The sequence below is a fragment of the Coptis chinensis genome, chromosome 9, assembly GCF_015680905.1.
Source record: "Coptis chinensis isolate HL-2020 chromosome 9, ASM1568090v1, whole genome shotgun sequence".
In the NCBI taxonomy this organism is placed as follows: Eukaryota; Viridiplantae; Streptophyta; class Magnoliopsida; order Ranunculales; family Ranunculaceae; genus Coptis; species Coptis chinensis.
In genome coordinates this window covers 78,102,128-78,220,678 of record NC_141464.1, presented here as the reverse complement: position 1 = coordinate 78,220,678, position 118,551 = coordinate 78,102,128, and the positions used below count along the sequence as shown (strand labels likewise).

The 118,551-nt window shown below is 36.1% G+C and overlaps 8 protein-coding genes, 1 long non-coding RNA gene and 1 pseudogene across 18 annotated transcripts; 5 read left to right on the top strand and 5 right to left on the bottom strand.

The window, feature by feature from the left end:
* The first annotated feature begins 20,499 nt into the window (after nt 1–20,499).
* On the top strand, nt 20,500–22,955 carry LOC147478320 (uncharacterized). Its single transcript, XR_015209709.1, has 2 exons — nt 20,500–20,773; nt 22,755–22,955. It is a non-coding gene; the product is annotated as an uncharacterized LOC147478320 (long non-coding RNA).
* A 1,481-nt stretch (nt 22,956–24,436) lies between these two features.
* LOC147478319 (aquaporin NIP1-1-like) lies at nt 24,437–27,362 on the bottom strand. 2 transcript variants are annotated; one of them, XM_086584283.1, is made up of 6 exons: nt 27,291–27,362; nt 26,832–26,956; nt 26,476–26,700; nt 25,313–25,504; nt 24,915–24,976; nt 24,437–24,800 (listed from the first exon to the last, which is right to left on the bottom strand). In XM_086584283.1, the coding sequence occupies exons 2-6, from the start codon at nt 26,952–26,954 to the stop codon at nt 24,581–24,583; spliced, it is 822 nt and encodes a 273-aa protein (XP_086440409.1). In that variant the 5' UTR covers nt 26,955–26,956; nt 27,291–27,362; the 3' UTR covers nt 24,437–24,580. The 2 variants fall into 2 exon arrangements, with proteins under 2 accessions (XP_086440409.1, XP_086440410.1); XM_086584284.1 differs by lacking the exon at nt 27,291–27,362 and having other exon boundaries at nt 26,832–27,090.
* Nucleotides 27,363–29,984: 2,622 nt separating this feature from the next.
* On the top strand, nt 29,985–31,148 carry LOC147478318 (uncharacterized). Its single transcript, XM_086583200.1, has one exon. It carries the CDS (start codon nt 30,074–30,076, stop codon nt 30,938–30,940), a length of 867 nt encoding a protein of 288 aa, XP_086439326.1. The 5' UTR covers nt 29,985–30,073; the 3' UTR covers nt 30,941–31,148.
* A 163-nt stretch (nt 31,149–31,311) lies between these two features.
* On the bottom strand, nt 31,312–34,405 carry LOC147478317 (small heat shock protein, chloroplastic-like). 6 transcript variants are annotated; one of them, XR_015208101.1, is made up of 7 exons: nt 34,067–34,292; nt 33,708–33,821; nt 33,362–33,620; nt 33,001–33,115; nt 32,678–32,842; nt 31,872–32,055; nt 31,312–31,788 (listed from the first exon to the last, which is right to left on the bottom strand). XR_015208101.1 is itself a non-coding variant. In XM_086583204.1 (6 exons), exons 1-6 carry the CDS (start codon nt 34,157–34,159, stop codon nt 31,785–31,787), a joined length of 750 nt encoding a protein of 249 aa, XP_086439330.1. In that variant the 5' UTR covers nt 34,160–34,292; the 3' UTR covers nt 31,312–31,784. The 6 variants fall into 6 exon arrangements, 3 of the variants coding, with proteins under 3 accessions (XP_086439330.1, XP_086439328.1, XP_086439327.1); XR_015208103.1 differs by having other exon boundaries at nt 31,312–31,807; nt 31,872–32,042; XR_015208102.1 differs by having other exon boundaries at nt 31,872–32,042.
* A 4,859-nt stretch (nt 34,406–39,264) lies between these two features.
* LOC147478316 (serpin-ZX-like) lies at nt 39,265–67,911 on the top strand. The gene is made up of 7 exons (XM_086586215.1): nt 39,265–39,290; nt 39,463–39,674; nt 39,776–39,918; nt 40,279–40,417; nt 40,615–40,784; nt 63,695–63,748; nt 67,783–67,911. The coding sequence occupies exons 1-7, from the start codon at nt 39,265–39,267 to the stop codon at nt 67,909–67,911; spliced, it is 873 nt and encodes a 290-aa protein (XP_086442341.1).
* An 8,950-nt stretch (nt 67,912–76,861) lies between these two features.
* LOC147478315 (protein trichome birefringence-like 37) lies at nt 76,862–78,564 on the top strand. Its single transcript, XM_086586214.1, has 5 exons — nt 76,862–77,142; nt 77,482–77,659; nt 77,764–77,939; nt 78,024–78,182; nt 78,270–78,564. Exons 1-5 carry the CDS (start codon nt 76,862–76,864, stop codon nt 78,562–78,564), a joined length of 1,089 nt encoding a protein of 362 aa, XP_086442340.1.
* A 506-nt stretch (nt 78,565–79,070) lies between these two features.
* Nucleotides 79,071–85,492, top strand: LOC147478314 (actin-related protein 2/3 complex subunit 1A-like). 2 transcript variants are annotated; one of them, XM_086583610.1, is made up of 15 exons: nt 79,071–79,230; nt 79,314–79,402; nt 79,479–79,555; nt 79,643–79,737; nt 79,835–79,904; nt 81,287–81,356; nt 82,146–82,219; nt 82,302–82,344; nt 82,508–82,589; nt 82,859–82,947; nt 83,071–83,156; nt 83,502–83,565; nt 84,837–84,943; nt 85,032–85,087; nt 85,190–85,492. In XM_086583610.1, the coding sequence occupies exons 1-15, from the start codon at nt 79,161–79,163 to the stop codon at nt 85,246–85,248; spliced, it is 1,131 nt and encodes a 376-aa protein (XP_086439736.1). In that variant the 5' UTR covers nt 79,071–79,160; the 3' UTR covers nt 85,249–85,492. The 2 variants fall into 2 exon arrangements, with proteins under 2 accessions (XP_086439736.1, XP_086439735.1); XM_086583609.1 differs by having other exon boundaries at nt 82,302–82,410.
* Nucleotides 85,493–86,194: 702 nt separating this feature from the next.
* Nucleotides 86,195–87,694, bottom strand: LOC147478313 (uncharacterized). 2 transcript variants are annotated; one of them, XM_086583759.1, is made up of 4 exons: nt 87,234–87,694; nt 86,709–86,979; nt 86,500–86,541; nt 86,195–86,402 (listed from the first exon to the last, which is right to left on the bottom strand). In XM_086583759.1, the coding sequence occupies exons 1-3, from the start codon at nt 87,555–87,557 to the stop codon at nt 86,522–86,524; spliced, it is 615 nt and encodes a 204-aa protein (XP_086439885.1). In that variant the 5' UTR covers nt 87,558–87,694; the 3' UTR covers nt 86,195–86,402; nt 86,500–86,521. The 2 variants fall into 2 exon arrangements, with proteins under 2 accessions (XP_086439885.1, XP_086439884.1); XM_086583758.1 differs by having other exon boundaries at nt 86,195–86,541.
* A 9,773-nt stretch (nt 87,695–97,467) lies between these two features.
* On the bottom strand, nt 97,468–105,102 carry LOC147478312 (cysteine desulfurase 1, chloroplastic-like; annotated as a pseudogene). Its single transcript, XR_015209859.1, has 11 exons — nt 104,806–105,102; nt 102,421–102,537; nt 102,148–102,307; nt 101,855–102,043; nt 100,679–100,828; nt 100,487–100,559; nt 100,320–100,383; nt 99,079–99,179; nt 98,676–98,820; nt 98,008–98,129; nt 97,468–97,877 (listed from the first exon to the last, which is right to left on the bottom strand). The product of XR_015209859.1 is annotated as a cysteine desulfurase 1, chloroplastic-like (transcript).
* Nucleotides 105,103–106,752: 1,650 nt separating this feature from the next.
* On the bottom strand, nt 106,753–110,110 carry LOC147478311 (uncharacterized). Its single transcript, XM_086586212.1, has 8 exons — nt 109,850–110,110; nt 109,604–109,764; nt 109,312–109,461; nt 108,797–109,136; nt 108,618–108,691; nt 108,431–108,521; nt 108,226–108,335; nt 106,753–107,170 (listed from the first exon to the last, which is right to left on the bottom strand). Exons 1-8 carry the CDS (start codon nt 110,108–110,110, stop codon nt 106,753–106,755), a joined length of 1,605 nt encoding a protein of 534 aa, XP_086442338.1.
* Between the last annotated feature and the right edge of the window lie 8,441 nt (nt 110,111–118,551).

Below are 118,551 nucleotides of genomic sequence, written 5' to 3'. Positions count from 1 at the left end.
ATTGTGAAACATAGTGGAATCAATAAATTTCTGGTATGAAATTCACCAATAGGTTTTTTGATGCTGAACATCTTGGTCCAAGACTCCTTCACACTGTAATCCTTCATCAACCATAGAGTAACCGATCTTTTTAAAATCACAAAATAAACAAAGTTCCCCTCCTAACTCTGTGATGTCCATAGAGAATGTGCGCATATCCCCAAAGTAAGGCAATGGTACCTCTTGAAATTTTCTGCCCTTGATGACGAATGCAATAACTAAATCGTAATTGTACGATGGAGTACCAGTGCAAGAAGCCCCCAGTTAATGAAGAGCACCATTAACTGGTGCTCCTTGCTTTGGTGGAATTTTATAACAAATTTCTTGGACATGCCACCATGATCTATAGCCTAAGTAGAAAATATAAACGTGTGAACAAGGACCATCATATGTTAAACTGTGAGTCTCAATTCTTATAACAAAGTAACTGTTCACATTTGGATTGAAACCAACACCGAATCTTGATAAATTAGAGAGAGATTGATTTGAGAGAATATTTACTTGATTGATTTCTACTGTTTACACAATTGTTTATATAGAGATTATAAGTTCCTAATAGTACACATTGTTTCTATCTACGTTAATAGAAATCCTAAAACAAATAGAAAACAAACGGTACAGGCTACGATACTGGAATGGAAAGGTCGCTGCTCCGGTTTGTTCGATGTCGAGGCGGCGGCGCTTTTGTTTCTAATAATCCCCCTCAAGTTGGAGAGTGAATATCAAGAACTCCCAACTTGCGAATTAATTAATCTTAGAAAGGTGTCTTTGTCGAGAGGTTTAGTGAAGGTGTCAGCCACCTGATCTGAGGATGGAACGAACGTAGGAGATGATAACTTGGCATGTATCTTGTCGCGTAAGAAATGACAATCCAATTCGATATGCTTCGTTCGTTCATGGAAAATTGGATTATGAGAGATGTGGAGTGTGGCCTAATTGTCGCTGAATATGGTCATCGGAGAGGGGTGAGAGATGCCTATGTCATGCAGAAGATACTTCAACCATTGAAGTTCACATGCAAGGGTATCCATGGATCGATATTCGGCTTCAGCAGAAGAACGGGATACAGTTCTCTGTTTCTTTGTTCTCCAGGAGATAGGACTAGAACCAAGAAAAGTGCAATAGCCACTAGTAGAGCGACGAATGACAGGACAACCATCCCAATTAGAGTCACAGAAGTCGGAGATGTGTAAAGAACTAGTAGCGGATAAGAGAATCTTTTTGTTGATCGAACCTTTAAGATAGTGGAGTATACGATGAGCAGCATCGAGATGTGGAGTCCGTGGTGACTGTATGAAACGGCTGAGATAATTAACATAATAAGTGATATCTGGTCGTGTAACTGTGAGATATAGAAGATGCCCAATCAATTCAAGCGACGATAGACAGTAGGATCCTGAAGTAACGTGCCATCATTGGTATTGAGGTTGATGTTTTGTTCCATAGGAAACTTAGAAATACGACTACCAGTGGTACCACAATCAAACAAAATGTCCAAAAGACATTTGCGCCGTGTAAGAAATAATCCTTCTTTGGATCGAGCTACCTCAATACCCAAGAAATATTTAAGACGTCCCAAGTCTTTGATATAGAACTTTGTTTCTAAAAATTGCTTCAAGTTCTGAATGAGAGATGGATTGTTGCCTATGATTAGAATGTTGTCCACATAAACAAGAACAAATGTAGAATTAGAACCACGAATATGAGTGAACAGAGAATAATCAGACTTAGATTGAGTGAAGCCGGCATTGACAAGAGTGGTAGATAGTTTGGCAAATCATTGCCGAGAAGCATGCCTGAGTCCATATAAGAACTTAATGAGGCGACAGATCTTGTGCTCCCCCTGCTTGGTGAAGCCAGGTGGTAAGGTCATGTAGACAGTTTCATCCAAATCACCTTGGAGAAAGGCATTATGGACATCCAGCTGATGAAGGGACCAATGTCTAATAGTAGCAATGGAGAGAAGTAATCGAATAGTGACTAATTTAGCAACAGGTGCAAAAGTGTCATGATAGTCTTGTCCTTCAATCTGATTGTAACCTTTGGCAACAAGACAAGCTTTGTAACGCTCAATAGAGCCATCTGCATGATATTTAATATTGAAAACCCATTTACAACCAATAGGCTTAAGATGAGGGGATAACTGAACAAGAGTCCATGTGTGTATTATGTTCCAAAGTTGCAATTTCAGCAGCCATAACAGCTCTCCATTCTAGGATTTTTACAGCTTGAGAAAAAGATGTAGGAACAACTGAAGAAGACACTTTAGACAAAAAAATTTATGACAAGTAGAAAAATTAGTGTCAGAAATATAGAAAGCCATAGGATATGGAGTGGAAGACTGTGTTATCTTAGAGTCCGATTGGATAAGGTTGGCCGAACGAGGGACTGTAGGTGCCTTGGTGAGAGTAGGGCAGTGATAATCTTTGATGAGAAGTGGTGGGGGGTTTCGCACTCTAGTAGATCGAGGTGAGATAGGAGGGTTGGGTTGTGGTGGCTGAGGGAGTTCCAAAATTGCAGGTGACGGAGCTGACTAAGTTGGAAGATTGTCAGGAGGGAGGGCGCGTGCGTGCTCTGTTTGTACTAGATTAGAGGGCGCGCGCGCTCTGTCTACTAGAGTTACATGAAAGAGGGCGCGTGTGCGCTCGATTTGTGCTAGATCAAAGCGCGTGTGCACTCTGTATACTGGAGTGACAAGAGAGGATTGAATGTCAAAAGTTTCATTGTTTGGGATGGGTAAGGGATAAATTGGCAGATGTGATAGTGGGGAAGATAAATATTGATATGGGAATACATTATCATGGAAAATCACGTCACGGAAAGTATAAATTTTCTTGGAAGATAAATCATAAATGTGATAGCCTTTATGAGTATAAGGATAACCAATGAAGATGTCAGGTTTCCCGCGGTGATCAAACTTATTTTTAATGGAAGTGTTGTTAGCAAAACATAAACAACCAAAAACATGAAGATGGGCAAGAGTGGGAGGTGTTGTAAACAAAAGCTCATAAGGTGATTTGTCATTTAACAAGGGGATAGAAATTTTGTTAATGAGATAGCTTGCGGTGAGAATGCATTCACCCTAGAAGGATAACAGGAGATGAGCTTGAAAATGTAATGCTCGTGCAACGTTGAGTAAGTGACGATATTTTCTTTCGACAATAACGTTTGTTGGGGAGTAGCAACGCAACTATATTGGTGGATAGCCCCATGTTTGGAAAAAAATTGTTGCATATATGTTATGGGATACAAATTCGGATTCATTGTCGGATCAAAGGTGTCACACCCCGAATTTCGACAGAATTCGGAAAAACATTATTTGTCCCCGACTCTTCGATCTCCGAGGTGTAACGCACTCTCCACTTCCAAAAGCCCATAAACAGTTTAAAATATGCGGATAATTAAAACCAATAAAAATTTTAACTTAAACAAAGTCCTCTTCATTATAAAACAATTTACAAATGAAAATGCAAATAACCTTATCTCAACTGAAAATCTATATCACCTCAAGGGAAAACAAAACTTATCCTGAGATGCAACGCTAACGCAAACCACAAGCAGCAACCGATCTTCTTCAACACTAAACCTGTCAAGACTTATCAACTATGTTCATTTAATGAACACACCCGATAAGCAAACATGCAAATCGGGTCAGCATTATAAAAATGCTGGTGTGAGTAGCCCTAAACTACAACATATAATATATATATATATATATATACACAAACCACAAGGCAGTTAGTTCCTCCACCGAGGCGCCTTAACTTTCAACGACAAATACAACATCCTTAAGAATAATAATTAAGGCAGGTAGTTCCTCCAAAGGAGGCCTTAAGTTCCCACTCCACCACACACAAACTATACACATAATAAATAAGGCATGTAGTTCCTCCATCGAGGCCTTAGGTTAAACTAAACAAATAACCAAACAAACGTATTATATACGTGCCTCATTCCTGCTCAATCACAGAGTGGGTCGTCTGCCTTAAGTAATTAATTTGACCCACCCTTCGCAAAACTATATATAATCATCTATCTACGGATACATCATTAACAAATATATTACCATAATTATATTAATTAAGGTTTTCTTTCGCGTCCCTAAAATCACGTCGTATCTATGTCTTACCTAGTTTCCCTGGCTACCACAATCGCAACCCAACGCCCGAACATGTACATCCACATGCCTCCCTTACATAATGAGCCACTCCGTGCGTAACTACCACTGAAGCGGGATGCGCGCACCGAGTAAATCCTCACACGGAAGCCAAATCTATGTAAGCATTGCCACTATTCTAAGCATAAAATATTATGCATCATCGTTCTATTTTCGCGAACGGAATAATCAAGCCACTATTCGGCTTTCGCCGGGGAGGGGTCGCCGAAGGCCATTCAACTTAAGCGAAGCGCCCGGAAGGGGTCGCCCGAGGAAACCATTCAGATTAACTGAAATGCCAGAAGGGCCAATCACATGAGTTGTGGTAGTCAGGTTCTAGGATTTTCGTTATGTAATTTATTCAGGTGTCATACATTAATGACTCATAATCATTTCTACTATATCACGTGCAGGTCAATTACCTTATTGCACTAAGCCACAATCTCTAGAAATATCTCAATATATCTCATAACCATATTTCATACTTTCACGTGCCAATATCTTATTGCACTACACCACACTCCCGTGGGCAAATATTCACCAATGCTATATTAGCATCTCACATATAAAATAATGGAGTGTAAATATATTTCTCCAAGATATTGCCTTGATACAACTATCCTAGCATATTATATCATGTCACAATGCTTCAACGTATCACATACATTATAACGTATTAGGAATATAATATCTCCTAACATCTCAATATCGTCACGTGTCAAAAATACACAATATCAATGTCAAATCTTTATTAGATAATGACAACCAAATATATACAAGCTTCCACAAAGATTTTATTACTATATGTGTCCATATAATATACACATAAAAAGCGTAGCACAAATAAACAAATTCGGTCCACAATCAAATCAAAGCCCAATGTATATGCTTTTTACACACTACTCACGTCAAATCTAAATTAGATAATGACCAACCAAGTTATACAATATCCGACAATACATTATTACTATATTTGTCCATATAAACAAACATATGAAAAACTGGAAAAGTCAACATTCACAGTCAACGGTCAAAGTCAACGGTCAACAGTCAAAGTCAACGATCAACGGTCAAAGGTCAACACCTCATGGTCAAGGTCAAACTCAACATGTCATGGTCAAAGTCAAACTGTCATCGTCAAAGTCAAAGGTGAAAGTCAACCGTCCATGGTCAAAGGTCAAAGTCAACCATCGATGGTCAAAGTCAAACTGTCCTAGTCAAAGTCAAACTGTCGTTTTCGTGTTCGACAGGTTCATGGTCATAGCCATGGTTCATGGCTAAGGTCAAAGGTGTATGACTCATGGGCTCATGACCACGGTCATGGTTCGGACCCAACTGGCCAAGCCCAAACCTTAGAACCCGAAAGTTTAAACATTTAAAGACCCAATTAGATTTATTTTAAGTCCTATGGACTGGCCCCAAGCAATATTAGAAACGGGCCCAAAAACTGTTAAGTGGTTCGGTCCAAAAATTGAACTGATGCCGGTCCTAAAATTTTACTTTAAACTGGCCCAAACTAAACAACCAAAATCGGGCCCAAAACTAAAACAAAAGAAATACAAAATGGCCCACCCAAAGACTTAAACCAAATTGGTCCAACTTAGTTGAACTGGTCCGATGAAGCCCCAGGCCCAAACCCGAAATCATCGTTTCATCATCTCCTTCAACGTTTCTCACCACCACCAAAAACCGGCCACCGGCCCCACCACTAATCCCTCTCACACATCGGTTTTACACTAAATGAAAAACCAACAACATTTGTTAACACAAAACCCCAAATCATCAAATTCCCATACTCCACCAAAACTAGATCTAGGAATTTAGGCCTCCATTAAAGCTTGCTTTCAAGCTTCGGTCGGCATGTCCCAACAAATCCAACCTTCAATCCGACATCACTATCCAAACCTCAACCCTTACTACCCCAATCTTCAATCAACAACAAATAAAACAACAACCACCACCACCTAACCTTTCTTGGCGATTTTCCTTAATCGCCCATTACCGCCCTCACAAAGCTTCGACAGCACCCATGACAGTCCCAACCCCACTCCTCAATCAAACAACAATAATACAACCTCAAAATCCACAAAACAACCTAGCAGATCAAACACGAAAATAAAAACCAAAAATAAAATCCCTCAGTATCCCAGTAATAACGTTTTTACTGGAGAGGAGGTGTGAGGCTCGCGCCTCCCTCACCGACTTCTGCGAGGCTTCCCATAGTACCCAAATGGTTGGGTTCCGATCCCCCTCACCACCAAACTTTTGGAGTGTAATCAACCCCCACTCCAAACCTCCAGGCTCACCACTGTCGACGCCAGTAACGTCTGTCGAAGCTTCGACAGCACGACATCAATAACTCGATAAAAATCCAAAACAAAAAGGTTCAAACAATCCAAAAGACAGGACGATGCCATTACCGCTCTTTCGTGGCGCGCCATTGAGCTCTGTCGAGCTTCAACAGTCCAAACAGTTTCACTACTAACCCAAAAACAATATACCAATATTTAACATACCAATATTTAACTAGTTTAAATAAAATAACGAAACAGGACAAAAAGAATGAACAATAAAACAATTTTTGTATACCGGTGTAGTAGAAAGCTAACTACTCACCTGACGTAACAGCTCGACGAATCCTCCTAGCCCGATTAAATCAGGCTCCCAACAACTCCAACAAACCAGCTTCTCTCTGCCTCCATTTTTTTTAATTATTCTATTCTCCAGGAACCCTATTTTCTAGAAAAAGTGTTTATATACTTGGGTCCGAAACCCAAGCCCAACACCGACTCGGGCCCAAAACCAGGCCCACGTATCCCGAGTCCAATCCGACGAATTTTGAAAATAAATAATTTAATTAATTAATAAAATAGAAAAATACATATTTAAAAATACGGGCGTTACAAAAGGACTTGGATTTTATGAAAATGGTCATCAATGTTGTTATGGCCAGATATGAGCGAATGTATTATAGAATGAAATTGAGTATGAACCATGGCAAAAAAAGATTGTAAATGTATGGCAGTTTTAGATTTGACAGTCATAAGATAAATCCATGTAGCACAACTAAAATCATCGACAATAGTTAAGAAAAAACAAACATTGGAATAGGATGGTAAATGAAAAAGGACCCCAAATGTCACAATGAATCATTTGAAAAGGTCTAATAGTTTTTATTGAACTATGAGAAAAAGATAAACGTGTTTGTTTAGCTTGCGGACACACATTGCAAGTAGCATTATTGGAACTAAAAATAAAAGGAAACTGCATAACTAAAATCTGCAAAGGCGTGGAAGAGAGATGTCCTAAGCGATAATGTTATATATTATTGGTGGTGGAGTTGTGGGATGAGCAAACAGAAGCTAGTTGGAGATAGTAGAGTCCCCCATTAAGCCGTCCCAATCCAATCTTCTTCTTCGATAATTGGTCCTGAAAAAGACAAGAATCATTAGTGAACGTGACAGAGATAGGGTGAGACTTGACTAGTTCACTACTGGAAAGCAAGTTAAAATGAAAAGTGGGAACAAACTGGAACGTTGCCAAGACGCAATAGAGAAGAGAGAATAACAATACCAACATGAGTAATTAAATGGTTTGTTCCATCCGAAAGTTTAAGAGTAGAATGTGTTAAACAAATATGATAATGAGAAAACAGATCTAATGAGGAACAAACATGATTGGTAGCACCAAAGTCAATGATCCATATGGATTTAGAAAAACACGAGAGAGAAATACCTGCCAGGTTTGCTTGTGAAGTGGTGCTACTTGAATCAAGCAAACTGAGAAGTTAGTTGTATTGTTCTGTGGAAAAAACATGAGAATTGGAGTCCGTAACAATTGAATTGGCTTGAGCAGGCTTGGGGGGGATAACCGTGCAGTTTGTAACATGTATCAATATGATGTCCAACTTCGATTCACAAAGATGATTGCAAAAGGACGAAGCGCATATGTCGTGCTCGGTTGCCACAGACTCTCGGGCCGCGCTTTTCGGGGTTGTTAACAACCAGTGTTTTACTGCGGAGGTTTAGACGGGCCTGATTTCGTAGAAGAAGCCCAGTTGGTCTTTTGAAAGTGGGTACTCAGGGCAGTAGCGTCTGGAGCAGAAAGAAGAGAGAGTGTATGAATCTCTTGTTGCCTTTCTTCCTGTTGGATTAAAGAATAAATCTTGGACATACGAGGAAAAGAATCCATTAAGTGAATTTGACTGCAAATAGATTAAAAACGAGCATCTAAGCCTTACATGAATTTCATATAATGATTGTCTTCAATCTCTTTGGCAAAAATAGATGCATGACTACAAGTACAAGTAGGCATAGTAGACAAAAAACTTAATTCATCCCATAAAGATTTAAGCAAAATGAAGTAAACAGATACCGGACGATTGTCTTGTTTGAGAAGAGTGACGGAATCCTTCATTGAAAACCTTGGGTGCATTAGTTTGTGAAAAACGGTCACCTAGATCTTTCCAGATCTCGATGCAGAGTCGGCATAGAGGATGCTTCCACGGATATCCGAGTAACATAATTGAGAATCCATGAAGCAACTAGGGTCATCACATCATTCTGCGACCACTTGGATTTTTATTTGGGAGTAGTGGGAGGTGTGACAAAGCCATCGACAAAACCAAACTTATTTTTTGCTCAAAGGGCTCTAGAGATAGACCGTAACCAAGTCGAATAATTGTGACCGGATAACAGAGGAGAGACGAGAATAGCCGTGGGACTATCTGAGTGGTGTACAAAGAAAAGATTATCGGAACCTGGAGGAGAGTCATTATTGGTGTTTGAGGCGTCGGCCATTGAGAATTGAGAGGAGGCGGAAGCTTAGAGTGGTTAGGGTTAGGGTTTTGATCAAAATTAGGCTGATACCATGATAAATTAGAGAGAGAGAGAGAGAGAGAGATTGATTTGAGAGAATATTTACTTGATTGATTTCTACTGTTTACACAATTGTTTATATAGAGATTACAAGTTCCTAATACGTACATATTGTTTCTATCTACGTTAATAGAAATCCTAAAACAAATAGGAAACAAACGGTACAAGCTGTGATACTGGAATGGAAGGCGCGTGCACGCTCCAATTGTTCGATGTCAGAGCGCATGCGCGCTCTGTCTTCTAATAGTCTTATGACCAAAACACAAAGAACTAAATGGACAGTGATCTCTTGTGGGAAACTCCATGTAATCTCCAGTAGTAGGATTCCATAGGCAAAGAACCTTGCGTTGAAACTCTTTGCAATAAGTTAGACATAGTAGTCCATCACAAGAATTCCAAGCTTCGAAATCACTAGTATAACTATGTATATCAGGCATCGTAGAATTAATTTCCACGGCTTTGCGAGATTCACCATAGTCTACAGAGGAAACCATGAAGCCCTCTGTAATATGCTTTGATGATCTAGCCTGGTAACTAACATCTGGGGTGTATCTACTTAGAAGTTTAGGGCGCTTCTTTGTGCAATTCATAACAAAAGAATCTGTGAGTTTGTCTAGCCATGGTTTAGAAACGCACCTTAAAATCACAATAGACTTTATTTGAATTCTTGATAGGATATCAAAGAGGATATCGCTTGGAAAGTTGAGGAGATCATCCATTATTTGAAGAGTGCCGCTATCGCAGAGAAAAAAGGTCTCTAATAATAAAAAGCCTTGAGCACGTATGGAAGTTCACCGGTTTCAGAAGTGTATGGCTTTATTACTTGGGAGGGGTTCTAGGGACATATGTTAAAACTAGTTTTTGAACCCGTCCTACGAACGGGTGCCGATATATTAAATTATTCTCATAAATATTAACAACTATACTGAGCTATGAGATATGAATATTATATTGAACACCCATCCAAATTTCTTACAGCATGCAAATTCTACACTCTGTAAAAAGAACGAACCCACTTCGATTTTTTTTTGTCAATTAATGGAGAAGTTTGATAAAACTTTTGTGAGAATGCCCAATGAGGCGATGATTATATTGAAACTACTTGAATAACAAGGCATTCCAGATCATATGAAAAATGATATGATAAACATCATTTTAACTACAAAACAGTACCTGTCGAGACATTCTCACTCCTATAATATATAACTATGTTTTGAGGTTAGTTCAGTACATTTGCATCCACTTTCCAATTTTCCATTAAGTATTCTGAGGTTAATTCAATGCAGTTCCTGTAGGAACCGTTATTTCATAATGTAAATTTCTACAAACCGTGAAAACCATGCGCAGCGGAATTAATGGGGTTCACGATTTTGATTGGAAAACATACCTGTAGATCAGCTGTGATAACTCTGAGAATCCAGAATCAACAACCTCTTGATCTTCTGTTGTATTCCTATACATAGAGTGGACGATGTGTGGGCAACGATCTTCCAACATCTTCTTTCTCTCTTGGCCTCTCTCACTCACAAAATTTGGAACCAATTTTTAGATCTAATTTTCTTGAGCAAAACCTTGAGAAAAACGGCCAGAGAAAGAGGTTTCTATTTATAGGCTACAACAGGGACCATGAGGAGAAATTAGGGTTGCATTGGGCTTCCTGACGGGCTTGGGCTTCCCATGTTCGCCCAGAACACACGGCCCAAGTCTGTCAACAAATGACTTATTCCACTAAAGGTCATTGTTGCACTACCGCCCTAATCCCAAATTACGTGTTATGTTTATGGGCTCCATATTATATGCTCGTTGATCTCCCCGTGTTTAAGATATCGAATACCTATTGATTAAGTCAAGTTCGACAACTACATCAATCAACTTCTTATGTCCTCGAAAGTAGTACCACTCAACCTCATTGTCATGTCGAGAATAAATCCACTTGCGGGGTTTACATGACAATCCTTAGAGCTCCTCAAGGGGACATCATCAACCCGACTTCTGCTCAAGTCCACAGATTTCTTCTATAATCAACATCACACCTTACATACAATGTCATTACCCAATCCATCAAGTTTGTTGATTCACAAATGAATCTCACTCATTGATGATTTAAAGCAATGTACAATGCATGTAAGTGCCCGTTATTATATCCGGATTAAAAGGACAATCATCCATAATAACAGAGGTGTTTGTTCTCTTATATAATCGAGATAAAGAGAAATAACCTCACTTGGTCCCGCTCAATACACACAAAATGTACTAGTGTAATCCTATAGTCAAGATAGACTAATACCAGATTATACTATAACCTTACCAATAGTTTGTCCAAATCCATCTAGGTTGTGAACGTTTACTTATACTTTATAAGGTACTGATAATATGATCTTACTTATTGTCACCACACACCATATCATCTATAACATAAAGTATTAGACACATGCATATAACTAATAACATATATAATATGCATAACATTTGCCCATATGATTCTCATTCAAAATATAAAGAATTAGAGTTAATACAAAAGTAATGATTTTAGTATATAACCCTATCAGTTCCATCCAATTTTCGATTTCCCATTAAATATTCTTTGAGGTTATTTCGATGCATTCGCAACCACTTCCCTATTCTCGGTTAATTTTTCTTTGATGTTAGTTCAATGCAGTTGCACCCAGTTTCCGACTTCCCGTTAATTATTCTTTGAGGTTAGTTCTCAATGCACTTGCATATAGTTTTTGATTTCCCGTTATTATTTATTATTTAAGATCAGTTCAATGCATTTGCATTCAGTTTCCGATTTCCCGTTAATTATTCTTTGAGGTTAAATCTATGTAGTTGCATCCAATTTTTAATTTCACGTTAATTATTCTTTGAGGTTATTTCGATGCATTTGCATCCATTTCCAATTTTCCATTAATTATTCTTTGAGATTAGTTTTATGTACTTGCATCCAGTTTCCGATTTTATGTTAATTATTATTTAGGGTTAGTTCCTTGCAGTTGCATCCAATTTATGATTTCCTGTTAATAATTCTTTGAGGTTAGTTCAATGTTGTTATATTCAGTTTCCGATTTCTCGTTAATTATATTATGAGGTTAGTTTGATTTGATGTAGTTGCATACAATTATCAATTTCGCATTAATTATTCTTTGAGGCTAGTTCCATGCATTTGCATGTAGTTTCGGATTTCCCGTTATTTATTCTTTGAGGTACGATTAGTTAAATAGTTTTTGAGTTCTTGTTTATTCTATGAGGTTAGCTCAACACAGTTGCATCCAATTGTTTATTTCCCGTTAAATATTCTATGAGGATAGTTTCATGCATTTGCATTCTATTTTTTATTTTTCGTTAATTATTCTTTGAGGTTAGTTCGATCAATGCATTTGCGTCCAATTTATGATTTCACTTTAATTATTCTTTGAAGCTAGTTCTATGCATTTGCATCCTGTTTCCGATTTCCCGTTAATTATTCTATGAGGTTAGTTCAATGTATTTGTATCTAATTTATGATTTCCCGTTAATTATTCTTTGAGGTGCATTTGCATTATGTTTCTGATTTTCCGTTAATTATTCTTTGAGGTTAGTTCGATCAATGCATTTGCGTCAAGTTTATGATTTCACTTTAATTATTTTTTTAGGCTAGTTCTATGCATTTGCATCCTGTTTCCGATCTTCTGTTAATTATTCTTTGAGGTTAGTTACATGTAGGTTTTTTCCAGTTTTTTTTTTTTTTTTTTTTTTTTCCCAATGCATTTGCATCCAGTTCCTAATTTCTCGTTAATAGTTTTTTGAGGCTACTTTCATGTAATTGCATCCAGTTTTCGATTTTCGATTTATTATTCTTTGAGGTTAGTTCAATGTCGTTGCGTCCAGTTTCCGATATCTTGTTAATTATACTATGAGGTTAGTTCGATACAGTTGCATCCAGTTGTTGATTTCGGGTTAATTATTCTTTGAGGCTAATTCTATGCATTTGCATCCAGTTTTCGATTTTCCGTTAATTATTCTTTGAAGTTAGTTCAATGCAATTGTATCCATTTTTCGATTTTCCATTCTTATTCTTTGAGGTTGGTTCAATACATTTGCTTCTAGATTCAATTGTTTCGTTTTGTAATTTCCTGTTAATTATTTTTTGAGGTAAGTTTAATGCATTTGCATCTAATTTTTTTTATTTCCCGTTAATTTTTCTTTTAGGTTAATTAGTTTCACGGAGTTGCATCCGTTTTTTATTTCATGTAAATTATTCGATCTCTTATGTTAGTTTCATGTAGTTGCATCTAGATTCCGATTTCCAATTAATTATTCTTTGAGGTTAGCTCGATTTAGTTGCATTCAGTTTCCGATTTTCCGTTAATTATTCTTTAAGGTTAGTTCAATGTATTTGCTCTTAGTTTCCGATTTTCACTTAATTAATTTATGATGTTAGTTAAATGCAATTGCATCCAATTTTAAATTTTATGTTAATTATTCTAAGGTTAGTTGAATGCAGTTGCATCCAGTTTTCGATTTCCAGTTAACTCTTTTTTAGGTTAGTTAAATGTATTTGCATCGAGTTTCCGATTTCCAGTTAATTATTTTTTTAGGCCCGTTCAATGCATTTAAATCTTGTTGCCGATTTCCCGCAATTTATTATTTTATGAGGTTAGTTCAGTGCATTTGCATCATGTTTCCGATTTCCCATTAATTATTCTTTGAGGTTAGTTCAATGCATTTGTATCCAGTTGCTGATTTCGTATTAATTATTCTTTAAAGTTAATTTGTTTCGATGTATTTGCATTGAGTTTTTGATTTCTCGTTAATTATTCGTTGAGGTTAGTTCAATGCACTTGCATCCAGTTTCCGATTTCTCGTTAATTATTCTTTGTGGTTTGGTAAATGCATTTGCATCCAAGCTAGTTTCTGATTGAGCATTAATAATTATTTGAGGTTAATTCAACATTTGTATCAAGTTTTTGATTTTCCCTTAATTATCTATGGTTGTGTGTAATACCAACTTCTATTGATTCTTATGTAGTGTCATTGCAAACATGACATTAAAAAAAATAATAAAAAAATTAAATTAAATTAAACATGATTCATTTGTATGGTATATATCATCAAAAAAGACAAAATTATCTATGTTACGATAAAAACATAAATCCAAATTAAAAGGTTTTCCATTAGGCTTTTTATGGTTTACAATATTTAATCACATTGAAAATGGAAACACATTAGTCTTTAGGCTTTTAGACATATCTCAAATGCTATTTAGGCTTAGGCTTTTAGAGAGATGAGAGATCTAAACCGCTACACCGTGGGATTTAAAAAATATTGTGTTTCCATTAATGTGCTTTGGCCATATCTTGGTAGCAACATTGAACAGTTGGTAAGAATTACATCTCATGAACAGTTGGAGAATTAAGTTGTTGAGCAAATATATTTTATAGAATATGTAAGTATAATTTTATTTTCTTAATTACATTTGAGTGTTTAGAATGAAGGAAAAGAAAAAATGTGAGAAAAAGCATGTGATAGCTTTTTTCCAATATTTGTCTCATTTTTTTTATGGTAATAATGTTTGGTTTTTTTGGGAGCATATGTAAACTTCCAATTTTCTCACTTATTTTCCCGTAATTAGGCAACAAAAGTTGGAGTCTCTATGAAGGCTCCAAAAAATAGTGCCAATATATCTCCTTTTTTTTTTTTGGTAATAATGTTTGGTTTTTTTTAGAGTATACGTAAACTTATAATTTTCTCTCATATTTTTCCGTAATTAGGCAAAGTGTTTTACAAAAGTTCGAATCTGTATGAAAGCTCCAAAAAATAGTGCCAAGAGGGTATAGCTATAATATATATCTCATTTTTTTCAATAATAATGTTTGGTTTTTTTTGGAGTATACGTAAACTTTCAATTTTCTCTCCCATTTTCCCGTAATTAGGCAAAGTGTTTTACAAAAGTTGGAGTCTCTATGAAGGCTCCAAAAAATAGAGCCAATATATCTCCTTTTTTTTCGGTAATAATGTTTGGGTTTTTTTAGAGTATACGTAAACTTCTAATTTTCTCTCATATTTTCCCGTAATTAGGCAAAGTGTTTTACAAAAATTGGAGTTTTTATGAAGGCTCCAAAAAATAGAGCCAAGAGGGTATAGCTATAATATATATCTCATTTTTTTCCGATAATAATGTTTGGTTTTTTTTGGAATATACGTAAACTTCCAATTTTCTCTCCCATTTTCCCATAATTAGGCAAAGTGCTTTACAAAAGTTAGAGTCTCTATGAAGGCTCCAAAAAATAGTGCCAATATATATATATATATTTTTGGTAATAATGTTTGGTTTTTTTTTCGAGTATACGTAAATTTCTAATTTTCTCTCCTATTTTCCCGTAATTAGGCAAAGTGTTTTACAAAAGTTTGAGTCTTTATGAAGGCTCCAAAAAATAGAGTCAAGAGGGTATAGCTATAATATACATCTCATTTTTTTGGATGATAATGTTTGGTTTTTTTATAACACCCGTGTTTTTTTATTATCATGTATTTTTCTATTTAATTAATTAATTTAATTGTTTATTTTAAAAATTCGGATTGGACTCGGGATACGTGGGCTTGGTTTTGGGCCCGAGTCGGTGTTGGGCTTGGGTTTCGGACCCAAGTATATAAACACATTGTTATAGAGAATAGGGTTTTATAAGAGAATAAAATATAAAAATGGAGGCCTGAAAGAAACTGGTTTGCTTTGGAGAGGTGGAGCACGACGATTCGGGCTAGGAAAAGTTTTATTCTGAGATCTAGCTGGTTCGGAGCGCGCTAAAGGTGAGTAGATTTTTTTTATGTTTTGTTGATTTCTCGTTTACTGTAGATCGTACAGTACTGTTCACTTTCTCATATGCTCTTTTAGTGTATACTGCGATATTGTCACATGATAAATTTTATATGGTTTAACTACTGTTATCGTTGGTTCGAGATTGTCGACATTGTCGACAGAAAATCTGCTCCAATCCTTTGAAATAAAACGAATACATAATTTGTTTATGATTACTGTAAGTGGAACTAGATAAGTATCTATGCGTTTCTTTGATTGGTATTGACGGCAATTTGTTGGTGTCGTGCGATTGGACTGTCGAAGCTCTGTCACAGACGTTAATGGCAGCACACCCAGACGTCCTATTAATTGTTTTGTTTGATTGTTTTGCTAAAATTATGATTGTACTGTTAGTTAGTGTTGATGTCGGTTTGGTTGTTTGAGTGTGGTGGAAGCTTGCACCGGCGTTAATGGAGGCGACAGCCATAGAAATCGGTACTGTTAAAGATTTTGAATCTTTAAATGTTATGATGTGGTGGTTATGGGTTAGGTTATGTTTGTTGGCTAATGTAGTGTGTGTGAGGGCTGCGAATGGTGGTGGTGGGAGCTTGAAACAGGTTGTTAATGGCGGATTGAACCAGATCTAGTTTTGATGATGAGTTATCGATTTAGGGAATTGAGCTTTTGCTTTTATTAATGTTATATGGTTTTAACAAGGGTTCAAACCGCTGGGATGAGGGTGGAAGAAGATCGGAATTTGGTGGCGAGCTGGTGGTGGTGGTAACTGGTGAGAAGATGATGAACAGTAGATTTCGAGTTTGGGCTTGGGCCCGAAAATCGTGGGCTTATGGGCTTTAGTTAGATTTTCAAATTTGGATTTTTGTATTAGACTTTGGGCTTAGACTTTGGGCCTTTGGGTTAGAAGAGTTGTGGACTCGACTTTGATCGCTGACCGACCAGAGACTCGACTCGACTTTGACTTGACCCAGTGGACTTTGACTTTGACTTTGACCAGGGGTTGACTTTGACCAGTTGACCCGAAAATTTGACTTTTTCTAAAATTATGATTTGGTCTAATAGGATAAGTCTAGGACTATTAACGTGCTTGGTTTTAGGCTAAGACCTTTATATATATACGTGTGTACGTGTATTAACTAATATGTGATTGTGCAGTATTTTATGATATACAACGTTATGATACTTATACATTCATGAAATTAATAACGCGTAAACAAAAAAAAAATACGTGAATAAAGATATTTCTTCGTTCTCGAAATAATACATGAAATAAAGTTCAATAATCGTAAAACAAAATTACCCCTCTTTTAGAACTCTCAACGCCTAAAAATTTCATAATTGAGTTTTATGACTGTTGATGTCATATGTTAGGTGGGCATTTATTGAATGTGTCATAAATGGCCTGTTAGCGTTATATAGGGGTATTCATTGAATGTGCCATGAATGACCCGGGTATTCATTGAATGTGCCATGAATGACCGTGATTGTTTGGACCTTTTAGAGAGGAACTAAGGTATTCGCCTTTGAGGTTAGTTGTATTCTTTGATTATCGCGAGTGTTTGGGTTACTTTTGAATACATAGGATATCTACATATGTTATATGAAAGTTCTAACTTTCTTTTACGGGAGGGTAGGACTTAATAACATTTTGTCTTGGACGCCACGTCCTACCCTTTATACTGTGCGAAATATCGGTAAGTTTTAATTCCGGTATTTAGATATTAACACGAGATATTAGAATGAGTTAAGATAATAGAAGTTTTGCTTGGGAAGAACTATGCCGGTTGAGATGACGGAACTACCCGCTTCCAAGTGAGAATGATTAGGTTATGATAGAGTTAAAGTGTTAGTTGGATAAGAAAAGTTTTGAAATGGTTTTATGTGGTTAATCTACTCATACCAGCAAATTCCATTTTTGCTGACCCATGTTTGCTTTGTTTTGGCAACGTGGGTGTGTTCTTGGGAACATAGGTGGAAGAAGGCGCAAAGGAAACCGGCGCGTGTTGGGATTCTTGCACGAGAGCAACCGAGTTTATTCTATTAGGTCTGTTTTTTTGGAAGTATGTAATAACGTAGTTTCCTTTTCATATGGAATGAGAATACGATGTTGAGGACCTGTTATTCTTAGAATTTTATATTTATGATTTTTGAATGGAAGAGAGATTTTTGGAGATTATTTTTGTTGTTAAGATTCTTTATGATGTGAGTTTTAGGTTTTGACATGTGTTGTATCCACCCCGTCATAGCCTGGATTTTTAGACAATTGAACCAAGTGATGTTTGAGATATTTATATTTCAAATATTCATTTTTTTTAATTGTTTAGAAAATCGGGATGTGACATTTTGGTATCGGAGCCTAGGTTAGCCTAGATTTGGAAGGTCTAGGTGATCCTCGGAATGTGGTGATTGATTGGGTGTGTTTGAGTTTAAGATGTTTGGAGTACTAATAGAAGTCCGTTTTGTTTTAAGGTGATGGCTGGAGATGACAATGACGTTACTGGTACTGGAAGTAATACCATATCTGTTGATTTGGGATCAATATTAACTCAGTTGGTGCAAACTATTCAGAGGGGTCAACATGCTAATCTAGGAGATCATTTTGCTAAGAGAAACAAGGATTTTGTTACTTTAGGAGGCCAGAAGTTCAAGGGAGAGAAAGGGGCCATTGATGCTGAGAAATGGGTTACTATGTGTGAGTCTGTGTTTGCTAAGATGCAACTCACTGAGGTGCAGAAGCAGGAGTTGGCTTCTCACCAGTTGGAGGGGTCAGCTTTATTTTGGTGGAGGTCTATCAAGGATAATGTGGATGTTGGAAATATGACTTGGGAGGATTTCCAAGTAAGATTTGAGGGAAGATTTGTTCCTAATGCTGTTAAGGAGCAATTAACTGAGGAATTCTTTCATCTGACCCAAGGAGGGGGAAAACTGTTACGGAGTACGTGACTAAGTTCAATGAACTATCGAGGTATGCTCCCTATCTAGTGGATACCCAAGTAAAGAAGAACCAGAAGTTCATCCGTGGACTAGAGCCATGTCTATCGAGTTATTTGATACCCTTTGATTCAGAAACTTTTGATCGCGTGTTAGATTTGGCATTAAGATATGAACAATTGGATAATAAACCCGAGATGATGAAAGATTAAAGAGAATGCCCCAAAACAAGCCGACTTACACCTTATTTCTAGTCACCACGCCAAGGGCGAGAAAAAAGTCGACATCACCCATATAATAGGCAAACAAGTAAGCATGTGAATAAGGGGCCGAGTGCTTCACTAAAGAGATTTGATGGTAATTGTTTGAACTAGCGGGGAAGTTGGGCATACTATTCAAGATGTCCTAAACCAAATGAACTAGTAGGCAAGTGTTATAAAATGTGGGCAAACCGGGACACTATGCTAAGAACTGCACTGGTTAATGTTAGGTATGTTTGAATTTGTTGTTTACTAGTTTCCTTTATTGGTACTTAGCGTGTAAGGAATTATCGCATGATTATGAAAATAAAATGCTGGTTGCTTTAATGGTTAGTTTCTTATGAAATTTATAATTGAAATTGTTCAGTATGTTATAGTGTTGTTTTCCTAACGAGTTTTCTATTTTTTTTAGTAAGTATTGATTAAAGAAGAAAGTGTTATTTTTAAAATTTCATATTTGAGTAATTTGGAATTTACCCAATGAATAAGGAAAACCCTTTTGATAAAGGTTGGAGTTGAAAGTTTTATATTGTCCAAGTTATGTATATCGTTGGTGTGTGATCCAATATACATAACATCTCTCTGTATGCATCGTTGGAGTTTGATCCAGTGTATACTGGTACACCGTTAGATGATCCAGCATACCACACATTGTTGGTGTTTGATCCTATGTGATGGTAGAGAGTTAGTATGCATCGTTGGTGTGTGAACCAGTGTATACTTGCATATCGTTGGTGTGTGAGCCAGTATGCATGCATCGCATTGTAGGTGTTTGATCCTATGTGATGGTGGACATAGTGTAGGCCGTTGATAATATGAATCAGTCTATACGTTTTATTTTTATTTTGAACATGTGGTGTTTGTGAGACACTGAGAGAAATGTTGATATATGTATAAACACCAAGATGGTGGATGAAACCTATGAGTTTTTAAACGAATAGTTTTGACAGGGAATATCGTTAAAAAGGAAATTATTATATGTATTTTTTTTAAAATGCCTTGGATTAGTTGGGAAATACTAAGAGTGGAACTAACTGCCTCGGTGTGAGAGGAACTACATTGCCTTCTTAGTATGATTTAACTTGAAGAATATGGGTTTTGCTAAATTGTGAAATAATGAGTTTACTTAAGTGTTGGCAATTGAAGAAATTAATTACGTTTATTCTTTTGAGTTGTGAATGCTAGCATATATACGTATTTCTTGGGTTCAATACGTATATAGACACTTTCAAAGTATGTGATTTGAATATTAGTATGTCTATCTATATGATATTGTATATGTGTATTCCTTTTAAGGTGTGTATACTTGCGTATACACGTATGTCTTATTTTACTTGTTTGACGTACTGTTTGTTTGGTTAATCTACACTCTACCTTGAATCTCGGGACGAGATCCTTTTAAGGTGTGTATATTATAACACCCGTGTTTTATTATAATATTTTTCTATTTAATTAATTAATTTAATTGTTTATTTTAAAAATTCGTCGGATTGGACTCGGGATACGTGGGCTTGGTTTTGGGCCCGAGTCGGTGTTGGGCTTGGGTTTCGGACCCAAGTATATAAACACATTGTTATAGAGAATAGGGTTTTATAAGAGAATAAAATATAAAAATGGAGGCACAGAAAGAAACTGGTTTGCTGGAGAGGTGGAGCACGACGATTCGGGCTAGGAAAAGTTTTATTCTGAGATCTAGCTGGTTCGGAGCGCGCTAAAGGTGAGTAGATTTTTTTTATGTTTTGTTGATTTCTCGTTTACTGTAGATCGTACAGTACTGTTCACTTTCTCATATGCTCTTTTAGTGTATACTGCGATATTGTCACATGATAAATTTTATATGGTTTAACTACTGTTATCGTTGGTTCGAGATTGTCGACATTGTCGACAGAAAATCTGCTCCAATCCTTTGAAATAAAACGAATACATAATTTGTTTATGATTACTGTAAGTGGAACTAGATAAGTATCTATCGTTTCTTTGATTGGTATTGACGGCAATTTGTTGGTGTCGTCGCGATTGATTTCGAAGCTCATCCGCAGACGTTAATGGCAAAGACACCCGGGCGATCCTATTAATTGTTTTGTTTGATTGTTTTGCTAAAATTATGATTGTACTGTTAGTTAGTGTTGATGTCGGTTTGGTTGTTTGAGTGTGGTGGAAGCTTGCACCGGCGTTAATGGAGGCGACAGCCATAGAAATCGGTACTGTTAAAGATTTTGAATCTTTAAATGTTATGATGTGGTGGTTATGGGTTAGGTTATGTTTGTTGGCTAATGTAGTGTGTGTGAGGGCTGCGAATGGTGGTGGTGGGAGCTTGAAACAGGTTGTTAATGGCGGATTGAACCAGATCTAGTTTTGATGATGAGTTATCGATTTAGGGAATTGAGCTTTTGCTTTTATTAATGTTATATGGTTTTTAACAAGGGTTCAAACCGCTGGGATGAGGGTGGAAGAAGATCGGAATTTGGTGGCGAGCTGGTGGTGGTGGTAACTGGTGAGAAGATGATGAACAGTAGATTTCGAGTTTGGGCTTGGGCCCGAAAATCGTGGGCTTATGGGCTTTAGTTAGATTTTCAAATTTGGATTTTTGTATTAGACTTTGGGCTTAGACTTTGGGCCTTTGGGTTAGAAGAGTTGTGGACTCTGACTTTGACTGTTGACCAGAGTGGACTCTGACTTTGACTGTTGACCAGAGTGGACTTTGACTTTGACTTTGACCAGGGGTTGACTTTGACCAGTTGACCCGAAAATTTGACTTTTTTCTAAAATTATGATTTGGTCTAATAGGATAAGTCTAGGACTATTAACGTGCTTGGTTTTAGGCTAAGACCTTTATATATATACGTGTGTACGTGTATTAACTAATATGTGATTGTGCAGTATTTTATGATATACAACGTTATGATACTTATACATTCATGAAATTAATAACGCGTAAACAAAAAAAAAAATCGTGAATAAAGATATTTCTTCGTTCTCGGAAATAATACATGAAATAAAGTTCAATAATGCGTAAACAAAATTACCCCTCTTTTAGAACTCTCAACGCCTAAAATTTCATAATTGAGTTTTATGACTGTTGATGTCATATGTTAGGTGGGCATTTATTGAATGTGTCATAAATGGCCTGTTAGCGTTATATAGGGGTATTCATTGAATGTGCCATGAATGACCCGGGTATTCATTGAATGTGCCATGAATGACCCGGATTGTTTGGACTGCCCTAGAGAGGAACTAAGGTATTCGCCTTGCGGGTTAGTTGTATTCTTTGATTATCGAAAGTGTTTGGGTTACTTTTGAATACATAGGATATCTACATATGTTATATGAAAGTTCTAACTTTCTTTTGCAGGAGGGTAGGACTTAATAACATTTTGTGCAGGGACGCGGTCCTACCCTTATACAGCAGTGAATATCGGTAAGTTTTAATTCCGGTATTTAGATATTAACACGAGATATTAGAATGAGTTAAGATAATAGAAGTTTTGCTTGGGAAGAACTATGCCGGGTTGAGATGACGGAACTACCGCCTTCCAAGCCGAGAATGATTAGGTTATGATAGAGTTAAAGTGTTAGTTGGATAAGAAAAGTTTTGAAATGGTTTTATGTGGTTAATCTACTCATACCAAAGAAATTCCATTTTTGTCGATCTATGTTTGCTTTGTTTTGGCAACGTGGGTGTGTTCTTGGGAACATAGGTGGAAGGCAGTGGAACCGCGGCGTGTGATTGGGATTCTTGCCTGGAGCAGTCCGGGAGTTTATTCTATTAGGTCTGTTTTTTTGGAAGTATGTAATAACGTAGTTTCCTTTTCATATGGAATGAGAATACGATGTTGAGGACCAGTTATTCTTAGAATTTTATATTTATGATTTTTGAATGGAAGAGAGATTTTTGGAGATTATTTTTGTTGTTAAGATTCTTTATGATGTGAGTTTTAGGTTTTGACATGTGTTGTATCCACCCCGTCATAGCCTGGATTTTTAGACAATTGAACCAAGTGATGTTTGAGATATTTATATTTCAAATATTCATTTTTTTTAATTGTTTAGAAAATCGGGCTGTGACATTTTTTTTGGAGTATACGTAAACTTCTAATTTTCTCTCCCATTTTCCCATAATTAGGCAAAGTGCTTTACAAAAGTTAGAGTCTTTATGAAAGCTCCAAAAAATAGAGCCAATATATCTCCTTTTTTTTTTCCAGTAATAATGTTTGGTTTTTTATAGAGTATACGTAAACTTCTAATTTTCTCTCATATTTTCCCGTAATTAGGCAAAGTGTTTTACAAAAGTTGGAGTCTCTATGAAGGCTCTAAAAAATAGAGCCAAAGGGTATAGCTATAATATATATCTCATTTTTTTTTGGTAATAATGTTTGGTTTTTTTTAGAGTATGCGTAAACTTCCAATTTTCTCTCCCATTTTCCCAGACAAAGTATTTTACAAAAGTTGGAGTCTCTATAAAGGCTCCAAAAAATAAAGCGAAGAGGGTATATCTATAATATATATCTATTTTTTTTTCGGTAATAATGTTTGGTTTTTTTGGGAGTATATGTAAACTTCTAATTTTTTCTCCCATTTCTCCGTAATTAGACAAAGTATTTTATAAAAGTTGGAGTCTCTATGAAGGCTCCAAAAATAGAGAGCCAAGAGGGTATATATATATATATATATATATATATATATATATATATATATATATATATATATATATATATATATATATATTTTTTTTTTTTTTTTTTTTTTTCGAATAATATTTTTTTTTTTTTTTTTTTTTATCATCGTAAAACAAACTCAAATTCGTTAAAACATTTATAAGTTTTAGATGAGGCTAATTTTTTGTAGATATGATCTCATAACTATTCTAAACATTGTCACAAATAATAATAAAAAAAATTAAAATTTTCTAAACTTGCCAAATATGGTATAAAAAATGGTGAAAATGAACGGTCCACAATTAGCCAAATTTTGTAATTTGTTAATGGCATTTAACAAGTTTAGAAATTTTTGAATTTTTTGATTATCTGTGACAATGTTTAGAATAGTTATGAGAACATATATACATAAAATTAGCCTAATCTAAAACTTCTAAACACCCTAACAATTTTGAGTTTGTTTAGGTGTTTTTATAAGATATGTTCCTACCCATTGTTCTTATTTGTTTGGGTTTGGCATCTTGTTCAGTAGTTCAAAGTATGTAAACTTCTTTCTGTACTATGAGACTGGGCTTGGATCCCAGACACAAATCTCTAAAATTTCCAAATTCCCAACATAGTAAAAACCCGAAATTCTCACCTACATATTTTCGAGAAATCCTCTGTTTATTTCGTGCCGATATTCTCACCTAAATTGGGATATTTGCCTCCACTCCAACAAATAATTTCCAGAGAATAGTACCTTCTTCTATAAACAAATTCAAAAAACTAATACAGTTGCACCAAGAGACATTAAGGCATAACATATTGAGCGAACCAAAGTTTTCACGCGCAGAAGGTTTCAATTCTATTTAGGAACCCATTCTAAATCAAATGGACCCATTTGCAGCTGAACTTTTGAGGAAAGAGCCACTCTTGGTGATCTCTCGAACGGGCTTGTTTGTGGTCCGGATCGCACTATAAGCCCCAGCACCAGCTAGAGCCCCCAAAGTTGGACCAACCAAATACACCCATAACGAATCGTAACGACCATATATGAATGCTGGTCCCAAGCTCCTGGCTGGATTCATCGATGCCCCTGACGTTTGTCTGGGGAGGAACACAGATAAGTCATAGCTCTCGGTTAATCGAGTTAGTGAACAAGTATGATTAAATGATACATATTTGATAGTTGAATAACTTGAGTTACACCAAAAATTATACCCTGAAAAAATTATGTTAGCTACTATGACTGCTCCCACTGCAATCCCTGCAAGTTCTCCTACCTTTAACCACCAAACAAATGAATTATGAGTTTATGAGTAATTGGAAACTTTATTATTGAAAAACAAAAAAGTAACTGGGAACTTATGTCTGTGAAATGCGCTGTTTAGGAATCCCATGGCAGTTATTACTGGATCCCTAGGCCTCTGGCCCAGTCCATCATAGCTACGGCCTTTTAAGGCTTAAGTGGATATATTCGATATTGAGGGGCATTGTGTAAAGCATTTCCAATTAAATCGCCAACTTAAAGAACTTAGCCGCATTCAGTGGTATTGTTCAGTTGTTAATACACACTTTAGTGTTCTAATTGTGGCACAATTGGGTGTAGAAGATCATACCGCGCGATCATCGGTGGAAACACCAGAGATTACAAACATGAGGAAGAATGTAATGATGAATTCTAAAACAAGAGATTGCATGTCTGATCCTGCTGGTATTGTTCCTGGGAATTGCTTTGCACCAAATAACAGTCTTACTGTACCACTGGCAAGCGTCGATCCAATAACCTGAACGAAGATATAGGCTGGCACCTAGTATACATCAGAAAACATAATTTACAACTCTTGGGATGACTAGTAAAATTTAACAAAAAAGTTGCGAGCTAATATAAATTCACATTTGAAGGTCATCAATGTAGCTAATAGGTATATACCGTTTTAGAATTGTATTCAGAGTTTTGTTCAAAAACGTGTGTGTAAATCAAATGCAGGGCAGTCTAACGCCTTATTCCAACTACATTGATCCTAAATCAATTAATAGCCGTCAGCATTTGGTTTGAGACAATGTAAGGTCGAATTTGTAATATGACATTGCCATCCAAGGGACTCAAGTTGTATCTATGTGCATATCAAAATTTTGCCTGTTAAATGCATTCAGTATCCCATATCTAACAAGGAGGTGCATTGTATGCAACTATCATCACTGTATGATGATTTTTGTTTTTGAGATATTTATATTTGTCATGATTAGCTACGTTGTTCATTGTAAATGCTTCAATTAACATGATGTTCTAGACCACACAAAGGGATCAAATTTCTATTAATAAAATCTGTCTTTTATAACTTCAAGATACATTACAATTTGGATTTATGCTAATTTTGCGTTTTGGAGTGGAGGAATGGAAGTGTGTATTGTTTGTAATGCTATAGGCAGTACGAAATAGACAACGTAGTAACGTTTAGACCAAGAGAACGTTAATGACAAAAGAAATTAAAGATCAACTGAGCTCCAATAATTAATGTTGATTGTTGACGTCCACAATGAAATAATTTTCCATTCACAATTCAAAAGAATTCTACATGACCCACAAGGATATTTATTATATTAGAATCTAAATAAACTATGTTATGGAAGCTTGTGTGTGAATTTTTTTTTATCGAAAAAAAAAAAAAAAATATGTTATGGAAGATGTTGCCTTAGTAGTGTACCCAGTTTCATATATAGTGCTTACCTTTTTTCCACCGAACCAAAGTAAAATCATTATTCAAATTTTCTAACTTACTTGTTTCAATGGAAAACGCTTGCAGGCCGTATGGGCGATGGTTACGGCAGGATTGAAATGCGCGCCAGAGATATGCCCGAGCGAGTACACCATGACCATCACAACTAGACCCCATGTAATGGACACCCCAGGATGTGTTATAACACTGTCTTTCTTTATGTTGATCACAACTGCAGTACACCCGGCAAATATCATAAAGTACGTCCCCAGTAGCTCTGCAACCAACTACAAACATTTGCAAGATTTTCACTCGTACGTCTTGTACTCATCAATTATACTATATATATATATATTGCTTAGCTGATATTTTTTTTCTACAAAGAAAATGATGAAGAAAAAGAAAGTATAGTACTTACCTTTTGCAAGAAAAGAAGAGAAAGAAGATTTTCCGAGCTTTCATTTCTTGGAAGCTTCAATGCATTTCCTTCTTCTATTGAAATTGCATGATGGGAATTGTTTGTTCCAGATACCTCAGACATGGCTGTGACTTGGAGAGAAAACAAAATTAAAGAAAATGGAGTTATGGTTGTGTAGGACTCCAAGTCTATATTTATACCAAATGGATCAAATGGATAGTATGTTAATCCACACTGATGACTGAACTCACTTTAGAGGATCCCAATTCTCTTCCTTAAATTTTATATATGTTTATCCATCTGAACTTTTATTTCGAAAAATAATTATTAAAATGCATAAATACTGAGAATTCCTTGAATAGCCTGAATAAGATGGTTGGAAAGCGTGAACTGTGAAAGGATCAAAGGATTGAAATATGGAGAAGCATTGATTAAAATTTCAAGTTTTCAACAACTCACATGAAATGCTATGAGCAGTCACAAGTCTGATATGTCGATTTTGGACTTTTGAAATGGATATCCCGTTTAAATAAAGTGTACAAAGGGTGCCTTTGTGCCCCGATATATATGGTGGAATAGGAATCATATGCTGCTTTCACTTCACGAGAACGTGGATGAACAATACTTCCATTGACCATCTAACTACAACATCTAACTACAACAATTGGACAGTCTTATCCAACGAAAACTGCTAAATGTGACAAGTTTCTACGTTTAATTATATGACAATTTCAAGCTTACACTTCCACGCAAATTATATGCAAGTTCCTACTTTTATTTATGGTGCTGAAAGTAACATTTGAGTAGGACTCCAAAATACCTCGTCCAAAAAGAAACAGTGATTATGGCCCAAGGACAAAGCCCAATAATAACTTCACTATAAGTCTATTTTAATTTTTAATTTCGCCGTAAGTTTAAAATTGGGTTGAAGTTATCATTTTTTACTTATAATTTCCGCTCAATGACAAACTGGGCTGACATCATCATATGTAAATTTAAATTTTCATATAATGACATCATCCCAGTTTTAGACTTACGGCGAAATTAAAATTGGAATGGACTAGAGACAAAAAAAAATTAGAAAACTCAACCCAATTACTTGAAAAGAAAACAAAGAGATAAACCAAAATCCCCAACAACAGTGTCACTCCGGGGTGTTTTTAATGTTTAGGTTAGTATGAAAGTATATTTTACTTCCTAATCTTTTAGAATAAAATCTTCGTCCCCAATGTATTCATTACTAAAATTCTATTAGACTACCTTAAGAGTCCTCATTAGGGAACTCCCTAACTAAACACCAACAATTTGTATTGAAATATATGATCCAATTTTTATTTCAATGCAAAACTACGATACATAATTAGCTAGAATCTTTCTTTAAGCACCTCATAAGGTGCAAAATTTTAAGAGCATATAGAAAATTGCTAAATGCTAATAAGAAACTACCTCTCCACCTCTGTGTACTATGGTAACATCAACTATCAATTTTGTAGTAGCATCACTAGGTGGTGGTAGCATCAACTGTCAATTTTGTGAATAAGTATGTAAACAATTATCCATAAACTGCTACCAACACCACTTTAAATGGAGCTCAGTTTAGTTTTTAAATATTTTGAATTTGATTTTGCTAAAAAGTACGAGTGGCAATGGGTCGTGTTGGGTCGAAATCGGATCACGATTTGAAGGACCAAACAACCTGAACCCAACCCACCAAATTAACGGGTTACCCGACCCATGACCCCTCAAGCTAGCAAGTCAAACTTGGATCGGGTTAATAGATAACCCGATAGTATTTTAACTTTTGCAAACATAAACTAATAAACAACGTACAATAGATTAAGTCTGAATTTATTAAAAATACATGCTTAATTGTTACACAACATAAAACTACTGAATCTTCTATTTTCTTTTAGGTAGTAGGGAAGATGATATTTAAAAAATTAGGAAACACGCATCTTAAAACATGTAATACGGGTTGATGACCCGACCTATTAGACCCGAGAATTAATCGGGTCTACTCAAGAGTTATCTGAGTTAACATATGTGACCCTAACTCAACCCATTTATTTGACGGGTTTGGAGAGTCAACCCTTCAATGACCCAAAAGTCTTTTTCCCCAACCCGAACCTCTTTATTTCTTGTTGGATTTGTGTTGGGTTTGCAGGTTGTGTACAAAACTGCTACCTCCCCTATTAAAAAGGTGGGGAAAGTTTTGCCCCAAAAAAAACACCCACGCAAACTCCCAACTGTCGCCCCAAGTTGAAAAAAAAACATCGACACTCCCATTGGCGCTGTTGTATTCAAAAAAATGAAATCACAAATTTGTAAATACAGATCTTTGATAGACAAATATGGTGACCACGTTTGAGATTTTGAGTCCACCTAGAGATGGTTTTCATGAAATTTTGAAATTGGTGGTAGCATCCGACGGACGGTTGATGGTACTACTTAGAGATGTTCATATATGCTAAATGCATGCGGGAGGGGTTCTAGGACATATATTATTAGAAAAACACGTAAACAAACTCATGATTTTTTAGACATTTCTAAGTTTTAGATTTGGCTAATTTTTAGTACATATGATCTTCCAACTACTTAAAACATTATCACAAAAAATTATTCAAATCTGAAACTTGTAATCCCATCCAATATTGTCAACAAATTTTTTTAAAAAAATAGCTAATTGTGAATAGTTCATTTTGACCATTTTTGATACTATATTTGGCAAGTTTAGAACTTTTTAATTTTTTTTGATAATTTGTGACAATGTTTAGAATAGTTTGGAGATCATATCTATAAAAAAAATTAGCCTAATCTAAAATTTATAAATGTCCTAACGATTTTGAGTTTATTTACTTGTTTTTCTAATATATATCCCTAGTAGTGTAGAACCCCTCCCAATGCGTAATGAGAATATGAAGTTATGAACTTTCGAAGTTTTAGAAATTTGAAATTTGAGCCTTTGGGTTCACATAAAAGATAAAACCGGAAAATTTCGTTTATGGTTCATAGCCGAAATTTCGATATCTGCTTAGCTAGCTTCGGTTCCGAACCAACAACTTTCATGACCGTTACACCAAACCAAATATTCAAACTTCCAAACCATCTTCAACCGTTAAAACTCCCCATTCACTCAATCTCCACCCTTCATTTCATTTCTTACAACCCTCAAAACCCTCTCTCTCTCTCTCACTGTTCACCTCCTCAAATCTCTCTTTCTCTTTCACCAAAGAAAGAAGAAAATGGTTTCCAAGCTCATAAAAAAAACTCCAACAAAACCAACCAAAGAAAGAAGAAACAGAAGAAAAAAGAAAACACCTTTGAAAAACTTCACAAATGCTTCTTCATTTGTTATCACATCAATCAACAACTCATTCTCATCATGTCAACGTCGACTTATCAAAATCTTTACCAAGTTCACAAACATTCGAACCCCGAATCGTCGTAAACAAGGTTTCCATCTTCTTAAAAAAATACCCAAGGAAGAAGTTCAAGTTAAAGAAGTATGTAGATCACTTGTTTTCAAAACTATCTTACCACCACCTATCTTTCCCCACAAGAAAACTATCTTTCTTGATTTAGATGAAACTTTGATTCATTCTAAAACCGACCCGCCTCCCGAAAACTTCGATTTCATTGTTCAGCCAAGAATCGAATGCGAAATATTGAACTTCTATGTTGTAAAACGACCCTTTGTGGATGAGTTATTGGAAACGGTTTCGAAGAAGTTTGAGATAGTTGTTTTTACTGCTGGTTTGAAAGAATATGCTTCTTTGATTCTTGATAAGTTAGATACGAAAGGGTTGATTTCTTATCGCCTTTATCGAGATTCTTGTAAAGAGTTAGAAGGGAAGTTTGTGAAAGATTTGTCTGAAGTTGGAAGAGATTTGAAGAATGTGGTTTTAGTTGATGATAATCCAAATGCTTATGTGTTCCAACCTGAGAATGCACTTCCTGTGCTTCCATTTATTGATGATTTCAATGATCGTGAGCTCGAAAAGGTTATTAAGTTTTTTGAAAATGCTGAGGGGGTTGAAGATATGAGAGATGCTGTGAAGAATTATGTTTCTGTGGAAGAGAAGAAAGTTGAGAGAGATTTATTTATTTAGTTATGTTTTGTGGTGATTGTTTGTGATGAGCTGTGTTTGTGTAATCAGTGAGATAGAAGAAATGAAAACATTGATTGATGTTTAATCTATTCTCCATTTCAGTGTATGTGCAATATTTTTATAGAGTTTTTAAGTTCTCCTTTGTATTTCTGTTGGGCATTGGATGTGTTTCAATGTAATTGGCTCTGAAGTTTATACATCATTTTGTGATATTAGTAGCCAATAGGTGTAAATGAATGTGGGCAGCTCAATATTCGAAGGTGTCTAGTTCAGTTCAACTTAAGAGAGTGGCATCATTGCTACCACTCAGAACTGATTGCGAACAATAGATGATTGTATGGTGTGCAAGACCTAGAACACGGAAGTAGCTAGCTAGGGATGCAAAGTCGGGACAGACCAGGTCTTATTTTTTTTTTGTATTATGTTCAGAAACTGAGTCTAGATTGTAGAAAAGTTTTTCCGAGACAACATGTGAATTGGAAATAGCCATGTAAGTGCGTCCTTCCTAAGTGTACTGTTGCCTGTTGGACTTGAAATTGTGAACTCTGACATGATACAAAGTGATAATAACCCAGAGACTCGACTCTTGAGTTAACTAATAGCTCAGATAGTCACAGATGACACCATCTCAACAGACTAGCTTTACTTCACGTAGTACTCCAAGGACGGTGTGGTATTCCTCAATTTGTTGATGAAAAGTGGCTGGTCATGTTGATGGTACATCATGTATCACTAGTACGTGTTTTTGGTGCATTTTGATGGAATCTTAAACAGCTAGAATTTCTCACATGCATTTTGATGTAGGTTCCGAAAGACTGATAGAAGTAGTTGTAACAAGACTTGGTTACCTGAGCAATCAAACAAAGACTAGATGGGAATATAGCAAAGAGCCTATGTACAAGCAATTTATACATAATAAAGTTCCATTTACCGTAAAATAAGAAGACTCAGTCCTACATCTTTTTGTATTCATATCTTTCTGTATCCTTCTTGCATATATATCAAGAACTACAAAGAAATTCATACTAGATAATATCCATGTATCCTCCACCGGTCCTTATTATTTCAGATTTTAGGCAGGGTGATTCGTAAGACTCCACTCCTGCAACAAGAGACTAAGTTCAATAAATTCATAATAGCCTGAGACTATCAGTAGCTTTGTATCGAACGCGAAAATTTAAGAACTTACACTATAAATCAGTATTCAAGATTTTCTGCAACCAAAGCTCACTCTGCTTTTAATGTGTACACTGTAATGTTTATCAAGATCTAGTGGTGTCCAAATAGTCAAATAATGAAGTATTAACGAGTTTAGGGATTTGGAAGTATACCTGTTGGAACACTCATATCAAAGGTAACCTACATCTGATTTTTAAGTTGATAGATATCATGGTTTTGGCCAGTTAATCATATTCATACAGCGCCTTTGGTCTCTTTAAGTCAAATTGTGGGCAAAGCAAAGGATATTATCCTCGAGCATTTAGTCTATAGGCGGTACTCTAGTAAGAGTTTTTGTGCTTCATTTGAATTCAAGTTCTCTTTGTTATGCGTTTGTTTTCATTTCCTCTTTTGTTGGGGCCACCTCTACAAATATGCCAGAATATAGTCGTTTCAAAATAGGACAGACTATAGGAAAGAAAGGCGCGACCAAATGGATTTTTTATGTGCTATCTCACAAATGGAAAGGAAGAAGTCATACAATGCAGATCATACTAACAGTATACAATGAGGGCTTACACGAACTCAGCTGAGACCAGATCCTTGTTCACGTTACTTGGAAGCGGCCAAACAATCTTGTATGGCCCTTGTACAATACCACTCTTGTGATAAGTTAGGATCGAATCTTTCGAGGCATTTGGTGCTCGCCACCACTCTGTAGAGCGCTTTCCAGTTACAACCAAGCTGCCAGAAAAAGGAAATTACATAGTTAACACGTTATATGTTTGTAAAGGGTTGAATGCCCCCATCTGATACTTGAAAACATAATAACAACATTTTCTGGGGTAGTATGTCGTTAATGTTATTTGTTCAAGACCCCTTAGCTCAAAAGAATTACTTACTTTTCTTCATCAACTTCAACTCTAATATTCTCGATACTGACACCAGGGAACTCTATACTCATGACATAACAGCGACCAGACTCTGAAACATCCCAACTGGGCGATAACTCTGTGCCTGCAGTCAACTTGGTTAATAGATATTAGAACATACGTGCAAAAATATGTATATACATCATATACAAATCGCACCATTTTCCTTTGAAGAATACTTATTTCAAGACTAAAAACTAGATAGACCAGTGTGACACAGTTCATCTCAAATTTCATTTATGGCAGAGGAAGAAGCATAAGAACAAGAAAACAAGAAAGAAAGGTGAAATTTCAATCAAAGGAATCGCAACTAATGAGTCTAACAACATACCATCAGGTTTTACTTTCTTGGAGATAACCTCTTTTGGTCTGTCTAACAATCTCCTATATGGCCTAGCAAACTTAGGAGGTTCTTCCATGGATAATTGACATTCTTGGTTGACAGGTCTGTATTCAACAATTCCTGGCTCAGGTTTCATGTGAGCTGGTTTAGAGAACAGGGGAGCTCCAGGAACAGATGAATCTTTATTTATATAACCAGAAGAACAGGGAGGCACACCATGCTGCACAGAGTTACATTGTCCAAAATTCTAATAACACAAAAAGCAGCAAACGATGAGTGTTTTGATCGGCCATCAACAATAGAATCCCATTGTACATATCAATATTTTTCTCACCTCTTTTATTGAAACTTGCCTCATGAAACAAGCTTGTGAAATAGACCCTTGTCGTGCAAAAAGCGTCCTATTATCACACCTTTGGATCACAGAGTTTATACTGCTGCTGCAATTCTGAGTCCAGGAATCAAATTCATTAATGAAAGACTGGATAAGTGAATCAAAGAGAAAATTACAAATTATTGACAAAGTTTTTCCACCTATAAAGTGAGATAATGCATGATGGTGCAAAGCAGAACACGCTTTTGCTAAATTGTTAAAACACTAAACCACCGGAAAAGATGTTAAGAAAACTATACATATGCATGAAATTTTCTCTTTTGAAAGTAACAGTCTGAGAAAGGGGAAACTTGGATTACCAAAGGGAGGAGGTGAGTGGCTGATACATCTTCATTTCCAGCAAAGTGGCCAATAATCATGTTCACTCTTCTTCTCACTAATTGATTCTCCATGTCCAAAACTAAAAAAATCCTACTATATTTAGCAGAGTATATTATTCAGATAAAATTTGCAAGAGCTTTTAGAGTAATGAAGTGCAAGTGTGGAGCTATGGTGAATTAGAAACATGTGGGTATGTGGATGGGCATGTTATGTAGAGAGATTTTTTTTGTGGCTTTTTATTTTGTGAGTGTGGATCTTTTGGAGACACATATTGGTGCGTGTCTGTATTCTCATAAAATCTCACGTCCTCTTCTGGTAAAACGAAATTTATCAAAGTTGAGATTTTCCTGGTCCATGATGATTGAGTGGGAGTGTGATAAGGATGCCTTTGGCAAAGTGCTGCGTGTAATAATTAACTTCATACAGGAATGAGTCAATTTTGGATCAGGTAAATTGATACTTGTGTACGTACTCAAAGAAATGGTACACCTTCCTGGCTGTGGGTGGAAGGAGGGACGTTATGAGTAATGCGTCACCCCTTCAATACATATCAATGCATGCAGTCGACAAAATGCTACATTGTCTGATAAAAAAAATGCTACATTGTTATCTGGTCTTACTTCTGTACCAAACTGGCGTAATAAGAATTTGTCCCTATAAGAAACTAGGATTTCTCGATTTCTTACCATCTTCTTACCTTTCTCTATCCTCTGGCACTTTTCCTACATTTCCGAGTTGCTCAGAGCGAGGGTGGTTAATGGTATCATGATGTTGGCAAGAAAGAAAAAAGTAAAAACAATTGCGCTAAATAGTTAAAAATGTCACGATATATCATGTATTATAGGTCTGCAGATAAGTGTTTATGTGTTAAGCCGGCTCCAGAATTGTTAGGATATGTGAAGCATTATGATGAGTTGTCAAAGGATGAAGAAGGCTCGGATACAGTTTCCGATGATGAACAAGATGAAAATGAAATGATGCAATATATCTGGTGAATTTGCGGCGAGCAATATACCTCACTATCAATTCAACCGCAATTTGATGGACACAAAGTTGGAACCAGACAACGATATGGAACTATGTGCAATCCTGCGTGAGTCCTATGTTGGTTAACATGGTCTCAGGGAGCAGCCGCTATGCATGTTTACCAAAACTCACCAGGAAACTTTTGATAAATGCTTCGGCAAACAGCAGTATTAGATGATTCATTGACTTGAATATACTTAGCTCGTACCTAATCTAGTAATGGGCGGCATTGTATCACACATTTTGCTTAGCACCAAATCCTGGCTTTGGCATGTTTGTATTAGACAACAGTCCACGTCAGTTAGTTTCTAGAAGAAAGTTTGTTAGTGTAGAAATTGTATTCTGTTAGTTAGCTAGATTTATGTTATGGATTCAGTTAGACTAGCTATGAATGTAATCCTATATAAAGTGTAATTGTAACTCATAATCAGTTAATGAGAATACTTTCATTTAACATGGTATCGAGTAGAAAACACCAAATGGTGATCTCGATCCCTTTCAATAAATTTCCTCATCCTCAAAACCAATTTCTCTAATCAAGTTTTTTACGATCGAATCAAACCTTTGATTCAATCAATCTTTACTCATATCAATTGAAAAAGGAATCAAGCTTTTGATTTCCATTTCAAATTTAAGATCTATCCTCGACCAACCACGAAATCAAGTTATTGATTTCATTTTTCAAAGTTCTTCCATATCAATCATTGATTTGAAGAAACATCATGAATACCTCAACCAATATTGCTAATTTTGTTCCAATCAAAGTAAGCAAAGACAATTATCCGATATGGAAGTCTTTATTTCTTCCAATTTTAAGAAGCAATAGTTTAACAAGCTTCATCGATGGAACAAGAGTGTGTCCATGAGAAATTTTAGTCACTGGTTCTGGAGAATCAAGAGTTGATACTGTGAATCCAGAGTTTACTGAATAGAATAAGAAGGATCAAAACTTACTTATCTGGTTAAATGCTACTATCTCCGAATCACTACTTCCTTATGTTGTTGGAGCTCAACAACAAGAATAAATTCTATGGAGCACTCTGAAAAAGCGTTTCTTCAATTTCGTTCACATAAGCTTCAACTCAAATCAAAGCTTCAAAACCTAAAGAAAGGTAACTCAACTATCTTCAATTTTTCTGAAAAGTAAAAGAAATTTCGATAATCTTGATGTTTATTGAAAGTGTTGTTGAGGAAGAAGACTTGATAATGTATGTGTTGAATGGATTACCTTCCGATTATGATATGTTGGGCACATCTTAGAGAATGAGAACCGAACAAGTAAGTTTGGATGAATTACATGGGTTGTTGCTTACAGAAAAATTGAATATTGAATTGAGGCATATCAATTTAATGCAAAATAATACTGTGAATCAAGCTTTTTCGGCTGTTAATCAGAATCAATATTCAAGAGGGGGTTATAACAATAACAGAGGTGATTATAGCGGAAATACTGGTGGTTACAAAGGAGGTACCAATGGAAATTATGGAGGCAGAGGAAGAATTAATAGAGGATGACATAATAATATTGGTTATAATGGTGGAAATGGTTATACTGGTGGTCATAGTGGTGGTGGTTTTCCACATCAGTCTAACAACCAAATCAACACTGCAAACAAGTGTTTTCAATCTGGACCTGTTGGTACAAGACCAGTATGCCAAATTTGTGGAAAGCTAGGTCATTATGCTATTGATTGTTATGACCGTATGAATTTTGCCTTCCAAGGTAAGATTCCACCAAAGACTTTAAAGGCTATGGTAGCCCACAGGAGCAATGAAAAATCAACATTAGGTTATGGAAATACTCAATACGGTTCTCAACATATGATCCTACTGCAAGTTCAAGCTGGTATATGGATAGTAGTGCAACCAACCACATGACTTCTGATGTTAGAAATCTGAATTATCATCAATCTTATCATGGAGGAGATCAAGTTCAGGTTGGAGATGGTCTCAATCTTAACATTGCAAACACTGGTAAAGCACTTCTAAAAACTCCTACTCAATCTACTTTCCAGTTAAACAATATCTTACATATTCCTAAGATTTCACAAAACCTTGTCTCTGTACACAAATTTACTAGTGACAATGATTGCACTATTATATTTACATCATCTCATTTTTCTTTGTCAAGGACAACAAAACACGAAGATCGATCCGCCGGGGACAAACTAAGCATGGTCTCTATCCCATTTCATTACCGGGCCATTGGTCAAGACTCACATTTGCATACAACATTCATTGGTGAAAGATCAAGTTCGATCTTAGCACCAAAGATTAGGACATCCAAATTAGTTCAATTATGCATAGAGTTCTTCATCATTATGGCTTGCCCTTGAACACAGCTAGCAAGCATGCTTTCGCACTTCATGTCAATTTGCAAAAGTTCTCCGCTTCTTTTTTTTGTCTACTTCCAAGTGTAATAAACTTTTACAGCTTTTACATGTAGACTGTGTGGTCTTTTCACCGTAATCTCCAGAAAAGGATTCAAGTACTATGCATCAATAATAGATGATTTCTCAAATTCTTGGATTTTTCCACTATGTGCCAAATCTGATTTACGTAAAAGTATTTCAAATTTTCAAACTTCAAGTTGAAAATCTCTTAAACACCAAAATCAAAAAATTTAGATCGGGACAATGGTGGTGAGTTTACAAAAGCAATGTCTTTGAAGATTTTCTATCAAATTTAGGAATCAAACATCAATTCAATTTCCTCACACTCCACAACAAAAAATGGTTGTTGTGGAGAGGAAACATATAGCACATCTCTAAGTTAGGAAGAACCTTATTTGCTCAAAGTATTGTTCCTTTTCATTCTTTGGTAGAAGTATTTGAAACATCCATTTTTCTTATAAACGGACTTCCAAAGAAAGAGGTTTAACTTCATCTCACCTTATGAAAAACTTTTTCATAAAACACCAAAATATCTTTTCTTCAAAAGTTATGGGTGTGCATGTTATCCTGGCTATGCCCATATACATCAAATAAGTTTCAAGCAAGAAGTAAAGAGTGTGTTTTTTCTTGGTTATAGTTTAAATCATCAAGGTTACAAGTGTCTTGACATTTCAACTGGAAAAGTTTTCACTTCAAGAAATGTAGTCTTCAATGAAAATCATTTTCCATTCAAAAGTCTTCATTCCAACCAAAATGCATCACGAAAACTTTCACAATACCTTTGATCATTCCCTTTTCTCAATTTTTACCTTCTTCCAACAATATACTTCTTTCATCTTCAAGCTACTACCACACCTCAAACACCAAATTTCACTTCTGATCCTCCCGTTTTCATATTTTCCTGCAAATTCAACTTCAACACCTATCATATCTCAACCTTCTACCTCTCCAACCTCAATCATCTCAACCTTGTACCTCACAACCTACACAACCGGTAAAAATAAAACAATTTGAAGAAGACCGGGCCCCTCTTTGTGAATACTCATACAATGAACAACGGGGTTAAAGGATGGTATTGTAAGGAAAAAGGCACTTCACTCTACCAAAGCGTCCTTTACCACAGCTGTTATGGTGCTTGACTATTGTACCTTCACTTCGGTATGTTTTAGTCAAGCTTTCAAAAACCAAAAGAGTGGAAGCCAGCGTTTGAAGAATACAATGCATTACTTTCGAGTAGTTCTTTTTGTGCCTTACGTCTCACGCACTCTGTCTACATCTTTGTACATGAATTTTTTTTGGCTTCTTGTTTAATCTATAATGAACAGAGCATATGACTACGCCGCATCAACTATTGTACGCCCATTCTCCCAATTATTCACTAAGATTTCCACATGCTCCCGCGTGCGAAGGTGTAGGCGAAGCACTCACCCTCTGACTCTCGGTTTATATATATATGTATTTCGTTGCATTGAATTAAAATCTTAAAATGCATTTATCTATGACCGAATGATTTCAAATGCTATTTTTCATTACTTGAAACTAATTATACACCGATGTCAGGAATCATGTGAAATGATCGTTTTATTTGTTGGTCGATGGTCATGTGTTTATACTAGCATTTGTAAACCCTTTGTTGTCTCCATTAAAACCTTAATGCGCTCTCACTCTCCGATAATCAATTTATAAGCTAATCTATTGAAAAGCTAAGGATTCATTCACATTGGTTTACGAGGAGGAAGGTCAGTCAATACTCGCCAATGGTAGATAATGCAACTAATGGCAGGTAATCTGTATTCTAGTTGTTAATAGTTTAATAAAAGTAAAAATAGTTAATCGTGAACTATCAATGTAGCAGGTCGACGCAGGCGACTAATTGGCTAGTGACTATATGAGCACCAATATACCCTTTGCATGTCCACAAATTGCCAAGTATCTCGCAGTGGGCGTAGCTAAAGACAAAATTTTGTTTTCTCTTCCTGTTCCATTCAACTCGCGTTGAGTTTATTAGTAAACGGTTCCACAGGTTCAACCTTAAAGGAATTGCTCACATTCTTAGAGGCTGAAAACTTGAATCGTCTCCACGCAGTTGCAGCAGAACAGGTTGACATACTGAAACCCCAGCGACCAAGCACTACCGCCCCCAAAGTGGAGACTGAACAACTACCAGGTTGTCGAGGAGATGTCTGAAGAGGACGCGGGCACTCTCTGAGGTTACCACCACATTCTTAGAGGCTGAAAACTTGAATCTTCTCAACGCATTTGCTGCAGAACAGGTTGACACAGTCACTGGATCCACTACAGGTGGACCTATTCTATCTTTGGCAGGTGGTGTTTGGATAGACCAGTTTTTGGTTCTGCACCCAGCCTTCAAGACTTCTGCTGAAACAATTTACAAAGCCAAGGCTGAATCAGTAGATTATCAACATGCGTGAGTTATTTGACTTTTTTAGATTTTTCTTAACTAATGCTTATAGTGAAAACTTGAGTTAAAAGTTTGTTTAAATGTGTTGCTTTTAATTCTAATGGAAAAAAATGACAATGTGGATGAAGGCAGGAGCAGTAACTGATATGGTGAACAAATGGGCTACCGAGGCGACTAATGGACTTATCAGTCTGTTCTTCCCAGATTAGGTTCATTGACAAAATTTGTTTTTGCAAATGCACTCTACTTCGAAGGTAAATGGCCTACACCTTTCAATAAAATCTTGACCAAGGACTCTCAATTTTTCTCCTTGATGGAAGTTCTGTTGAGGTTGTTCCTTCATGAGCAGCAGCAAAGTCAATTCATTGGTACTTATAAGGATTTTAAAGTTCTTAGACTACCCTATGAGAAGAGCATAGACAAAAAGCAGCTCTTTCCATGTATGTTTTACTTCCCAATGAGAGATGGTTTGCAGTCTCTTATTGAAGGTGGGTTCTGATCCATTGTTCTTGAAAAGCAATACGTGTTCAGATACAGCGTTAGTAGCAGTGGGAGACTTCAAGCTACCGAAGTTTAAGATCACATATGGCTATGAAGCTTATAAGATTCTCCAGCGCACCGGACTAAAATATTCTTTCTCAGATAATGCAGAATTTGATGAGATGGTACTGGATTTAACGCCTAGTGAGCCGTTTATATATACTTTCAGAGGATCACCACAAGTCATACATTGAAGTTAATGAGGAAGGAACTGAAGCTGCGTCGGTTACTGTTATTTCGGGCCGTGGTAAGAGTGCATGGCGAACTGTCCGTCAATATGTTGATTTCGTGGCAGATCATCCGTTTCTGTTCATGGTATAGAGATGATAAAAGTGGGATGTTATTGTTTATGGGACATTAATCCCTTTTTAACTGAACATCTAGAGATCTCATAATGCAAAATGAGAACTTATATCTCAAGTACGATGTTTAATTTCATTTGCAGCTTAAGTGGAACCTTTGTCGAGGCCTTTGTCTAACAGTAGTGATGCGTCGCTAGTTCTTATTCATTAAATTTTGGTCATCACTTTAATGTTTCCGAATAAACCCATCTGGTAGCCGTTGGATCTTGTAACTGTGGGGTATCCTAATAAATTAGAAAAAGGGATGTCATCCCTAATTGCAACCAGAAATGGGTCATTGCTAACTAACCGTAATAAATTATATGTATATATTTCTTTTTGTGAATAGTACAATGCGGAAACAATGTTATCCACAACAAATAGATCAATCCTACATAAAGAATCATCCTTCTACCATTAGAATGAGAAACTTCTACTCCAAGTAATATCCCGACACTTCAATATCAAGTAGCAGTATCTAAAATAAAACAATTAATGTAAAGAAGAACAAACCACAAAGCGAGATATATCGTTGGTTCGACAATTTACTACATCCACACTGAGGTTCCAAGCTTTACTAGATGTGCGAGTTAGCGATTCAAGAGCTTTCAATTCACTACAAAGAATGAACACTCAACTCACAAAGAATTGCTACTTACAATCTCTCTCTTTCTTGGTTTTGGTTAAGTTAGGTTTCTGAAAAAACCTATATTTATACTATTCTGAGAAAAACTTACGAAATAGTCTTTTCATGTTGAAATACGGTGGAAGCTAGTTGCTCCACCGACTGACTTGATGTTGGTAGTGCGTGGACACGGAGGTCGCCAAAGGCATGGCCAGTCGCCATCACACCAGAGAAAAAGCTTTTTTCTCATTTCTCCCCTCGGTGAGGTTTTAACACATCGGTAGAGACACATCGATAAGAACACATGCATTGAACTTCGCGATCAACCACCCGAAGGTGCCATGCCTGGTAACATCTCTGCGACCCGGGGAACTTATGGTCTTCTAGACACCGCAATCACGTATCCCTTTACCCCATTTAGAAGCTAAGAATATGGCTTAGCTGCAGGATCTACCACTTTCTCCCTCCGCATGGTAGTAGCGGTCGATCCAAACACTCTCAAAATACTATAATCATTTGGTTGCGACCACACCTCGTAAAGATTAATCTTGCAATCTATGCATTTGGGCGGTGACCCTATTATCACGGGTAACATGCCATGGACAACGTATCTGTGATACTCTTTGCCTAGGCGGCGTGAGGCAACAAACATCTGCGCTCTTTCAAACAAGGTTCTGTTAAATCCTCTCACGCCATTCCATTCTGGCGAGGTGTGCTTACGATTGTCTAGTGTTTAGCAATTCCGTATTTAGCCTGAAACTCTTGGAAAAGCCCGTTGGTATACTTAGTTGCCATTGTCGGACCGTGGTGTCTTTACCTTCTATCGTTTGCTATTACCGACCGCACGCTTCCAACTGTAAATGTCTCAAAGGCAGCAACATGGATTCGTTTTCATCATATGCCCCAGCGTAAGCGGGTATGATCATTAATGAATGAGACATAATAACGGTTACCTCCTTTGAAGCCACTCACAGGGGTCCCCGAACATCCATGCACATAGTCAGGATGCACGTTTGTCAATGTGTTTGCTTGACTCTGCGGCTTCTCTATGGGCCTTCTTGCTCCAGAACCCCGCTTGGCTCACTTCAGTGAACCGGCTTGCGCAATTCGGATAAACCACTTTTCACTCATATGCCCAGTCGTATGCCATCTGGTACATTCGAGAATCATCACTACATGCTTGTTTTGCTACATAAGCCTATCACCCGTGCTACCCATAAAAGTATACAAGGTTCCATGTCTTTAACCCTTCATAACGGTTAAGAGCCAGCGACAATCTTTAGGACTCCACTGCCCACAAACTTGTGGCCTTTGGAATCAGTCTGCAAGAAAAGAAGGTTTTCTTTAGCTTCGAGGAACATGCCTCCGCGTCGGTTAAAGTCCTCACTATACCGTCATGCATCTTGACCGGTATGGTTCCAATTCCCTACCGATCTTACAAACAGCGTCATTACCGTCAAAGCGGAACCACCATTAATGCTTTCTCATAAAGAAGTAAACCACTTTCTCCTAGGGCATAAGGTAGGAACATTTCGAATTAAGAATCCACATTTTGGCCGTATATAGTCTTGTGGACACCGCAAACTTTCGGCTTCGTCCACTTGAGGCACGGTATAACTTGCCCTGATTTTTGCCTTACCTTTCTTCTTACCGTCTCTCTTGTTCTCTTTCTTTGGGTGAGGACAATTGCTAGCGATAATGTCCTTTTATCGCGATTAGTAGCATTTCCGTGTAACCGAGGCTTCTTTGACTTGGACCTAGACTTTTCATTGCTTGTAGAAGCCTTTTCATGCGACCTTCCTCTTTGCCCGTAGCCCACATCTACATCAATGCTATTCTTCTACGTGTCTTCTTCATGTTCTCGTAAGAAAGAAGTCTTGTTTCTGAACTTCATCAAGATCAGCGTCTTCTCTACGTTCATAAATATAGTCATTAGATGCTCGTAGCTTTCTGGCAAGGAGATATTTAACATGCGGCAGTCCTCATCATCCATATTCATACCAACATTCAAATAATCCATTTAGGCGTCGGCGGAACTCACTAAAAGTGCTCTTGCATCATTGAACCATCGACCATCCATATCTGGAATAAAAATGACTGTAAGGTACATCTTGTTAGTCATGCTCTTGGTCATATCATAGACTCAGCTTGAGCCAAATACGGTAGTGGTATTTTCTCCCCATCTGCTTATACATGACCTCATTAGCAAGACTTGACGGATTGATGAACAAACTGAAGATTGAACTCTTCCCGTCATCATTTCTTATCTCACAACGCTTTGAATTAATCCCGCTTTAAAAGCGTGCAAACCTTGTTGGATGAGGGATGTCTCCCAATTTGGATCCTCAAAATCCCAAAATTATTCTTCCGTTAAATTTCTCTACCGCTCAAACTTGGCATTTGACATCTTGGGAGCCATCTTTCCAAGTTACACTGATAACCCAAAAAATAATTTCACTTGATTTAATCAGAACACCTTAATCTACACACAAATTTCAAGCACTATTGTTCTTCACCAAAACTCGAAATCTTAGGTCTTAAACCTGCGGCTCGATACCAATTGTTGTGAATAATACAATCTTGGAGCAAGCGTTACCAGCGACAAATAGATCAATCCTACAGGATCAATCTTTCTCACTAGGCGAGACTTGACAACACCCTCAAGTAATATCCTAACACTTTTCAATATCAAATAACAAGTATCTAAAGTAAAACAAGTAATGTAAAAGAAGAACAAACCACAAGATGAGATATATCATGGTTGACGAATTTACTACGTCCACCTTTAGAGTTCAAGCTTTACTAGATGTTGGATGTATGATTACAAGAGCTCTCAATTCACTCCCAAAGAATGAACAACGCTCCTGAAAATTGCTCTCTTACAATCTCACTCTCTTTCTTGGTTTTGGTTAAGTTAGATTTTTATAGAAAAAACCTATATGTATCTTGTTACAAAAAACTTCGAAGCAGTCTTTTCATCTTTGAAATCTGGGTGGGAGCGAATTGGTCGGCTTTACAAAGTTGAACCGGGTTGCGCTTAAGGACACGGAGGGTTAAGCCAAAGGCATGGCGTGAATTAGCGCTATATCGAGGCATAAATAGAAGCGGTCAGCCGCTTCCACGAGAGAGAGAAAAACATTTTTTTTCTCTACAATTCCCTCACATCATTTTTTCCTTGAATTTAGCTTATAAATGGAAAGTTCACCCCCCCCCTCCTCTTAAGAAATGAATGTCTAAACTAACAAGTATTTTCAATAGTGATGCAACTTCGTGAGAGTTCATTCCAAAATCGATGGGTATGCATTTGTTTGGTTATGACAATTTTACGAATTCGGATGAACCTGAAGCATTTGCCCGATCTCTTTTCTCTGAGACCTACCGATAGACCATGTGTTGTGAATAAATCAATGCAGAAACAACACACCACAAGACAAGGATATATAGTGTGTCACACCGAATTCGGCGATTGGGGAACAAATATTGTTTTTCAATTGCAGTCGAAATTAACCAAATATTCCGTTCACAAAATTAGAACAAGATCTTGATATATTTTATGCGAATAATGGCGATACTTACATAATGGCTTTCGTGTGAGGGTTACGGTGTCGCGGCATCTCTTTCGGGATAGTTAAGCCGAATTAGTTCATTATGTGAGGGATGTGGATGTACATGTTGGTGTTGGGAAGCGATTGTGGTAGCGGAAACTAGGTAAAGACATAGATCTGGCCCGTGATTTTAGGGACCGCGTAAAAAATATTAAATAATATAATTATGGTAATATGTTGGTTAATGATGTATCTTTAAATATATGATTGTATATAGTTTTGCAGAATGGTGGGTCAAACTAATTATTTATGCAGAGACGACCCACTCTGTAATTGAGCATGAAATGCGGTAAGTATGGAATATGCTGGGCTGGTTATTAGTTTAGTTAGAACCTAAGACGCCTCGGTGGAGGAACTAAATGCATTTTATTATACGTATGGTTTGTTGTGTGGTTAGTGGGAAGCTAAGGCGCCTCAGTGGAGGAACTACTTACCTTAATTATGGTACTTAAGGATGTTGTATTATTCGTTGGAGGTTAAGGTGCCTTGGTGGAGGAACTACCTGCCTTATTTATTGTGTATATATATGTATAAATATAATTTGTATTTTAGAGATACTCACACCAGCATTTTTATAATGCTGACCCGATTTGCATGTTTGCTTATCGGGTGTGTTCATTAAATGAACATAGTTGATAAGTCTTGACAGGTTTAGTGTTGAAGAAGGTTGGTTGCTACTTGTGGTTTGCGTTAGCGTCGTATTTCAAGATAGGTTTTGTTTTCCCTTGAGGTGAAATAGATTTTTAGTTGAGACAATGTTATTTGTATTTTCATTTGTAATTTTAAATAAAGAGTTATTGAAAAGAGATTTGTAACCTAATCTTATTTGTGAATTTTTGTAATGAAGAAGACTTTTGTTTAATTTGAAATTTTTATTGGTTTTTAATTATCTGCATATTTAAACTGGTTATGGGTTTTTGGAAGTTGAGAGTCGTCACACCTTCCGAAAATGAAGAGTCGGGAACAAATATTGTTTTTCAGATTTAATGTCCGAAATTGGGTGTGACATCGTGAACCGACAATTTGCTCGCCCACACTCTATGAGTTCAAAGCTTTACTAGATGTCTAGAGTAACATATTACAAGAGCTCTCAATTCACTCACAAAGAATGAACACTTTCGACTCGCTAGAATTTCTCTCTTACAATCTCTTTCTTTCTTTCTTTTAGTTAGATTAAGTTTTTCTGAAAAACTTTATATTTATACTATTTCAAAACAGTCAAAGTCATGCCTAAATCTGATTGGGGCGAGGCGGCGTCTATGCCGAACAAAAGTCGAGTGTGCTGGCGCTAACAACGTGATCGTTTGCCAAAGAGAGTCTTGAGGCGTGCCCTTGTCTAAGAGCATACATAAAGCGGCCGCTTTACATGAGAGAAAAAAAAAAAACTTTTTTTTTCTCTACATTCTCCACCTCGAGTGAGGTTTTTACACATAAAGCGAAGCCGAACACATCCAACAAAGTACTAGTCTCGGAACTTCGCGGTTAAGCGCCACGAAGGGCATGCCCACAAAGGGCTCTTTCAAACATGTAGGATTTGGAGCAAGTCCAAGTAGTGTTGGAACTTAACTCCGGTGACAACATTTGTCGGCATATCGGCCGGGATTGTCATGGGTGTCCACTTTCGCCAAGTGCTACATCACCATCCTCAACGACATCCCATATAAAGTGATAGCGGACATCAATATGCTTGGTCGAGCATGATGAACTTGGTTAACTTCACCAAATGAATAGCACTCGACTATCCACGATACGAACGACAATATTGTTACGCTCGATACCTTCGAGAAGACCTCGAAGCCAAAGTGCGGCTTTCCAGCGCCTCCTAGCGCCATATACTCTGCCTCGATGGTAGATAGAACAAGCTGTAGCCTGTAGCATAGACCTCCAACTAACCGGTGCACCATGTATCATAAACCACGTAACCAATGGTCGATCGTCGTCTATCTCCAGATCACCGCGTAATCTGAATCTACATACCCGTTGACATAACAAGTGCCTCCACCATAAACTAATCCCACATCAAAGGTACCTTTCAAATTACCTCAATACCCATTCACTACTTCCCAATCTTTGTTTCCCGAGTTTGCCATATACTTGCTTACAACACTAAACTCCCGTGTGAAATATCACACGGAGTGCACACCATAGCATACATCAAACTGCCCACGACACTTGCATAAAACATGCCAGACCATATGCTTTTGTTCCTCCGAACTAGGAGAGAACTTAGGCTGGGCCTAAAATGCCCGATAAAGGAATAGAAACCGACTTTGCATTCTCCATACCAAAACAAAGAAATTACTTTTCTTTGAAAGTATTTCTTCGAGATCTGACTATTTTAAACTTCTTCCTATCTCTGTCAATCTCCATACCCGATATCTTCTTGGCTCCACCTAAGTCTTTCATCTCAAACCCGAGCTAAGTTGAGATTTCAACTTGTCTATCTCCACCATGCTTTTGGAAGCAATAAGCATGTCATCCACATAAAGCGGGGATCGATGAAGTCATTACCCCCGAAGCCCTCTGAAAGTAAACAATGATAGTCATACTTACTTTGCCGGTGTACTCATGTTGCATCATGAGCGTATCAAAATGCTTTTACCATTGTCTTGGCAATTGCTTTAAACCATACAGTGACCGATTTAACTTGCACACATGATCTTCTTTCTTAGCAACAATAAAACCCTCAGGTTGTCTCATATAGATCTCTTCCTCCAAGTCCCCATGCAAGAAAACAGTTTTCACATCAAGTTGCTCTAACTCCAAGTCGAAGTGAGCAACTAAACTCAATAACACATGAATGGAAGTATGTTTGACCAGTGGGGAAAATACCTCATTGTAGTCGACTCTTTCCTTTGTGAGAAACCCTTTGCCTCTTGCTTTGTACCCAGTACTGTCAGACTTAGGAAGGACCTCTTTCTTTCTAAACACCCATTTACTGCTGATAGTCCTTTTGCCCTTTGGCAATAAAACTAGGTCCCATATGTGATTTTTGTCAAGAGACTCCATCTTTTCTTGCATAACAACTAACCAATCTCTGTAATGAGCATCTCTAACAGCTTCTTTGAAGCTATCTGACTCATCATCTTAAATATTCAGTGCATATGCCACTAAATCCACGACCTTAGTGTTTCACGAGTTCTCCGTGCCTATACTTGTGCACTTCTTTAACTTGTCTCTTTGGCTAGGGTCACCTACACTATAAGTTCGCGGATGCTCATGCTCTTCTTCTGTTGTTTTTATTGGTTCCATGATCACGGTACCTCATCATGAACCAACCAGATCATCTGCTGTATTAGACAACTCAAGCTCGGTAAACTTAAACTTTTATATAGACTTATCATTACGCCCATCTTTTTTACTAACCGAAGATAACCGCGAAGTCTCATCAAAGGTAACATCTCTGTGACCGAGGGAACTTGTAGTCTTCTAGACACCACAATCTGTATCCCTTTACCCCCATTTCTTGAAGCCTAAGAATATGACCTTCTTAGCTCTAGGATCTAGCTTGCTTTCCACTGCATGGTAGTAGCGGTCGATCCAAACACTCACAAAAATACTATAATTAGGTTGAGTTACGACCACACCTCATAAGGTGTCTTGCAATCTATACCGGGCGGTGACCTATTGATAATCCAAGTAAAAACTCAACTAGATTACTCTAACTTTATTCTTACGGTATCAATTATTTATTTTCTACTCTCACATGCATATTCATGAAATATATAGAGTACAGAATCGTTCCACTCCTAAACTAGCAAGACATAAATAGAATCCAATTAATCAAACACAAGGAGACAATGGTGAGAGCAATATTTATAGAGGTGAATTTATACTATAAAACTAATTATATGAATTTAACTTATAATAATTTAACTAAGCAATTGAATATGACTTGAATAAAATATAGAGAAGAATATGGACAAGAGATTAGGGGGATTTGATTTCACTTAGATGAATTCCTAATATGTTAGTGTGGATTATTGCAATCCTAACCAATAAAGATTAAGTATTTGATCCCTAATTATTTATGACAATCTCTGCCAACTAATAATTAGCATGTGAGGGAAGTTCAACCCATTCTCATGGTGAATCAATTAACTACTAGAGTGAAACTCTTAAAAACAATAATCCTAACTAACATATCAAGCTTCATCAAACCCTCTAATGGAGATTTAGCTAGAAGTCATTAGACAATCATAAATATAATAATAAATAAAATAAGACATCATAAAGAACTACTTTATTAAAGATGCTTGAATTGAATAAACTAAAGCTTTTATTAAAAGGTTCTAGTGGAGGCTACAAACTAAACTAATTAACTAAAACTAAACTAAACTAAAAAGAGAGAGAAAACCCTAATTTAAAACTAAACTAAAGATAGGAGTAGCCAAGTTTTGTTTTAGCCTTAACCCCTCTTTATATAGGAGGGGTTATGTTACAATTCGTGCATGGGCTTTGGAGCTGTGTTTTGGGCCACTAAATCAACCCCAAAACCTAATTACTTAAGTCGAAAAAAGATTTCTCTGTGCTAATTTACTGCAATAATGTTTTCGTCCACTTTTACTATTCTGATTTGGTCAAAGCTTAGACTATTAGAAAGATTTTTCTGAGCCGGTCGTTTTGACATATAATAGGCCCAATTCAGTGCGAGTCGAAGATCTGCCTGTGAAATTTCTGTTGAATTTTTCTACTCTTTTCTACCAGCGTTGACTTTGGTTGGGGATTTAAAAGGCTTTTCTCCTTGGAACTTGGGCTTTAACCATAAAACTTCTTAGCAACCCGACCTTTGCTCTTTTCTCTTGCAAAAGTGACATATTTCTTCACATATTTGACTCCAAAACCTGAAATATACAAAAAGCTGCAAAGCCCGTCTAACTCTTATTTATTATACACAATTGGTCTAAATGTAATATTATTAAGGGGTTAAAACTACAGTTTTGGGCTCTTATCAAACCACCCCAAACAGCATTTTGCTTGTCCTCAAACAAATATGAGAAATTAAACTAAGTGACCAAAATGGAGTTCTAACTAATCTCGTTTAAGCTAAGTGCGATTGCATTTACCATATCTGCAACAAGGCCGTAAACCACTAGGAATTCCTAGTGGACGAGTTATAACCTATTGATAGTTTTCGAGAGAAGGTACTCACAAACTTCATCTATACTCAATGACTAAGAAATAAACATTCTTTGCTTCCTAATTTATTCTCGGATATCTATACATCTCACTAGCAATGAATCTGAGAATAATCAATTCGAAATCTAAGCTATCGTGCATAATAATCAATCATTTCTGGATAAGCGAACATACATATAATAAACTATGTTATAAAATGTAATAACAGGTTAGTTTAAAACTTTGGAATAGTGTTATTAAGTAGGTCCTCACATATATGTCAAGATAAAAAACACTCGATTTTCCACTCAAGTTTTGCTCACTCCGATTACCCGTGGGGGCACTTTACATACAATCTCAATGACATACAAAGGAAGCCGAAGTCGATCAAACACATCGCCACTTACTATCACACTAACCTATTCAGAGCTAAATGTCTTTATTAGGTGTTGTGGGGATTAGGTGATGGTTTAAGAAGGAAGGAAATGTATATTCAAAAGGATAAGTCTGAGATAATAGAGTATTCAAAATATGTAACTAGAGAAAACCTTGTTCTTACTTTGCTTCTACACTTTGTTTCCATCCTTAGCCATTTTTTTATTTTTCTTTTGGCTTTTGACTAATTTGATTCTGTTTTTTGGAGTTCTATCTTTTTTTTTTTTGGATGGAAACTTCATTTTCTTATTTGAAGCAACTAACAAATTCTTGGTTTCACAGGTCTTTCTCATTTCTATTCTTCATTTCATCTCTATTTTCAGACTAATTCAAAAATGGGTAGGCTGATATATATATATATATATATATATATATATATATATATATAGTTTTGTTTTGTATAAAAGGGTAAAGGATTTGCGGTTTATGAAAGGCTAAAGAAAGGATCAGAGGGGCGACTAACGGAAAATAATTTCATATAGATTTGAATTTCTGGCTATATCGATCCAAAGAGGGCCTAAATTCTCACTTATGATATGGTATAGTGATCAAGCAAGTGGACGTGTGATTTCTCTATTCGGAATTTACTTATCCCTTGTGTCATTTCTCAAACCTTCATTCATATAAGGCTTTAGGCTATATTCTCACAAGATTTGTATAATAAGTACTCTAGCCAAGATTTCAGAAACTTACTGCCAAACAATCATAGATACTCATACAATATATTTATAGAAAGATGCAATGATTATTATCTACATATTAACCTAAATTTCTAAAAACTATTCTAATATAAGAGCTAACGTGAAATATCTAGACTATTATCATCATAGAGAAAGAAATAATAACAATAATTCTTAAGTGTATAACATAAACTATTTATTTATATTTATTTATTTTTTATTTTTATACTAGAAAATAAGTGCATATTATATATATATATATATATATATATATATATATATATATATATATATTATAAGTAATAGGTGCCTTAAATTACAGCGTGTTTCTATGCCACCCCAAACAAGAATATGCTTTGTCCTCAAAGTATTAAAATAAGAAATTAGGAAATACCATGGAAAGCGTGTGAAAATTGAAGAACACACAAAACAAATTTAGAATATACTAATATAGATAAATAAAAAACAAACACAACTCTATAGGAGTTCCACCCATTATGGGGATAACAAAATTAAATTGCTTGGGATATAATCAGACACTAACAAAATTAAAATTTATCTCATATCCATTATAATACACTACTAAACTCACGGAAGTGAGTCTTGGAAGAACAACGATAACCGATAAAAGAGTAGTTTACCTCTGAAATGAATGAGCAGCGAACTCAAAGCGTAAGTAAACTAAACTAATTTTTAAGGGAAGCTATCAAGTTTTCTACTCTCAATCAATTGACATATAGTGGAGTAGATGATTAGTTTCCACTCCTAGTTCTTTAGCATGGAATGATTTTGTAGTTAACTAATGGGCCTTAAGTCTAGTGAGAGATTCTGAGGGGAATTCTATACTATGGGGTGGATTCAATTGACAAGTTACGAATAGCGGAATGCTACGGAATCTTGAAATGTGAATCTAGATAAAAAATTAGAGGGAATTGAATCCACCTCGAATCCAACTTAATCACCTAGCATAGACTGTTGTAATCTAATTCTTACGTTTTTCACGGTAATAATTGCTCGTTATAATCCTAATTAACATGGCATTTCTCTACGAATATAACTAGCATGTGAGGTCGTCCACCCATTCTCATGGCCGAAACCGACCTTCTAGAATGTAATAGACTTTACTGGCGACTCTGTACTATACAACTAAGTTTTTATCAAGGCTTCATCAACCCTCTAATGGAGGTTTTAGCCTTGATTCATCAAACCATTATTTCCCATTGAATTATAACTAAACATCATACCAAAATTCTAACTTGACTAATTTAACTAACAATACTTCAATCTAATTTAACAACTAAGAAATGATAATCAACAAGAATTGAAACTAGATCTATAAATTGAAATGACAAAAATTGAATTTGACAAACTAGCTATTTTATTTATCAAACTAATGAAGAACAATGATTTAAAAGTTTAATCTAAAACAAGAATTGAAATGAAGCTAAACTGAATTAAAAATAATTAAAACTAGATCTAGAATTATCTATAGTTTTAGGTCTAATTAGCTACCATTAACAAAGAGCTAAGCTTTTGTTTTTATATGCTTCAGATCCAAAAATCGTGCATGGGCTTGGAGCCATGTTTTGGGCCAGAGAATCAGGCCCAAAACCCAATTCCTTCAGTCCACAGACCCCTTTTTAGCTGGATTCGGCTTCAACAGACTTTTCGTCCACTTATACTCCTCTGATTAGTCCAAGGCTTAGACCATTGGAAAGCTCTTTCCGAGCCGGTCGTTTTGACATAAGGTAGGCCCAATTCCGAGGTCTAAGTCCAAAGATATGGTATTCGGAAGTTCTACTGACTTGTGCACTGTTTTTTCCCGTGTTGACTTTTCAGCTTTTGACCGGGCTTTACAAAGGCTTTGTCTCCTTGAATCTTGGCCTTTATTCACAGAACTCCTTAGCAACCGACCTTTGCTCCTTTATCTCGCTAAAGTGGCACATTTCTGCACATAATTTACTTTGAAGCCTTTGAAATGCATAAAAACAAATGTCGGTATTAACTTCGTAATTATTACTCACATAATTGGTCTAAAAGTATGATTGTTAAGGGGTTAAAACTACAGTTTTGGGCTCTTATCAAACCACCCCCAAACAGCATTTTGCTTGTCCTCAAGCAAATATGAGAAATTAGAATAAGTGACCAAAAATGGAGTTCTAACTACTCTCTCCGTTTACTTGAGTCGATTGCATTTACCATATCGATAAGGCCTTAAACCACTAGGAATTCCCAGTGGACCGAGTTATAACCTCGTGAGAGTTTTCGATTGAAGGTACTCAAACTTCATCTATACTACAACGACTAAGAAATAAAACTATTGTTTCCTCATTCATGTCTCAACTATCTATACATCTCACTAGCAAATGAATAAGAATAACCAAGTCAAAACCTAAGCTAATATATGCATAATAATCAATCATCTATGATACAAATATATATACTATGAGTAATACTATGAAATGCCTAGCGAGGTTAGTTTATGAAAACTTCGGGATAACGTCCTTAAGTAGGTCCTTACATAAATGTCGAAGACAAAACCACTCGATTTTTTCGGCTCCCGTTTTATTTACTCGGTTGTGCGGTGGGCACACTTTACCTTAATCTCAATGACAAACAAGGAAGCCCGAAGTCGATCAAACACATCTGCCACTTTACTATCGGACTAACCTATTCCTAATTGAGTTAGAGGTCTTTATTAGGTGTTGCGGGGATTAGGAGATGGTTTAAGAAGGAAGGAAATGGATATTCAAAAGGACAAGTCTGAGATAATAGAGTCTTTATATTATGTAACTTAGAGAAAACCTTGTTATTTTCTTTTGCTTCTATACTTTGTTTCCATCCTTAACCATATTTTTCTTTTTCTTTTCTTTGGCTTTTGACTCCCTTTTATTCTATTTTTGGAGTTTTTATTTATTTCTATTTTTCTTTTTCTTTTCCTTGGATGGAAAATTCTTTTCTTTTTCTGAAGCAACTAACTAATTTTTGTTTACACAGGTTTTTCTCTTCTTCTTTCTTCACTCATTCTATTCTCAGACTTATTCTAGATTGGGTAAGTTGATTTTTTTTTTTTTTTTTTTTTGAGGTAAAGGAATTGTGGTTTATGGAAGGCTAAAGAAAAGGCTCGGAGCTTACTAAGCGGAAAATAATTCATAGGTTTGAATTTACGGCTATATCGATCCAAAGAGGGCCTAAATTCTCGCTTAGGATATGGCATAGTGATCAAGCAAGTGGGCGTGTGATTTCTCTATCCGGATTTTACTTCTCCTTTGTGTCATTTCTCAAATGTTTTTTCATATAAGGCTTTAGGCTATATTCTCACGAGTTTGTACAATAAGTACTCTAGCCTAGATTTCGAAACTTACTGCTAACAATCATAGATACTCATGTAATATATTTATAGATAGATGCAAAAGATTATTACCTACATATTAACCTAAGTTTCTAACAATTATTCTGATGCAAAGCTTCATTGAGACTTCTAGATTGTTAAGAGCATAGAAAGAAAACAATACCAATATTCCTAAGTGTATAGCATAAACTTATTTATTTATATTTTTGAAATTTTTAACTTGAAAAAAAAATGCATATTATACATATCTATATCCTAACAGAGGGCTTTAATTACACGTGTTTCTATGCCCCCCCCCCCCAAACAAGAAGCATGCTTTGTCCTCAAAGCATTTAAATAAAGAGGGTAGAAAAATACCATGGAAACGTGTGAAATTCTGGAACATCTGCAAAACAAGGTTAGAACATACTAATATAGGAAATAATAAAAATTGACGCAACTCTATAAGAGTTCCACCCATTATGGGGTTAACATAATTAAATTGCTTGGGACATAAGCAGACACTAACTGAAACTAAAACTTACCTTCTCTCTCGCTTTTACTCGTCATCCTCTTCATCCTCTTCTTCTATAAAGAAGTGAGGTTCCTTCGCGTCTTGCCATGCCATAACAACTTGCCACACCTTCCGTCGTGTATCATCAACCATTGCTAACCTCTCGAGTGTCACTTGGTCTGATGGAGTGTAAGGGGCAACCAATTGAGGTTGCACCTGCCATCCCGGCCAAGTCATGGCTCGGAATGATCTGACCACGTGATTGGTGGGTCTCATGATTTCGACCCTTTTCCAATCCGTTAATGCGGGTACGTGAATACCGGTAAGCAACACAAGATAATCACGGCAAACCAAAGACAGCATAAGAAAGTACTTATGCCTCATGGTATGGGCTAAACGAGTAGCCACTAAAACTTCGGGGAATGTCATATCGGCAACGTCCCTCGGCTAGAGCAAGGAAAAACGTCACCGGTAGTACTATTGGCGTAGTAAACCGTCGTTCCCTCTAAAATATTCATCATAATGAATAACATGGTTGTGCTTTACATTCAGCCGATAGGCTACCCGGGCTATGTTATATTGCTCTTGGTCCATGACCGCGAAATACCCTCCCCATAATGCGCTTTGAAATATGCATATTCATAGAGGTATGAATTATCCGGTCATATACCCCCACGAATATAGAGATTGGGGCAAGGGCAATCTCAAAACCAAAGCTACCAAATTCTTATTGAATTCCATAGTCGTGTCATTAATAGCAGGGGAAAATTTTTGTTCTCCTTCTTGGGTACAATAGAATGTAATATGATTATAGAAAAATTCAGTTAGCTGAGGTGAAAAGGAATCGTCATCACTCACCAGAAGATGTCTCCATCCTAACTGCACGATTTTCTCGTGGAATGATGCTCCGTAGGTATCGGTTCCCATCAAGGCCTCGAAAGACTGTTCAGGTATGACTATAGGAGATGTCATCTCAAAACAACTCTCGGGGACAGCTGCAACGATCCTGGAACAACTCACCCAAAATCAGAAATTTCGCGTCTCACGAAAGCGGTATGAGTCGCCCCTCGGGAGAATGGACTTCAGTACTTGGCGCAGGTGGCGCCATTATAAAGCGCGGTGTGCCTCGGGGAGAATTCCGAGTTACAGTATTCTAAGTGCAGGTGCGCTTGTCAGGGGCGCAGGTGCGCTCTAACTAGAATTTCTTGCAGTAGTTAAAGGCGAGTGGCGGCTCCACGAGGGAGGGCGGTGCGCTCGAGGGATCTTGAACCGCTGAATGTGAGGAGAAAAAAAAGGAAAACGTGGGAGTGAAGGGTGATGGTTGAATGTGAGAGGTGTGAGTTTTTGTGTGGAGATTGAATGCAGTTTATATAGGGTTTGGGTTCCTAAAGCGAATCGGGGAAATTTCCAAAGCGTTTTAAGGCAATTGCGGAAACGAAATTTCCAAAGCAAAACGGAAACAACCCGTATTGCGGATTCTATTATAAACGTAAATATATCTTAGGCTGAATCTAGAATAGTAACTTCTAAAATCTCTTAAATTTCATCCTACCACCACATCTAATCATAGATATGCCGATATCGGCCAAATTGTCAACCCGCACTCCAAAACAAATTTACAAAAGATGAGGATATAACGAATTGTGCTAGGTGAAATAATACCACCCCCAAACAATTCGGGAAGGTGGGGTAAAGGATAAAAGCAATGCACAATTTGAAAATAACCCAATTTATATATATAAAAAAAAATAATTCAAACAACATAAAAACAACCAAATTCTAAATAAATTACTGAACTAATATCAGAACTAATAAAACCATAAAATAAATAAAGACAAAATAACATCAAAACATAACATTCTTTGAAACTCCTAGCCACGTGATGAAACTAGACCCGGAGATGGAGATTGGTCTTGGAATGATGAATTGCCTGCGCCATCCGTTCTTTGGCGACGACGCTCATGCCTCTCAGACTCATCTGAAATAGAACCCTCCAAGGGTGGCATGCGTCATTAGCATCTCTCGGAACAAGCGCTGTCGTGCTTCCATCTCAGCCTCATTAATGCGTATCTTTGGGGTCGCGTGTTATGTTCGGTGATAGTCTCTATGTTAACTAAGACATTTTCCTGACCCCTTTCGAGCATTTCAACTCTCGTCTGAAGGTTCGTTTGTTTATTTCGAATTACTATCTTTCTACTTCGGATATCTTCGCAAATACGATAAACGCAACGCAAGCCAGTTTGCAGCACTTGCATGCGTTCTAAATTAGAACTACAACTATCCAAAGCATCTTCATCTAACCATGTCATATCTTCCATTTTCTTCTCCGACTCTACTACATTTCCTTCAGACAACGGCCAAGTCTCTTGGATGCAACTCATATAAATATTTGCATTAGAATGCAATTTGATCACAGTAGGAGTAGATTTTGCGACAGCTCTAAAGGACAGCATGATCTTAGTGATCAATACTGGAAGGGGCGCAGTGCTCTGTCCCACTCCTCTAATCACATTTAAAATTAACTCGAGAATGCAGAAATTATACTTATTTGTTTGCAATATCCAGAGAACGTGGAGACATTGCAGACCAATGTCGCTGACTTTTTCTTTACCGAAGGCGTTCTACCAATCCATCGAGCTCTGATCGGTTGGTTGGTTCTTACCGGGTGGCAGGCGAATGAGAACTTCGTGTTGTATTCACCCTCCACGATAGTATCGTTCATCAAAGCGGGAACTCCAAAGATTATCGATTCCTGAATGGTAGTTCTAGGTTGCTTTTCGGTATGGCCTAACAACTTAGCGGTAACTATCGGCGTTACTTCCTTCCTCGTTCCTGCTACCTTAATGAAAATTCTATCCCCCTCCAATTCTCACTTCTTATAAAACTGTTCTACTAAATCACAGTGGTAGAACTCCTCAGTCGAGTACCACAGTCCATTCCAATCCCTCCTAATCATCTCCGCCGCGTAGAATGGCGCGAAACGGTCGAGCCTAAATGCTTGTTCCGGTAAAATTCTTCGTCGTAGCGCTATTGATGTTTTTGAAGCAACCAATGGTTTTGTAAACGGTGGAGGAGGCGAGTTTGATGTAAAACAACCTAAAAATACTGGTGGTGACGATGGTGGGTACGGTGGTGTTGGAAGCTTGAATTGGTGGCTGTTTTCGGTGGTGTGGGAATTTTTTTTGAGAGAACTCGGGCTGGTGGTTACAATGGGCGTGGTGTAGATAGGTGTGTTTTTGTTTTTTTTTATTTTTTATTTTGGTGTTTAGGTTTTGTTTTAAACTTTGGTAACTGGTGGGATGGAAAAGGAAACAAGACTGTGCGTTTTTGGGAAGGAAGGAGACGCACACACGTGCGTGCGGTTTGGGCCCAAGCCCAATTCAAATTCCGAACTTTTTCGATATTTCGCGCAATTTCAAATTCAATTTGTTGCTTCGTTACTGGTCCGATTTTGGCGAATGAGTTATGGAAATGATCAGTAGGAAGTTTCCAATCCAATGATCCATAAAATACTCAATTCCAACCATGGGTGACGTATAAGAAGGTGGAAAAATACCTCGAAGTGCGTGTGTGACGTAAGTTATGTGAACGAAGGAAATCTAAGTTATAGATTACGTCAACCCGAATGAACTACGACTAAAGGGCCTAAGCAACACAATGGAAAGTTCAAGCAATCCGGATGGAAAGACCGACAGTATCTAAGTTTTTTTTTTTTTTTTTTTTTTTTTTTTTTTTTTTTTTTTTTTTTTTTTTTTTAAAATAAAAAAAAACACTAAATACATAGTTCACTCCATAGAGGAATATGACTCTAAAATCGAGAAAACATGCAAAAGTGGAAAACGTGAATTATGTGAAATATGGACTTAGGATCCAGTACTTACAGCCACACACTCCATAGGGAGGGCCCGGTTACCTGAATGGTGCACTTACCACTATATGGAAGTGAAAGGAAGTGCACCATTTGACAAAGGTCGATCCTCATAGGCGAGGGTCCCGTAAAAGGACTTCCCTCTACATCGAGGGGGCCGGGCTTCGTGGAAATGTTTTAACCGTTGGCCATTGACTTGAAAAGTATTGTTATCCTTGGGATTTACCAAGGCGATTGCCCCGTAAGGGGTGACTTGATAACGAGAAAAGGACCGGACCAACGGGTTTTAGTTTCCACAGGAAAATATGTGGCGGGAGTTGTAAAAGCAAAACCTTTTGACCAACCATAAACTCTTTGCGCCAAGATTTGCTTATCATGAACATGTTTCATGTTAGCTTTATAATCCTTCATGAGATCGTAAGAATCGCTCTGGATTTCTTCAAGCTCATTCAATTGCTGACTTAGTTTGACACCCCTCATCAATATTGAAGTTAAGACTTTTTATAGCCCACGAGCCGCGATTGCTCTATTTCAGCGGGCAAATGACAAGGTTTCCCAAATACAAGTCTAAAGGGGAGACATACCTATAGGAGTTTTGAAAGCGGTTCTATATGCACATAAGGCATCCGATAGACGCCGACTAGTCTTTCCTATCGGGATTTTACGGTTGTTTCTAAAATCTTTTTGATTTCCCTATTAGAAACTTCTACTTGTCCGCTAGTTTGTGGATGATAAGGAGTTGCTACTTTGTGTGTAACTCCACACTTTTCACTAGGGATGCAACAACTCGCGTGAAAAAAAGTATACTCTTAATAAAAAAATACCACCGTCTTATGGTCATTGCTTTCTGGCAAGCTATGGCCTCTATCCATTTAGACCGTAGTCCACGGCAACTAGAATATAAATGAAACCGTGGGAAGCGGGAAGGGACCCATGAAATCAATGCCCCAAACGTCGAGAAATTTCTACTATCATGATTGGATTTAATGCATCATATTACGCTCAGTGATTAAGCCCAAGTTGTTGGCTTAGCGAATACCGTCTTGCAATGCACTTGGGCATCCTTAAAAAGGGTAGGCCAATAAAATCCACATTGAAGAACTTTAGCGGCTGTTTTCATTCCACTAAAATGGCCACCACACTCTTTGTCATGGCGAGCGATAGAACTTCATTATATTCCCACTTTGGGAATGCAACGACGAATAATCGATCCGCCAATACTTAAAAAGGTAGGGCTCATCCCAAGTAGTATAATTTAACTTCGCCAAGAACTTCTTACGTTCATTTCTTGAACAATTATAAGGAATAACATCAGCCGCTAAATAATTTACAATGTCGAGATACCATGGTCTTTGAAAAAATAAATCTGGATGCTCATCGGAAAAGAGTCCGTATGGGACTCGGAATCACTATTATCGTCGTTTGTAAGTCTAAATAAGTGGTAGGCAACTTCGTTTTCGACCCTCTTTTGTCCTTTATTTCTAATGTGAACTCTTGTAGGAGAAGAATCCATCGGATTAATCTCTTTAGCATCCTTCTTTGCAAGAAGGTACCTAAAATCGCATGGTCCATGTAAACTAAAGTTTTAGAACCAACCAAATAAGGATCTAAACTTATCTAAAGCATAAATGACAGCTAAGAATTCTTTTCAGTAGTTGTATAATTCTGTTGAGCATTGTTTAAGGTTTTACTAGCATAATAAATAACATTGGACTTATTATCTAGTTTACGTCCCAAGACAAAGACCAACCGCGATAATCACTAGCATCACATCATGAGTTCGAAGGTTTAGACCAATCGGAGGTCAGATAATTGGTGCAGAGGTTAGGGGCTTTTAAAGTTTCAAAAGCCTGCTTCTGGTTAAAATTAAAATCAAAGATTGCATCCTTCAAAAGCGCGATTAGTTAAAGGCCTAGCTATTTTTTCGAAATCTTTAATAAAATGCCTATAAAACCCCAAGCATGGCCTAGAAAGGCTCTAATATCACCTGACAACCCGTGGTTTAGGTAAAGTCGCTATATTATCTAGTTTGGCCTTATCTGCTTGATGCCATCACTAGATACAATGTGACCTAGTACTATGCCCTTTTCACCATGAAATGACACTTTTCCCAATTTAAAACGAGGCTATTTTCTTCACACCGTGTCAAAACCTTAGACAGGTTAGACAAGCAATCTGTGAAGGAGTCTCTATAGATAGAAAAATCATCCATGAAAACTTCCATAAAGAGCTCTACCATGTCGCTAAATATATGAAGCATACACCGCTGGAAGGTACCAGGAGCATTACAAAGGCTAAAAGGCATTCGTTTATAGGCATACGTTCCAAAGGGACATGTGAAAGTTGTCTTTTCTTGGTCATCAATATCAATAATAATCTGAAAATAGCCAGAGTAGCCATCCAGACTAGAAAACAATAAAAAGCATGACCAGCTAGACGTTCTAGTATCTGATCTATAAAAGGTAAAGGAAAGTGATCCTTTCGTGTCATAGCATTTAAATGCCTGTAATCAATACAGATTCTCCATTTCATAGGACCTTGTGTGACAACATAATCACCGCTTCCCATTCGTACCATGGTAACTCCGATTTCTTAGGAACTACATGAATGGGACTTACCCATTCGCTATCGGAGATTGGGTATATGATACCCCCGTTGATGTCGTAAGACTTCTTCCCCTAACCACCTCTTTCATGGCGGGGTTCAAAGCGGCCGGGTTAGAAAGTCTTCGTGTTATCCTCGAATGGATCACGATGAGTGCAAACATTAGGGTCAATTCCCTTAATGTCGGTAGGGACCAACCAATCGCGGCCGGTGTTCCCTAATCACCTTGATTAAACGTGTCTCTTCATCGCTTAGTTAACAAAGAAGATATAATTACGGGATGACTACCATCGGATCAAGTTGAATATATTTTAACTTTCGAGGAAGAGGTTTAAGCAGGGGGTGGAAGGAATGTCAATAGATGTTTCATCCGGGGTCCTTATCTTTAACGTAATGAATACTTGCTTAGGTAGCAAATCTTCATACTTTTCGGTATATGGAGCAACAGAGCGGGTCTCTGATTGGTGTGGACTCGAGGATGGTGTTGACTTCCTCTAAGTAGGAGTCATTTACAAAATCTGAAGTTCGAAAAGAAAGGAATTTATACATATTGTTTTGAAGCGTGTTGTTAAAATAATCTTGAGCTAAGCTCACCGATCATGCTAACCTCCCCATCTATAGGCGATTCTAGTAAGCTGTTTCATCATTTTAAAACATTTACCTCCGACGAGAATGATGGCCAAAAGATAAGGACATCTTACTATCGCGGACAATTTATAAGCGTTGGCGGTTACCAAGAAGGGGCGTAGCCCTAAGATGATGAGTGCAGTGAGTTAGCGACTTACGTATCGAGGATAACAAAATCGGCGGGATAGTAGAAATCCTGACCTTAACAAATGCGTTTTCCCACTATACCCTAGGATGCCAGATAGAATTTTAAGTCCGCTAATAGCGTTATTTTTGTAGGTTGCATTTCCTGTTCGCCTATTTGTTTATACAAATAAAATGGGGAGTAAGTTAACACTTCGCCCCGTGTCAATAAAGCGGTCATGGTATTGGGAATCTCTAAGGTGCATTTTGCGATTGGGGCGACCGGGGTCCTTTGTGACTTAACAATTTCATTATTTTTGATATAGTTGGGAAGCTGGCATTTCCCGGTTAGAAATCTTTAGGTATGTTGGTCTTACGCCTGTAGTGCCAACTCCTTTTAAGAAACTTAGCGTGGTTAGGTAGCTTTTAATAGCTTTGAGAAAAGAAAGGTTTATCGTTAGATTTTGAAAACGTTCCTAACTTCTCCTCAAAGTTTGTATCCCCGGGTTAGCATGGCTAATTTATGGGGAAGCGATTGGTTTCTCTCTATATTTAAGCGTGTAAGCTCAATTAGATAAATGTAATTTGATCTTGAAATTCACAGCTTCTCTAACATGTTTAGATGTGGGATTACTTATAATCTGGCATATATAAAGTACATACAACATACCATATTTGTGTCATGCTCACATTTCTTATAATACTAGTATACCAAGGCATAGCACCTTGCCTCTTAGTCCTCATACCCCAGTCTTCCTTTTGTGAAATCAAATGCCAACAGCCATATTGTACTACCATATCATATCCTGAGGAAATAGAAGTTCTTTAAGAGTTTCATGATCACCAAATCTATCTTAAATAAAGCAGCCTTTGGTTTTTATGTCATATATTGATATTGGGGAGAAAGCAGCTTTTTTAGGATGATCCACGGTCATAAATCAATTTATTTTAAGAGTCCTACTTTTACTATAAAACTAAAACTAAAGAGGAATAAGCTATTATAAAGGATAAAAACAATTTTTATCTTTTATCTTTTTGCACGCCTTGATTCCATTGATATTAATCCTCATAGATATATATATTAAATTATATTTGATATCTATATAAATCTAATCTAAGTTGATTCCAATTAGGAAACTACTACTCAAAGATACTGATTGATCCAACGCTATATAAATCTAATCCAGACTGACTGACTATTACAACATGGAATGGTAGTATGTATCTCTGGCTATTGCAACACGGAATGGTAGTACATGTGGTAGAGTTTGTAAATTAGCAGTTACCTATTCAAGCATTCAACTTTGTACTATCATATCAGCATATGCATGTTTTAATTTGTGTTTTATGACAGGGTAGATTTGATATGATCTATAGTGGAAGGGACAAGATTGAAACCCCGGAACAGGTACTTTTTCAACAACAGTAATTTTGTCTCCAAGCAAGTAAGCCATAACTTTTAGCATTATGAATTGTTCAACCCGGATATTCCCGTAATTTTAGGCCGGACCACATCATTTGAAAGTTGGTGTATCCTTTGAGTTTATTTAACTGGAAAAGAAACATACCTGACTTTTTCATTACTTAATGTATGTCCTCTCTCTCTAGCTTAAAATTTTGACGCATCAGATACAATATCCATTCTCACACCTATAAGCTGTAAGTGCAAGTAGTATTAACTTATCAAATCGCCATCGCGTATTTTCATACTTTTGTAGGTTTTGAAATGTAAAAAGCGATGAAATTTCAACAAAATTGGCATTTAGCATGGAAATAAGATGAATATGCTAATTGGAAACAAAGCTTTTTATTAAGTCCAAAAGAAGCCCATTGAACCTTTAAAGCAAAGCCCAATGGGCCTGGTCAAAATAGTCAATTCGGTCAACTCCTCAATAAGTCTTGCGAAAAATCAACTAAACTTCAGAAAATCATATCTTTGACTCAATTTTTGACGTGGACTGGCAAAATCCATCAGCGCGACAAGCTCTACACAAATGGTATATAGGTTCTATCAATTTACTGGGTTGGGAATTAAAATAGGTCCGAACCAAGACAAAGTAAAAATCTAATTACTATTCATCATGATGTCATTAAGGGAAGCTTATGTAATCACCCTCTTTCTCCACTTAACACTTGCACAAACCACTTCTAATTATTTATCTTGTAATGAGAATTACTATTCACCCACTTTCTCCACTTAGATTAAATAAATCTACTATAAAAAATAGATTAATTTGTAGCCTTTGGATTGAAAATGTAAGATGTAATTTCGCCCCCATTTCACTCCTTTGAAACTATAAATAGGAGAGGTGGTGCTCTAAATAAACTTGCCAATTTACTTGTGATTTGTGGCCTTGTAGCCCTTCACTCTCTTCTTCTTCTTCTTTATTTTCATTAGTTGTAGTTATCTCACCATGAGCTAACTCATCCCTTGTGGAGGTTAGATAAACCCATGTGAGGATAACTCTACTAATGAAGACGTAACTCAATTGCTTAAAATTTAACAAGTTTAATTTTTACTTCAATTACAAAATAATTAGAAGTGGAAAACAAACTAGAGGTTGAAGAAGTGCTCTAAAGATAGAGTGCTAATTTAATCTCTCATGCTAGTAGAATCTCTTTAGAGATTTTGAAATTCTACTAGGGATCAAAGTTTAATTATTCACTTTGATTTGTCTATGAATCAAAGTGAATATGAAAACTAACAATTGAAATATGTCTTTTAATAATAATAGTTTGAATCACATGCGGTAAATTAATCCTCCACACTTCTCTCTCTTCTATCTTCTTTAGTCATTTTAGAATAAATTTGTTATTAGTAACTTTTGTAACTTATAATTAAAAGAAATAAAGTATAGTACTGTAAAAACTTCCACCTAAAGCCTTCTCTCATTTAAGGTTTCTCTTGAGTACTCTAGCTAGCTAAGTTGTGAACCAAAAGTGCTTCAATGGTAGGCATGGGACGATTCCTTTACTCGAACTATATTTCAACATGAATCAAGAGTAAGGTAATTGATATAAGTGTGAGTTGGAGTAACGTCCAATTTAATATTTATCAGTCAGCAACTTGGTTTTTATGGAAATCCCATTTCCACTTCATAAATCACCTTATGGAGTTTTGGAAGTACGTTTCACTATATAAGTTTGGGAATGAATTGATGTAATGGTATTTTATGGTTTGTGAACTACCGGGTTCGCCACTTGAGTGTCAAGACAAGAATCGCTAATGTTCACATATTTTTTTTGTGATTATATTAGGGGTACCCTTATATCAGTGTTGTTGTTTATAAGGAGATAAATGAGAGAGAAATTTGTATAGAAACTCAATAAGAAAAGATGTGTTTATCATTCACAAAATTGGGCTGGACGTGCCATTCTAAACTAAGATAACTGGCAACCTATAATGTATGATACATCAGAATCAAGCCATAAAACAACAATAACACAATTAAGACTATCGTTGACTTTAATATATACCTATAACTTATGTACAAAATAGTATTATCCAATAACAAGTTAGACAAAAGTTAACTTTGATAAATTTATCCAATATCAAATAAAGCAAAAGTGTAGCATTTAATAACACATACTGAAGTTAAGAAGTAGTAACTAGCATCTCAGTGTCATATTTCACCATTGTTTCCATCCAACTCAGTTACAGCTTGTCCATTGTTCAATATTTAAAAAAAAATCTTATACAAATTTAAATTGCCAAAAATTTTCGAAGTCCCACCCTTTGTAAAATTGACCAGAATTAGAAGTTGCTAATGGTTAATAATTCTCGAATATGTCTCAGACGTGGAGATAAAGAGATAAAGAATCTAGTTTGGGAGGGGGCTTTTTGCCACGTGATAGGAACGATACGATAGCATTAATTATTTGCCAAACAGTTGAATAAATAATGGTTTTTTAATCTTTAACCGCACGCACGGTAGTAATATATGTGTGCTATAAGAACTGCTCAATGTTCATTTTAGACCAAAAAAACCAAATTGAAATCCTTGAAGCCCTAATTTTCTGACCATTTCCAATCTTTCAAAATGAGAAATCTTAATTTGATTGTTCGTATGTCACTCAATAAAATGCATAAATTGTTCAAGACATTCACTCTTCCGCAGAGAAGGAAGATTTTGAGAAGTCTTGCCGAAGTTCTTAAGCATTAACGAGAGAATGCACACCACTACTACGCTTAGTCTATACTTTGATTGGGACACCAAGTGGGTAAACTTTGCTACCGAATCGATAAGAAGGATTTGGTATTTAAAAAAGTGATATTGCTCTTATAATGGGTCTTAGTGTGAAGTGGTTTCTAATTCATTCTAATCTACACGGCGCACATGAAGATCCCATCCCAATTTAGGGCAAGGTTTTTTTTAAAGGAACCACGATTTCTGAAACAAAAATATTAGAAGCTAGAAACTTGGCAAAATCAAGTGTTGGTGAAGAAAGTCGAATGATGTGTTTAGGCCGAATAGGTTGTATGCACTTTGCTGCAGGTTGTGCTTCCGGGATCCGCTAGGATGGTTGATGGGAGGTATATTGATCTTGCCAAGAATTTAAATGCATTTGACAACTTTCCTTGGGGCACACCTTTGTTTGAAATGTTGGAAGAGTCTTTGGAAAGACATATCTAATCATGTGAGTGTCGAAAAGGATTCTTTTGTAGTTTATGGTTGCTTAATTTGTTTTGTTATTTGGGTATATCTTCACATCCCATCTCTTGGGGCTCGGAGACAAGTTGATGGTAGGTTCTCAATAATACTAGATTAGATAGACTTGCCTTCTAGAAACATACATCTACATACTTATAAGAAAAAGATTCAACCTCTTAAGGGGAAGGCAAAGGTGTTGGAAAGTCTAGATCCTGTCTGAAGGAGAACCGAATGAAGAAGTGATAAAGGATGCTTTGGCGTAACAATCCATGCAAAGTGGTGCAGCAGTTTGCCGAAAAAATACAATAATGAGGAACTGCTTTCAAAGACGCATTAAAAAGTAATTAAAGACCTTGTAAGTAACTTGTTTTTCTTTATCGCTTTCAACAATGTTGCATGTTGTTTCCCCGAATATGTCAGCAATACTTATAAGAAGTACTAATAATATATGGGTAACCAGTTTTTTACATTTGAAGTATTCATATAATTTTATAATGTTATAGAAGTTGTAATATGATATGGGTACCCTATTATATAGTCTTGAATTGGAATTGCAAATCTTAGAAATTAGTTGTTATATGAAGCACTGATAATGTGTTGTTGTAGAACTGCATGTCTCAGCATTTCTTCATATATGAAGCACTAATATGTTACGGTACCATGATTGATATATTGTTGAACAATATATGTTAGCAACTATGCATATATTGTTTTTCTGTTGTGGTGTACAAATAGTGAAGTGGGATCTTAATTATATTCTTTGTTATGTGCTCTGATTAATCTAAAACAGGTTACTAAGGAGGTTAGGGTTGTTAGGGATATACTCCAGAGTGAAATAAGGACTGACATGGAAACAATAATTCAAGAGATTGTTCATGGTGGGTTGAAAGGTGGTATATATGGAAAGTTTAGATATTGAGGTTGTGAAAGGGCCTAGAACAAGGAGTAGAAGTTTAGAGGTTGAGGTTATGAAAGGAGCTAGAACCAGAAGGCCAAATAAGGCAAGCAATATAAGCGTAGATGCTATACTGAAAACACCAACAAAATCTTCTCGCGAAAGGTTCATTCATAACCTAAGAAAGGGAGTTCATCTGCTTCTAAGAAAGTTACCTTTGAGGTTTCTCCTAATTCCTCATATCAAAGAAAAAAAGCATTGGACAAGGATCAAAGCCTTGAAGTTCTGAGAGATACTTCAATACCTGCTCAGTATGAAATAAAGAAATTAAAGGAAAGTGGTCAAAGGTTGTGGTACCCGAGTTCAGCCATCAAGGGCAAGCAAAGATGAGGCTATAAAGGCTAGTGAGAGGTAAACCTTGAAGAAAAAAATATCAAATCAGTGAGAGAACAAGGGAACAGGAGATGAAGCTTAAAGAAGCAGAGACACCCAAACAAAGAAGAAAGTTGATCAAGGTTGAGTTAGATGAAGATGAAGATGTTGGACAATAACAAAGAGGGCAAAATGATTCGGAGTTAGTTGTTGCAAGTGCTTTGCAACAGATTAGTGAGGACATACCAAAGGGGACATACCAAGGACATATTGTGGAGATGGAGGAGGACCTGGTGGGGGTACAGACTGATATAATACCTTATGTTGAATCTACAATGCTTGACCATGTACCCTTTTACTCTCCTTTGGCTTATGCTTTAGTCTTTCCTCCTGGTGATCTTGATGGGGAAGCAGTCCTGAATAGAGAAATGGAAAAAAAATCAATTTTGCTTCACTATTGGCTGGAATTGCTATCCCTATCACCATCAGAAGGAGCAAGCACTGAAAATGTTGTGACATATGTAGATGATGATCAGAATAATGTGGGTCAGCATGATGCTGCTGATCTGGAGGCCCCTGATGTGGTACTCATTCACACTGAAATGGAGATGGAAATGGATAAGAAAACTGAAGAGAGTGGTCGTAGAAGGAGCATTGGCTGGAATTTCTAGCCCTATCACCATCAGAAGGAGCAAGCACTGAAAATGTTGTGACATATGTAGATGATGATCAATAATGTGGGTCAGCATGATGCTGCTGATCTGGAGGCCCCTGATATGGTACTCATTCACACTTGAAATGGAGATGGAAATGGATAAGAAAAACTCAAAGAGAGTGGTCATAGAAGGAGGAAGAGGGGAAAAACTTGGAAAAGAAAGTACTAGTTTATGGGAAGAGAAAATGGGAAAGAATGTGACTCATTGATCAAGGTTGCTCACATCAACCTTTTATAAGAAAACAACTACCACAGTAAGGTAAATATTGTTAATTATTACCGGAAAAAGTTAAGTAGGAAGAAGAATCAACAGAGCTCTCCAAATATGAGAGTTTTTGGATACAATCAAGTCATTTCAGTACATAATTTTTATTCATTACATGGACGACAGTGGGTGGATGGTGAGGTAATGAATCTACCATTAGTAATTTGCTCTACAACTATCAGCAACTTGGTATTAATATGCAAAGTAAACTACTATAGAAAGTTAATTGTTACTAATTACTATATGATTCTTTTTTAGGTTCTCTGCTTATATGCCAAGCTATTGATTAGGTGGTATAACCAGTACTTTAAGGAACTTGCCATTCCAGAAGAGGAAGTGTATACTGTTGTGGAGGATGTTTACTTTGTTGTGAGTTTTCTATACTTTAATACTAAGTTTCTTTTGAAGCTTACTCACTATTCTTCCTTAAGTTTGGTAAGAGAGTATGGGATATTCAAGAAAAAGCAATAGGACCCAAGTTTTCGAATGCAAGCCCGGATGAGAGAGTGGGTAAATTGGTTTGTACCATATAGATGAAATTGTTAAAGAGTATTTGGACTCCTTTGAAGGAAGGATTAGAAATCAACCGCACCCAGTAAAGGGTAAGGGAGTAAATGTACCTCTTCAAGTTCATAGTAGTCATTAGATTGTTGATGTCTTTAACCTTAAAGAGATGAAAATGTGCACCTATGATTCTCTTGGTGGAAACCAAATTTCTTATGAACAACTTGCTTTAGAGATAATGATTCCTTATGTGCTCAGATGTGTTGATCCAAGCTCCACTGTTGATTTGAACACATCATGGGCTCGTGAATTTCTTAGTGTCACACAACAACCAAATTCCAACAGTTGTGAGTTGTATTACCTTGCCGTTATAGATAGTCTTCTTAGAGGTGTTCCTAAGAGGGTAAACCAAATTGACATGCAACCATTTAGAATGCAATTGAGGATTGGAATGGATATTATATCATGTGGATTAAATCCAGATGAAGTAGCTAATAAGAGAAAAGAATTCGAAAAGAGGTTAATAGAAGGAAGTCCGCAAGCAATGAGGACCAATAACACCCTTCAGTATGAGCAAGAGGAGAAGGGTGCTAAGAACCAAGTGGCTAAGGATGCAGCTGCTACTGAGAAAGAGGCACTAACGCAAGTTGACATTGGCATAGAGTTACAGAGTGAAACAAATTCAACTGGAATTGACAAAGAGCCCAAGGATGCTAAAGTTGCTACTGAGAACCAAGTGAACATTGACCAATGCCAACAGAGCCAAGCAGATGCAGCTGGAAGTGACCAAGTGAACAAGGATGTTGAAGCTACTACTGAGAAACAACTCCACATTGACCAAGATGAAGAGAGTCATCATGATGCAGCTAGAAGTCAGGTATAGCCGAAGGATGCAAAAAACAACAAAGATAAGGATGGGAACACTGTTGAAAATGGTGAAGATGGGTCTGCTGACCAGCAGGAGAACATAGCTAAAGGCAAGAACTAGGGGACTTCGAAATGCTGATATATGGTGCCATTGAAGATGTCTGTTATCATTTCGCAATGCTTCATTTTGATAAACGAAATATTTTGATGTCAGTGGTTTGTTTTGATATCGTCTCTCATTTTCAAGTTACAATCCTAAGTGTTTCAATTGTGAATGTTAATTTTATAGTATTTCTTTTCTTTGCTACCTTACATATTGATAACTTCAATAGACAAAACACCTGCCACTTTATAAACAACAAAATACCATTATATTGATTCCCAAATAACTTACATAGTCACAAAAAGGCTAATGAAAATCCAAAAAACTTTACAAGCATAGTTGCTGACATTACTTCTATAGGTAGCGGATGGTTGACTCAAATGAAGTCTTCGTTGGTAAAATCTGGTGGAACCCCAGCTGAAAAATCAATCCAAGCAGCATCATCTGTTGAAGTAGGGTAGGTTGCCATGTTGTGTCCAAGGGCACCACAACGGCTGCACCTTCTCCTTTACACTGACACACCCTCCCCTTTAGAACGTTTCATCTTCTTTTGGGGACTGCCAGGCATTACCTCATCTGTGGGAGGACGAACCATGATGTTGTAACTTCCCCAATACCACTATTTTTTGCCTTTCAAAGGTGTCCAATTCTCTCGATAGGTATTCATCATCATTTCCTTTGAGTAGCACGGCAGGCAGAAGTTATACACACAAAATCGACCATCGTCAATGGTCTTCATCGCATGGTCGCAAGGAATACCAACTTGTTGAAAGAAACCACATGTACAACATTTATTTAGTAGGTCAATTGTATCCTTGCAACCTACGCTTAGTAACCGAAAGTACACGACTCACTTGCCCTTATTGTAGTGAACGATCGACTAACATAACGAGAGGAATTGATTACATCCTTAGTTGATTTCGATTCGTCCTTTGTCTTCAACTTCAAAGCCATAACCCGATAGTCATAAAGTGCCTCATAATGTTCATTCAATACCATTTAGCAGAGATGTAATTGGCATAGCTCGCCCGACATAATCATCTTATTTCAGCTTTTCGATATGATTTGTATAACAAATTCCATACCTTCTCATTTCAAAGATAGGCAAATGACCACGCATCTTTGTTTCAGAGGGAATCTTTATTACTTTTCTCAGAACCTTTACTATCGCTACACCAAATGCGACACATGATTCTCACAAAGTCAGCTTTATCATAAGTTTTTGCTACAACCTTTAACTCTCGCTTTTGGTGTCTTCTTTTATTGACATTGTTAGAGATATGTTGTGCACAAAAGCAATGATACACATTTGGAAGGATTTTCGACCTACGACCGAGAATGCTTTGCATGTCTATCCGATAATAGAACAAACTTATCTCAGTAGGACCAACTACAACATCTCCGAGTTTCTAATAAACCAATCCTAATATTCATTGTTCTCATTTGGGACTACACCAACTAACCTAATTGGAAAATAATGACTATCTCCATCAATAGAAATAGCGCTTAGGATGACAGACTTGTATCTACCTTTCATGAAAGTTATATCGATCATAATCAATAGACAAAGGCACTTTCTGTAAGCATGAACAGTTACGCCATAGCTCACAAACAAACGATCAAACTCATGGCTCGCTTGTTGTTATTATATCGGGTGGCAACTGATAAATTTTCTTCAGTTCTTTCAAATAAATTGGTAGCATTGTATGATTGACTGAAGCTTCCCCTTATCTACATCGAAACAAAATAGACCAGCTAAGGTTACATATGTTTAACAGTTATTTAATTAGTTGCTGATAGTTACAAGTCATTTAATTTAGCTTTCCTAACACCATGATAGATACAAGTTAGTTACAAGTTAATCGAAAAGATGATACATGTTCTTCATAGTATATTCTAAAGAATAATTTGGTGTACAAATTGATGTTCATCATAGTATACCCTAAAAAAAATAGTACTAAGACTTTACATATTTCTACTAGTTCTCCTCATAGTTGCTGGCAGTTACAATAGTACTTTGACCTTTTCTAATGCAATTTCTCCAGCTCTCCATGCAACTTTATATGTTACATCAGTTAGTTATGCCTATTTCACCTCCAACTACAGGTTCTTTGCAGTCAATTCTTCATTGTCCCTAAGCTTGGACATAACAATTTTTGAAACCTACTTTGCGTCTGCTTGTGAATTTTTTGAAACAGCCTTATCTTGTGCACAAGTGTGTGCATCTCTAAAAGTTATTACCACCCACATATCAGACCCAGTTTCAGGTTTTGCATACAAATGAAATGGACAGTTAGTTGTCTTACACTTCATTACCACATTTTGGGAGGTAGTATTGCAATGACGTAAATCAAACATGTGTGCAATTGCATAAGATTTAATGTCTTTCATGAGATCATCTCGAGTGGCATAATGCTGACCTACTTTAGGGGGTACAAACTTCAACCCTTCATTACAAGAATTTACAACCTCACTTTGGTTTGTAGGGGTTTTTGGACTATGAGAACCACACAAAGGATCATATCCTTGACATAGGTCTTCAAAATTCAGATATTTAGCACCAAAAACCATAGCATCAACCACTCCCTCCAATTCAAAATCAATCTCACTTCCCCATTGCCATCATTCACAACTGTTATAGGTGTTTCCCCCCACAAATACTCTTGACTTCGGTTCGGAGTCGACCATATATCACCATCATCACGATTGTATTTTTCAACTTGATCATAATCTTCATCATCATCATCATCAACTACCACAACTTCACCCGCAACAACATTTTCATATTCATTTTGAAATTCAACCTCCTCATTACTTCGAGAACTGCTGATTATGTTTTCTTGAGGAATGTCAGTTGTATCAACTAAATCATTTAGTATTTGAACTTCATCATCATCTTCATTTTGAATTCACCCTCCTCATTACTTCGAGAACTGGCAATTATGTATTCTTCAAGAATGTCAGTTGTATCTCCATATGAATTTTGCAAATCAAACTCTTCATAGTCGGGTTGATCAACATCTTCAACACCAGTGAGATCATCCTCTGCATTATAATAGCTCAACCATTAGTGCTCGGACTATCAGCAACTTAAACTATATTATCCCTTGTAATATTTATACTGCTCACCTTCAATGACAATTGCAAGAGGTATCCTTCCGTCTTTTGATTCTTGAGCTTCCTTTTTTTAGGAACAAATCTAAAATGGTTACTAAATGTCAAGATTTTAACAGGGATATATCAATAACTAACGATTTACAAGCATACAACATGTTCGCCATCCCTCACCTCGCCATGACCTTTTCGAACGCCTCCAAGCTGTGTGGGACCTTTTCATTTTCCACATCTTACAATTGGCGAAGTCCCAGTTGAAGGTTGTTCTAGCGGATCTGCTAGAGAACACAACGCTTATAACCATCAAGAACCAAACCATGTACTAAAACTAAGCATAACTAAAATAAAATTAGTCATTTACCTTATGGTTCGGCCCACAAGTTTAAATTGATTGAAGGACCCTTTGATTGAAAGAATATTTCTGTCGAGCTAGCACTTTTTCCTTTTAAAAAAAAATTGTTTCCTAGGAGAATCAATTATTAAAATTTCTTCATTGAGTTTCTTCTTCATACAATGTTCTCCACCAGTTGATCCAGGACATGCACTCTTTGGCAGAAAAGGTTTAAACAGCTCACTACAAACTTGTTTCTTCTTCATACTAGGAACTCCATAACTTGATCCAGGACTTGCACTTCTAACTATTTCTTGTTTAAATAGCTCACTACCAACTGGTTTATTCTTCACATTAGGTTGTCTACCACCTTTTCCAGGAGTAACACTATCTTCTTTAAAACAAACCAAGGCGAACTTTTTTTTGTTCTTCACACTAGGTTGTCTAGGACTTGATCTTCTAACTTGTCCTGCTCCCATACCATATGGTGTGATGACGATTGCTTCATTGATAACCCAAACTTTCATTGCTTTCGTTGGAGTTTTCTCGCTTTTAATTATGTTCAAGTAATCGGTTTCTTTTGTCCTACAAGGGACTTGTTCATCAAATACCTAATAGAAAAATCCAATCTCATGCGTGATGACACAGCTTCAACAAGACACATGAATCCTTCAAAGGGAGTATCCACATCAAACACTCTCAATTCCACCTCACCCCCTAGATACTTCATCACACCATGCTTGTCAGATTTTATCTCACCATCATAATAAATAAGCATATTGAATGAACTTGCAAAAATACCAAAATACAAAGTTAGCACAATAAAAAGTAGGTGTTTTTAATGAAACAACTATAAAGTTCTTTTATTTATTGTTCTACATTTATGACATTGTATAAATACCATAACTATGACTATAAAATCAACATGAAAATGGTAAACAACCATAGAAACCTTATAAAAAAAACACTTACACTTCTACGTAAAACCACAAAGAAGCAAACTGAAATATAAACCTACGTAGAAACAAACCAACACTAAAGACAACAAAACAAATATCAAAACTGACCATTATCGAGGTTTGTGTTGTTTTCATCCACCAAAATCTTTAGAAAAATCGAAAAGGAGAAAATAAAATAGAGGAACAAAAAATAAGAACCCAGAGAAAAAAGTGTAGCTTTGGAGCTTTGTAAAAAACATTTGAAGTTGGCACAAAAAATGAGGTAAATATTGTCTTGTCTTTGAATTACAAAAACAACAAAAAAATTGCTGATAGTAGATCTATAAATTGCTGCTTCCTAATTCCCACAATATCTAAAGTCCGTTTTTATTTTTGCTTGGTTGAAATCTATCGGTCATTAATCGCTAGTACGTATCACTAAGAGAATCTAACAGATAAATATTATTGTGCATCTCACATCAGAAGTACAAGAGAAGAGAGAGAGTGTGTTGCATAGGAGAAAGAGTGTGGCAGGAGAAAAAAGAGTGTTGTAAGAAAGGGCAAAAGATTCAAAAACCTGTTGAAAAGGTCAAAATTAAAAAACATAGCCGGTTGGAGCACAATGTACTTTTATCATGGCCGAATCAAGCAATTACCGAAAGTAAAATGTCGATCTCAAATGTGAAAGAGAATGGGATCACTGAGCCTTAACTCTTTAGATTAGATTCTTTTGTACTTACATATCTTTACTACTTTATAAAATTGCGAGCTCATCTATAGTTCTGCAATAGTAGATTAATAAATATTTTTATGCATCTCTCGCTCTTGGGCACTTGGCTCTGGCCTCTTGGTCACTTTTTCTATTGATTGTTTAGCCCTTGTTTGTTTTTTGTATTTACAAATTTGCCCCATTCTCTAAAATTTAGTCATTTATAACCTTTTGCTAGTACTACTAGTGTGTGCATTGGCCTCCCGCTTGAATATAATTATGCATATTAGCATAGGCACACCGCACACCTTTGACTCGGCTCGGTCTAGTGGGGGTAATATGGTCAATTCAAATTGATTTTTTTTTTTTGTACTTAGAAGGGAAATCCTAATTTCCCTATCTAGTGAGAAAAAATCCTAATTGACTCATCTAATAAAAAATAATACTAGTTAACCCTTAAAAAAACACTCAATTCATATGTTAGGAATAATTGCATTAGATAGGTTTCGTTTTACAGTGTTCCAAACGCTTAAGATTTGGACAACCTTCTAAAAGTGTGGCAAGCTTCTCATTATTGGCAAACGATTGACTGATTGAGCAACCTGGATAATGGTCCAAAATAATGACATTACTAGCTTATGACAACGGAGCTTAATATGACAGTATATCGACCTAGCTTAATAGGAATCCAAATATCCAATAAAAAAGATTCCAGAAAACACATTTTTCTATCTTAGGAACAGAAACCAAATGGCTACAACCGATGTATGGTCTCATTAGGTTCTATCAAACATTTAAAAATAGAATGCATCTCAGGTATCCTGCAACATCTTCAATGTAAGGTAAAATTTACTAAAGAAGAAGAAATAAAGAGGAAAAAAAGGTAATGGTGTGATGACCTTGGCAAAGATTACATTAAATAGTCACTAACTATTTTTTTTCCGTGATATTCCTTCAGGGAAGGTATACAACGTAACTATATATTATGCACCACTAAAATGCCAATCTATTATGAACTATTTTTTTGGATGTACTCTCAATCTCTTCTCTGTAGAAATGGGTCTTTGGGTCCATTGCTATTATGCTCTTGTTGCTCTTCTTTCTCTAACTAGTATTGTACGTCCAGTGAATGGAGAGTATTTTAATAGCATAAGCAGAATGGAAGTCAATGACCGTGATTTATTCAGTGGGAGCTGGGTCTATGATCACTCGTATCCGCTATATGATTCTGCTGCATGTCCATTTATCAGTCAACAATTTGATTGTCTTAAGAATGGTAGGTCTGACAAAAAATATCTCAAATACAGGTGGAAGCCCAGCGGCTGTGAAATACCAAGGTGTTTGCTCGTTTTATTTTTTCCGTTTTTTTCCCTGATAAAGTGATAAGCATGTACTTACTGTCTTACTTGGGTTTTTGTTGTTAGGCCAGGGCCAGGCCCCAGGCCAATTGTGATTTTGAATTCTGATACCATAACATAAAGACATTGAAAATTTATCATTATGTTGAAAATTCTGTGATTGTGGATTTGAAAATATGTAACTTAACACATAATTTGAATTTCTATACACTTCATGAGCAAAAATTTGTTGAAAACGTTTTGCCTATAGTCCATATAACCGTGGTGGTTCCTGATTTTTAATATATATTTCCTTTTTTGGATCATGGGCAATGTTAGGTTCGACGGCTTGAGTTTCCTCAAGAAATTCGAAGGCAAACGCATCATGTTTGTAGGAGACTCTTTAACTTTCGATCAATGGCAGTCCATCACATGCATGCTTCACGCTGCAGTACCACAAGCCGAATATAACATAGTAAAAGTAAACGATGGCCGGGTCTCCTCATTTATATTCCAGGTTTGTCAAATTACCTAGAAAATGATTTCACGCAAAGAACAATGGTCGATCACCTTATTTTCGTACTCATATAGGAGGCTATTCGCTGTTGATGTTTTGTGCAGGAGTACAATGTTTCACTAATGTTCAACCGCAATACATTTTTAGTGGATATAGTAAGTGAAAAAATTGGCACCATCCTAAAACTTGACTCGATCAAGGGTGGCAAATTATGGGAAGGAATGGACATGTTGGTCGTCAACACATGGCATTGGTGGCATCATACAGGCCACGCCCAATCGTAGGAATTCTTAGTATCTCATTTTTCTCCTTAATCAATGGGTTTTTAATATGTGTTCATCAGTAGTACTCATGTTGATTGCAGATGGGATTTCATCGAAGAAGGAGGCAAATTATATAAAGATAAGAATCGTTTAGTTGCTTTTCAGAAAGGATTAACTACATGGGGCAAATGGGTGGATTCAAAAGTTGATCCAAACAAAACCAAAATATATTATACAAGCACTTCTCCAGAACATAGCAGGTAAGTTTATAATTGTTTGCTAATAATCAATAAAAATTTGTTGACTCATTAACATTTCTGTATTGTTAATTATTCTTGTGAAATCAGTGGAGCTGCTTGGAATAAGCCAAATGAAACCTGCTATCACCAAAAAGAGCCACTGAAAGGGTCACCAACAACATATCCTGGAGGTCCAGACCCAACAGAAATTATAGTGAAAACAGTGTTACAGAAAATGTCAACGCCAGTAACTCTGCTAGATATAACTAGACTCTCACAACAAAGAATAGATGGACATCCATCTACTTATGGTTCCTATCGAAAGAAGGGAATTGACTGCAGCCATTGGTGTCTCGCTGGTGTTCCTGATACTTGGAATCAACTCCTTTATGCAACCTTATAAATTGTTGTAATAAAATGTTTAATTAGTCTGTGATTTGCAATATCTAATTACTTTTTTAAAGAGAATGGTTTTGTGAACATTTTCCATTTCCACACCCTCCCCATTATACTCTCCAATTTCTAATATTTCCAATTCTTTTGTCTCCAGTTCTCTTTTTTCTCCTTCTTCTCTCTCTCTTTCCACTGGTTTTGTTTGTCTCTAATTTTCTCCATCTCCAACTCTTTGACTCCAGTTCTCTGATTCTCGGCTCATGCCCCTACTACTATGCACTATACTTCAATTCTTCGTCTCCAGTTTTTAAAACCGTCCATTTGTATGCACTATAATTCAGACACGTCTGTCTTCCATTTGTCATATAACCCTCAATTTTACAAACAATTACGAGATAGTCACTGACCGAAAGTTAGATTTTTGTGCTGCCCGACCCAAACAAACTGACCGCAACGTGGCATAGACACGTGCCAGTTAACTAGCAGTGTTGTAACAACTGAGAAAAGCCCATCGGCCAGATGAGTCATAAATTACTCAAGACAACAAAAGTGAGAACACATTTCATTGTTGACACACTATTTTGAGATCTAGAAAAACAAAAAAAAATGTCAGCAATCGAAGTTCATCAATTTGCTCAATGCATCACATGCCACGCTTGGAGTCCAGATCAAACAAGTAAACCCGGAACTTTATTTTTTAAACAACACGTACATTTTCTTTTTTATTTAATATATATATATCTTATTATAATTTTCCAGTGGTTGCATTTTGTCCGAACAATACTGAAGTACATATTTATAACAAATCCTCACAAGGAAAATGGGAGCGGGTACATATTTTACAAAAGGTATATATATAACTTTAATAATTATGTATCTGACGTCATTTATATATATTATTAATATTATGTTGTTTTATTACAGCATGATCAGATTGTTTCTGGGATAGATTGGAGTGCAAGGTCGAATAAAATTGTTACTGTTTCACATGATCGTAACTCGTAAGATTTTTTTTTTTTTAATACTTGGTCATTTAGTTATTTGATTAAGTTATTTGACTAGGGGTGGTTAATTGTTTTTATTTTAAGGTATGTTTGGAATCAAGAAGCGTCTGAATGGGTACCTACACTTGTCATTCTTAGACTTAACCGTGCCGCTCTTTGTGTTAAATGGAGTCCAAAAGGTAAACATGCAATTTTAATACATGAGACTTTGGTTTTCTAGTCTTGTAACTGGTGTTAGTGGTGTATATATTATTGGGATGTTTTTTAATTTTTCAGAAAACAAGTTTGCCGTTGGAAGTGGAGCTAAAACTGTGTGTATATGCTACTATGAGCAAGATAATAACTGGTAATGACCTTTTCAAGTTGCAATAGTTACTGCTTATACTTGTGCGTCTCGTGAATCACATCCTTAAATTTTACTAGATATGTTAGTACTTAGTTTCAAGGTTCAGCATCTAATATCTGAGCATTTTCCTAAATACCCTTTCAAATTAAATTTAAAGTTTTTACATGGTCTAGCAAACTCTCCTATAACACTTATCTTTCTTTTCATAAGAAAGGAAATGATAACTAAATATGATGATTTCCGATACCTTTTGAGAGTTTGTCTGTAGATGGGAGTCCCTTTTTTTGAGAGTTATGTCTGTAGATGGGAGTCCATTATGCTATGAGGACTCCCATAGAGGTTTTTCGTTTGTTTCTTTTCTCTGGTTTCTTTCCCCTTTGGTTCTTTTCACCGCTCTTGTTTGTATGCATAAGGATATCTCATCATTTTTTTTTTTTAATATATACACCTTTACCGAAAAAAAAAAGGACAACTAAATATAAGATGATTATGGCTTTTCTCATTAATAGAAAGGTAAAATTACATTTGGCTTCCACAGTGAACAGATTCAAAAACATAATAAGGAAAAAAATAACTATTAATTAAAATCTTTATATATCTATGCCTCCCTGAGCTTAGGAGCAGATGTCATTGACTCCCAGCCCGACACAAATATGTTTGAAAGAAGTCCTTGGTATTTCCGCCTGGATGCTTTCAAGTAAAACATAGTGACAGGCAAGTTCCTTTATCTAGAAGTTTCTCTGAAATGAGCCGACAGTCAATGTTTAAGATGATTACTCCACTCATGAAAAACCAGGTTACTGGAAATATAGTATGCCACTTGGTCATTTGCGATAACAAATTTACGGTGGGGAATCCAAAGCAATTGGTCCTCAATTCATCAATTTAATTACGAATATCTCAACTTAGCCACTATAAGGTGCTTGAGGTCCTACATGATTATATGGTACATAGTAACTTTTTATAACTTGAATAAACACCAAAGTTATGTAGGATGTTGATGGGAGTGATTAAATAACTGTTCTAACCGGACTTTAGTATTTGTCTGGTTCAGTATGATGACCAGTACCACTCTCCGAAACATTGCATTAGGATTGCTAAGATCCTTTAATCAGCTGATGTCTCAAACCTAGTATAAGGATCTTTGTTATAGCCATGCAACTAATAATCTTTAAGAAGTGACTTTTAGCAATGCATAATTCTCATTTGAAAGGCAAGCTGCAAAAATACTTATCATGGTGTATTGTTCTATGTATGTTGCGTGCACATAAGGTTTTCTAGGTTCTTTCTCCAATTCAGTAGTTCTTCTATTTTGGTTTAATATTTGATATGAACTCTAGATGGTTAATGATTTTTATGATCTCTCTTGTAAACTTCTCCAGGTGGGTCAGCAAGCTTATCAGGAAAAAGCATAGTTCTTCTGTGACAAGTGTTGCATGGCATCCTAACAATGTAAGCATTAACATGTATCAGTGTTCACCTTATTACACTCCTTTTGTTATTAACATGTAAGCATTAACGATGTATCAGTGTTTGCATCATATGGATGATTATTTAACACAACTGAAGGGACATGTAGCAAAGGGATATTAAGACCTAACCATTTTGGTCGTGAACACAAAAATTAGTGATAGTACTATCCTATAAATAATCTGATGTCCTAAAAGCTCTTGATGGACATGGTTGTGCAATTTTGGCCCATAAGATATTATAATTGGATTACTGGAACCAGATAGTTGGTATCAAGGTGTCCGAGCAAGGGCACTGTTACCAGAAATCACTCCTTCCTAGCGATTTGTGATCTAAATCACATGTTTCTATACATGGTTTTTGAGCAAGGGGGTTTCCCGATTACATATGTTGTAATGCTTATTGGATTAAAAGACAAACGAGAGAATGATATGAAGTTCTTAGTCATGTCTTTTTAATTCAATTCTACAATGTTTAGGTAGTTTTTGGTTAATTATGGTTCTCACCTCTTCAAACTGTTGCTTCAACCCTTTTGATAAGTAAGCCTTGATGTTTGCTTCACGTTTCTATTTAATTTTTGGCCTGGTTACAAATTGAATTATTTTGTCAAGACGTTGAGTAGTCAGTGTCCATTGCATTTGCATCCCAATGTTTTTTTCTTTTTTTTTTTTTTTTGAGTGGTGGAGCAGCTTACTTTGCAACTATTTCAGCTAAGTGCGTGAGAATTAACAATTTCTTTTATGATGTTCAAATGTGTGCATTATATTTCAGATACTTCTTGCAACAACATCTACTGATGGGAAATGCAGAATCTTCTCTACTTTTATCAAAGGTGTCGACTCTAGGTACATTTAAATAGATTAGAGGTTTGAAAATTTTCTATCACCTCTTTGAATATCCTTAAGTCATCTATTTGGTTCTTGATAGGGAATCTCTATCAAGCTCTTCTTTGGATATGAAATTTGGGGAGGTAAATATGTGTGTGCGCCTTTCTCCTACTTCCCTTATTTTTGAGATCAATGTTCTGCCTCTGTGTGTGCGCGCCTTTCTCTTACTTCCCTTTTAGGTCTTTGTTTGCATATACTTTCAGTTTGGGGCTTATTAAAATGGGGTTTTGTTTTTTTTTGAAACAGCAAATTGTGCAACTTGATCTCTCCTTTAGCTGGGCATTTGGTGTAAAGTGGTCCCCAAGTGGCAATACCTTAGCCTATGTAGGTCAGATATTTCTCATTGCAGACTTGCTGTAGTTTTATTTTGCCCACTAGTGCTGAACTTGGAAATGCAAGAAACTGAACTGTAACATTGAAAATAATTGGTGTACATGAATGTGGTTGTTATGCTTTTTACCTGCGTTAGAAGTGAAATATCTTTACAGTAAAATATGTTATAATTTTTTTTTTTATCATTATGTTACTCTCATATGCAAAATGTATGGAAAATTGTGTGAAATCATATATCAATAAAGAACTACCATTGATTTTCAGGTCATAATTCCATGATATACTTTGTTGATGACGTCGGGCCTTCCCCTTCTGCCCAAAGTGTAGCTTTTAATGGTTTGCCTCTCCGTGATGTGGGTCAGCATCCTCTCTTGTTTTCTTTACATATCTGACTTTGCATTCATTCTTTTAGTTACATGTATCTTTTAAAAGTCGAATGATGATGATTGCTTAAGAATTGGATGATCTTCTTCCAGGTATTATTTGTTTCTGAAAGAATGCTTGTAGGAGTGGGATTTGATTGCAAACCAATGGTTTTTGCTGCAGATGAAAGAGGCATATGGTATGTGTTTTCCCTTGGATTGATAAGCTTTCTCAAGTGAACTGTGTTATTTATATAGAAAAAAGTTTCTCGTAGTTATTTTTTGTCAATCCCTTAGGTAATTGATTCTGGTCTATATGTTTCCGTTGTTCACCACCCAAGTTACAAGCTAGTTGTCATTAAATATTTCAGTAAAAGTTCTTAGCAGTTTAATTAGTTATTTACTAGGGTAACATAGACTTCAATTATCATAGCTGTCTTAGAAATGGATTGTCCCATTTTGGTATTGTCAGTTACAAAAGACTTTAACCTAGCAAAGAAAAATTCTTAATAAGTGACATTTGGTTTTGATGTCCTGTACCATAGGAACTTTGTCCGACTCCTTGATCAGAGGAAACTAGCGCCTTCAGGCACAAAATATGGTTCACAGGTAACCCCAAATTTAAGTATTCTTTACATGAAACGTTTATTTGGTTAATGCTTGTTATTCCTGTGTAACGAAGAGTTTTCAGCATTTGAAATTAGTGTTTGCTCTTAGATAGTCGGTAAGAGCATAGTTGTCATATGCAGTTTTTTTTCATGCATATTCATTGTCATGTTTGCTTCTACAGAATTGTGAGGTGCATCTCAGTTTTAAGTGGTTTGTATTCTCCCAGTTCCTGAACTATTCCCTTGCTCTTACGTATTCTCTTTTAAGATTCTATTGGTGTCTCTTATGGTAGTTGAACATATTCGTAGGAGTCTTGGGATGCATAAAGTGGTCTACATGAACAATCAAATGAATTTTCTTCTGAGAGGGGTCCATAGTCCTTTAGCAATGTTGTACAGATTTTTCTCTTTCCTCAACTTGTTTTTTAACAAAAATATATTTGGATTCAAGAGTTGATGGAAAATGGCACATGCTCATGGATCACAAGGAATTGTTTAAAGGTCTAACGTTAGGCAAAAATAATCTTAACAGGAAGATCATCTGTGTAAATTTGTGAGAAGAGTCGCATGCTCAGCGCGTCCATTTTATGGAAAAGTAAAACTTCATGTATAATGTGGTAGTCTGATTAGTCTCCATGGTGATATCTTTTTGAAGGATGAACTTCTGTAAGATCGTTGTGTAATTGTTACTAACCATGTCATTAGGTGCGTCATGTGTAAAATATTGGCCGTGGCTTTGTTATACTTATCATATTATGATGGTAGTATGTTCATGCCTTCCATAATGTCGTATTATCCCTATTATGTAGTCAGAATCATGCTTTTCCAGAATGGCTGTGGCCATTTCTGTTTATTGGTTTATCTTAATCCAGAATTAGCTTAGTATCTACACTAAGGTTTGCTTCAAATACTGGAACTTATTTGGATGGGACCTTTTGAAAACCTTTTAGTCAGCTTGTAGAACACTTGAAATATACTTGATTGTTATTGCTTTAAACAGAATGAGGCCACTGGGGAAAATCACTTTAGTCAGTTGTGCATATGCGCCGTCTCTTCCAGTGCATAGCTCGTCCTCATAGGTCATAGAACCACATTAGTTCATTACAGAGGAAGGTGTAGACATCAATAGGGACACAATCAACAATCAATTGGTATTTGCAAGCACAAACTGTAGTAAAAAACTTATGTCATGTTTGTTCCTCTGATGTTTTATTTTTAGTTCTTTCTAGGCTCTTCTATACGAGCATAAAGTTGACTGTTCTCCTCTTTTAGATTTCTGAAGCATTTGGAAAATTCTATGGTCAATCAAAAAGTACAGTTAGCAACGACGCAGTTGAGCCTTCAAGATCTCATGGTGGCGTCCACGAAAATTGTATAAAGTATGTAATTGAAACTGATTTTTGCTCTACCTAACCCGATTCTTCTTTTGTGGCAATTTCCTTAATTTGTTTTCACTTGAATTTCTAGTTCTATCGTGCCTCTAAAGATAGTAGATGGTACGGTGAAGCGCTTCAGCTCTTCAGGTTGGTTAAAACTTCAATTGATTCAGACCTCCATGAGTTATAAATAGTTTGCTCAATCATGATCTCATTTCTGTTCATCCTCTGCCCTGTTATTTGGCACAGGACTTGACGGAAAAGTGGTAGTTTGGGATTTGGAAAACCAACCAGAATTTTCTTTATGATCTTAGGATGTGTAGGCAAGATTGTTCCAGATCTCCATTAACACCAGCTTATATACAGAAGGGGTGTATTTAGTCATGTCCCTCAGGTCATTTACACCAGTATATTCTTAAAGTTGTAGCTTCAAAATTTTCCTTTAAATTGTGGATGGTCGTTACCTAGATTCTTTCTCACTTTGTATCCACGGTATTCTGTTGTAAAGAATTATTGATTTTGTATTTAGTAAACGGTATTTGGGACAATAAATTGCATTGGCGTCCTTGGGTCTATGTTATATTTCTTTATTGTCTTTATCTCCCTTCTTGTGCAAAAGGAATTGAGATCATTTTCTTTCCGTTCATTCCTGTTGAAGATTTCAAATTTTGTTTAATTTGGTGCATTTGAGTATAGCAAGTGAAATAGCATAGTAAATTTGTTATTTTGTTTCGGAAGGGCGGAGTTAAAGGAAAAAAGTTATTTGAAGTCACTGGAAAATGGGTAGAATGGAATTCAACGGCTCTAATGAAAACTTTGATGACAATTGCCGAAAATTTGAACATGAAAATATAAGCAAATGCATTCTATCTAAACAAAAGTAAATACATATACATCTTAGAAAATGTCATCTACATGGTGTCATGGTCAATGCCAATTTTGTTCAACTAAAAAATGAAAATGAAATTGATGGTTATACATTCGGAAAAATCAGCATATGATAATTGCATGATAAGGCTCAACTCAATTTAGTTTGTAAATAACTGCTCTAATAATTCCCGTGAACTTATCTTTAGAAGGCTGGAAACGCAGAGCGCCAGAGCCAGTACAGAGCATGTCATCTAAACAACAGGAATTTTTTGCTCTACATCCTATATCGAAATACAGAGCATGCTAGCCTCTTCTTCCACACTACCAATGCATAACAGATGCAATGCAACCACCATTACTCGTCATACCTCGTGCTTCCAGAAATGCTAATCAAATTTTAGTTACAACTGAAACCATAGAATCATTAAGAATACACATTAGATTACACCAAAAGATGTGGTTGAACTCGATACAAGAAAAAACTTGACTGATTCTCCAGATGTATATAACCAATCAAGAAATTACAGTCATCTTAGACCCCCAAAAGGTAATGTGGTTGAGCTCGATACAAGAAAAAACTTGACTGATTCTCCTGATATACATAAACAATGAAGAAATTACAGTCATCTTAGCCCCATAAAACATTAAAGGATAACTTTAAGCTAACCAAAGTACCAAACCAATGTTACATTCTGTGAAGAGTATGCCACATCAACTGAGACTGCTAGCCTCTGCAAAAGGGAATGGAAATTTATCAGTCAGTCACCACTCACAACCTCTAGGAGAACAAAACAAAATGATACAATTCCAGATTACCATGAGCCTATGATACGACATAACCTCATAAATATATTGATAACAAAACGAATACTACTTTTTATGTTGTCTGTGGGCTTACCCTCTTTTATTATAAAGTCGGTAGGCCAGGCAATAACACTTCCTACAGCATCCTTCATTCTTTCCATGTCACTTGTTGACCTCCATAATCTTGCAGTAGGTTCTACAGCAGCATCTACCCAAACCTTGGAGGCGCCTTGTCCAAGAGAAATGTCATGCACAACTGTGCTAGGGTCATCCGTTACCCAACGGCCCTCAGCTACTATATCCTCTTTCACCATCCTAAATAACTTGCACTTGACACCTTCAGGTTTGTTGCTTCCATACTGTGCCTATCATAAGCAAATGGAAAAAGAAAAACGGCTTACTTCCCTTAAATGTTTGTTACAGGATACATAGATAGGTCCACAGAAACTGCAGAGTTGGACAGCTTTTTACTGGGAGTAGCTACAGAGTCACTGAAGTACAAATGCTTGTCTTGTACAGAAATAACACTAACTGGACATGGAAAACTAATCAAAGAAGAAAACTTTGCATTTTTCAGACTTACAAAAACTAATAAAGGTTTTCCACATCAGTTACTTGCCTGAGTTTGCACTAGCTGATTCACTAAAATTTGCATTGCTTTCAACTGTTCTTGTGTTTCTTGCTGTAATCTTTCCATGCTAGATACCTTTTCTTTTAGTTCCTTCACTTCTTGTTCTAGTTGATCTATCTTTTCATTTCTTTTTGGAGCTAGCCCTAGTTTAGATGGAGTCCCTCCAAATCCAACCCCTCGCACACGGCTACGACGTTCAGGTCCAAGCACTTGTGAAAGAGCATCATCTTTGAGAGAAGACGAGTTCGGAGTAGAAGCTTTCAGCTCTTGTATCTTTTTCTGAGTACAATGCAAACTGAAAAATCCCATCATTAATGGTTATGTCACCCTTCTCTCGTGCCAAAGAGCCCAATAAAGAGACCATTTTAACTGATTCTTCATTAATAGGTTGCCCTCTCTCATTGAAAGTAACCTCCAACCTATCAATGCTTTCAGTTGCAACAATTCTACAATCACTGCATTTAGTCTTGGAAGAATCTTTGGTTGAGGAGCTCAGCATCTTTTTAGTTGAATGTGTATTTGGGAAGCTTTCATCATTAGTGGGATCATTGGATCTTCTTTCTGGTTAAGAATCTGTGTTGGGGAGGCTTTCATTGTAAGTGGTATCACTAGATTCATTTTCTGGTGTGGAATAATATACAAGTGGGACACTTTCATCACAAACAGGTTCCAAACTTTGTCCTGCTCCTTCTTCTTCACATACTTCAGAATTCTCTCCAACAGCTTGTCGTCTTCTTCTTCGGTCTATTATACCTGAGTGTAACATCTTGCATTACTTCAATATTTCATTAACAACAATGACAATGTTATTGATATATGTACACCTGGAATTTGATAGTCGTCCTGATGATCCAAAATCTGAGTCCCCAGGATATCTGTAGTCATAGCAGCATAAATAGCTTCTCTATCTTTCTTGGCTCTCTTTCTCCCTCTCTTTGAGCTCTGCATGAGCAGAAAGGAAACATTATGACTACTACTCCCATCTCACTTTATATTTTAAATATCAGAATCAGCCATTGTGTGTGTCCTCAATATTCAAGCATGTAACTGTTCAGTAAAACACTATTCATCATTTCAACATTTATTTGTCACTTGGTCTAACAAAATGTCATGCTTTTTCATAACATAATTTCTTAGAAACTTTTTTGAAAGCTCTGAAACATATATAACATATCAACGGCGTAATCGAGAGAGAGAGAGATTACCACCCAGTGTTCGCGAAGAAGGCGGAAGAAAGAGAGAAACGTTGCAGCTAATTAATTAAAAGAACGTCATCAATACGTTTTAATAAGTAACATTATGACGTTTTGTTAACGAAAGGGGAAAATGTACGCGAATATATGACGTTTTGTTATCTTATTGGAACTAGTTAACTGGCACGTGTCTACGCTAGGTGCGGTAAGCTGGTTTGGGCCCGGCAGCACAAAAATAGAGTATTGTGATAAATTAGAAGAGAAATGTCTGAATTTCACTGTGCAAATGGACGGTTTTACCCCTCCATCAACTATGTTATTACATAATACCATTTTGACCGTGATCGTAATAATTAAAATTATATAGGGGTATAATTGGAAAACGTCATTGTTTACCGAATCATTCTCTTTAAAATAGTAAATATATAAATAAATATATACTAGCTTTCGAACCCGTCCTACGAACGGATGCCGTTATATTAAATTATTCTAAAAAATATTATCAAATATGCATAGCTATGAGATATGAAAGTTATATTAATCACTCATTTAAATTTCTTGCACCACTCTCTATTAAAAGTAAACACCAAACCTTGAAAAAACCCATCGATTTTTTTTTTTTTTTTTTTTTTTTGTTAGGTTTAATAATAGAAGTTTGATTGAAGTTTTGTGAGAATGTCCAATGTGGCGAAGATAATATTGAAGCTACTTGAATAGCAAGACATTTCTAATCATAATAAAAGAACTATGATAAACACTACTTAAAATGCAAAACTATATTTGTCGAGACATTTATTCCCCTACATAAAATACAAACATGTTTTAGGGTTATTAGTTCAATACATTTGCATTAAGTTTCTGATTTTTCATTAATTATTCTTTGAGGTTAGTTCAATGTAGTACGTTGCATCCAGTTTCTAATTTCTCTTTAATTATTCTTTGGGGTTAGTTCAATGCAGTTGCATCAAGTTTTCGATTTTCCGTTAATTATTATTTGAGGTTAGTTCAGTGCAATTGCATCCACTTTATAATTTCCTGTTAGTTATTCATTAAGGTTAATTCAGTACAATTATATTCAGTTTTCAATGTTTCATTAATTAGTCTTTGAGATTAGTTCATTGCATTTGCATCCATGTTCCAATCTCATGTTAATTATTCTTTGAGGTTAGTTCAATACATCTACATCCAGTTTTTTTTATTTCCCGTTAATTATTTTTCTAGGTTAATTAGTTCAATAGTTTACAATTTCAAGTTATTTATGTTGTCACACCCCAAATTTCAAGACAATATTTAAAACAATGATATTCAATCATCTGGAAACCCGGGGTGAAACAAAACCCAATACCCTGTTATCAAACACGATAAAAAAAAACTGAAATCAAAAGAAAACCAAAAGAACAACTCTTAATGTACGAATTCAAGAATTTCTAAACAACTCTATTACATCTATTTCAAATCAAGACTTTATACCTCATAAAATTTATACCAGAAGACTCCAAGAGCGAATCCAAATCAAGCGTCTTCATCCACTGCATTCTACCATCTATGTTTCCAAGAAACACACCCACGTTGCAAAAGAAAGCAAACATGGGTCAACAAATTGAATTTGCTAGTATGAGTAGACTAACAACATAAAAACAATTTCATACTTTAATTATCCAAACAAACATTTTATATGTACCCATAATTTAACCATTCTCAGCTTGGAAGACAGGTAGTTCCGTCATTTCAACCGACATAGTTTCTTCTCAAGCAAGACATACATTCTATTAACTCATTATGATAACTCATTTTAATAACTTAGTAATTTAATTAAATCTTACCGATATCCACTTCTGTATAAGGGTAGGACAGCGTCTCTGCATAAAAAGTCAATAAATCTTACTCTCCTGCAAAACAAAGTTAGATTTCCCAAACGTAATTATTTATAATAAATATCTATTTCACTCTTATTGCAACCATTATGGGTATATATAATCTGGCATAATATATCACTAATATTAACATTCATGTCACACCACCATATCCATTATATCATAATATGTCACCAATATTAGCAAACATTCATATCACACCACCATATCCATCATATCACAATATATCACAAATATTAACTAACATTCATATCACACCACCATATCCATCATATCACATTAACCATATTCACATTCTTTCGTAAGAAATTATATGCGTCATATCATAATATATCACCAATCATGTCCAACAACTCGCTCATACTTAAAGCCAATATTTTTCTTAAAAACCACTTGCCTTCTTATGAGAACGAGGAAATATATCCCAACTAGGGAGTACATTCTTCCCTCGTAAGTATTAACTCACACAAACCACGCATATATTTCTCATAAAAAATCATGTACATCATAATACATAAATATTCATATGCAATAACTCAGTCACACGTAAAATCAATATTTTACTTTGCTTAATTATTTATCTCGTTGACTCATTTATTAAAAGACACATCCCAACCTTTAGTTCCTACTCCACGATTTGCACTTCACACATTTGCCAAATCACACATATCTGTGTGCCTCACTCACACCGAGTACCACTACAAGACATATGTTCCAAGTGGGGATATTATCTCCAGAAAACATATTTTCATCTTGTAAACTCGTAATTTGTGAGTCACCGCCATCTCTAGGCTTTCCATACACATACACAAAGCCTCTTTTGGGCATAACAAAATATCAGGTCATTCATGGCACATTCAATGAATACCTTAGGTCATTTCCGCCACATTCAAAGAATACCCATCATAATACTAACAGGTCATTCATGGCACATTCAATGAATACCTTGGGTCATTCTCACCACATTCAAGGAATACCCATCATAATACTAACCGGTCATTCATGGCACATTCAATAAATATCTTAGGTCATTCCCATCATAATACTAATAGGTCATTCATGGCACATTCAATAAATATCTTACATTCCAACCACATTCAAGTAGAATACATTCCCGGCAACATTCAAGGAATACAAAGAAACCATTGAAGGCTTAATGCCTTAGTTATTCCTCTCTAAGGCGACTTTTCACATGACATCATTAGTCGTAAACATTTCCTTTCATTTCTTTTCATCAAAGAGGCGTGGAGAGATCTAAAGATGTGGGCGACACATTAAATTTTTACCGGACACTTTTACACCGGATTTTAACACTCAAGAGTTATCATTTATTATAATATTTTCATTATAAAACAAACATTGTCTCAAACAATAATTCATTACTAAAGATTCCAAACACAATAACTAATCAACTCACCTCATTATTAATTATATAACTCTTATATATCAAAAAGTTCAATCAGGAATAACGCATTAGTTAAATGTCTCGTGAATACATTTTAAACAACTACAATCATATACACAATTAAGTACTAACATTTTTCACATATAGTTATCACAATAACTAATAACTAATATATAATATATAATATATATAGTATAGTGTAGTGGCTGCACTTTTGCTCAAAGCTGCCTACCTATCCAAATCTTTCAAGATTGGAATCAAGCCTTCGTAGTTCTTATCAGCCACATAGTCAATGTTGTAGTTTTTCTTACATTCATCTAAATGACATGTAACTTAATTATTTAGAAACTAGGGTATATATATATATATATATATATATATATATATATATATTCATGTAGAACTCGAAGTCCCAACCTCATCCCATCTAGAAGAAAACTTAGGTTGAACACGGTAAAAATTCTAATTTTCAGCAAACTAGATTTCTGACGGACTTTCTTCCGAAGACCACAACTCTTTCCACAAGTGTCCAAACGCTACAAGGCTTTTTGCGTTGAAAAGAAAACTCTCGGAACTTACTCTTTTATGTTTTACGAAAATATTACCTCTCACTCTAACTATATGAAAACTGGACTCGAACACAGTGCACCAAAACAAAATTCTGATGCACTGTTTTCAGTAAACCAAACTTGACAGGTTTGATCACTTGGTGGTCGCAGCTCTTACTATATCTTGATTAAGACAGGTTTATCACTTGGTCGCTTTTAGTGTCATGTTTTAGGGTTATTCATGGAATTCGTGCGTTTGAACCTCATCTAGGCTTGAATATTCTTTTTAGCAGACTTGCACACCATTATGATAAATTAGTAAGTATACTAGGACAGGTCGTCAGGCCTTTAATATTAGGTAGATAGTCAACTTTTGTCACATTATGATTCACTACGCCTTCGCCTTTCAGAAACCTTATATATAGTTTACATTGAATCTAAGTAATTGTTTTGTTGTTATGCTTTGGTATTCACAAAAATATCCATTGTGCTATTAATTTCAAGAAATCATGTCAATGTGCATAAATAATAGGACTCACCTTTCCCCTGAGTGTGACTGCAAGTCCAATTGGCTGACCTTCTCTAAGCTTAAATGTAGCAATAGACACCCTCGCCCGAGCCTTCACTGGCCTTTGACCACAAATAATAGACAAATCTTTCGTTGCTGCATCCCTAGTCTTTCTCTCCCACATTTTTTATCTTATCATATTTTATCTTTATTTTTATCTTTTCTTTTATTTTATCTTTATCTTTCTTTTTTTTTTTGAAATATTATTATTACTTTTTTAAACCCTAATAAATAGGGAAAAATATAAATAAAATAAACGGGGTGTTTCAATGCTTTGAGGTCAGTGCGATGCAGTTACATCCGGCTTCCGATTTCCAGTTAACTATTATTTGAGGTTATTTCAATGCATTTGCATCTAAATTTTGATTTCCTTTTAGTTAATATCTTATTTTAGTTTAATGCAATTGCATCCAGTTTCTGATTTTCCGTTAATTATTCTTTGAGGTTTGTTCAATACAGTTGCATCCAATTTCCGATTTTATGTTAATTGTTCTTCGAGGTTAGTTCAATGCATTTGCATCAAATTTTCAATTTTCCGTTAATTATATTTTGAGGTTAGTTCAATGAAGTTATATCAAATTTATAATTTCCCGTTAATTATTCATTTAGGTTAGTTAAGTGCAGTTTCATCTATTTTTCAATGTTTTGTTAATTAGTCTTTGAGATTAATTCATTGCATTTGCATCCAGTTTCCAATTTCCCGTTAATAACTCTTTAAGGTTAGTTCAATATATCTACATCTAGTTTCTCATTATTTATGCTTTGAAGTAATTAGTTCGATGCAATTACATCCGGTTTCTGATTTCCCGTTAACTATTTTTTGAGGTTATTTCAATACATTTGTATTTAGTTTCCGATTTCCACCAATTATTTTTTGAGGTTAGTTCAATGTAGTTGCATTCGTTTTTTTATTTTCTGTTAATTATTTTTTGAGTTTAGTTCAATGTATTTGCATCCAGTTTCCGGTTTCCCATTAATTATTATTTTATATTTGTTTGATGTATTTGCATACCATTTCTGATTTCCCGTTAAATATATTTCAAGGATTTGCATCTAATTTCTAATTTCCCGTTAGTTATTCTCTTACGTTAGTTTAATACAATTGCATCCAGTTTTCGATTTCTAATTAATTACTTTTTGAGTTTAGTTTATTACATTTGTATAAAGCTTCTGATTTCCCGTTAATTACTCTTTGAGCTCAGTTATGTATTTGAATTAAGTTTTCGATTTCCTTTTAATTATCCAATGTGGTGTGTAATACCAACTCCTACTGATCCATCTGTAGTGTCCTTACAAACATGACATAAAAAATAAATTGTATTTGATTTACAATGTGGGATCATCGAAGATTATCTAGTTCCTAATTTTTCGTTAATTATTCTTTAAATTATGCATGACTTACTATGTGGAATCTTTAAAGATTATCTACGAACGAGTGTTGTTATATTAATTATTCTGAAAAATATTTGAAAATATACAGACCTATTATATATTATTATTATATTGATCACTCATCCAAATTTCTTATAACGTGAAAGCCTCACTCTCCATTAAAAAAAAAAAAAAAACTCACCTTTGATAAAACCCTTTAACTTCATTTTGTTGTTTAATAATAGAAGTTTGATTGAAGTTTTGTGAGATTGCCTAATAAAACAAAGTTCATATATATTGAAGCTACTTGACTACAAGGAGTTCCCAATCATACGGAAAGAGATAAGATAAACACCATTTTAAATGCAAAGTTATACTTATCGAGACATTCCCACAACATATAACCCAACTATGTTTTGAGGTTAGTTCAATGCATTTGCATCCAGTTTTTTATTTTCTGTTATTTATATTTTGAGATTAGTTCAATGCAGTTGCATCCAATTTCGATTCCCGGTTATTTATTTTTTGAGGTTAGTTTAATGCATGCATCCAAATTCGATTTCTTGTTAATTATTATTTTATGTTAGTTCAATACATTTGCATCCAATTTCCAATTTCCTGTTAATTGTTCTTTGAGGTCAATTCAATGCATTTGCATCCAATTTTTGATTTTCTGTTAATTATTCAGTGAAATTAGTTTAATACATTTGCATCATCCAATTTTCGATTCCCGTTATTTATTTTTTGAGGTTAGTTCAATGCAGTTGCATCCAGTTTCCGATTTCTCGTTAATTATTATTTGCGGTTAGTTCAATATATTTGCATCCAATTTCCAATTTCATGTTAATTGTTCTTTGAAGTCAGTTCGATCAATGCATTTACATCCAGTTTTTTATTTCCCGTTAATTATTATGTGAAATTAGTTTAATGTATTTGCATCCAGTTTTCGATTTCTCGTTTATTATTTGATAAGGTTGCATTTGCATATAGTTTTCGATTTCCTGTTAATTATTGTTTGAGGTCAGTTCAATGAATTTGCATCCAGGTTTGATTTCCCATTAATTATTTCTTGATATTAGTGGTTCAATGCATTTGCATCCAGGTTTATTTTTAAGATTAGTTCGGTCAGCGTTTATCCAGGTTTCCAATTTTTCGGTAATTATTCTTTAAGATTAATTAATTTTACGCATTTGCATCATGTTTGCAATTTATAATTAATTTTTCTTTAAAGTTAGTTCAATGCAGTTGCATCCAGTTTCCGATTTCCCGTTAATTAAATCTTTGAGAGTTAGTTCAATACATTTGTATCCAATTTATGATTTCCCGACAATTATTTTTTTATGTTAGTTTGATGTATTTGCATCTAAGTTTTGATTTTCCATTAATTATTCTTTGAGGTTAGTTTAATGCAGTTGTATCAATATTCCAATTTTCTATTAATTACTTTTTAAGATTAGTTTATTGTTTGCATTTGCATCTAGTTTCCGATTTCTCAACAATTATTTTTTGATGTTAGTTTGATGTATTTGCATCCAAGTTTTGATTTCCCGTTAATTATTTTTTGAGGTTAGTTTAATGCAGTTGTATCCATATTTCAATTTTCTATTAATTACCTTTTAAGATTAGTTTAATGCTTGTACTTGCATCCAGTTTCCGATTTTTCGTTAAATATTATTTGAAATTAGTTCGATGCATTTGCATCTAGTTTTCGGTTCCCCATTAATTGTTATTTGACGCGTGTTAGCTTCATTCAGTATTATATATATATTAAAATATTTGTCATTATTGTTTTACCTTTATTTTATTTTATTTTTCATTTTCTATTATATATTTTGTGATGTTATTTTTTGTATAATTTAATTTTCCACATGTAATTTAATTCATGTAATTTAATTCAGACAATAGACAATGTACTATAGTTTGAACGGATTGCTCATATCTTCTATTGATGGCCATTGCACGAACCAGATCAGAGTCGGATTCAGGGTCATCAGGTGTCAATGTACCAATAATGTCATGAGGCGGCAAAAAACTGAAGTCACTCCTATCGGCCACAGTTCCTTTTGCATATGATGCTTTATCCTTATTCATCGCACTCTTTGATTGTGTTGTTTGCTCAATAAAATAAATGATTCTTTGGCTTCCCAGAATGCTTGTAGTAAAGGTTCAAGAAGGTTACTTGTTGGGTAATTTTCACAAGGAATGCGATTGAAAGAGAACATACCTTCTCGACGAGGATAAGATTGATCTCTAGCTTCCATGGCACACAAATGCTGAGAGGGGGATTTATGAAAAAGGAATTGCAATAGATGATTGGGGTATTGACTAATGCAATCGTCTCGAAATTTAACTATGTCCTCCCAACTTTTTCATACTAAATACTCACTAGCCGCAAGTACACTTTCATGAGGGAGATCCTGGAAATGATCAAGTTTATCTAGTTTGTACCCACGAACAAGGTAGTGCACCAGCACGGCCACGACCAACAAAGGAGCTACCGATAGAGTTCTCGTGATTGTAGATGCAAAGCACTTGTATAACCTAGGCAATATTGACCTCTTTTTCAAGGTCCGATTCCTTTGAATCACACCATCATATATCATTCAAGAGTGATACAACTACCGTTTCGAATTTCATGCGGCTAAAAACAAGGCTAGCCATCTAATGACAATTGTGAAAGTTCCTACTATGACTGTGAGAATCTGGCTGACAACAATTGTTTGCATTGACCATTCGTAATCAGAATTTCCTGAACAAAATTGCAGCTGCTTTAGAATAAGAGAACTTATTGAAGCTTGTATTAGGACGACTGAACACAATGGGGTGATTACGCGACAGCTCCATACATCGGGTTTATGAAAATTGTGTATCATTGCAGTAAACGTACCGGTAACACAACTCCAATCGATCGAACATGGTGCTGCTCCCTTTTGCAATTAGATCATTGAAATGACTAGGGATAATACTCTTGTATTCTTTAGTAGACGGATAAATCTGCCAGAACATTAGGAGCAATAGCGCACCAGCAGGCACAAAACAATAATATGTTCTGTGTTGAACAGAACGATCACTCCTGTAAATATTTGTATACAAATGTCTAACTGACATTTTAATTACTATTTAAGTGCCAAACAAAAATGAAGGGAAGAGCTTTTAGCTTTTAGAATGCAGGGTGGTTCTGTACAAACAATCGTCGCCAAAATGCCACTCGAAATACATCTCTTGGCTACAAAAGAAAAATGCGAAGGCCAAAAGAAAAAATTAAAAACTTAGAACAATCAGAGACAATATTTTCAATCAAAACATCGAGGAACCGTTTCCAGCTTAGAAATGCAGCATACGACACCAGATTACTCCACTAGACCACGTGAATATAGATTCTTCCAAATGAACAAAAACAAAAATATACATGACAATTCCAAACAAATGAAATCGAATAGTTAATTAAACTTTAGCTTTTACACTTTAGATATATAAAAAAAAAAAAATAAAACCCTTATTTTGGCGGCTGTGTCTTCAGCTTATGTCTCGTTTCCACCCCTTAAACTCTCCTTTCCCCTGCAGGCCTCCGAACAATCTCATTGAGCCGTGCCAGTGGACCTCCAAACACTGTCAAAGCAGCAGCTTCATCCGTTAGAAACTCTGAGATACCAGATCCTCCGGGAAGTGACTACTGCTTGAAACAATTATAAAATGAAGCCAGTGTCATAAGATCACAAGAAAGATGACACTACAAATTATTTTAACATAATATATATGAAAGAACACTAGTGTAAGGAATAAATTGAACACAAACGACGTACAAAACTCAGATGGGAGACCCGTTATGAAGAGGAAATGAAAAAGTCAATTGTTCCCTTCAAGGCTCTAATGAATGCATCAACGTCTTCTTTTGTGTTGTAGAAGTGGAGACTAGCACGCGCACCTGCATTAATTCCCAAGTATCGATGGAGAGGTTGAGCGCAATGATGACCTGATACTGAAACAATAAAACATAGAAAGCCAGAAACTTGTAGGTAGCTAACATGTGTTACGTGTATATATATCCATAATAAGAAGGGTTAACCAATTTTACCCCCCACTAGATGAGCCAATTAGGATTCCCCCCACTAGATAGCCAATTAGGATCCCCCCCTAAATACACACAAAAAACAGTCAAATTGGGTTGACCAAATTTTTGTGTGTGTGTTTTTTGGGAGACCCTAATTTCCCATCTAGTTTGGGGAATCCTAATTGGCTCATCTAGTAGGGGGGTAACACTAGTTCACCCTAATAAAAATGTGTCCTCTCAGGAGAATATGATAAAATGATAGATACAGTAAAAATATGAAGATACGAGTGCTCTCCAGTCTCCTCAAATGATATAATAGAATAGATATTTAGAGACATAATAAACAATTTTGACTAAAGAGGAAGGTAACACACAATAAACAAGTCTCTCACTAAATTTGAAAAAGTTTCACAATCTTACCTCTCGATCAAGAAAAGTTGCAATGTCTGTTGGATGTATATTCTCAACATTAAACAAACAAAGAGCAGCACGACTGACGTGTTCTGAAGGAACAGGGCCATATATGCGGATGCAAGCTTTCATGAAGATATGTAGCCAACTCTGTCTGCATGGACACAGAACAAGGAGTAGTTTAACAACGTTCTCTAAAGTCTCTAACCTTAAAAATATAGATAAACCTAACGATTTTAACAATAACTAAGTACTGAAAAGACAGCCAGCTACAGCAAAGAGATGATTTGGCCAATACTTTCCAATTAGCTGTTCTAAAATTCGTAAATAATCAAGATACCAACAAGGTGACATCACTAGAAACATATAGAGATGAAAGAGAGAAGAGGGGGGTGGGGAAGGATTTGCTCACCTCATAATCATGGATCTTTTGCATGCCAATCCCGACAAATAATCAATTGCAGCTCCAAGCCCTATAACCTCCCCCCAATTGCAGGAGTTCTAGCCTCAAATCTGGTACAATTGAGCAAATAAAGATCCACGTCAGAGATTGATAGTAAGATCAAACATTTTCTAGTTTCTATTTTCTTTCCTGGGATTCATTACGTATATAAGTCATAAGTAGGTGAAAGCGAGTTTTGTTACACACAAGGTTCTTACTAAGCTAGCTAGCTAATATCTAAATTACTTAGAAACTAGATTGTCACTTTTTTTTATAGTTATTAGTGACAAAAACTTTTTAAGATCTAGTGAATGAGGACCTTTTCAAAATGAAGGTCTTATATACTAATTTATTATGTACGCAGTACCTTATAATTTGTTTCATTTTCAAAAAAAAAAAAACAAAGGAAAAGGGAAAAAAAAAAGTTGTATAGGACCGCCAACCGTGTTATTACATGCATTAGATTTATGTTACATCACTGATTTCATCTTGTTCCAGATAAACCAAAACTATTTACAGAAACTTTAAATTGTATATCATAAGGTTTTCAGTAGATTTTCAAACTTTGTAGAAAATAAATACTCATTTTAGGGTAATAGAGAACAAGAAACTAGCAGATAAAGGGAAAGAATAGTTAAACTCTGGAAGTGTGTCTTCAAAGTAGTAGAAAGATAGAAGCACGTGATATTGCCAACAAAAAAAGGAAAAAGGTTATGTTCCTGTTATAAACAAAAGATCAGATCATAAAGTCTTGATTTAGCAATTAGAGTTTCTAAGCTACTGTTAAAAACCAGTTCACTTCAGGAATTCAAGCAATCAAATAAATGCACGAATATGCATACAAACAGACCATTTGTCCAATATGGGGTAGGCAGATGAGCAACAACAGTCTGCAGGTGATTAAACCATAGACTTGGTGTCAATAACCTAACCAAAAATGAAATATAATAGGTGTGTGGAAGCAAAAGGGAAAAGGAATAGTTAACAAGCGATTAAATGACCAGGCAAATGAACTTTCTAGACAGAAACCTAGGCCATATCAATCTTCTCAGAGATATATATCAGTGCTCTTTTACAAATTAAATTATGTGACTCATCAAATAATGGGTTCTAACTTCATACACAATTTTAGTCATTCAATTTGTAGTGCACAATTCTAGCCGTTCCATTTGTAGTTTAGTGTATGTTAGGCTCCAAACAAATTCACTAACCTGGAAAGAGGTTCTGCATAAGTGGAATGATCTAAGAATACATCAGAAATCATTTCGCCACCACCTGAAACATAAAAAGCAAGTTACACATTGTGGTAGAACCAGCCTTTAAACTTGAATATCAACTAAAATTTCTTACTAAGAAAACCCTTTCAGTCCAAGATTACCTAGGAAAGGAGGCATGCCAGACAAGACCTTACTTTTGCCATATAGGAATCCAGCGCCTGTAGGCCCACACATCTGAGACATGTTTATTACTTAATTTCATGTATGGATTATCATTGGGATGAAACATAGTAACAACAATTAAAATACATGTAGAAATAGGTGTCAAAAGCCTCATTTTAGACTATACGAACCTTGTGCGATGATGCAACAAGGAAATCGGCATCTAGACTTTGCACATCAACCACCATATGTGGAACACTTTGACAAGCATGCATCTACAAGTACTTTTGCCCCAACATTGTGAGACCAACTTGTAATATCCTTAATTGGAAGAACAGAACCTAAAAACACAAAGATAATCCATTATGGAAAAATGTTCAAACAACATATCGAACTAAGAACTTCTGCCAAATGCAACAAAGAATAGAACCAGTTCTGTTCTATTCAACAAAATAATAAACACTGGAAAAAGCCTAGTTATAATTACAATGTCACACAACAGATGTAAATCAATGAAGAAAATAGAGTATACAACACAAAATAATGAATTATACATTGTCAACCTCAGTATTGCCTATAAAATGTTGACCATGACAATGATAACTCGATAAGAATGAATTAACAAAAATCAAAAGAAATCAGGGATATCAGTCACTTTGTATCCGTGACAAAGTAACTTAGTTTGTAATATACTGGTGATTCTAAAGCAGTGAATAAATTCGTACTGGAGCTATTTAGAGTATAAGAAGAAGATGGATATAAACGACCATTTCCTCTTGGAGGTACCCCCTTCAAAACAGCCCCCATTTTCTGAGGTGGTTTAAGTTGCTTGTCTGGACCAATCACATTTTGTTGTCATGTGGTCAGTCTTTTCTGTGTCGACTCATTGCATACACCTAATCAACTCTTGTCTCCTAAGTCTATTCCTCTTGTAATTACCTAGAAAACTCTCGGTCTTTTTTCTCCTTGCACAGTTTAACAGTGTGACAACTGACAACCTGAGCTCATGAGCTCATGAGCTTTCAATCAACTCCCATGCCACACCAAGTTATAGTGAACTACGACCCACACTATCCTACTTTCCATTAATTTTTCAAAAATATTTCTGTCCAATAACCACCTTCATTCTAACCTTGGATTATCACTTACCTTGAATTAAATATAACTGAAACCAACTAAACATAAACATTCCCTCATCGCTCTTCTATTTTTAAGCCCACACACTCTTTCGAAAAGGGTCATGTGAACATCTATGAAGGGTGAAAATACCCATCAAGCCATCACACCAGGTAGAATAAAAGCTTTAACAGAGACAAGGCATGAGAAAGGTGAACAGAAAACTTTAAAAATAAAAAGAACACGCCTACCAAGAGTGTTGGAGACATGATGAGTGACCACAAGTTTAAATCTTCTCTCGACAACATTTCTTTCAACTCGTCGATATCAAGAACTTCTTCTTCTGTTAAACTAACAAATTTGAGTGTCACACTAGTCTTTTGAGCCACAATTTGAAAAGGAACAATGGCACTGTGATGTTCGGCAATCGTAAGTATGATCTGCATGAAAGCAAAAGAAGATTTTAAAGGAGACAAGCAAACTGCCATAAGCTGAAATGCTTGGGTAACCAGTGAAAAATGAAGAACCAAGTACAAGGATTTACCTCATCCCCTGGTCTTAAATTCAATAGGCCCCAAGAGTAGGCTACAAGATTCATATCCTTTGTCGCATTTCGTGTAAAAACAATCTCAGTAGACTCTGATGCATTAATGAAACGAGACACCTTTATCCGCGCTGATTCATATTCATCAGCAGCTCTTGCACTAAAGTGCAGGGAGAAATTAGTTAGAATTCATGATGAAGATTATTTTCAGTAAAACCTCTTGCATCAACTGTGTTAAAAGGGATCTAAAAACATACTAGATTACATAAGTACCTCAAGAAATGAATACCACGATGCACATTGGAATTACAGGTTGAGTAATAGTTTTGTAGAGAGTCCAAAACAGCAGTAGGCTTTATCCAAGTAGACCAGTTTTGACTTGTTCACATTCTACAACACCCAAAACAACCATATTAATAAATAAAAAAAAACTACATACAAGCTCCATCAACAATTAAAGTAGTACTAATCTTCTGTTTAAATATTAGCATTTTTAATGAAAAAACGTAACATTGTCCAACAAAAGACACTTTATTTATCCATAACTCTTTTCAAACGTCCTTAGGTTATTACGTTCAATACTAAAACAAGTCTAAAACCAATATCCCACTACCCAAGATGAATTATTTGACCCAATGAGCTGTAAAACATTAAAAAAGTTGGTAATACCTAGTGGGGAATAGGAAAATCAGGTTTAGTAATATACCCAAGTGAAATTGACTGTTTTTCAACAGCAAAAACATTTGAAGAAGCAAGCAGTTGCAGCACAAGAAAAAAGAATAAAAGCTTCGAAAATTTTGATAATTTTACAGTAGTATTAGTAGTGTTTGAAAGGGTAAAAGGGGTTATGAGTTTTAATACTACTCCTTCCATTTTAAACAAGAATAAAATTTTACAGAAGAATAATACGACCAAACATAATATGAATCTAATCTTCAGAGATAAAATAGTGAATATAGATTCTTCAAAATGAACAAAAACAAAAATATATACCCTTATTTTGGTGGCTGTATGTCTCGTTTCCACCCTTAAACTGCCATTTCCGCCTCCGAACAATCTCATTCAGCCGTGCCAGTGCACCTCCAAACTCTGTAGAAGCTTCATCCGTTTCCGTTAGAAACTCTGAGATACCAGATCCTCCGAAGTGACCATTCAATATGATCGTCCAAAGATTCGATTTGAAAGAGGAATTTCATGGCAAGTCGTGCTCTTTCTTCGAACTCCTCAGTTGGGCTCTCACTCAAGCATTTGAATATAGCAATCGGTAGTTGTCTAAAAACCCAATGCAACATCTCGACAAACACTTTCTCTATAGATGTATATAGATCTTCAAAGCGTTGAGGGGTTTCAGCAAGGATGCGACCAATAATGGCATGAAGAATTCTATTAATATTGTAGACCGGTGATTCCTTCAATTTAAAAAGGATCTGACGAGCACGATTCAGATCCAGATGCAAACCGGATTGACGTTGGGGACGATACTCCTCAGGGAGCAGACCACTAAAGTCGCCATCTCTGCACAAATCTTTTGCATATGAAAAGAATTCTTTTGCGACCGGTGGCATTAGTGTTTGGTCAATGAAGAGAATGATTTCTTGGGCTTGTTTGAATCGTGTACTAGAGATCCAACAAGATTACCTGGTAAGGAAACTTGTGCAATTTTCACGAGGGCTACCACTGGAAGAGTCATGGGAGTATATTCCATTCCAAATCCCATTTCAAACTCCGTTCTAAGATCAAAAAAATCAGAGCGGTATGGGTATTTTCGAAGAGAGTTGCAGTAGATTAGTAAGGGGCTCACTACAGCAAACCTCCCTTAATCTGATTATATCATCCACACTTTTTCGCACAATATACTCACTAGCCCACCGACCGAGATAATAGAGGTGTGTATCCTCTTTGTCCGGACCAATAAATAAGTGACGACTAGCGATATTGGGCACACCATCAACAACGACGCTATCCAGACTATTCTATTGAATAAACATGCACAGAACGTGTATAATCTATAGATAGTCACCCCTTTTCAAGGTTCGATTTCGAGTTGAATTCCAAAAATTTGGACAGTATGAAAATTCGATTTGTATTCCATGCGCCTAAACAATGCTAGCCATCTAAAGACAACTGGGAAAGTTCCAACTATGACAGTGAGAATCTGGGTGACAACTATTATTGGCATCGACCAATCATAATCAGACATCCCAAAACAAAACTTCACTCGCTTCAAAATGAGAGATCTTATTAAAGCTTGTATTAAGATGACTAAACACAATAGGCAGATTGTGCCAACACCGCAGACACCAGGTTTTTGCTTATTGTAAATTGTGGATCATAGCAATAAGCGCACAAGTAACATCCCCTCAATCGACCAAACATGCTACTGCTCCCTTTTCTAAGAACCTTATTATAGCTCCTAGTGGTGAAGCTATTATTCTTTTTAATGGACGGATAAATCTGCCAGAACATTGAGAGCAATAGCACCATAAAGCACAAGACTATGATATGTTCTATGATGAACAGAACAATAACTCCAGTATGTATTTGTATACAGATGTTTACGACGGTAGATATGACGAAAATGCTCAAGGATATCAAATTTGAAAAAATATCGGCATCTCTATTATTTCCAAAAGAAGGCATGAGAAAACCCATACAGACACATATAAAGGTAGTCCCACATAGTTTAGAAAACTGATCCTGGGCACTCGGCATTGAGGTCGTCAGATCGACAGGGAGTTTAGTTGCTATGGAAAGAAGAGTTAGAGAAACAGAATTGAGTGTGAATAGCTTACAGGGTAGCCATCGCTTTTTAGCACGAATTCCAGCTACGATATCACAAAGCATCAATAGCATGCACACCAAAGAAGCTGCAGCTATGTATAAACCAATAACAGGCACAGGTGAAGGGAACTTAGAACCATCTACAGTTCCATTGATGCAACCATGGTTTGCCATTGTTTCTCTGTTGTCTCACAGTTTGAAGGAGTGAAACATGGACCTAGCTCTCCTTTAATAATGGCAATCGGAACAAGTTTTTTTTCTTTTTCCTTTTTTTAGATAAGCATTACTTTTATTGATGTGCTTTTTCTTTTTCCTTTTTTTAGATAAGCATTACTTTTATTGAATTGATGTATGAAGCAAGGTATAACATAATGCACACTGCACATATGAGGGAGATTCTCATACGAAAGATACATAAGCATAACTTTTATTGATTTATGAAGCAAGGTATAACATATCCTCATACTGTCCCTAGTATCCTAATTAAATCCCATTACTACTTAATTCTTATCATCATTTCAAACAAATAATTCTTTCTTGCGGAGAACCTTGAGAACCAATACCACAACAAAGCTTTAACATCAAGCAAGACTCTATCTATTCTTGCATTTCGGCTTTCTGAATATCTCGTCATTTCTAGCTAGCTTATGAAGTCATTGCAATCCAAGGGCCCTTCAAATTTTAAAACCCAACAAAATGGTAGTGGTGAAGGCACTGAAGAACCATTACCAAAAGATCTTACATTTCAATAGCTAGAGAAAAGTAAGAAAATAACAAAAAACAAAAAAAAGTAAAAAAAAAAGGGGGGGATCTTACATTTCAAGAATAATTATTTCAATGATGCATACGTTTCCCTAGCTATTTCAAGATTAGAAATTAAAAATTATTAGAGATAACGAAAAAACAACTAATCTTGTTAATCATTCAGAATAATTATTTCTCTATAATTTCCTTTTATAATATCCTACATATAAAAAATCACGGTTGTTAGTAAACATAGTCTACTTCTCCACTGCACCTGAAAGAAGATATGACAAAACATCGTTCAAAAGAAATTTATCAAAACCACTATGCTCGAATTATACCTTGGCTGAGATACTCTTCCATTTTTTTTCATTGAGAAGAAAATGTCTTGGTGCATAGATCTCCATCAGAGTTACCCATGCTCTTGCTCTTAGACATGCCTATTTATTTATAGTTTTATACCAAGGGAATGTACCTCTGCTCTGCTTTAAGTAGCAATAACAGGACAATAACTTACCCTTCAAGAGAAAAAAACCCCGCGTCTGTTTCCTTCTTGGTGCATGTTCTAAACCTTTGGTGAGTTCCCGCTACAGTACAGTGATTTACCCAAGTTCTATTGACTGATGCAGCTGATCTATCAGAACCTTAATTCCCACAAATTCTGCCGTTGTTTACTCCTCATTTGTCACAAACTCTCAACTTACAGCAACCTTTTAAAACTCACAGTTGCACACTTGCACTCTCCAACAAATGCTACTCGATGTACCCTTTTGAATTTTTGAGTTTAGCCTTTTATCCAAGGGTGTTTCTGCTGGAAAATAGAGGTGTTATCTTGTGCCAGCATCAAACTACCAATTAAGGAGTTGGTGTTGAAATGGAAGAAGTGATAGTTTGAGATTGTGGCAATAAAGATTAAATAGTAAATTGACTAGGTATGATGGTCAGATGGTGCACCAATTTTGGTCAGTTTAAGATAGGCATTCTTAGTATAAAACACTTTAAATACCGTGTGTCAGTTGGACTTTTTTTTTTTTTTTTTTTTTTGGTGCAAATCATACTATTATATATTACTCATCATCATCAAACAACCAAAGGACTGCAGTTTGAAGCCACTATACAACTTGGAAGATCCGAGCTTCCTAACTGCTTTCGAGCCCAAGCAACTAGCAAGTCAGCGTCCCCATTTAAAGACCTACTGATCCATCTAAACACAAAAGACTTACTTCCAGACAGACAACTGTTTATACACCCTTTTACAGCCTCCCATTCCCATCTACAGGAGCTTTGGTTTAAAGCTCCAATAACTTCCAAGTTATCCCCTTGAAACACAAAAGCTTTGTTTCCCAAATTCTTTTGCCGGAATGGTGCCATACCTTCCTTCTTTCTAGCTGGCTTCTGCTGCTTTGCCTCCAAAGCCTTAAAGCGTCTAACAGCAGCCCCCACAATGCATCCTTCATCGTTTGCTGCAATTGCTCCTGCTCCAGCCCATCCAGTTTTCCTGCAAAAAGATGCATCAAACCTAATTATTATGTTGTCATTTGGTATGCTATGAAAATCATCCTCAAATTGAAAACATGCTATATTTGTATTAGGTTGAGAGTTAGGAGATTCTTCTCTGTATGCCAAGTAGCATCTTTCAGCTCTCCCTCTGCTCTTCCTAATCATTCCTTCTCGATTAGCCTTTTTTTTTTTTTTTTCTCAAACTTGATTTCATTTCTGGTTTGCCAGATTTGGTGGAGCATGAAAACCAAATGTGTACCAGCCAGTCTATACTCATTGTTCTTGTTACAGCACCACCCTACTGCCTGTTCCAGTCTATCTTTTACCGACATCTTTTGCTCCTTGTGGACTCTCACCCCTACTTGTGATCCAAACCAGACAGTTCTAACCCAATCACACTTAAAGAAAATGTGGTCTGCAGTTTCCAGCTCCTTGAGGCAATAGGGGCAAGAAAACTCCCCTATCATGTGCCTTTCAGCAAGGGTGGCTCCCAGAGGTAGCACTTGTGTCACGCCCCGGATTTCGACAGAATTCGGAAAAAATATTATTTGTCCCCGACTCTTCGATCTCCGAGGTGTGAACGCACTCTCAACTCCCAAAAACCCATAAACAGTTTAAATATGCGGATAATTAAAAACCAATAAAAATTTACATTTAAACAAAAGTCTTCTTCCTTACAAAAATTTACAAATAAAATTAGGTTACAAATCTCTTTTCAATAACTCTTTAATTAAATTTACAAATGAAATACATAAAACATTGTCTAGACTAAAAATCTATATCACCTCAAGGGAAAGCAAAACATATCTTGAGATGCAACGCTAACACAAACCACAAGCAGCAACCAACCTTCTTCAACACTAAACCTGTCAAAACTTATCAACTATGTTCATTGAATGAACACACCCGATAAGCAAACATGCAAATCGGGTCAGCATTATAAAAATGCTGGTGTGAGTAGCCCTAAAATACAACATATAATTATACAAATATATACACAATCCATACAAATATATGCTTGTGTTATGTCCTACTTAACCACATCTCCTGCACTTCCTTTTGCCACTTGATTTTTCTTCATCTCTTCCTCTTATTCTTTGTTTCTTTGGTCTTCCAGGATTTCTGTTATTGGGAGGAGGTAATACAACATTTGTAGGTTTAATCTGATCACAAAGAAGACATTGGAATCAAATTAAATGAGCAAGAAATTGGAATCAAATTAATATATATATTTAAGGGTAAAAGGAATTGACCTGACCTTGTCCCAATATTCTTGGTTGGCTACTGGATAGATATAACTTGCGTAGGTTGCTCTAAATGACTCCACAGTGTAGTAGTGACTGCAATATCTACAAATTAAGTGAAAAAAAAATAAAAAATCAATAAGTGATAGGAAAGTAAAATTTATAAGTCACAATAAATTAAGTGCCAAAGTAACAACTCACTTGGCCCAACTCTCTCTACTAGGCCTTCTTGGCCTTATGACAAATATAGCATGGACACAAGGTATCCCTGTCATCTGCCACACAATGCATTCACAAGTTAAAAGATTTAAGTCCACAATAAACCTTTTACCATTCTTGGTATTGGTTGACAAGAATTGATTTGGTCCAACCCCTGAAACCTTATACTTATGGTACTTCTTTTCCAACCTTTTAATTATATCTTTTACAGCTGGTACCAAATCACCATCAGTTAGTTCCAAACCTAGTTCTCTTCTATCATGCATAAGTACCATAACAGTGAGAGTGTACTTATCCATGAACTGAAATAGAGGCTTGTCTTTTATCTTTAGGATCCAAGCATTGAAGGATTCACTAAAATTACTAGTGAGAACATCACACTTTGATGTTAGATCAAAGTATGCCCTAGCCCATGTCCTCTTAGGTTGCTTCTCTAACCATATTTTGGCATTCTTCTCATCATGTTCTAGTGTTTCCATAAAGATTTCATGTGTAGTTATCCTATAACCCCACACACACACACAAAACTCTCCAAGTAATCACCCTTAAAAACACTTTTAAAGTTTTTGTACATATGTTTAAAGCAAAACCTGTAAAAAAAAAAAAAAAGTATGACACGTTAAAAGATAATAAGTATAATTACAAATGTAATTCAAAATAAACAAGTTAATTTTACATGTGGTGAGCATATGGGAAGTTATTGCTTACTGCCTCAATGAGACCTTTCTGCCTATCAGATATGAATGTCAGCTGCCCTGATGGATGCTTGTTCAAGTGAGGCTTCAACAACTCCAACATCTTATGCCAAGTGTATTTATCCTCACCCCTACAAATGAAGATAGCAAGAGGGAAAATACCATTCATAGCATCAAGTCCAATAACACTAAGACAACATCCTCCATACTTGCCTTTAAGGAAACAACCATCAAGTCCAATGATGCGCGATTGGCCTACACCCATTCACAAACCCATCCAATGATTGCTTGAATGCAACAAAGAAATCCACAAAATCATCTAATGAATCCTTATACCATTTGACAATGCTTCCTGGATTCCTTTTCAAAATTTGATTCTTCAATTCTGACACCACCATGTATGTAGCTCTCTTCATAATTACCATTGATTCTCTCTAGTAACAGAACTTTAGTTCTCCAAGCAGTCCAGTAAGATATAAGTACACCATACTAATTATAGATCTCATTATGCAAGTCTACTGGTGCAAAAGTTGGATGAGCCCTAGCAAAGTCTTCTAGTTCATTTGCAACCCAAGGAGCTTTGGCTTGCACATTCTTGTTATTCTTATTATCACCTTCACAGGTATGAGTGGGATTAAATAACCTTAGCTTCAATGTATGCCCATCAACTTTTCTGCTGCAGTTCACAAACCACTTGCATTTAGGGTCCTTACAAACCAACTTATATCTTGTCTTATCATTCTTCTTATGTTTGAAGCTAAACTTCTGAGCAATTGCCATGTCTTTCATAAACTTCCTACACTCCAAAATAGTTCTCCAGGTCATACCGGCCTTTTGTAAGGCTGAAGTTTGTTGTGCCTAATGCTGGATCTTCAATCCTCTCATTATCTTCAGCTTCATACAAGTTTCTAGTAGATTTCACAAATTCATCTATCTGAATATCTACATCCATCTCACCCTCTGACACCAGTTCAAGTTTTGAAATATCATCATCACTAGCTTCACTAGCTTCTTCCTCATAATAATCCCAGTCCTCATCTTCTTCATCAGATTCTTTCTCACTCACATAACATGTTTCCTGAGTCATATAGGGCCCAACACCATTACTCATATCAAAACATCTATCTTGCTCATCATCAGTGACATCATCCATAACATCATTATGAAATATATTGCATCCACTATATCATGTTCAAATGTTATTTCTCTATCAACATCAATTACTTTATCAACATCAACATCATTTGCTCCTATATCATGTGTATCTTCACTTTGACTTTGAAACTCAATCTCTTCTTCAACATGAATTGTTTCATCATCAATATCAATAGCATATGTTTCACCAGTTGATTCCAAATGTGGATCCATGGTTGGCTCCACAATATATTCATTTTCACTTTGACTTTCAAAGTCCTTCACATTACACTGTTTCTTTTTATAAGGCTTTCTTTTTCTCTTTGGCGTTTTAGGAATCTCTTTGGTTAAGTCTACATAATCATCTAGAGTTGACTCATTAATTGGCTTAGTAAAGTAAAAAATGTTAACTGGACTTGATTCACGTGAGTGCATTGGATTGGAGTCAAGTGAGGGCATTGGATTGGACTGAAATGTGGGCATTGGATTGGACTGAGGTGAGTGAATTGGATTGGACTGAGGTGTGGGCATTGGATTGGACCAAAATGTGGGCATTGGATTGGACTGTGGTGTGGGCATTGGATTGGACTGTGGAGTGGGCATTGGATTGGAGTCATGTGTGGGCACTATACCCATGATCCTAGAGTCTTTCTCCCAATTATCAGTGGTCCCCTGCACTATCTGGTGGTCATAAGAAACAAACAAATGGAATCTATAATCACTTTCTACCATAATGTTCTCCCACATCAGCATAAGTTGTTAGTCAGTCCCAAGTACACACAAATGCCCTGCTAAGATACACTGGACAGATGACACCTTCTTCCTAGGCACATACATTTGAACTTGATAAAATCTATCCAATTCAACTCATCACTTTCTAGAGTTAATATTCTCCTCAATCCAGCAGAGTAGACAACCAAACATATCAAACCAGGTGTAACATCCTTCCATAAACCGCCCAAATGAACAACAAACTTCCTTTTGCCAAACCACATCACTGATAAAATAACGTGAAATCGAAATCGAAGTGTCAAACACAATAAATCATGTAAACATTACCATCAAATAATGTACCAAATCATGTAAACAATTATGAAATCGAAATGTCAAATACAAAATCCCTAATTTAAAATAAACAATTACTATGTAGATTATCTAAGTACATGGTCAACATCTAAAACCCTATTTTTTATTCAATAACATGCAATAGCAATAAACAATCAAACATACCTAATTTTTTACTGTTTAAAACCTTAATTTTTAATTCTAATATTAACAAAGAATCAAAATATGCAAACATGCAAAACAACGTTCAAAAAAGTTCATAAAAGCATGCATTCACTGATTAAATCATATCATACCTAACCAAGCAAGCCAATCAAGCTCCTTTACGTTTGAGAGTGACTATGAGAGGTGAGAGACTGTGTTTGAGAGAGAGAGAGAGAGATTGTGTTTGAGATGAGAGAGTTGCTGTTAGAGAAAAAAAGTGGAGGGATTTTAGTTAGTTTCCCGCTTTTCTTCCTAACATATCTTTGAGATTCTGATGATACACATGTCTCATCAGTTGTCGTCAGATTGTGGTGAAGTTGAGTCCTGAATAAGGTTAACTTGACCAACATTTGACTCTTGACCCACGTGCCTCGCACACCCAAGGGTATGATGGGTATTATGAAAATACCATCAGCCTACAGACAGTCAACTTGGTGGACTTTGGTTGACTCACCGGTCAAGAGGATTTAGGAGGACCAAAAACTAATAAACCAATTAGTGCGGACCAAACCCCAAATATCTATTATTTAGGAGGACCAAAACCTAAATAACCCTTGAATTTAAGTGGTTGTCTCATTTCCCAACTAACTCAAACGTTCAGAAGTCTTTCACTTTCTACTTAATTTTTTTAGACTTGCCCCATTTCAAAGATGAATAAGACTTGCCCCTCGTCATCTCTTTGTGAAATGTCCCAACTACCCTTTGACAGAGTCTGAGTTTGGGGGGGCAAGTCTAATTTCCCTTAATTTAGGGAGGCAAGTCTTATTCATCTTTGAAATTGGGGGGCAAGTCTAAAACCCTAATTTTTTTTTTTTGATGTCCGCCTTTTGCTAATGAGTTCGTGAGTGAAACATAAGGTGAGTAACACTTATAATATACTTAATTATCAATCTGGGAGACTAATTGTTAGTATCATCCTGAAAGTGCCGATGGTGGTAACACAACAGTTTACTTGAAGGGATCCCTTACTTGAAAGAATGAATTTATAATTTTGATAAAATGTCATCAAGGAAAACAACTATGTTTTGAAAAGGCTCCTTACAACCAATGACATCCTTACTCCTTGCTGCATAATCTAGCTGCAAAAATTCCAGTTATGTTAGAACCACAAAAAGATTAAAAAAAAATAGAGGTGCATTTATCAATTGTTTTAAGATTGGAGGCCAATGACATCGCGACTTTGGGTCCTGTATTTTGGTCTTTAACTGGCGCAATCAGAGTAACATGAAAGATAGTGTCACTTGACACGGCGCGGCTAACATATTTTCAGATGGGTAAAACTATCGCTTGTTTGCCCTCTAAGTGACCTGATAAAAGTAAAATCGATAGTTTTACCTACACATAAATGGTGAAACTTACACGTAAGTAAAACTAAAGCTAAACAGGCGTGAAGGTTTTTATCAAAGATTTCTACTCTCGATACTATTGAAATAGAGTTGGAATAGAAGATTCGTTCCACTCCTAGTTCTTTAGCATTCGTGTTTTCTAGCTTATCAATCCTACTAAAGTCAATGAGAGTTTTATGACGGAATTATACTACGATGGCAATTCAAATACTAAAATACTAGCTATGATAATTCAACTACGGAAATACTAAATTGATACTATGATAAGGAATTAGGGGGGATTGATTCCACCTTAACTCAACTCAATCAACTAACTAACAAATGTCGTGATCTAAATCAAAATCCTTTCGCAAAACAAATTGGTAATTCTAATCCCTAGTTGTTCATGGTGATCTCTACCAACTAACATCTAGCATGTGAAACAATCAAACCCATTCTCATGGTGAACTAATCGTTTTCTAGAATGGAATGGAAAATCACGACTATTTCTAAGCTAACAAAAATCAAGCTTCATCAAGGCTTCTTCAACCCCCTCTAATGGAGGTTTAGCCTTGATTCATCAAACTATCATTTCTATATGAATTTAAGCAAGACATGGTAAAAAGATTCTAACTTTGCTTATTTAAATTCAAATAGAAGCTACTCATGCAAGAATTGATTGAAACCAATAATGACAAATAAGTAAATCTATTCAATTGAAATTAAGTAATTAATGGAAAATGAAACTAATTTATGAAGAACTAATTAACTTTATTGATCTAATGAATAGCAATGACAATTATTCAATACTGAATTTAAAACAAGAATGAAAACTATTTAATTAATGTAAAATTATATCTAGATCTATCTCTAATGGCTACGTTCTACCTTAAAACTAACTATCTTTTTAAGAGTTAAGTCTTGTCCTTTGTAAAGGAGGAGACTAGATCCACATTTTCGTGCATGGGCTGAGGGGCCATGTTCTGGGCCTGAAAATCGAGCCCAAAGCCCAATTTCTTCAGTCCACAGAGTCTTTTTCAGCTGGATTTGACTTCAACAAACTTTTTATCCACTTTTGCTCCTCTAATTGGGCCAAGGCTTGGACCATTGGAAATCTCTTTCCGAGTCGGTCGTTTTGAAATAAGGTAGACCCAATTCTGAGATTTGAGTCCAAAGATACAGTCTTCGGAAGTTCTACTGACTTTTGTGTGTTGTTTCTGCCCGCGTTGACTTTGACTTTCAGCTTTGACAGGGCTTTAATAATGCTTTTTCTCCTTGAATCTTGGCATTTAATCACATAACTTCTTAGCAACCAACCCTTGCTCCTTTATCTCGCCAAAGTGACACATTTCTGCACATAATTGACTTCAATGCCTGAAATACATAAAAACACGTGTCGATCAACTCTTATTTATTACTCGATAATTGGTCTAAAAGTATTATTTTTAAGGCGTTAAAACTACAGTTTTGGGCTCTTATCAAACCACCCCCAAACAACATTTTGCTTGTCCTCAAGCAAATATGAGAAATTAGCATAAGTGACAAAAAATGGAGTTCTAACTACTCTCGTTTCGCCGAGTGCGATTCCATTGACCATATGCAACAAGGCCTTAAACTACTAGGAATTCCCTAGTGGACGAGTTATAGCCTCGTGAGAGTTTTCCAGTGAAGGAACTCACAAACTTTATTTATACTACAACGACTAAGAAATAAAACTATTGTTTCCATATTTATACTCCCAATTATCTATATATCTCACTAGCAATGAATACATAATAATCAAGTCGAAACCTAAGCTAAAATATGCATAATAATCAATCATCTACAATACACATATATACAATGAGTAATACTATGAAATGCATAGCAGGTCTGTTTCTGAAACTCGGAATAGCGTACTTAAGTAGGTCCTCACATAAATGTCAAGACAAAAACCACTCTGACACACAAGGAAATCGGAGTCGATCAAACACATCTGCCACTTACTATCACACTAATCTATTTCTAATTGAGCTAGAGGTCTTTATTAGGTGTTGCGGGGATTAGGAAATGGTTTAAGAAGGAAGGAAATAGATATTCAAAAAGGACAAGTCTGAGATAATAGAGTCTTCATATTATGTAACTAGAGAAAACCTTGTTCTTTACTTTTGCTTCTACACTTTGTTTCCACCTTAGCCATATTTTTCTTTTTCTTTGGCTTTTGACTCATTTGATTCTATTTTTGGAGTTCTAACTCTTTATTTTATTTGGATGAAAACTTTCTTTTCTTATTTGAAGCGACTAACAAATTCTTGATTTCAAAGGTCTTTCTCTTTTCTATTCTTCATCTCTATTCTCAGACACATTCAAAGAATGGGTAGGCTGATTTTATTTTATTTTATTTTGTTTTGTAACAGGTTAAAGGATTTGCAGTTATGAAAGGCTAAAGAAAGGCTCAGAGGGGTGACTAGGGGAAAATAATTTCATAAGGGTTGAATTTCTGGCTATATCAATCCAAAGAGGGCCTAAATTCTCGCTTAGGATATGGTATAGTGATCAAGAAGTGGACGTATGATTTCTCTATCCGGATTTAATTACTTCTCCCTTGTGTCATTTCTCAAATGTTTCACTCATATAAGGCTTTAGGCTATATTCTCACAGGATTTGTAGAATAAGTACTCTAGCCTAGATTTCATAAACTTACTGCCAAACAATCATAGATACTCATGTACTATATTCATAGATAGATGCAAAGATTATTACCTACATATTAACCTAAGTTTCTAAAAACTATTCTAATGCAAAACCTACATGAGACTTCTAGATTATTAAGAGCATAGAGAAAGAAAACAATACCAATATTCTTCAGTGTATAACATAACTTTTTATTCATATTTTTGAAATTTTACTAGAAAACAAGTGCATATTATACATATCTATATCCTAACAGATGCCTTAATTACACGAGTTTCTATGCCCATCCCCAAACAAGAAGCATGCTTTGTCCTTAAAGTATTTAAATAAAAAGGGTAGAAAAATACCATGGAAACGCGTGAAATTCTGGAACATCTGCAAAACAAGGTTATAACATACTAATATAGAAAATAAAACTGACGCAACTCTATAAGAGTTCCACCCGTTATGGGGTTAATAAGAAATAAATTGCTTGGGACATAAGCAGACACTAACTGAAACTAAAAACTTACATTATCTCCCGCTTAATCGTCATCCTCGTCTTCTATAAAGAAGTGAGGTTCCTTCGCATCTTGCCATGCCATGATGATTTGCCAGGCTTGACGCCATTTATCATCTACGGATGCTAACCTGTTAAGCGCCACTTGGTCGGATGGGGTGTAAGGTGCAACCTGATGAGGTTGTATCCTCCACCTTTGCCAAGTCATTGTATGGAAAGATCGAATAATACAATTGGTGGGTCTCACAATGTCGACCCCAACCCAATCTGTGAAACGGGTACAAAAAATAGGGAAGAAACATAGCATAATACAGCAAACTAAAACAGGCATAAGAAGGTACTTATGCTTTATGCTATGGGCTCGCGCTAAACTAGAAACTAAGGTTCGGGGAAAGTCATAGAACATACGTCCCGTGGCTAAAGTAAGGAAGACGCTGCAAGTGGCGTCATTCACAGATGAAAAACGTCATTCCCCTAATATGTTTAGCATGATCCAAAACATAACGGTGCCTACGTTCATGGACAGGCTACCAAGGGCGACGTTGTATTCCCCTTAGTCCTCGATACGGAAAATTCCTGCCGCATAAGCCTCATGAAAAAACTCATAAGTGTAGACATACATATTATCTACCCAATAGCCCCATGGGTCTTGTATTTCAGCGGGCATAGCAAGTCCAAGAACAAATGCTAGCAAGAACCTGGTAATTTCCATTGGTTCATCATCAATGGTGATGGAGAACACTTGTTCTCCATCCGGTCTATCAAAGAACATGCAATTATCATAAAAATAAGATGTAAGTGCGGGAGAATAATGGTCATCAGGTCTTACCATTAGTGGTTCCCAGCCTACGTGTATGATCACCTCGCGAAACCAAGCACCATAGGTGGTGCTTTGGAACAAGTCTTCGAAAGACTGCTCAGGTATAACTGTAGGAGATGTCATTGCAAAACTACCCTCTGGAACAGCTACAATGATCCTGGAACAAACGACAAAAAATTGGAATTTTTCGTGCCCACGAGGGTCAGGGCACGGGGTGCGCTCAAGCTTAGCCTGTGGAGGGCGCGGGTTGCGCCTCGATGTTTTTAGTTACAAGAGCCAGGTCGGTCGCTTCGAGGTTTGGTTGGTAGAGGCTGGTCGCTCGGGTAAAACTTGATCGACAAATGTCTAGGGCGTAGGTGGCGCCCATCATGAGCACGCTGAGGTGTGAAACGCCGAAAGTCGAAAAAAAAAAAGGGAAATTTGAGAGGGAAAGGTGAGAGATGAATGTGAGAGATGTGAGTATTGTGTGGAGAATGAATGAATTTAATATAGGTTTGAGTTTCCAAACGAATCGGGAAGTTTCCAAAACGTTTTAAGGCAATTGCCGGAAATAGAAATTTCCAAAACCGGAAACGGAAACAACCCATATTCTTGATTATATTCCAAACCTAATATCTCTTGGAGTGAATCTATAATAGTAACTTCTAAACTCTTATAGATTTCATCCTCCCACCACATCTAATCCTAGGCATGCCAATTACGCCATTATTCTCAACCCTCACTCCAAAACAACTTCTAAACTGGAGGATCATATAACAAATCATGCTAGAGTAAATAATACCACCCCCAAACAATTCGGGAAGGTGGCATTAACGATAAAAAAAACACACAATCTAAAAAGAACCATATTATATTAAAATTCAAATTCAAACAACATTTAACAACCAAATTCAAATTTAACTACGGAATTCAAAAATTAACATCCGAACTAAATAAAAAGCAAATACAAAACAACATCAACTCATAATATTCCTAAACCACTTTCATTTCGGTAGTGGAAGGCACACTGAAGGAGATGGCTCCTGAGCTCCCGATGGGCCAGAGCCATCCGTCTTGCGGCGACAACGCTAGTGCCTCACAGACTGCTCCTCAGTAGAAGAACCCCCGTGGGGTGGGTTGCGTCCAAGCATATCTTCACGGAATTTGCGCAGTGCTTCCATCTCAGCCATTATTTCTGTATAATGTGCATCATGACGCTTGAGGAGAGTCTCCATGTTACACAAGAGATCCTCCTAACCCTTTTCGACCATTTCAAAACTCGTCTGAAGGTTCTTTTGTTTATTTCGAATTATAATCTGCCTATCTCGTATATCTTCACAAATACCATAAACGCAACGCAAGGTAGTTTGCAGCACTTGCATGCGTTCTAAATCAGAAGTACACCTATCCAAAGCATTTTCATCCAAACATGTCATATCCTCCATTTCCTCATCAGAATCAACCACACTATCTTCCGGCAACTGCCAAGTCTTTTGGATACACTCCATATAAATAATTGCAT

Excerpts from the sequence above, each read along its gene's own strand:
- LOC147478319 (XM_086584283.1), bottom strand. The coding sequence starts at position 26,954 with ATGTCTGAGGTATCTGGAACAAACAATTCCCATCATGCAATTTCAATA. Across the intron at positions 24,977-25,312 it reads TTTCCACCGATGATCGCGCG|GTAGGAGAACTTGCAGGGAT; the intron begins GTATGATCTTCT and ends TGGTGGTTAAAG. Across the intron at positions 24,801-24,914 it reads GCTAACATAATTTTTTCAGG|ACAAACGTCAGGGGCATCGA; the intron begins GTATAATTTTTG and ends GTTCCTCCCCAG.
- LOC147478311 (XM_086586212.1), bottom strand. The coding sequence starts at position 110,110 with ATGGCAATTGCTCAGAAGTTTAGCTTCAAACATAAGAAGAATGATAAG. Across the intron at positions 109,765-109,849 it reads CTCATCCAACTTTTGCACCA|AGAGAATCAATGGTAATTAT; the intron begins GTAGACTTGCAT and ends TTCTGTTACTAG. Across the intron at positions 109,137-109,311 it reads TTCCCATATGCTCACCACAT|GATAACTACACATGAAATCT; the intron begins GTAAAATTAACT and ends GTGGGGTTATAG.
- LOC147478313 (XM_086583758.1), bottom strand. The coding sequence starts at position 87,557 with ATGATGGGATTTTTCAGTTTGCATTGTACTCAGAAAAAGATACAAGAG. Across the intron at positions 86,980-87,233 it reads ATCAGCTAGTGCAAACTCAG|GCACAGTATGGAAGCAACAA; the intron begins GCAAGTAACTGA and ends TGCTTATGATAG. Across the intron at positions 86,542-86,708 it reads CGACTTTATAATAAAAGAGG|AGGCTAGCAGTCTCAGTTGA; the intron begins GTAAGCCCACAG and ends TCCCTTTTGCAG.
- LOC147478317 (XM_086583201.1), bottom strand. The coding sequence starts at position 34,159 with ATGGAGAATCAATTAGTGAGAAGAAGAGTGAACATGATTATTGGCCAC. Across the intron at positions 33,116-33,361 it reads CAAGAAAGTAAAACCTGATG|GCACAGAGTTATCGCCCAGT; the intron begins GTATGTTGTTAG and ends AGTTGACTGCAG. Across the intron at positions 32,843-33,000 it reads GTTGAAGTTGATGAAGAAAA|CTTGGTTGTAACTGGAAAGC; the intron begins GTAAGTAATTCT and ends TTTTTCTGGCAG.
- LOC147478316 (XM_086586215.1), top strand. The coding sequence starts at position 39,265 with ATGGTAGATAATGCAACTAATGGCAG. Across the intron at positions 40,785-63,694 it reads ATCATCCGTTTCTGTTCATG|GGTAGATTTGATATGATCTA; the intron begins GTATAGAGATGA and ends GTTTTATGACAG. Across the intron at positions 63,749-67,782 it reads AGATTGAAACCCCGGAACAG|GTTACTAAGGAGGTTAGGGT; the intron begins GTACTTTTTCAA and ends AATCTAAAACAG.
- LOC147478314 (XM_086583609.1), top strand. The coding sequence starts at position 79,161 with ATGTCAGCAATCGAAGTTCATCAATTTGCTCAATGCATCACATGCCAC. Across the intron at positions 79,556-79,642 it reads GTTTCACATGATCGTAACTC|GTATGTTTGGAATCAAGAAG; the intron begins GTAAGATTTTTT and ends TTTTATTTTAAG. Across the intron at positions 81,357-82,145 it reads TTGCATGGCATCCTAACAAT|ATACTTCTTGCAACAACATC; the intron begins GTAAGCATTAAC and ends ATTATATTTCAG.
- LOC147478315 (XM_086586214.1), top strand. The coding sequence starts at position 76,862 with ATGGGTCTTTGGGTCCATTGCTATTATGCTCTTGTTGCTCTTCTTTCT. Across the intron at positions 77,143-77,481 it reads AGCGGCTGTGAAATACCAAG|GTTCGACGGCTTGAGTTTCC; the intron begins GTGTTTGCTCGT and ends GGGCAATGTTAG. Across the intron at positions 77,940-78,023 it reads CATACAGGCCACGCCCAATC|ATGGGATTTCATCGAAGAAG; the intron begins GTAGGAATTCTT and ends TGTTGATTGCAG.
- LOC147478318 (XM_086583200.1), top strand. The coding sequence starts at position 30,074 with ATGGTTTCCAAGCTCATAAAAAAAACTCCAACAAAACCAACCAAAGAA.